The sequence below is a fragment of the Heptranchias perlo genome, chromosome 9, assembly GCF_035084215.1.
Source record: "Heptranchias perlo isolate sHepPer1 chromosome 9, sHepPer1.hap1, whole genome shotgun sequence".
NCBI lineage: Eukaryota > Metazoa > Chordata > Chondrichthyes > Hexanchiformes > Hexanchidae > Heptranchias > Heptranchias perlo.
Window position 1 is genome coordinate 11639465 of NC_090333.1, and position 144179 is coordinate 11783643.

Consider the following 144179-nt stretch of genomic DNA (forward strand, 5'->3'; position numbering starts at 1 on the left):
CTCTCAAACTCAATGTGAAATTTTATCATATTATGATCATTTTTCCCCAGAGGATCCTTCAATGTGAGATTGCTAATTAACCCTGTCTCATTACACAATACAAGATCTAAAATATCCTGTTCCCTGGTTGGTTCCATGACACGTATTGTTCGAGGAAACTGCCTCAAATACATTCCATGAACTCGTCCTCCAGACTGCCTTTGCCAATTTGGTTTGTCCATTCTATATGAAGATTAAAGTTCCTCATGATTATTGCATTACCTTTGTTGCAAGCTTCTATTATTTCTTGGTTAATACTCAGTCCAACGGTATTGCTACTATTAGGGGGCCTATAAACTACTCCCACCAATGTTTTCTGCCACTTTTTATTTCTTATTTGCACCCATACTGATTCTACTTCCTGATCCTCCGAGCCAAGATCCTTTCTCACCACTGTCCTTATGTCATCCTTTATTATCAGGGCTACTCCCCACCCCCCTCCTTTTCCACTCTGCCTGTCTTTTCGAAACATCAAGTACCCTGGAATATTTAGCTCCCAACCTTGGTCTCCTTGCAACCATGTCTCTGTAATAGCTATTAGATCAAACCCATTTATCTCTATTTGTACCACTAATTCGTCCATCTTGTTGCGAATGCTTCGCACTTTCAGATAAAGAGACTTTAATTTTAACTTTTTACCATTTTTCCCTGCTTTGACCTTATTCGCTGATGCACTATTACTGTTAAACTCTCTGACCCTTCCTGCCACAGTCTGCTTATCTTTACCCAAATCACTACACTACTCTGTTGCCTTGACTTTTCTCTTTTGGGCTTGATTTTTGGACATCCGAGCAGGTGCGTTCGTGGCAGGGGGGCTCCGAAAATTGGGGATTCCCGGGGCGGGTCCGGAGCCCGGCTCCAACCCGCCCACTTCCGGGTTCCCCAGTGACGCGCTTAGATGCGCGCGCAGCCCCCGCATGCGGGGCTCCCACAGGCAATTAAAGCCGGCGGGATCCCACTTAGGCAATTATTTTGATACTTCAGGTCGTTAGCAGGCCTGATTTGTAGGATATTTTAGGAGGGGTGGGATTTTCATCTAAACTGAGAGTGTTTCCCATACTGGGGGAAACACTCCCAGTTCAAATGGGCGTGTTGCAGCTACCAGCCTGTGGCAGCCGCAAAGGCCCATTTGACAGGTGTAGGGGGGAGACCCTCACTCATTTCAGGAGGCCACGCTGTCAATTTGGACAAAGTTTGGCCTCCACCACCCTCCTCCTAACACAAAAATTCACAAACTTGCAACTTCAACCCTAGTGTGCAGAGACATGTACCAACCTTGCGGACCCCCTCAGATGTACACCTTCCGGATGGGGGCCGCTGTAGCTGCAGTCATGACCTCCTCGGAGGACGAACAGCATCACCGTCCACGCCGTCCACCTCTGATACGTGGAGCTCCACAACAGAGCGCTGTGACACATCCACCTGCACAGCAGGAGGGAGGGCAACCGCAGAGAGAGATGCGTCGCAGAGGGCACTACCCTCGCCACAGGGTCCACAGACCGAGGCTCGGCTTCCTGGACCTCTCTGAGTAGCAGTGCACACGGAGGCTCAGAGTCACTTGACATGTAGTCGTGGACATCTGTAGCCTCCTTCATGCCGAGCTGCTCCCGGCTGGCCCGAGCACCATCTTCTTGCCTGTCGCTGTCAAAGTCACCTCAGCCCTCAACAACTTCTCCTTCGCATCCTTCCAGGGTGCCACCGGGGACATTGCCGGCGTCTCTCAGCCGTCTGCGCAAAAGAGCCCTGCAAATACACCTACACCCACTCTGCAGTGACACAATGGGTGGCATCAAGTGTGGGTCTTCATGGTGATCCTCAGGAAAGGGAATTATTGCACAAACCAGACAAGATTTTCAAAGACGTGGCAGTAGTGGTGATAACAATTTTTAATGAATTTTTGCAAAACAAACGAAAATAAATCAAAAACATGACGTTTTGTCTTACACCCTTGTGCATCCCCTTTGTGCTCACAAAACCTTCGCCTTACGTTTACGGGAACCCCTACGTGGGCTACCCCTGTGGCTTCAGCAGAGGTAGTGGCAGGTTGCTCTTGTCCATGCCCTGACCGATGAGATGCTTTGCGCGGACGCCCTCTGGGTTTCGGTGCTCATGAGGGCCCCTCCAAAGACTGCTCCACCTGCACCTGTGCAGGGGCAGACTCGGCCACCTGGAGAGGGGGCAACATTGCGGGTACTGGTTGAGAGGGAGGCAACGGGTGAGATGTGGGAGCACTTTGAGTGGCATCCCCACTTCCATGTCCCCTTTCACCATCATCCCTCTCCTGGCCAAGGCCCACATCACTCCTTCCAACCTGCTGGACGACAGTTTGGAGGACTTGTGTGAAGCCTTGGAAGGCCAGTTGTAATGTATCTGTCAGCCTGTTTAAGGCAGCAGAACGTTGCTCACCCTGAATCCGAACGGCCTTTGTCAGGGCCTAAATGGACTCATTGTTGAGCCGTGCTTGATGCTCGATGGAGGCTAGCCTTCCCTCCATCACAAACATTCCCGCACCTACCTGCGACACTATCTCAGCGATGCCTTAACGTCCCTGTGACAGTATTCCACTCGTGCAGGAGTTGGACTCCTCCATCCTCTGCGTGATTGTGGAGAGTGCGCGTGGCAACTGTTCCAGTACCTCGGCAATGTGCTGCTGCCCCTCAATGACTCTCCTTTTCACGCTGGCCCCCAGGGTTCAGCATCTGGGTCCAGCTGAGCAGAGCCTGGAGAAGAGTGCTCCCACCGATGCGGACTCTCCACGGCTGCCCCTGCCATCAGGGTCTGCTCGTGCTCACATGTGCGTGGTGACTCACCATGTGGAAGCCCAACTAAGTGAGGACGGGGACCCACAGAGGTGTGTGTATCTGCGCTGGTGGATGGCTGGCTCAGATGTGATGATGGACCCTCAGAGGCTGGCAGGTCCTCTAAGGAATCTCCCCATGCCATCACGGCGCTTGCAGATGGCCCCGCAAGAGAACAGAAGGCAATATTGAGCATGTGGACAGATGTTGAGGTGCTGCAGATGCCAAGAGATGTTAAGATCATTCACTATCATGCATGCTGAGTGTTAGATTTCTGTCACCAGCCGCTTGTGCAATCCCAGTCACGGCGTCCGCCACGGACAGGCACTCCAGCGTGCGGCTTATTTCCATTGCCTGCTGCTCCGCATCTGTTAAGGCCACCTGCTGTGGCGGGCCCCTCCGGTCCTTGCCCTCTCCCGGGCATTCTGGCATCTAGAGTCATAGAGAGTTATACAGCACGGATAGAGGCCCTTCGGCCCATCGTGTCCGCGCCGGCCATCAGCCCTGTCTACTCTAATCCCATATTCCAGCATTTGGTCCGTAGCCTTGTATGCTATGGCATTTCAAGTGCTCATCCAAATGCTTCTTGAATGTTGTGAGGGTTCCTGCCTCCACAACCCTTTCAGGCAGTGAGTTCCAGACTCCAACCACCCTCTGGGTGAAAAAGTTCTTTCTCAAATCCCCTCTAAACCTCCCGCCTTTTACCTTGAATCTATGTCCCCTTGTCATAGAACCCTCAACGAAGGGAAAAAGCTCCTTAGTATCCATCCTATCTGTGCCCCTCATAATTTTGTACACCTCAATCATGTCCCCCCTCAGCCTCCTCTGCTCCAAGGAAAACAAACCCAATCTTCCCAGTCTCTCTTCATAGCTGAAGCGCTCCAGCCCTGGTAACATCCTGGTGAATCTCCTCTGCACCCTCTCCAAAGCGATCACATCCTTCCTGTAGTGTGGCGACCAGAACTGCACACAGTACTCCAGCTGTGGCCTAACCAGTGTTTTATACAGCTCCATCATAACCTCCTTGCTCTTATATTCTATGCCTCGGCTAATAAAGGCAAGTATCCCATATGCCTTCTTTACCACCTTATCTACCTGTTCCGCCGCCTTCAGGGATCTGTGAACTTGCACACCAAGATCCCTCTGACCCTCTGTCTTGCCGAGGGTCCTCCCATTCATTGTGTATTCCCTTGCCTTGTTAGTCCCTCCAAAGTGCATCACCTCGCACTTTTCCGGGTTAAATTCCATTTGCCACTGTTCCGCCCATCTGACCAACCCATCTATATCGTCCTGCAGACTGAGGCTATCCTCCTCGCTATTTACCACCCTACCAATTTTTGTATCATCAGCGAACTTACTGATCATACCTTTTACATTCATATCCAAGTCATTAATGTAGACCACAAACAGCAAGGGACCCAGCACCGATCCCTGTGGTACCCCACTGGCCACAGGCTTCCAGTCACAAAAACAACCTTCGACCATCACCCTCTGCCTTCTGCCACTAAGCCAGTTTTGTATCCAAAGTGCCAAGGCACCCTGGATTCCATGGGCTCGTACCTTCTTGACCAGTCTCCTGTGGGGGACTTTATCGAAGGCCTTACTGAAATCCATGTATACCACATCCACTGCGTTACCCTCATCCACACGCCTAGTCACCCCCTCAAAAAATTCAATCAAATTAGTCAGACATGATCTTCCCTTGACAAAGCCATGTTGACTATCCCTGATTAATCCTTGCTTCTCCAAGTGGAGACTAATTTTGTCCTTCAGAATTTTTTCCAATAATTTTCCTACCACTGATGTTAGGCTCACTGGCCTGTAGTTCCCCGGTTTTTCCCTACTCCCCTTCTTGAATAATGGTATTACATTAGCGGTTCTCCAATCCTCTGGCACATCCCCTGTGGCCAGAGAGGTTCTGAATATATGTGTCAGAGCCCCCGCAATCTCCTCCTTTGCCTCACACAGTAGCCTGGGATACATTTCGTCCGGGCCTGGGGATTTATCCATTTTTAGGCCTGCCAAATCTGCCAATACCTCCTCCCGCTCGATGTTAGTATGTTCGAGTATATCACAGTCCCCCTGCCGTATTTCTATGTCTACATCGTCCTTCTCCATAGTGAAAACAGATGCAAAAAATTCATTTAGAACCCCTCCTACATCTGCCGGCTCCACACACAGATTGCCATTTTTGTCCCTAATGGGCCCTTTTTTTTTCCCTAGTCATCCTCTTACCCTTAATATACTTATAAAACATCTTAGGATTTTCCTTTATTTTGCTCGCCAGTGTTATTTCATGGCCCCTCCTTGATCTCCTAATTTCTTTTTTAAGTATCCCCCTGCACTTTTTGTACTCCTCTAGGGCTTCCTCCGTCTTTAGCCTTTTGTATCTGCCAAAAGCCCTCCTTTTTTTCCTAATCCATTCTCGTATATCCCCTGACATCCAAGGTTCCCTGGAGTTCTTGGAACCACCCTTGACCTTTACGGGAACATGTTGCCATTGTATGGTCTCAATCTCCCTTCTGAAAGACTCCCATTGCTCCGATGCGGATTTTCCTACAAGCAGCTGATCCCAGTCCATTTTGGCCAGATCCTGCCTTATCCTATTAAAATCGGCCTTCCCCCAATTTAGAACCTTTATTTCCGGCCCCTCCCTGTCCTTTTCCATGACCACCTTAAATCTCACCAAATTATGGTCACTGTCACCAAAGTGCTCACCTACTAGCACTTCTTCCACTTTGCCGGCCACATTCCCTAGAATTAGGTCCAGTACCGCCCCCTCTCTTGTAGGACTTTCTACATGCTGGCTCAAAAAGCTCTCCTGGATGCACACAGAGGTGTGATTGAGTGATGGTTGCATGGTGATCCACTGCATGCATTGGTGTAGGTGGGGGTGAGCATGAGGGAGGTGTATGGGAGGGTGCGTGTAAGACATAGCCATGATATTGTATGAGGATTGGGTTGCGTGGTAGTGTTCGAATGGGAACTGGGGCGGTGAGTAAGTGCAGACAAGGTGAGGATGGTGCTTGAGTGAATGTGAGGAGTGATGCGAGAGCGTTGTGGTGGCAATGTAGAAGGAGTTGTGTGGTGGTGGAGGTGACGTGGAAGACGGAGTGTGGGAGAATGCGTAAGTATACTCACTTTGGCTGACCTGGTTAGGTCATTAAATCGCTTCCTGCACTGGACCCAGGTTCTGGACACATTGCCGCTACTGGTGACCACCTCGGCCACCTCCAGCCAGGCCGCCTTCGTGGTGGAGGGAGGACACTTCCTCCCATCCGATGTGAAAAAAATTTCCCTCCTCCTCACCCCATCGAGCAGCACCTGGAGTGAGGAGTCAGAGAACCTTGGAGGAGCCTTGCCTCTGGCCTGCTCCATGCTCCTAAATTGATTCTTTACTGCAGGAGGAGCATTGGAGGACTGCCCCTTTAAATAGGGCTCCTCCTGCTGACAGCCTGTGACGCGGGTGCGTAATGCGCCCGCTGCGCAGGGCTAGAACGGGAAACCCGGAAGCCAAGGTAAGTGCCTTCAATTAGGCTGCGATCACGTGCGGAGCACCCCGAGCTGACTGGGCCCGTTACCCACGCGCCCAGTCGACCCCCCACTGCCAACCCGCCTCCCTCCTAATATCGAGCCCTTGATTTCTAAATTTCCCCTCACCTGACCCCCCCCCCCCACACCACCTTTTTAGTTTAAAGCCCTATCTTGGTCATCTATGATGGTTCCATCTAATTATAGATCCCTCAATGGTCCTTCCTTTTCTTTGTCACTCCTGACACTATTTACATCATCAGAAAAATCCTTTGGCTCCCTCTCACTGCCCTCAGCGATCTGCCCTCCTACTTTACCGAATATTTTCTTTAGCTTTCTTCAAAAGCCTCTTGTATAAATTCCAACCCTCCTTAGTCTTTGTTTCCTCATTTCTTTCTCCTTTAGTTTCCTTCTAGCCTCCTTGTCTTACCACGTTTCTAAATAGAATGTACTTCCTTTCCTTGACTCTTAAAATAACCTTGAGCCCATTCCATTTTTCATCTTGTTCTATTCTTATATATCGTTTCTCAGTTAATTTTCCCTGAGGCTTTTTGTATAGCTCCTAAATTTCCTCTCCTGCAGTCTTGCACTAATGTACTATTGTTCCAGGCCTTGGTTCTCACAACACGGTCATGTCTAACTGGACAGGGATGACTAAATTCTGATGCTCAGCAACTTTCTGCCCACTGATTAGTTTTGGTGGATTGCTAAATGCTAAATTTTAAACAAGTGGCCATTTTTCACCTCTTGTGTGAAGAAGAAATTCTTGATTGTCTCTACGAAACTATTAAAATGATTCCTCTTCCCCACCACTTCTCCCTGCTCTTATCACTCTGTTGATTCGGGGTAACACTGACTGCCTCCCCGATCATTTCTCCATTGGCCTATAGCAATTACTGATAACTATTTTGTTGTACTTATCCTCGCTCATTTCTATCCATTCCTTCCCAAACTTGCGACCTCCATCACATAGAAGGTCAAGGGCAGCAGGCGCATGGGAATGCCACCACCTCCAAGTTCCTCTCCAAGTCACTCACCATCTTGACTTGGACACATATCGCCGTTCCTTCATCGTCGCTGGGTCAAAATCCTGGAACTCCCTACCCTAACAGTACTGTGGGAGTAACTTCACCACATGGACTGCAACAGTTCAAGAAGGAGGCTCACCACCACCTTTTCGAGGGCAACTAGTAATGGGCCCATATCCCAAGAATGAATTATACAAATATATTGCTTCAACTGTCTTCCCTTCCTCTGCTTTATGCACTCTTTTAACAGCTGTTGTACACTCCCTTAGCAAGAATGTTGTCTCGCTTGATCACTCTAGCTTGGTAAAGCATCCCCCTTTCACCCAGCATCCGAATTTTTCTCCTTAATCAAAAAGGGGTGGGAAATCAAAAGAAATGCGTTCAGTCCAAATTTCCTGCAACCCTGCTCTCAATACATTGAATCAACGCCCCAAAAGGAACAGAATATCAAGGTTACAAACTCGAAGGCACAGCCAGAGACTGCGATGGAGACACCATAGGCTGCCATGGCAGCACGAGCTAGACGGGCCTCCCTCTCATCTTTGCGGCCTACGCGATAATGAGCTTAATTTGCAGTTTTCTACCTTTGCTTCAGTTTTATTGCTCATTCGTGACCAAGAAGCACTGAAATAAAGAAATGCAGGCCCCAGAAGATACAAGTGAAAATGCTCGTCAAGCTCCTGCTCTAGATTAGGCAGGTCGGAGGCTTAAAACATAAGTATTTCATAGTACAATGTTACTGTCATGTCCAAACCGCATCCAGGCTAGCCACTGTGTGCCAGAATCTGTAAATTATTACAATTAGGGTGTTACTTACCAAAACAATCGAAATCCCTCTGGTAAAATACTGATTACAAACAGCGGAGGAAGTGCAGTATGATTTGTGGCACGTTTTCTTATAATTTAATTTCAACGGAAGCTAAAAAATATCCCAGTTGCTTCTTTTGTTGTTGTGCAAAAAGAAATCAAACGAAACAAATTCAAAGATTTAATGAATGCACAATGTTGAGTTGAAGTGAGTAACAATAACTTTGTGGATGTATGTCTCTCACAATATAATAACGATACAACTCATTCATAAGTGTAATAGAACAGATCCACTGAGTGTGAATTGCGTCTAATTTTTTTAAAATTCATTCACCCGAAGCCGTATAATCTCCTGGGAGAAGCAAAAAAAAACTACCGATTTAAAAACCCAGGCCGGTTGAACAAACAAAATGCTGGAAAATTCCTCTCCGACCCCCCCCCCGCTTAGGCGATCGAAATGTAACCATTTACCAATTTAAAGAGGAACTTTTTAAAAGTCTTATGTTCGACACACAGGACAAGGGAAGGGAGGGACTACTCCAAACATTGTGCTGAGTACACTTATATTCTTCGGATTATTACTTCATCAAAACAGTGGGTTAAGGAAGGTCAGATGATCAAGAAGGGCCCAACTTTGCCTTGGGGCTTAACCCTAACCCTAACCCAGTGTAAAATGGCTAACGGAAGGAGATGAAAATTTTGGATGGGACCTAGAAAAGCCACCCGTTTGCCCAGAAGAGAAGTTTCACCCGCCCCACACAAAGCCCATGATGTCAGAAGGAGGCGGAGCCAGTGGCATGGCATGCCCCGCCTCCACGGATTTCCTGTGCCAAGCGATCTGGATGCTAGCAAGTTACCAGCATCCAGGTCCACGGATTGGGGGAAGTGAGGCTCATATCAAGGCCCTGGGCCTGAATCCTAGCCGGGATAGCCCAGAAGATTATTGCTTGGATCAGACATCAGACAAATCGTCTCTCTCCTGAAGGGAGTGCGTGGCCGTGACTTGGTCCCCTGTGCTCCTTCCCAGCAGCTCACCTTCCTCCCCCACCCTCTAGTTGGTGCTGAAGTTGCATCTGTACTAGAAGGGGCACCCACCATAAATACGTAAAATAGTTGATCCCGCTTATGACCCCGGATACTCCTCCAGAGTGGAGGGCAGCGGAAGAGCGGGTCAGTAGATATTTGACCACTTTCATTTTTAGCCTAATATTTGAATTGGATCCCGAGGAGCGGGTCCATATTTACAGCAGGGATCAGAGGAACTTAGGCACAGGAGTACACCGTTCATCCCCTCGAGCCTGTTGCGCCATTCAGTTAGATCATAGCTCAATTCCATTTACCCATCGTTGTTCCATATCCCTTGATACCCTTAATCTATCAATCTTAATCTTGAAAATTTCAATTGACTCAGCACCCCATAGCCTTTTTGGGGAGAGAGTTCCAGATTTCTTCCTGACATCACCCTTGACCTGCCTAGCTCTAATTTTAACATCATGCCCTCTTGTTCTGGACTCCCCACCAGTGGAAATAGTTTCTCTCTATCTACCCTATCGGATCCTTTTATCATTTTAGACACCTTGAGTAGATCACGTCCTCGACCTTTTAAACTCAAGGGAATACAAGCCAGGCTTGTGCAGACTGTCCTCATAGTTTTAACCCTTTAAGCCCTAGTATAATTCTGGTGAATCATAGAATCATAGAAAGTTGCAGCACAGAAGGAGGCCATTCGGCCCATCGTGTGCGTACCGGCCGAAAAAGAGTTATCCAGCTTAATCCCACTTTCCAGCACTTGGTCTGTAGCCCTGTAGATTACCACACTTCAAGTGCTCATCCAAGTACTTTTTAAATGAGTTGAGGGTTTCTGCCTCTACCACCCTTTCAGGCAGTGAGTTCCAGACCCCCACCACCCTCTGGGTGAAAAAAATTTTCCTCAGCTCCCCTCTAATCCTTCTACCAATTACTTTAAATCAATGCCCCCTGGTTATTGACCTCTCTACTCAGGGAAATAGGTCCTTCCTATCCACTCTATCTAGTCCCGTCATAATTTTATATACCTCAATTAAATCTCCCCTTAGCCTCCTTTGTTCCAAAGAAAGCAACCCCAGCCTATCCAATCTTTTCCCATAGCTAAAATTCTCCAACCCTGGCAACATCCTGGTAAATCTCCTCGGTACCTTCTCTGGTGCAATCACATCTTTCCTGTAATGTGGTGACCAGAACTGTACGCAGTACTCAAGCTGTGGCCTAACTGATGTTTTATACAGGAATCCGCCCATTCCAAGGTAAATATATCTTTCCTGAGGTTCGGTGCCCAAAACCCAACACAATTCTTCAGATGGGGTCTGATCAAGGCTCAGTACAATTGAAGCATCACTTCCTCACTTTTGTATTCCAACCCCTTTGAGATAAAGGCCAACATTCCATTAGCCTTTTTGATTACTTTTTGCACCTGTGTACTAGCTTTTAGTGATTTATGTACATGGACACCCAAATCCCTTTGCCCTTCCACAGCTCCTAGTCTCTCACCATTAGGAATATACTCCGATTTGTCTTTCTCAGATCTAAAGTGAATGACATTGAATTCCATCTGCCATAATTTTGCCGACTCACTTAGCCTGCCTCTGTCTCCTTGTAACATTCCTGCTCCCTGCTCCCAGCCTCCCAACAACAACAACAACAACAATTACTACTACTACTACTACTACTATCACTACCACTACTACTACTACTACTAGCATTTATATAACGTCTTTAACTTGGTAAAATGTCCTAAGGTGCTTCACTTGAGCATTATCAAACAAAATTTGACATCGAGCCACATAAAGAGATATTAGGACAGGTAAAGAGCTAGGCTTTAAGGAGTGTCTTATAGGAAGAGAGAGAGTAGAGAGGAAGAGAGATTATCACCAAGGGGCAGCATGTAGATGAGAAATCGGATGGGGCCAAGGATAGATCTTTGAGGGGCTCCAGAGGTAACGATGTGAGAGTGGGAAAGGAAGCCATTGCAGGAAATTCTCTGGCTACGACTGGTGAGAGAGCGGAATGGAACCAAGAGAGGGCAGTCCCACCCAGCCGGACAATGGAGGAGAGGCTTTGGAGGAAGGTGGCGTGGTCAACCGTGTCAAGGGCTGCAGACAGGTCGAGAAAGATGAGGAGGTTTACATGATCACAGTCACATAGGATGTAATTTGTGACTTTGATAAGGGCCGTTTCAATACTGTGGCAGGGGCAGAAATCTGATTGGAGGGGTTCAAGCATAGACTTGCGGGAAAGATGGGCAACAACACGTTAAAGGACTTTGCAGAGGAAGGGGAGGTTGAGGATGGAGTGGTTATTGTGATTGGCATAGATCATGACATTACAGGAAATTCTGGGCCAATTACAGGGAGTCCCCAGAATTGTGTCAATATTTACAGGGGGATCCCAGGAGTGTGTTAATATTTACAGGGTTCCCCAGGAATGTGTCAACATTTACAGGGGGAACCCAGGAGTGTGTTAATATTTACAGGGTTCCCCGGGAATGTGTCAATATTTACAGGGGGAACCCAGTAGTGTGTTAATATTTACAGGGGGTCCCCAGGAGTGAATCAATATTTACAGGAGGTCCCCGGGAGTGTATCAATATTTACAGCGGGTCCCCAGGAATGTGTCAATTTTTACAGGGGGTCCCCAAGAGTGTATCAATATTTACAGCGGGTCCCCAAGAATGTGTCAATTTTTACAGGGGGTCCCCGGGAGTGTATCAATATTTACAGCGGGTCCCCAAGAATGTGTCAATTTTTACAGGAGGTCCCCGGGAGTGTATCAATATTTACAGCGGGTCCCCAAGAATGTGTCAATTTTTACAGGGGGTCCCCAAGAATGTATCAGTATTTACAGTGGGTCCCCAGGAGCATATCAATGTTTACAAGGGGTCCCCAGACATGTGTTAATATTTACAGGGGGTCCCCAGTAGTGTATCAATATTTACAGCGGGTCCCTAGGAGTGTGTCAATATTTACAAGGGATCCCCAGATATGGGTTAATATTTACAGGGGGTCCCCAGACATGTGTCAATACCTACAGGGGATCCCCAGGAGTGTGTCAATATTTACAGTCAGTCCTTAGGAGTGTGTCAGTGCTTATAATAATCTTGCCTCAGGCATTTGACTGCTACAAACACAGACATCAATTTCTATCTGTTGTGATGTTTTGTCATCTATAATATGTTATCGACCTTATTGTTATTTAAATGTTATCTCTGTTTCTTTTCAGTACTGTTTGCTCATTTTATTTTCCCTCGCGTGTAGTAACTATTATTAAAAGCGTTTGCAAAAAAACAAAAAGGTCCCTTAATCCATTCTGGTCGTTGGGAACGGGGAACTCTGAGCAGGACGTGATGATCTCAGATCCTTAGGTCAGAGGCAGGAAAGAAGTTTGTCAGGAAATTCGCAGCCTCAGAGCTGGAGAACTGTGCCTCAACACCCCAACTCCGATCACCGGGCGGGTCGCAGACTAAAGGCTCCATGAAATTCATTTTACTGTGCGGTAAGTGCGCCAAGAGAAGATGCTTCTTTACGGAAAGGTTCCCGGCAGCAATCTTTAATGAGCAGCGTTGTTTTTAGGCGAGCGGATCGCGAGGAAAAGTAGATGCAAGAGGAGAGTTCGGCTCCTTTGTTTGGCTTAAAGTTAAAAGGATAGTTAAAGTTAAAAGTTACTGGCGTTTCTTAAAATTTTGTCACAGTTTTATTAAGTATTAAGTTACTGTCCTTACACTGCTACTAACTGTGGTGGAAAAAGTCTGTTAAACCAACTAAAGGACAATAATCTTTTTTAGTAAGGGGTTTTGTTCTGAATTTAATTCGCGCAGGTAATGGCACGCTGTTATTTCAAGCTGTTTTAACATTCTACTGATGTTTTAAACTAGAAAGACAACATGTGGAGGGGAGATTTCTCCTGATCACTACATGTTCGCGGAATTGTAAACAGTAGGTGGGTTTTCTACATTCACTGTTTTAAGTAGCTGGGATTGTTCTTCTTATAGCAAAGAAGGTTAAGGGGAGATTTAATAGAGGTGTTCAAAATCATTAAGAGTTTTGATAGAGAAACTGTTTCCACTGGCACGAGAATCGGTAATCAGAGGACACAAATTTAAAGTATTTGGCAAGAGAACCAGAGGGGAGATGAGGAGAATTCTTTTTTCACTTGTTCTGATCTGGAATGCACTGCCTGAAAGGATGGTGGAAGCAGATTCAATAATAGCTATCAAAAGGTAATCGAATATATGCATGAAAAGAAAACATTTGCAGGGCTATGGGGAGAGAGCAGGGGAGTGGGATTAATTGGATAGCTCTTTCAAGGAGCCAGCACAAGTCGTATGGCCTCCTTCTGTGCTGTATGATTCTATGATTCTAAGTGGGGACATGAAGAAATTCTGGAAGTATGGGTTTATAGTTTTGCTGGAAAACGGAATTGCAGGAAATCCTCCCGCCATGTTTACAATGTCATCAGCACATAGTGACTAAAGGAAACCTTCCCTCCCTGTTGACACTAACTTCCATGAGGCTAGCAATGAAGACTGCTAGATTTAAATATCAAATCATAAGGTAATGTAACTGTAGATTTATCATATCTACAGTTACATTACTTTGCCTAAGTATTTGCCATCAATACACTTCAAAAGCAATTCATTGTGTGAATCACTTTGAGCTTTTAGGGGTTGATAAAAGGCATTATGTAAATGCATGGATTGTTACTTTGTTTTCCACTTTTATCTGTTCAGTGCAGTACCGAGGGAATCCCTGGAATCATTCTATTAAATCTCTTCTGCACCCTCTCTAAGGCCCTCACGTCTTTCCTAAAGTGGGGTGCCCAGAACTGGACACAGTACTCCAGTTGTGGCCGAACTAATGTTTTATACAGGTTCATCATGACTTCCTTGCTTTTGTACTCTATGCCTCTATTTATAAAGCCGAGGATCCCCTATGCTTTTTTAACTGCTTTCTCAATCTGCCCTGCCACCTTCAACAATTTGTGTACATATACCCCAGGATTTCTCTGTTCCTATACCCCTTTTAGAATTGTGTTTTTTAGCTTATTTTGCCTCTCCTCATTCTTCCTACCGAAATGTATCACTTCGCATTTTTCTGCATTAAATTTCATCTGCCATGTGTCCGTCCATGCCATCAGCCTATCTATATCCTCTTGAAGTCTATCACGAACCTTCTCCCTGTTCGCTACACTTCCAAGTTTTGTGTCATCTGCAAATTTTGAAATTGTGCCCTGTGCACCCAAGTCCAAGTCATTAATATATATCAAGAAAAGCAGTGGTCCCAGCACCGACCCCGGGAGAACATCACTGTATACCTCCCTCCAATCAAAAAAACAACCGTTCACCACTACTCTCTGCTTCCTGTTACATAGCTAATTCTGTATCCACGCTGCTACTGCCCCTTTTATTCCATGGGCTTCAATCTTGATGACAAGCCTGTTATGCAGCACTTTATCAAACGCCTTTTGAAAGTCCATATACACTACATCAACTGCATTGCCCTCATCAAACCCTCTCTGTTACCTCATCAAAAAACTCAATCAAATTAGTGAAACACGATTTGCCTTTAACAAATCCATGCTGGCTTTCCCTAATCAATCCACACTTGTCCAAGTGACTGCTAATTCTGTCCTGGATTATCGTTTCTAAAAGTTTCCCCACCACCGAGGTTAAACTGACTGGCCTGTAGTTGCTGGGTTTATCCTTCCACCCTTTTTGAACAAGGGTGAACATTTACAATTCTCCAGTCCTCTGACACCACCCCTGTATCTAAGGATGTTTATAAGATTATGGCCAGTACCTCTGTAATTTCCACCCTTACTTCCCTCAGCAACCTAGGATGCATCCCATCCAGACCAGGTGACTTATCTACTTTAAGTACAGCTTGCCTTTCAAGTACCTCCTCTTTATCAATTTTTAGCCCATCCAGTATCTCAACTACATCTTCCTTTACTGAGAGTAATTGGCAGCATCTTCTTCCTTGGTAAAGACAGAAGCAAAGTACTCATTTAGTACCTCGGCCATGTCCTCTGCTTGCATGCGTAGGCCTCCTTTTTGGTCCCTAATTGCACCCCCCCCTCTTCTTACTACTCATTTACTGTTTATATGCCTACAGAAGACTTTTGGATTCCCTTTTATGTTAGCCATCAGTCTATTCTCATACTCTCTCTTTGCCCCTCTTATTTCCTTTTTCACTTCCCCTCTGAACTTTCCATATTCAGCCTTGTTCTCACTTGTGTTATCAACCTGACATCTGTCATACGCCCCTTTTTTCTGCTTCATCTTACTCTCTCTCTCTTTTGTCATCCAGGGAGCTCAGGTTTTAGTTGCCCTACATTTCCCCCTTGTGGGAATGTACCTAGACTGTACCTGAACCATCTCCTCCTTAAAGGCCGCCCATTGTTCAATTACAGTTTTCCCTGCCAATCTTTGATTCCAATTTACCCGGGCCAGATCTGTTCTCATCCCACTGAAATTGGCCCTCCTCCAACTGAGTATTTTTACTTTAGAGTGGTCTGTGTCCTTTTTCATAACTAATCTAAACCTTATGATACTATGATTGATGTTCCCTAAATGCTCCCCCACTGACACTTGCTCCACTTGACCCACCTCAATCCCCAGAACCAAACCAGCAATGCCTCCTTCCTTATTGAGCTGGAAACATACTGGTCAAGAAAGTTCTCCTGAACACACTTCAAAAATTCCTCTCCCTCTTTGCCCCTCATATTATTACTATCCTAGTCTAAATTGGGATAGTTCAAGTCCCCCGTTATCACTACTCTATAGCTTTTTCACCTCTCTGTAATTTCCCTGCAAATTTGTTCCTCTATATCCTTCCCACTAGTTGGTGGCCTATAGAATACACCCAGTAGTGTAATGGCACCTCTATTGTTTCTCAACTCTAACCAAATAGATTCTGTCCTTGATCCCTCCAGGATATCCTCTCTCTCCAGTACTGTGATATTCTCCTTAATCAATACTGCCACCCCTCCCCCCCCCACCCCTCCTTTCTTTCCTTTCCTATCTTTCCTGAACACCTTGTATCCAGGAATATTTAGTACCCAATCCTGCCCTTTTTTGAGCCAGGTCTCTGTTATCGCCACAACATCATATTCCCATGTGGCTATTTGCGCCTGTAGCTCACCAACCTTGTTTACTGCGCTTTGTGCGTTTACACACATGAACTGTAAACCAATCTTAGACTTTCTTGTACTCTCTCTTTGCCTGATCCCACCTAATACAGTACTATATCTTATTCTAGTGCTATCTTTCTCCCCCAGTCCTTTGTGCACCTTGTTTCTCCTTTCCAATGCTACATCTGGTGCCCATCCCCCTGCCAAATTTGTTTAACCCCCCCCCCCCCACCATAGCACTAGCGAACCTCCCTGCGAAGACATTAGTCCCAGCTCCATTGAGGTGCAACCCCTCCGGCCTATACACGTCCCACCTCCCCCAGAACTGGTCCCAATGCCCTAAGAATCAAAAGCCCTCCCTCCAGCACCATCTCTCCAGCCACGCATTCATCTGCTCTATCCTCCTATTTCCATAATCACTAGCTCGTAGCACCAGGCGTAATCTGGAGATTACTACCTTTGAGGTCCTCCTAACTGCTTAGAATCTGCCTGCAGGACCTCATCCCTCCAACTATCTATATCGTTGCCACTGATGTGGACCATGACCTCTGGCTGTTCACCTTCCCCCTCCAGAATGAGTTGTTACCTCATTGCTGTTTGTGGGATCTTGCTGTGCACAAATTGGCTGCCGTGTTTCCTACATTACAACAGTGACTACGCTTCAAAAGTACTTCATTGGCTGTAAAGCGCTTTGGGCAGTCCGAAGGTCATGAAAGACGCTACATAAATGCAAATTCTTCCTTTCTTACTTTTTTTACATACACATGGTAACAAGGGAGATTCTTTGGGGAATAAAGGAGACTTCAAGCCCATCTAATTGAAATTTTCAAACTTACGAAAGGAAATTCATGAATTTGATCCAGACAAATTGTTCGGTTGAACGAAGGGTTCAAATCCCAAGGGGAGCCGAGTTAAAAATGAGGAATCTAGGAATAAAAAGGGAAGACAGGCCGAAAATCTTCCCTGAAAGGCTAATAGAATTTTGGAATGAGTTAGCAGGGAAGGGCATTGAAGCAGACAGTATGAATAGGTTCAACAAACAATTGAAATTATTTCTGGAAAGAGAAGGGATTAAGGGATGTCACGACCAAAGTGGGGTTGATCTATGGAGAAGGGTTTGGCTGGTTTGTGCCTTCTTCCTGTTTTTATCAAAACCTTTCAGTACACTGGGTGCTCTTCATGATTTCAAAGTGCATCTGTCTTCCTCATTGCTGGACTTTAATTTCTCTGAGAGGTTTTAATCCACTCCCTTGAATCCTCATCACAACCTCTGGGCTTGGGAAGGGCTCCTGGATTCATTCCAATTCACAGCGAGTAATAGCTATCCGATTTTGAATGGAAATGTTTTTTTTTAAATGGAGGCAACAAGCTTGAACACTGAAGACAGGGATAGTTCTGAAATGGTTTCCATCCAGAAGGCTCAATTGGGGAAAGGGTGCGCAGCTCAGTAAAGTCCCGAGGCGGATTGTTCGATCTGTGCCGAGCGAGCGAATCTCTACTGGTGTGGTCATTGGGACACTACGACCGGCTTCCTAAGCTAGGAAGGAGAAAAATCAGAACCCTGATTGTTTCCCCTCCCCGCTCCCCATCCCGCAGGAATCTTTTAACCTAAAATAAAAACAGAAAGTGATGGAGAAGCTCAGCAAGTCAGGCGGCATCTGTGGAGAAAGAAACAGAGTTAACGTTTCAGCTCGAAGACCTGTCGTCAGACTCTTTTAACCTAACCCGTCCAGCGGGGAATTGACGGGTTCAGATCGGCAGTCTGATTTTACTTCCCATTGTCTTCATTGGGTTGTGTGTGTGGGTTCAGATATTGGATAAGTGCAAGATAGAGGATGACTTCCCCCAGTTTGAGTAATAAGAAAGCACTTACATCCAAGTAGCGCCTTATTGAAATGTCGGTATCTGCTTCACACGATTAATTACTTTCGGAGTGCAGTGACAGCTGTTATGTGGGCAAACATACTAATTCTGCGTCAGCAATGGCCTACAAACAACAATGAGGTTAATGATGACTCTGTAACAGGTTAACAGTTCGGGTTTGTAACCCTTCATATGAGCTCTTCTGGTGAAGGATTATGACAGCTCAAATGTTAATGATCAGTTAAATTGTTTTTTTTTCTGGTTAAGGGTAGAAAGTTGGTCACAACACCAGAGAACTCCCTGCTCTTCTTCAGCCGGTGGCCATGTGAACACTAACATCCACCAGACCGGGCTAACAACAGCTTGGTTTAACACCTCATCTAAAAGATGGCAGCTCGATGAGCGGAACACTCTCTCAGGATTGCACTGGAGTGTCAGCCTAGATTATTCGCTGCTGTCGAGCTTGAATTGCACAACCTTGTGACCCCCAGCAAGTTGTTGTGATCTGGAATGCACTGCCTGATAGAACATTCGAAATAGGAGCAGGAGTAGGCCATACGCCCCCTCGACCCTGCTCCGCCATTCAATCAGATCAAGGCTGATCTTCGACCTCAACTCCACTTTCCCGCCCGATCCCCAGGTGGTGGAAGCAGATTCAATAATATCGTTCAAAAGATGAATTGGATATATATTTGAAAAGGGAAAATGTGCAGGGGCTATGGGGAAAGAGTAGGGGAGTGAGTCTAATTGGATAGCTCTTTCAAAGAGGCACAATGGGCCGAATGGCCTCCTTCTGTGCTGTATGATTCTGACTAGTGAACAGAATTCCTGTGCAGCTTCAACTGAGAGTCAAGCTTAGAAAAGTTGCTTTTCATATGTGTTCTATGTTGATCTTGTCTCAAGAATCTATCGAGTGATTCTATCCCCAAACATTTAGAACCATATACTTGGACTCTTTGAAACTCTGTTTTGTGTCCTTCGTCTAATTTTTTTCGCCTTTCAATTCCAGTGTGGCTGTCCAGTTTGCTGGACCTATGCTCCCTGTCGCCTAGCTCCAGCGTGGACAATCACAAAAACTGCAAGGACAAAGAGTGCAACAGCAATGCCACCTGCACCGTTGTGCATGGGAAGGTCGGATGTTACTGCAACGCAGGCTTCACGGGCGACGGAGTGCGTCACTGCGTAGGTAGGGAAATACGTCCTAAGGAAATGCTTCTCTGCAATTATGCACAGACTTAACTGCACGTAAATAACTGAGCCGGCGAGATGGGCTGAGATGGAATTTTTCCCCAGTCCCGTGCATTCCAAGTGTCCTCGTAATGTGGAGAGTGCAGTTATACTTACACTCTAGCATCATTACTTCTCCTTCAGGGCAATGCAAATGTTGGCAGTTTAGGGGACATTTTATGAAATTGCGCTCCTGAATCGGACCCTCGCCCACAGAGAGAAATCTTGGCGGGGGTGGGGGGTGTACAGGGGGGCGGGGGGTGTACAGGGGGGCAAACGGGCACATGCCCGATATGGCTCGATATCCCTTCATGGCCTCGCCCCTCCATATCTCTGTAACATTTTCCGTCCCTACAACCCTCCAAGAGCTCTGCGTTCCTCCAATTCTGGCCTCTTGTGCTTCCCCCATTTCCTTCGCCCCACCATTGGCGGCCGTGCCTTCAGCTGCCAAGGCTCTAACCTCTGGAATTCCCTTCTTAAACCTCTCCACCTCTTTCTCCCTGTTTAAGATACTCCTTAAAACCTACCTCATTGACCAAGCTTTTGGTCACCTGTCTCCTTCTTTGGCTCGGAGTCAATTTTTTTGTCTGATTACGCTTCTGTGAAGCACCTTGGGACGTTTTACTTTGTTAAATTCACTATATTAATGGAAATTGTTCTTCTTGTTGAAGTGTGATGATGAGTGGAGGGGCAAAGGAAAGGGAGTTACAGAGAGAAATCTTACCGCAGCTAGTGGAATGTTCTCACGATGGTGATGGTACCAGACACCTGCCAAGATCCCTTTCTCCTCTTCCGTTTCCTGCACCTTCACCTCAGGAGTCCACCAAGGATCTATGCTTGGCCCTTTCCTTTTCCTCATCCATATGCTGCCCCTCGGTCACATCATCGACAGGCACAGGGTCAGCTTCCATCTGTACGCTGAAAATTACCAGCTCCACCTCTCCACCATTTCTCTAGACCCTACACCCGCCTCTGTGCTGTCAAAATGCCCGACATCAAGTCCCAGCTTCCTTCGGCTGAGCATCAAAAAGATCAAAGCCATCTTTCTCTGTTCCCACCACAAACACCGCTCTCTCGATATTGATTCCATCAACTTCCTTGGCTTCTCAAGCTGAACAAGACTGCAAGCAACCTTGGTGTCCTGTTCAACCCAGAGATTACCTTCAAACCCCACATCCTCTCCATCACCCAGATCTCTTATTTCCATCACCGTGGCAACACTCACCTCTGCCCCTACCTTAGCCCTTCTGCCACTGAAACCCTGATCTATGCTTTTATCACCTCCAGGCTCAAATAGTCCAATGATCTCCTTGCTGGGCTTCCTTTGATCCTCACTCCCTAAACTCCAAATTGCCCAAAATGCAGCTGCTCACATCCTGCCCCACACTAAGCCCCACTCATCTACCACTCCTGTCTTTGTGAGCTTATGCTAGCTCCCTCTCCTTCAACATTTTAAATTAAAATCCTCGTCATCATCTTCAATCCCCTCCATGCCTTCGCTCTACCCTACCTCTGCAACCACTTCCAGACTTATTCCCTCCCCCACCCTTCAGTCTTCTAACTCTGATCTCCTGTTGCTTCCTCTTTCCTTCAGCCTTACCTCGGGCCTGCTCACTTCTCCCTCCCTAAACCCCCTCGCCTCTCTACTTCTCTCTCCTCCTTCGAAATAATCGAAAACCATCCTTTCGCCAAGCCTCTCCCTAGCTCAGTGATCCGTTCCACTCTGGGAAGTTCCTTATACTTTTAGAGGCACAATGTAAATGCAAGTTGTTGTTATATAAATGCAAACATTCCTTTCTTTAACTTAGAAGCAAAGTTACTTTACATCAGGGTTAAACTCGCTCTGTGCGATATTAGTAAAGATTGTGTTTATATAAAATGCGCACAGGTCACAGGGACAAATACAAACGAGGGAGCTCATCTAACCCATCCTCCCATAGCAAACCTCGGGCCATCTCAGCATTCAGTGATTCCCAAGATTAGGCTTCCTGTAACCCACTGGAAGACCTAGAATTACATAGAATTAAATAGAATTTACAGCACAGAAACAGGCCATTCGGCCCAACTGGTCAATGCCGGTGTTTATGCTCCACACGAGCCTCCTCCCACCCTATTTACTTCATGTAACCCTATCAGCATATCCATCTATTCCTTTCTCCCTCATGTGTTTATCTAGCTTCCCCTTAAATGCATCTATACTATTCGCCTCAACTACTCCCATGTAGTAGCAAGTTCCACATTCTCACCACTAATTAATCATTCTGTGGCAAGAAGTGGTTCCTGACTTTCGGACCTGAACTTTCATCAGTTGTGCCTTAACTTGAAATAGTGATCCAGATAGATTAATTCTCTGTTAATTCCTCGGTCTGCTAATTCGACAGAGGCGTAAAGGGTCAAAGATTCCACTGAGAGAACATAGCAGGACGCAAATTCACAGGCTGGGAATGTGCAGTGTCCCTTTACACGCTCCTGGCATGTGCCAGAAACTGGTACATCAAAATCTTTACCCCTAAAACCCCTTAAAATAAAATAAAAGAAGGAATGCCAATGCGCACAGAGTGATTATCACAGCCACAGTACCGCGTGGTCTGATAGATGGGGCAACTCAACAGCAAGGCGTTTGGAGCATCACTTTTAAATTATGTGATAAAATTTGTTCCTCTGCAGTAAATCTCAACCGTTACAAAGCAAATGGTCAATTTATTTAAGGCTTCGGCCATTAAGCATGACGTGGGCCTAGAAAATCAATACTAAATGGGAGGTAAGCTACCATGGTTAGATTTGTGTCCTGCTCCAACTTATTATAGATTAGACACCAGAGAAATGTTTGGCCTGCTTGATGAATGCTTCTCTTTATCGACGGTAACTTCCACATTTTGCAAGACGTGATGTGATTACATACTCGATGATGTTCAGTAAACGTATTGGGCATAATCAAGCCATGATAGGACAGGCCACACTTCACCCATGAAAAGTTCTCAGGTCAGGGCTAAGTTCTAGATTAACATCAGATAGTTGATGTGTTCTATAGCGTGGTGTTTATGGTACTGGACTGGCAACCCAGAGGTCATGAATTCAAATACCACCGCAAGGAAAAATGCTGGATTGTTGTAGAAACCCAATTAGTTTACTAATGTCCTTCAGAGGAAAGAAGGCCCATCACCTTCTCAGTACAACTAGGGATGGGCAACAAATGTGGCCATACTGTTCACAGCCCAAGAACAAACTAAAGAAAAAGTAGGACTTTTATAAACATCAGGCCTGGATTGTTGGTGATTCTCCCTCATTTCCTTCTGGGATTGAGGAGTGTGAGCAGATCTTTCCCCTGTCTGTATGTTAAAGGGGTGTGTCTGGGAATTTCGCTAGTTACTCATCCTTACATGGCTTTATTTTTTAAAAATTTATTCATGGGATGTGGGCGTCGCTGGCAAGGCCGGCATTTATTGCCCATCCCTAGTTGCCCTTGAGAAGGTGGTGGTGAGCCACCTTCTGTTGTACAACTGAGTGGCTTACTAGGCCATTTCAGACGGTAGCTAAGTATCAACCACATTGCAGTGGGTTTGAAGTCACATATAGGCCAGGCCAAGTAAGGACAGCAGGTTTCCTTCCCTAAAAATCCCCTGAATCTAAATAAAGGAAATTACGAAAGTATGAGGTGTGAGTTGGCTATGATAGATTGGGGAACTTTACTAAAAGGGATGACGGTGGATAGGCAATGGCTAATATTTAAAGAACGTGTGCAGGAATTACAACAATTATTCATTCCTGTATGGCGCAAAAATAAAACAGGAAAGGTGGCTCAACCGTGGCTTATAAAAGAAATTAGGGATAGTATTAGATCCAAAGAGGAGACATATAAAATTGCCAGAAAAAGCGGCAAGCCTGAGGGTTGGGAGCAGTTTAGATTTCAGCAAAGGAGGACAAAGAGATTGGTTAAGAGGGGAAAAATAGAGTATGAGAGTAAACTAGCAGGGAACATAGAAACTGACTGTAAAAGCTTCTATAAATATGTCAAGAGAAAAAGATTAGTGAAGACAAATGTAGGTCCCTTACAGTCAGAAATGGGGGAAATTATAATGGGGAACAAAGAAATGGCAGAACAATTAAACACATACTTTGGTCCTGTCTTCACAAAGGAGGACACAAATAACCTCCCGGAAATGTTAGGGAACCAAGGGTCTGGTGATAGGGAGGAACTGAAGGAAACCAGTATTAGTAAAAAAAATAGTGCAAGGGAAATTAATGGGGCTAAAGGCTGACAAATCCCCAGGGCCTGATAATCTACATCCCAGAGAACTAAAGGAAGTGGCCCTGGAAATAGTGGATGCATTGGTGATCATCTTCCAAAATTCTATAGACTCTGGAACAGTTCCTACAGATTGGAGGGTGGCAAATGTAACCCCACTATTTAAAAAAGGAGGGAGAGAAAAAACAGGGAATTACAGACCAGTTAGCCTAACATCAGTAGTGGGGAAAATGCTAGAGTCTATTATAAAGGGTGTGATAACAGAACACTTGGAAGGCATTAATGGGATTGGACAAAGTCAGCTTGGTTTATGAAGGGGAAATCATGCTTAACAAATCTACTGGAGTTTTTTGAGGAGGTAACTAGTAGAATAGATAGGGGAGAACCAGTGGATGTGGTGTATTTGGATTTTCAGAAGGCTTTTGATAGGGTCCCACACAAGAGGTTAGTGTGCAAAATTAAAGCAAATGGGACTGGGGGGAATATACTGGCATGGATTGAGAATTGGTTGACAGACAAGAAACAGAGAGTAAGAATAAATGGGTCTTTTTCCGAATGGCAGGCAGTGACTAGTGGGGTACCGCAGGGATCAGTGCTTGGGCCCCAGCTATTCACAATATATATCAATGATTTGGATGAGGGGACGGAATGTAACGTTTCCAAGTTTGCAGATGACACAAAGCTGGGTTAGAATGTGAGCTGTGAGGAGGATGCAAAGAGGTTCCAATGTGATTTAGACAAGTTGGGTGAGTGGGCAAGAACATGGCAGATGCAGTATAACGCGGATTAATGTGAGGTTATCCACTCTGGTTGCAAAAACAGAAAGACAGATTATTATTTGAATGGTGATAGATTGGGAAAAGGGGAGGTGCCATGAGACCTGGGTGTCCTCGTACACCAGTCGCTGAAAGCGAGCATTCAGGTGCAGCAAGCAGTGAGGAAGACGAATGGTATGTTGGCGTTCATTGCAAGAGGATTTGAGTACAGGAACAGGGATATCTTACTGCAGTTGTACAGGGCCTTGGTGAGACCACATCTGGAGTATTGTGTGCAGTTTTGGTCTCCTTATCTGAGGAAGGATGTCCTTGCCATGGAGTGTGTGCAACAAAGGTTTACCAGACTGATTCCTGGAATGGCAGAACTGATGTATGAGGAGAGATTGGGTCGACTAGGCCTATATTAATTAGAGTTTAGAAGAATGAGAGGTGATCTTATCGAAACATATAAAATTCCATCAGGACTCGACAGACTAGATGCAGGGAGGATATTCCCGATGGCTGGGGAGTCCAGAATCAGGGGTCACAGTCTCAGGATACAGGGTATGCCATTTAGAACCGAGATGAGGAGAAATTTCTTCACTCTGAGGGTGGTGAACCTGTGGAATTCTCTACCACAGAAGGCAGTGGAGGCCAAGTCATTAGATGTATTCAAGAAGGAGATAGATATATTTCTTAATGCTAAAGGGATCAAAGGATATGGGGAAAAAGCGGAAACAGGATACTGAGTTAGACGATCAGCCATGATCATTTTGAATGGCGGAGCGGGCCCGAAGGGCCTACTCTTGCTCCTATTTTCTATGTTTCTAAAGGATAGTAGTGAACCAGATGGGTTTTTACAACAATCTGGTAGTTTCATGGTCACCATTACTGATACGAGCTTTTTATTCCAGATTTTTATTTAATTAACTGAATTTAAATTCCCCAGCTGCCGTGGCAAGATTTGAACTCATGTCTTCTGGATTATTAACCCAGGCCTGCTGGATTACTAGTCCAGTAACATAACCATTATGCAACCGTACCCATTAACACAACACTTGTCAACTGAGGGCAGGCATGAGTCCCCTTAAGGCCTTTCGACAGGCCCCAAATTGAACTCACATTAAGGTAATTGATCCCAGAGGTGATTGATAACCTTTAGACTGGCAGAAAGTGGGAAGTGTTTTCCCGTGGGAATCTGTACTGGGTCCACTGTTGTTCACCATATATAAAAATGATTTGGACTCAGAAATTGGAGTTATTGTGTTGAAATTTTCAGCTGATACCAAATTGGGGGATGGGAGGGGGTTTATAGCTAATAATGTGGAGGACTGCACCAAAATACAGGAAGTCATAAACAGGATTGCAGAGTGGGCAGATAAATGGAAAATAAAATTCAATACAGCGAAGTGTGAGGTGGTTCATTTTGGTGGGCGGAATAAGTAGGCCACTTGGAAGCTAAATGGGATGCAGGAGCAAAGATCTGGGAAAACAAGTTGATAAGGCCATAAAGATCCAGCAAAGCAAGTTGATAAGGCCATAAAGAATGCAAACAAATGGGGTTCCTTTCCAGAGGAATTGAATTAAAAAGCAGGGAGGCGATGTTAAATTTACACAGAACCTTGGTTAGACCACACCTTGGGGGTAGAAATCAGTCTCGGGCGGTAATGTAAAAACGGGAGGTACCGAACTGGCTGACCGTTATATCACCCCCGCCCCGATATTCAGTTTCATCGACTTCAATAGAATCGAATATCAAACGGGATGTATAACAGGTGTCCGATGCAATGCCTCCTGCTTTGCGTTGCTGCCCCAAGATGAATTTCTACCCCAGGGCCTACTGTGCGCAGTTCTGGTCTGAAATAAAGGGATATTGAAGCACTGGAGAAAGTGCAGAAAGCATTAGATTGATTTTTGGGATGAGAGGGTTGCCCGATGAAGAGAGATTGAGCAGAATGGGCCTATACTCTCTGGAGTTTAGAAGAATGAGAGGTGATCTCATTGAAAGGTATAAGATTCTGAGAGGGTTTGACAGGGTAGATGCAGAGAGGCTGTTTCCCCTGGCTGGAGAACTTAGAACTAGGGAGCATAGTCTCAGGAGAAGGGGTCGGCTATTTAGGACTGAGATGAGGAGAAATTTCTTCATTCAGAGGGTTGTGAATCTTTGGAATTCTCTACCCCAGAGGGCTGTGGATGCTCAGTTTTTGAGTATATTCAAGGCTGAGATCGATAGAGTTTTGGATACTAAAGGAATCAAGGGATATGGGGATCAGGCAGGAAAGTGGAGTTGAGGTCAAAGATCAGCCACGATCTTATTGAATGACGGAGCAGACTCGAGGGGTCGTATGCCCTCCTCCTGCTCCTATTTCTTATGTTCTTATGTTCTTACAAGGGATGTTACCAGAATTGAGAGGATGCAACTATCAGGAAAGACTGAGAAGGTTATGGGCCTGACGCCAGAGGAAGTCTGCCACTTTCACGTTAATACACGCTGGAAATGTACTTCACGTTGATGCCAAATTGGCAGCGTTTGTGGTGGTTGCTTGATCCCAGCGGGGAGCCGTGCACGGTCACAGAGATCATGACAACATCGTAGCCCCGTCTCGAAGCCGCGCTCGAGGCCTGTGTGCTGCGTCCCCCACTGGAAAGCGCCAGATCCCGCAATCTCTGCCTTATCTCCGCACCCTAATCTGAGAGGATCTCAGGCCGAGCCTGCTGTGTTTGTAACTTGTCGACCATCGGGTGTTTTCTTCCTCTTCAATGCACTTCCCTTCAGGATTGTGCTTCAGGCGGAGTTTGTACTTGATGAGGTTAATTACATTGCTGCATGTTCGGAGACCTTGTGTCTCTCTGGCCTTGAACCCCTCCCCCACCCCCACCCCCCCCACCCTCCCCGCAGCTAATCAAACCCACAATCGGTCGGAGGAAGGAAGCTGTCATTTTGCTTTGGAACATGGAATCTGAATAATCTCTTTGTATTGTCTACCGAGTACAGCTTTGTGTAACTTCGATGGGCTTGGCACTCCTGTTTACAAAGTAGTCGTGAAACAGTTGTGAAAACAAGAGTGGGCATCTGTTGGACTGATACGATTGTCTCGGGGCTTGTTCGGTACTTGGTGAGCCGAGACTGCAGTCGGAGCAAACAACTCACTGGCAGCGGTCTGTACTCATTTACAGTGAAAACAGTTCCCCTACAACCTGTCCAGCTTTTTTTCTAATCTGCTGTTTGTAGCTTTTGAGCTGTTTGTTGCTATTTATAAATGTAAGAGTATCTTTGTTGTCTCTTAAGAGGTCACTCATTTGGTCAGCACTTCGAGTACTTTGCTTTCATGCATGTATCCACTTTTGTTTTTAACACAGCGGGACATTGTGTGGAGAGTTGGCAGGATCCCAGGGCAAACAATGGGATTTCCACTTGCCAAGATCTTGCAAGGCCCACGTTTCAGTCAATGGCCATTTCACATTAGCCAGTTTTATGTTACGAACGTATGGAAAGGAAGGAGAGCTAACGAAAGAAAAGAAAGAAAGACTTGCATTTATACAGCCCCTTTTGGGATGTCCCAAAGCTCTTCTCAGCCAATGAGGTACTTTTGAAGTGTAGTCACTGTTGTAATCACTGCAGCCAATTTACGCACTGCAAGGTTCAGCAAACAGTAATGTGATAATGACCAGATAATCTGTATTAGTGAAGTTGATTGAGGGATAAATATTGTCCAGGACACCAGAGAGAACTCTCCCGCTCATCTTCAAAATAGTGCCATGGGATCTTTCATGTCTACCTGAGAGAGCAGAAGAGGCCTCGGTTTGACCTCTCATCCAAAAGATGGCACCACTGACAGTGCAGTACTCCTGCAGTACTGCACTGGAGTGTCAGCCTAGAATTTGTGCTCACGTCTCTTCAATCTCTGTCACTTCCACTGTCCCCCCTGGGTAGGTATTCCAGATAATCAGTGCCCTTTACTTATCTAAGCTTGAATAGGAATAGGAATAGGCCATTCAGCCCCTAAAGCCTGTTCCGCAATTCAATTAGATCATTACTGATCTAGACCTTAACTCCATTTACCCACCTTGGTTCCATAACCCTCAATACCATTCCATAACAAAAATCTATCAATCTCAATTTTGAAATTTTCAATTGACCCCCAGCCTCAACAGCTTTTTGGGGGAGAGAGTTCCAGATTTCCACTCCCCTTTGTATGAAGAAGTGATTCCTGACATCACCCCTGATCGGCCTAGCTCCAATTTTAAGATTATGCCCCCCTTGTCTGGATTCCCCCACCAGAGGAAATGGTTTCTCTTTATCTACCCTATCAAATCCTTCAATCACCTTAAACATCTCAATTAAATCACCCCTTAATCTTCTATTCTTGAGCAATCCATGTCCCCATGTCTTGTGTTAATACTGAACATCTCCCTAGGATCCAGTTTATCTATTCTTTTTAGGATCTTAAATATGTCCATAAGATCAGCTCTGTCACCTTTCCTCCAATGTGAACATTGCCTGTATCCTCCCAGCACAAGTACTCAATCCCATTCATCAACCTTGATATTCCCGCCATGACATGGTGACCAGAATTGTACACAATCACTCAAGGTGGGGCAGAGCAGTGTTTTGTGTAAAATAATGATCATTAAGTTGCCTTTCTTTCATAGAATCATAGAATTTTGAAGAGTTTTGACAGACTAAATAAGGAGAAACTGTTTCCACTGGCAAGAGGGCCGGTAGCCAGAGGACACAGATTTAAGGCAATTGGCAAAAGAACCAGAGGGGAGATGAGGAGAATTTTTTTTACGGCAGCGAGTTGTTATGATCTGGAATGCACTGCCTGAAAGGGTGGTGAAAGCAGATTCAATAGTAACTTTCAAAAGGGAATTGGATAAATACTTGAAAAGGAAAAATTTGCAGGGTTCAATCACATGTCAGCTAGCTGTTCTCAGACTGTTGCATAAACTTGGTCTCTGATTTTGGCACCGGGAGAAGGGAGCTGGATTTAGGAATGTAAATGCTGGAGTTGGCTCATGGATGCCAGTCTCCTGGAATCCAAATGAATAGAATAAAAGAAAAGAAAGAACTTCCATTTATATTTCACCTTTCACAGGCTCAGGACATCTCAAAGCACTTTACAGACAATGAAGTATTTTTTGAAGTGTAGTCACTGTTGTAATGTAGGAAACGTTTTTTTTTTATTCGTTCATAGGATGTGGGCGTCGCTGGCGAGGCCGGCATTTATTGCCCATCCCACGTGACAGCCAATTTTCCGCACAGCAAGGTCCCACAAACAGCAACGTGATAATGACCAGATAATCTGTTTTAGTGACATCGGTTGAGGGATAAATATTGGCCAGGAAACTGGGGAGAACTCCCCTGCTCTTTTTTGAAAGAGTGCCATGGATCTTTTACATCCACCTGAAAAGGCAGACAGGGCCTTGGTTTAACATCTCATCCAAAAGACAACACCTCAGTACTGCACTGGAGTGTTAGCCTAGATTTTGTGCACAGGCTTGATGGGCCAAATGGCCTCCTTCTGTGCTGTAACCATTACTATGATTCTATGAGGTGGAGCCTTGAACCCACAACCTCCATGATTCAGTGGCAAGAGTACTATCCACTGAGCCACAGGAGACACCTATAATAATATAGCAATAGTGTGCTTGCCTGATGATACTGCTTGGTTCAGGCAGTGAGTAAGCTTTCGTCATAAAGGCCAGGATGCATCAGATTCACTCTCCGGTCCATGCTCAGTTGGCTGATCTCAACTCAGGCAGGACTGACGTATGAGGAGAGATTGGGTCGACTAGGCCTATATTCACTAGAGTTTAGAAGAATGAGAGGTGATCTCATCAAAACATATAAAATTCTAACAGGACGAGACAGACTAGATGCAGGGAGGATGTTCCCGATGTCTGGGGAGTCCAGAACCAGGGGTCACAGTCTCAGGATACGGGGTATGCCATTTAAAACCGAGATGAGGAGAAACTTCTTCACTCAGAGGGTGGTGAACCTGTGGAATTCTCTACCACAGAAGGCAGTGGAGGCCAAGTCATTAGATGTATTCAAGAAGGAGATAGATATATTTCTTAATGCTAAAGGGATCAAGGGATATGGGGGAAAAAGCGGGAACAGGGTACCGAGTTAGACGATCAGCCATGATCATTTTTAATGGTTGAGCAGACCCGAGGGGCTGAATGGCCTTCTCTTGCTCCTATTTTCTATGTTTCTATGTGACACTTGAGGTGCTACAATTGGCCTCAGTGCACCTGGTTAGAGAAGGGAAGAATTGGGCAAGGTTCCCACTCCTGATTGCTGTCAAGGAAGCTCGACCTCACTCCATTTCCACAGGTGCACGCTGGAAGAATACATCTGTGGATGTCGAGCGAGGACAAGATCTGGCTGGGCTACGATGCTTTCCTTGGCCAAACAACCTGCGTATGTCAGCCGAGGACAAGATTCGGCTCAGCTGCGATGCTCCCACTTGTCAAGCAGCCTGCTGACACCGACTATCGAGGCTCACAGAGGAAGAACGACCTCTTTGGGCCAGGTATCCACTGGTGCCCATAGCACCACAGTCCAGCAAAGATTAAAGACATTCAGGAGAGAAGTGGGGAGGAGGGAAAAAATTGGCAGGGAAAGAAAAGGAAATTCATAATTTTCTATCATTCCCCATCAGTTTTCTTTGAAAGATTAGTAAGGAACGTGAAAAGTAAGTAAAAATAATTTGTTTACTTATGTGCCAAATGTTTATGAATGAAATAGAACAGACGACAGGTTATCTTCAGCCAGGTGCAGCGTAGTTTTCATTGTGAAGCATCAAATGCAAGTTGGTGTTGTTTCTGCGACCTGTATTTGAGCCTAATCCTTATCAGCTACAACCCATTGTGGCCCACAAGATCCCAGGGACGAGACTAACTTTGGGGAGATTGGCAAGTACGGAGATTGGCAAGTACACGGCCTAGTGTGGAACCAGACCACATTGATCAGTAAGATCTCATGATTGATCCCCATTCAGCCAACTGGTCTCCGCTGGGGTGGCAGGATCTGATAATGAATGCAAACCTTCTGGAGGAAGCAAACTGGAACAGTGAAGACAGAACCAGTCTTGAATTTGCAGCTCTCCCTACGGTCCTTATGGTGAAAGCAGCCACACAGTCTGGAAGTTCTCAAGTTTGAACCCTGGTGTCTGCTGATTTAGCAGATTCCACCTAAAGTTTATTTTAAATTCATTCTCGGGATCTGGCCGTTGTTGGCAAGGCCGGCATTTATTGCCCATCCCTAATTGCCCTTGAGAAGGTGGTGGTGAGCCGCCTTCTTGAACCACTGCACACCGTGTGGTGAAGGTTCTCCCACAGTGCTGTTAGGTAGGGAGTTCCAGGATTTTGACCCAGCGACGATGAAGGAACAGCGATCAATCCCCAAGTCGGGTGACTTGGGGGGAACTTGGAGGTGGTGTTGTTCCCATGTGCCTGCTGCCCTTGTCCTTCTAGGTAGTGGAGGTTGCAAGTTTGGATGGTGCTGTCGAAGAAGCCTTGGCAAGTTGCTGCAGTGCATCCTGTCGATAGTACACACTGCGGCCAGTGGTGGAGGGAGTGGATGTTTAAGGTGGTGGATGGGGTGCCGATCTAGCGGACTGCTTTGTCCTGGATGGTGTCGAGCTTCTTGAGTATTGTTGCAGCTGCTCCCATCCAGGCAAGTGGAGGGTATTCCATCACACTCCTGACTTGTGCCTTGTAGGTGGTGGAAAGGCTTTGGGGAGTCAGGAGGTGAGCCTCGTGCTGCAGAATACCCAGCCAAATACCGAACACCAATGTGGCAGTAGGGGAGCTACAACTACTGTCAACACCCTGGGTTAGGGAGAGGAAGAATCAACCAGGGGCATGGGATGAGGGCTGGAATAGACTTCGCTGTGATGCCTCCCAAGTTGAATAGTCTGCCAACTCTCTGGGCTAACACACGAAGAACGCATAACTGGCCATGATATTGGAATGCTGCCGTCAACCGCTTCCAAGAGAAGAGGAAATGGGTGAAAAAGCGGCAGTGAGAACCGAGCTTCATTCTTTATCATTTCGGGGTGGAAGTGACTCGCGGGGATATTAAAACACTCTTAAAGCACTTAATCTGCCCCATTATTTTAAAAGCAAGCGTTAGCCCAAACCGACTGAGGCCTCCTTTGTTAACTGAACAGAGAGAGGAACTCGATCGAAGAGCAGAAAACCCCCTCCGAGAACATCGCTGAGGGCAGTTTCTATCCCCTCCATTTTTTTTTTATTTGAGATTTCTGAGACTTTATTTTTAAAAAGTCCTTTTCAATAGTTTATGGGAGATGATTGCAGCGCTTCTGCCACATAATATATGGAAAGTCTCCCTGTCACCCAAAGAAATCACTTTATCAATAGCAATAACATGCAATATAAATTATGGATGAGCTTGGTAAATATTCTATATCCTGCAGTTTAAAGTGAATGGAAGAAAATATTCCTTGGGAATTAATTGGATCAATTTAGAATAAACTCTAAAGAATCTAATTATGCTGTGATGCTGGCGATATGTATACAAAAGGTGAAGTTGATGCCGTTATCTAGTCAAGCCTAGATAATACGACACACAAATAATATATGAAAATGTCTTGTTAAACTAATTTAAATTTTCATCTTTCTCCGGTTTCATTTATCACACGAGATGAAACACTAAGAAAAATTCTTTGGAAATGGTAATCAGCAGATTTTTTTAATGAAATATTTCCCCATAGCACCTGTGTTTGTTTTTGAAGGGCCAGTACTGAAATCCATGCAGCTATTTCCTGCCTCAAACAAAACTGGACGGGGAGCAACACCACTTACTGTAATCAAAGTGATTAGAGGAACAAAAACCACAGCAGTCGGCTTTAAACCGTTATCTCTGTTTACACAGCAGGGCCTGTGAATGTGGGCGGTTCAGGATGCCCACTGTGAAGTAGGTGTGGATCACGAGGTAGCATGGCCAGGGTATATTCTAGAGGAAAGTGCTCGGGTGTGTGGGTAAGGCGGGATGAACGCAGATGCAGTCACAATGCAAATGTTTCGGGTGCCCGAGTCTGACATGGAATGGCTTTGAGCTAATGGAATCTCTGGTGTTTGCACAGCTTTATAGTCAGAATGCAGCAGGAACATGGGAACAGGAGTAGGCCATTCAGCCCCTCGAGCCTGTTCTAACATTCAATTAGAACACGGCTGATCTGTATCTTAACTCCATTTACCCGCCTTGGTTCCGTAACCCTCAATACCCTTGCCTAACAAAAATCTATCAATCTCAGTTTTGAAGTTTTAATTTGGCCTAGCCTCAATAGCTTTTTGTGGGTTAGGATTTGGTGCAAGTCCAAACTGGCAACGTCAGTAAATAGCCCATTTTTTCAATGGGTGTGGCGGAAGATACACTGTGGGGATCAGGGATGTCAGGAGTGGCTTATTTTTCCGAAGTTCATCAGTCCAAACTTGTGTACCGCTCAGTCCCGATGAACACGTAACTGCTGGATTAGTCGAGGGATGTTATACTTGGATCAAAGCTTTAAAGGTTGTTTATAAGATTGTTAGCAAGTCATAATACTTGTACCCAAGAACGTTTTGTTTCTTGTGCTTTGAATAAGGAAACAAAAATCCGTAGGAAGCCTCCAACTCCAAACAGAGGCCATTCTGCTGCCAAACAAAAGAAAGAACTTTACATTTATTTAGTGCCTTTCACAACCTCAGGACATCCCAAAGTGTTTTACAGCCCTCAGGACATCCCAAAGCACTTTACAGCCAATTATGTACTTTTTGAAGTGTAGTCACTGTTGTAATGTAGGAAACATGGTAGCCAATTTGAGCATAACAAGGTCCCACAAACAGCGATGAGATAAATGGCCAGATAATCTGTTTTGTTTAGTGATATATATTAGTCAGGACACCCCAGCTTTTCTTCAAATAGTACTGTCGAATCTTCTATGTTCATCTGGTTTAATGTCTCATCCGAAAGACAACACCTCCTACAGCACAGCACTCCCTCAGTACTGCACGGAAGTATCAGCCTAGATTTTGTGCTCAAGTTTCGAGAGGGGGATTTGAACCCACAACCTTCTGACTCAGAGATAAAAAGTGTGAGCCACGGCTGACACCCTAACAAATGCTGGATTGCCATAAGATTTAAATCAAGGATATCTGCTTCTTGGCCTTTTTAAAATGGTGACACATGGGCTATCTTTCTTTACCACCCAATTGTGAGATTGAGATTTAGGGCTATCACTGGGATGAAAGTGGAAAGAAAAGCAGAGTTCAGAGGAATGGCTGCAGTGCAGGTTTACTAGGATGATACCTGGGCTGAATGGACATAGCTGTGACAAGAGAAAAACTAGGGTTGTGATCACTGAAGCTCATTAGATTAAGGGGTGATCTCATAGAAAGGATTTGAGAGAGAAAATAGTGATCGGTTATTTTCATCGTTGAATTACTAACAAGAGGGCACACATTTAGGATTACTACTAGAAGAATAAAGGGAAAATTAGAGGAAGTTTAAAATGCAATTACATAAACAGTTGAAGAGAAAAATAATACTAAACGATAGGAAGAAAGAACAGGAAAATGAAATTAAAGTAGGCAGCTGAAAATGCAGTGATTCAGTCTCTCTAATTTATTGGGTTTGTTAAAACCAGGAGCAACTACTGCATAGGAACATAGATACCCCATATAGGAGCACACACACCCCATATAGGAGCACACACACCCCATATAGGAGCACACACACCCCATATAGGAGCACACACACCCCATATAGGAACATAGATACCCCATATAGGAGCACACACACCCCATATAGGAGCACACACACCCCATATAGGAGCACACACACCCCATATAGGAGCACACACACCCCATATAGGAGCACACACACCCCATATAGGAGCACACACACCCCATATAGGAGCACACACACCCCATATAGGAGCATACACACCCCATATAGGAGCATACACACCCCATATAGGAGCACACACACCCCATATAGGAGCACACACACCCCATATAGGAGCATACACACCCCATATAGGAGCATACACACCCCATATAGGAGCACACACACCCCATATAGGAGCACACACACCCCATATAGGAGCACACACACCCCATATAGGAGCATACACACCCCATATAGGAGCATAGATACCCCATATAGGAACATAGATACCCCATATAGGAACATAGATACCCCATATAGGAGCATACACACCCCCATATAGGAGCACACACACCCCATATAGGAGCATACACACCCCATATAGGAGCATAGATACCCCATATAGGAACATAGATACCCCATATAGGAACATAGATACCCCATATAGGAGCATACACACCCCATATAGGAGCACACACACCCCATATAGGAGCATACACACCCCATATAGGAACATAGATACCCCATATAGGAACATAGATACCCCATATAGGAACATAGATACCCCATATAGGAGCATACACACCCCATATAGGAACATAGATACCCCATATAGGAGCATACACAGCCCAGGTAGGAGCATACACACCCCATATAGGAACATAGATACCCCATATAGGAGCATACACAGCCCAGGTAGGAGCATACACACCCCATATAGGAGCATAGATACCCCATATAGGAGCACACACACCCCATATAGGAGCACACACACCCCATATAGGAGCACACACACCCCATATAGGAGCACACACACCCCATATAGGAGCATAGATACCCCATATAGGAGCATACACACCCCATATAGGAGCATACACACCCCATATAGGAGCATACACACCCCATATAGGAGCATACACACCCCATATAGGAGCATACACACCCCATATAGGAGCACACACACCCCATATAGGAGCATACACACCCCATATAGGAGCATACACACCCCATATAGGAACATAGATACCCCATATAGGAGCATACACACCCCATATAGGAGCATACACACCCCATATAGGAGCATACACACCCCATATAGGAGCACACACACCCCATATAGGAGCATACACACCCCATATAGGAGCATACACACCCCATATAGGAGCATACACAGCCCATGTAGGAGCATACACAGCCCACGTAGGAGCATACATGCCCCACATAAGAGAAATAACCAACATTTCCTCCACTGGCTGTACTGTTGCACAAGATCAGAGGAAGAATTGTTCCAGTTGTTATGTATAGTAACAATGTAAATTTGTCCAAAAAGAATGATATCACCAAACACAGCAACCACAGCCCCACCCTGCATTATTTGCTGCATTTTTTTCATGTGAATCTTCCTGGAATATCGCGAATGAACTCCATGCCAGTGCAAAATGTAACTTCAGGCTCAACATTTGTGCACGTGGAAGTTTTCTGCAGTTTTAAAGTTGTTCGCCCTCTTCCCCCTAGCCCCCCACCCCCCTCCCTTTTTACCAGCACTATCACTGAGACTCAGGGAAGTAAAAGTATTTAGTTTAACATGGAGTGATCAGCTGGAGCACTGATCTGGAATGCACTACCTGAGGGGGTGGTGGAGAAAGATTCAGTCATGGCTTTCAAAAGGGAATTAGATAAGTACTTGAAGGGAAAAAATTTGCAGGGCTATGGGGATAGGACGGGGGGGGGGAGGGTGTGACTAGCTGCATTGCTCTTGCAGAGAGCTGGCACGGACTCGACGGGCTGAATGGCCTCCTTCCATGTTGTAATCATTCCATGATTCTATGACCCGTGTCATTAAGGGGTGATTAGATTCTGAGGGGGCTTGAAAGGTTAGATGCTGAGAGGCTGTTCCCCTGGCTGGGGAGTCTAGAACTAGGGGCACAGTCTCAGGATAAGGGGTCGGACATTTAAGACTGAGATGAGGAGGAATTTCTTCACTCAAAGGGTTGTGAATCTTTGGAATTCTCTACCCCAGAGAGCTATTGATGCTGAGTCGTTGAGTATATTCAAGGCTGAGATTGGTAGATTTTTGGAATCTAAGGGAATCAAGGGGCTCAAGTGGAAAAGTAGGGTTGAGGTTGAAGATCAGCCATGATCTTATTGAATGGCGGAGCAGGCTCAGGGGGCCATGTGGCCTACTCCTACTCCTATTTCTTATGTTCTTATCTTATGTAAAGTCAGTGGAATACACCCAGCTGTAGGCTGGCAGTATCTGCCTCTGCTACACTGGAGTTTACACCCTTGCAAAGGATAAAGCAAATGGATCTCATTTGCAATCATAGTTATCAGTACTAGCAGCGTTCATTTTTTTTTCAAGAGTGCCTTTCACATCTGACATGGTTGCAGTCCTGCTCTTAGCTGTCTGAATTCCAGCTGTAAAACCCGAGGACAGCTAACAAGTTTCTTTTTGCAAAATTTAAACTTGGTCCCCACTGTGCAGAGTTCCCATCCTCTTTATTCCATCTGCAGCAGCCAACGTCAATGTCTGTTACATAGGGTTACATAGAATTTACTGCACAGAAACAGGCTATTCGGCCCAATATGCCAGTGATGCTCCTTGCGCGCCTCCTCCCACTTTACTTCATCACACCCTGTTAAGAGATCCTTCCATTCCTTTCTCCCCCATGTACTCACCTAGCAAGTTCCACATTCTAACCACTATCTGGGTAAAGAAGCTTTCGGTGCGAACGTTTGGCGGTGAGCTGCCAGTATAAGAGTGTTCAGAAACCAGGTGGATACCTGGTCTGACAGCCCCACCCTGACAACACGGACAGCTGGTCCTTCATGTTTACGCTGCTTTGCGCTTTCCACTTGGATTCAGCTAAGCTGCCACTGCAAGTCCTAAATATATTTTAAAGGAATTGAAGATTGCCTTTATTTCTTTTTGAACAAACGCCTGAAGCAAACAGCACCGGCTAAAAGGCTGCTCTTCAATGCACAACAGACTCTTTGAAGCTGGATGAACAGCACTTAGGCACAGTAAAGTGCTGAAAGATAACTTCAGACTGCGGTTTTTGACAGGGAAGCAGAACAGAGCCTTGAAGACGCGGGAGATGTTCCCTTAGGCTCAAATCCTGCTCTGATCGTGACCATTAGGCATTAGGAAGAAGGCTCACTGCCACCTTCTCAAAGGCAACTCGGGATGGGCAATAAATGCCAGCCTAGCTAGCGAAGCCCATATCCCGAGAATGAATACAAAAAAAATAATAGGATTAATGGGCAGTGCTGTGAATACCAAGGAAACCAGGGGCACCAGTCCATGCTGTTTGTAAAGATAAGAATAATACTATAGAGTAGTCAGGCTGTGCACTATTATGAATGTAATGTCAGCATGATACACTATCATGACCATCCTATCTAGTCATAAGTTCTCCTTTGGTCTTGGATTTTTCTCCTAGAGGAAGAACTTGATTTACCCTCCTCTCCCAGTTTATTCCCATTATCATCTTCTTTCTCAGTTGAGGAGCAGGCCAGTTTCCTGGGATTGTACCTTCGTCCTCTTGCCAGTCAGCTAAGTAGGTTCATTGTTATGTTCTCCCCTAATATCCTTGGTGAGAGAACATTGTAGTCATGATGTGCCTCTATTCGTTAACGGATACACACGAAGAAGATGATTAACTTTGCTTCTCGTATCTCAGTGAATCCAGTGAGTAGCGAAGTTGTGCAGACTAGGAATCATAAAAACATAGAAAATAGGAGCAGGAGTAGACCATTCGGCCCGTTGAGCCTGCTCCGCCATTCAATATGATCATGGCTGATCCTCTATCTCAATACCATATTCCCGCTCTCTCCCCATACCCCTTGATGCCTTTTGTGTCTAGAAATCTATCCAGCTCCTTCTTAGATATATTCAGTGACTTGGCCTCCACAGCCTTCTGTGGTAGAGAATTCCACAGGTTCACCACCCTCTGAGTGAAAAAATTTCTCCTCATCTCAGTCCTAAATGTCCTACCCCGTATCCTGAGACTGTGACCCCTCGTTCTGGACCCCCCCAGCCAGGGGAAACATCCTCCATGCATCCAGTCTGTCTAGCCCTGTCAGAATTTTATACCTTTCAATGAGATCCTCTCTCATTCTTCTAAACTCGAGTGAATACAGGCCGAGTCGACCCAATCTCTCCTCATACAACAGTCCTGCCATCCCGGGAATCAGTCTGGTGAACCTTTGCTGCACTCCCTCTATGGCAAGTATATCCTTTCTTAGGTAAGGAGACCAAAACTGCACACAATACTCCAGCTGTGGTCTCACCAGGGCCCTGTATAACTGCAGTAAGCCATCCTTGCTCCTGTACTCTTGCAATGAAGGCCAACATACCAATTGCCTTCCTAACTGCTTGCTGCACCTGCATGTTTGCTTTCAGTGACTGGTGTACAAGGACACCCAGGTCCCTTTGTACATCAACATTGCCCAATCTATCACCATTTAAATAATACTCTACCTTTCTGTTTTTCCTTCCAAAGTGGATAACTTCATATTTATCCACATCATCCTGGGTTCAATCCCTGGTCTGTGCTGAGTTACCTCATCTCAGGCAGAGTAGTGGTCAGGGCACCATAATTATACCAAGCATCTCAGGCCTGGTTTTGGAGAGGAAAACTGTGTTAAGTTCTCAGTTCTTATTGTTAGCCAAGAAGCCCTAAATGTAGAAGTGTTGATTGTTGAGTAAGGAAAGGACCAGGTTTGACTCTAAAGTCCCATGATTGAATAGTCTGCTCATGCTCCCTGACAAGGCTTACACTTGAATAATAGCCTCCTCTGTAAGGTACCAGAGGGTAACCAATGCCAATGGAGCTATACCCCAGCATCAGTCTACAGCTGCAGAGAAAACTGGCAGAGGAAAACAATTTGCTTCTTGCAGGGCATGTCCATGTTTACTTGTTAGGCTTCTCCTGATGTCTGATATATTCTGATTGCATTTGTTTGATGTGTACTTTGGTGTTGGCTGATTGTTGATTGTCCCGCTGCTTTGAATAGACTTCCATGTGTTGAATGTGGCTAATTGTATTGGACAAAGTATGTATTTTATTTACACAGAATTACATAAGTCTACAGCACAGAAACAGGCTATTCAACCCACCTGGTGTATGCCTCCTCCCACTCCTCTTCGTCTAACCCTATCTAAATGATTAATTTGTGTGGATATACACAGCAGATTGTTACGCATGGCGTATATAGAGTCATAGAGTCATAGAGTTATACAGCACGGATAGAGGCCCTTCGGCCCATCGTGTCCGCGCCGGCCATCAGCCCTGTCTACTCTAATCCCATATTCCAGCATTTGGTCCGTAGCCTTGTATGCTATGGCATTTCAAGTGCTCATCCAAATGCTTCTTGAATGTTGTGAGGGTTCCTGCCTCTACAACCCTTTCAGGCAGTGAGTTCCAGACTCCAACCACCCTCTGGGTGAAAAAGTTCTTTCTCAAATCCCCTCTAAACCTCCCGCCTTTTACCTTGAATCTATGTCCCCTTGTTATAGAACCCTCAACGAAGGGAAAAAGCTCCTTAGTATCCATCCTATCTGTGCCCCTCATAATTTTGTACACCTCAATCATGTCCCCCCTCAGCCTCCTCTGCTCCAAGGAAAACAAACCCAATCTTCCCAGTCTCTCTTCATAGCTGAAGCGCTCCAGCCCTGGTAACATCCTGGTGAATCTCCTCTGCACCCTCTCCAAAGCGATCACATCCTTCCTGTAGTGTGGCGACCAGAACTGCACACAGTACTCCAGCTGTGGCCTAACCAGTGTTTTATACAGCTCCATCATAACCTCCTTGCTCTTATATTCTATGCCTCGGCTAATAAAGGCAAGTATCCCATATGCCTTCTTTACCACCTTATCTACCTGTTCCGCCGCCTTCAGGGATCTGTGAACTTGCACACCAAGATCCCTCTGACCCTCTGTCTTGCCTAGGGTCCTCCCATTCATTGTGTATTCCCTTGCCTTGTTAGTCCCTCCAAAGTGCATCACCTCGCACTTTTCCGGGTTAAATTCCATTTGCCACTGTTCCGCCCATCTGACCAACCCATCTATATCGTCCTGCAGACTGAGGCTATCCTCCTCGCTATTTACCACCCTACCAATTTTTGTATCATCAGCGAACTTACTGATCATACCTTTTACATTCATATCCAAGTCATTAATGTAGACCACAAACAGCAAGGGACCCAGCACCGATCCCTGTGGTACCCCACTGGCCACAGGCTTCCAGTCACAAAAACAACCTTCGACCATCACCCTCTGCCTTCTGCCACTAAGCCAGTTTTGTATCCAAAGTGCCAAGGCACCCTGGATTCCATGGGCTCGTACCTTCTTGACCAGTCTCCTGTGCGGGACTTTATCGAAGGCCTTACTGAAATCCATGTATACCACATCCACTGCGTTACCCTCATCCACACGCCTAGTCACCCCCTCAAAAAATTCAATCAAATTAGTCAGATTTGATTGAACTATTATTTTACCGACAATTGCAAACACTCCAATTAAAATATGGGTAATGTGTTCGATGACCGAACACCTCCTTGTTTGCTGCCCTTTGACATTTCCTGCGTCCCCGCATGGCACTGTGTCAGGGAAATGAAGGTGGTGCAGAAGCAATGGGGCCGCACTGGTAGGAAGTGGGGAGCTGGTTCACTCCCACTGTCCTTCAGAACCTTTGACCTGGCAGCAAGCCTTTCATTGTCATCTCCTGGATGTTATTGACAAAGTACCCGACAACCAACCTGAGCTCCTCTTTTGACCCCTGGGTGGAGTCTTCACTTTGAGACGATCGTCTTCCAACTCCTCTTCCTCGCTGTTTGGAGGGTGTATTTGTGATGGTTCCAGCAAGTTGACCTGCGCTGTGTGAACTTTCATCTTTTAGTAGATTAGCCTCTTGCTCCCTGTATCTAGCATTGTGTTGTCTGCCAGGGTTCTGCTCCGTTTCCTCTTTGCTTTGTTGCGCACTTTGCTCTGATGATGATTCGGATGAGTGCATCTAACATTAACATGACAAAGCAACCTTATTGGTGCAGCAGCACTGTAAGGGGTAACCTTTCAAATGCGAGCTGCCAGCATGCAACCTCGCCCACTGGAGATTGCGAAAGCATGAGTCCATATCCATAATTCTCTGCCCACATGGGCATGCGTTAAAGACGTATGATACTTTCTGCTTGATTTTCCTGTAAGTCTTCCACTGAGGCGGTTATTTCATGCTGAAGGGCGAAAGAGTCCCACTCCAGGGATTTGAGCATATAATCTAGACTGATACTCCAGTGCAGTACTGGGGGTGTGCTACGCTGTCAGAGGTGCCGACTTTTGGATGTGACATTAAACCGAGGCCCCGTCTGCCCTCTCAGGTGGACGTAAGTGATCCCATGGCACTTTTTTGAAGAAGAGCTGGGGAGTTCTCCCTAGTGTCCCTGCCAATATTTATCCCTCAACCAACACATTTCCTTGTCATTACCATATTGCTGTTGTGGGACTTACTGCAACGTTTTCTATGTTACAACAATGACTGCACTTTACAAAAGTACTTCATTGGCTGTAAAGCGCTTTGGGGCATCCTGAGGTCTTGAAAAGTGTTTTATAAATGCAAGTCTTTCTTTCTTTCTCACTTGTCCAGTCGGGGAGTCTGTGCATCTAAAAGTTTTAAGGCAAGTATGTCACACTTCATGTGTCTCAAGGGCAATTAGGGATGGGCAATAAATGCCGGCCTCGCCAGCGACGCCCACATCCCATGAACGAATAAAAAAAACAATGTCACACATGCAAATTTCTGCATCTCACGTTTAAAAAAAAGAGTATTAACAAAAGTGATGGAAAGTCAATCATTTCACACTGGTGTCTTTTGACCTCTAACCGGCCCCAGGACCTGCCTGAGAACAACAGGCCTCAGGAAGACAAAGCAATCCGACTTCCACCGAGAATTCCCTTGCAGCTCCTCCTGCTCCACTGCCGCAACTTGGGTGGAAGTTTTGGCAGAAACCCCATTTGACACGCATAAACAGGGTTTCCACCACACTTCTGGCAGCGGAAGGGAAGCAGCTCCAAGGAAATTCCTAGCCGTAAACTGCTCCGGCACAGAAGCAGGCCTTTCGGCCCATCAAATCTCTGCTGGTGCTTTTCTCCACGTGAGCTACCTAGTCTAATCCTACTCTCCTGCTTCCTCTCCATAATTCCTCTTTTTCAAGCGACCATTTCATTTCCATTTAAGAGAGTTCACGGATTCTGCTTGGGCAATGGTTTGTGGCAGAGAGTTCCACCTTCTATCCCCCTCCGTGTAGAGAATTGTTTTCCAACCTCCCATCTTTTGCCTCTAAGGGTTGTGTATCTGGGACTGCAACTCCCAGGAAGGATCTCTTCAGTTGCCATTTCTATATTTTTGAAAAAAGAATTCAGATTCCAAAACTCTGAACAACAGAGGGGTAGATTTCGTCTCAGGTCGCTACTTGTTAGTAGCACCTTAAACAATACAGGAACATCTCCTTTGTGTGCTATTTCTAGCCAAAGTCATAAAGGCATGCTAAAAGAATCTGAATAGATATTCATTGGCTTGTTTGTCCCTAGTAATAACTGCTGCTGTCCCAGAGAAGGACATTTGGTATGTCCTTTTTGGAAAGATACACATCCCTGGTAACATTTTAGAAAATCTCCTCTGCACCCTCTCCAAGGACTTGACATCCATTTTGTGTGTTCCTTTTAGGAGAGCAATACATCAGTGCAAAGTCAACATTCCCTAGTGGCTCAGTAAGGTTATCTAATGAGTACTGAGCCTTACAGAGTAGGAGGGCCCCCAGGTTCCATCTACGGTCTATGTTAAATTGGCTGAGCTCAGCCAGGTCGGCAGCAAGAGATCTACAAGGCGTCAGCCTTGGGTAGCACTCTCACCTCTGAGTCAGAAGGTCATGGGTACAAGCCCTACTCCAAAGACTTGAGCACTTAATCCGGGCTCACGCTTCAGTGCAGTACTGAGGGAGAGATGTTAAACCGAACCCCTGCCTGCCCTTTCAGGTGGACATAAAAGATCCCATGGCACTATTTCAAAGAAGAGCAGAGGAGTTCTCCCACGTGTCCTGGCCAATATTTATCCCTCAACCAACACCTTTAAAAAAAAACAGAATATCCGGTCATTATCAGATTCCTGTTTGTGGGACCTTGTTGTGTGCAAATTGGCTGCCGCGTTTCCCTACATTACAACAGTGACTACACTTCAAAAGTACTTCATTGGCTGTAAAATGCTTTTGGACGTCCTGAGGTTGTGAAAGGTGTCATATAAATGCAAGTCTTACTTTCTTTTTTCGTTCTTTTCAATTACCTCCAGTGTCTTTGGGTTAGGGAGGTGATAAATAGACCATGGTTCCCACTTTTGATTGCTATCCAGCTGGCCTCGCCAGCGAGGCCCACATCCCATGAACGAATAAAAAAAAAACTGCACATGCGGAGGATAGGATTGGGCTCAAGTGTGATGGCCCCAAAGATCAAATAACCTGCCAACACTCACTAGTGAGGTTCATATGTGAATTGTCACTTTGGTCCCAGCGTCCATGGAACCGTTCCCCAGTAAGGACTCAATTGCTTTCAAGACACGATGAGGGGAGGGGAGAAAGCCAGCAAAGAAAAAAGAATGAACACCAAGTAAAGCTTGACACATAATCAACCACAATCTCGAAAGATTTTCTGTTGACAATCTCAGGTATCTCAAGTACCTCCAACAACAACAACTTGCATTTATATAGCGCATTTAACATAGTAAAACATCCCAAGGCTCTTCACAGGAGCAATTATCAGACTTAATTTGATACCGAGCCACATAGAAGATGTTAGGATAGGTAACCAAAAGCTTGTTCAAAGAGGTAGGTTTTAAGGAGCATCCGAAAGAAGGGGAGAGAGAGATGGAGAGGCGGAGAGATTTAGAGAGGGAATTATAGAGCTTAGGACTTAGACAGCTGAAGGCACAGCCACTAATGGTGGAGCAATGAAAATCGGGGATGCGCACGGTGCTAGAATTGAAGGAACACAGAGATCTCGGAGGGTTGTAGGGCTGGAGGAGGTTACTGAGATAGGGAGCAGCGAGGCCATGGAAGGATTTGAACACAAGGATGAACATTTTAAATTCGAGCCGATGCTGGACCAGAAGCCAATGTAGGTTAATGAGGACAGGGGTGAGAACAATGTTGGTCATTGGTAAGAGGGCAGCTGCCAGAAGATCAGCCTTACAGCTGAGGAACTGTGGTAGCCTGTAGTATGACTTGTTCGAGAAAGATTCCCTTAATATTATGTTTTACTAGTGTTATCACTAAATATAATAACTACATTTACAGTACTTCAGAAATATTATTCTCTGAAACTTTTCACTTAAAATAAATTCTCTGTAAAATTGCAGCCGCGATACAATCTGCTTTGAAGTTATTTAATTTTATTCCTGAGGATTAACATTGGGGAAAATTGAACCAACAGTAAGATATTTTGGATTAACCCAGTAAGTATTCTATATGCTGGAAAAGAAAAAAGTTGCATGGCTATGGGGAAAGAGCAGGGAGTGGGACTAATTAGATCGCTCTTTCAAAGATCCGGCCCAGGCAAGATGGGCCGAATGGCCTCCTTCTGTGCTGTATCATTCTATGATTCTATGATAGTGCAGTTTTTCTGAAGTGAAAGGACGGATAAGGAATCGAACAGACTCCCCCGCCGTTCAGCTGGTAAGATCAGCAAGCAACTGAGCCGTACAGACAAGGAGGTCCCAGGTTTTATTTCGAGTTAAGTAATAATCTGGGCTTGCCCACCTATCTCGACCATCTAATATTGAATGTACCTCAATGAAGTTACTTCAGATTCCTGAAGAATCCCGCACCATTTCAGGGGAACCTGTCCACCCTGCTCATGATGGACTCGAGCAAAGTGCTCACAAAGGTACGGGTGATAGCAATTCGACTTAAGGATACATTGGCCTTGGAGGGGGTGCAGCGCAGATGCACCAGATTGATACCGGGGCTAAAAGGGTTAAATTATGAGGACAGGTTGCATAGACTAGGATTGTATTCTAGGAGTAGAGGGCACAGTCTAAAAATTAGAGCCACACCTTTCAGGAGCGAGATTAGAAAACATTTCTACACACAAAGGGTGGTAGAAGTTTGGAACTCTCTTCCGCAAACGGCAATTGATATTAGCTCAATTGCTAAATTTAAATCTGAGATAGATAGCTTTTTGGCAACCAAAGGTATTAAGTGATATGGGCCAAAGGCAGGCATATGGAGTTAGATCACAGATCAGCCATGATCTTATCAAATGGCGGATCAGGCACGAGGGGCTGAATGGCCTACTCCTGTTCCTATGTTCCTATGTTCCCTCAAGTATAGAAGATTAAAGGGTGATCTAATTGAGGTGTTTAAGATGATTAAAGGAGTTGATAGGGTGGATAGAGAGAAACTATTTCCTCTGTTAGGGGAGTCCAGAACAAGGGGGCATAACCTTAAAATTAGAGCTAGGCCATTCAGGGGTGATGTCAGGAAACACTTCTTCACACAAAGGGGAGTGGAAATCTGGAACTCTCTCCTCCAAAATGCTGTTGAGACTGGGCTGTCAATTGAAAAATTCAAAACTGAGATTGATAGATTTTTGTTAGGCAAAGGGTATTAAGGGATATGGTACCAAGGCGGGTAACTGGAGTTAAGGTACAGATCAGCCATGATTTAATTGAATGGCAGTACAGGCTCGAGGGGCTGAATGGCCTACTCCTGTTCCTATGTCTTCGATGCAATAGAATACTGTGCGGAGTGTAAAACGGACGGCCTGTTTTGCGCTACCATCAAAGGCCAATTTCACCTCCATGATGTTTCTGTTCTTCACATCACTATCGCCTTTCAGAGGAACTCGGTCACTTTGGTGGTGGATTTTATACTCTGCTCTCATGTGCACTGAGGAACAATATATGGCTGCCAGAAATCATTTCAGTTCAGATTTTCTAAAGTCTTAAGAGAGATTTATCCACAATTCTCGGACAGGCCTGAAACCCAGTTCTCCGGGGAGAAAGGACAGTCCTTCAGAAATGGGGTTTTAACTCACTTGGCCACCCATTTCCTTAGCACCTGAGTATTTGAAATTGAATTTGAAGTTCACCTATTTTTGGCTTGTACATATAAAGGATTTTATTTGATGTCTCCATTGCTCTTTGGTTGTCATGTTACGATGTTAAGTCTGAGGAAGTTGACATCGGTACCATCTCACCGAGTTATCATCTTTCTTTCTTCTTAATAACCTGTCCTTCGCACGGCTAAAATGACAAAGGATGGATTGGGTGAGGGGAGGGAGGGGGAGGAGCTGGATTTTCATTGTCGGGTAAGTTAACTTCTGCGTCCCAGCAGGGGAAATTGAGGATATCCCATTGAATGCTGTTCAATTTGTGCATTGTCACACAAGGGAGGAAGTCAGAAAAATGAAACCAATTGTTTTTTTTTATTATTTGTTCGCGGAATGCTGGCAAGGCCGCATTTACTGCCCATCCCCTATCGTCTAGCAATGCAAAGAAATTGCCTCACTTAAACACTATTATATCTTGAGGATGATGTTATCGGTGGTGTTTAGACCTTTCTGCACTGGTACCTCAGTGAAAACTGATGCACTGCTACACCCCCCTGCATATAGAACTGCAATCACAAGGATCCCCTGCTAATATTGGCGGACTCCCAGGCCCCCCCGGTCATATTGAGACAATCCCAGAATTCCCATACCAATATCAACACTCTCCTGGGTGTTGATAATAACACTCATTATTATCTGCTAATAATGGGACACACCCAGGGACCCCCTGCTGATAATAACACATTCCCAGGGACCCCTGACTAATATCGAGATACTCCCAGAGAACCCTGACTAATATCGACACATTCCCAGCATACCCTGACTAATATCAACACATTCCCAGGATACCCTGACTAATATCAACACATTCCCAGGATACCCTGACTAATATCGACACATTCCCAGGATACCCTGACTAATATCGACACATTCCCAGGATACCCTGACTAATATCGACACATTCCCAGGATACCCTGACTAATATCGACACATTCCCAGGATACCCTGACTAATATCGACACATTCCCAGGATACCCTGACTAATATCGACACATTCCCAGGATACCCTGACTAATATCCACACATTCCCAGGATACCCTGACTAATATCGACACATTCCCAGGATACCCTGACTAATACTGAGACATTCCCAGAGAACCCTGACTAATACTGACACATTCCCAGAGAACCCTGACTTGTATTGACACATTCCCAGGATACCCTGACTAATAGCAACACATTCCCAGGATACCCTGACTAATATCAACACATTCCCAGGATACCCTGACTAATATCGACACATTCCCAGGATACCCTGACTAATATCGACACATTCCCAGGATACCCTGACTTATATCGACACATTCCCAGGATACCCTGACTAATATCGACACATTCCCAGGATACCCTGACTAATATCGACACATTCCCAGGATACCCTGACTAATATCGACACATTCCCAGGATACCCTGACTTATATCGACACATTCCCAGGATACCCTGACTAATATCGACACATTCCCAGGATACCCTGACTAATACTGACACATTCCCAGGATACCCTGACTAATATCAACACATTCCCAGAGAACCCTGACTAATATCAACACATTCCCAGAGAACCCTGACTAATAGCAACACATTCCCAGGATACCCTGACTAATATCGACACATTCCCAGGATACCCTGACTAATATCGACACATTCCCAGGATACCCTGACTAATATCGACACATTCCCAGGATACCCTGACTAATATCGACATACTGGCAGATCTTCCAATCCCAATTTCCAAAAGACAGGGTCAGCCACCCAAAGGATAATAGACTATCATTTTAGATAACAATTTTATTAGTCTTCAGCAACATAAATAATATGTCAACAAATACAAAAAAAATATTGAATTTATAGTTCTCGTGGCACTGTTCTCGCAGCTTGTAATATGTTCGGCCTCAAACAGCCAGAAACCTGCTGACCACCTGGAGTCCCCATGTCGATCCCCTAGATTCAAAGGAACCTAGTTTGTAAGACTATAAAGAAGAAAGAACTTGCTTTTATGTAGCACCTTTCATGACCTCAGGACATCCCAAAGTGCTCTAAAGCCAATTAAGTACTTTTGAAGCACTGTTGTAAATCTAGGGGGAAACAGCAACCAATTTGTGCACAGCAAGTTCCCACAAACAGCAATGAGGTAAATGATCAGATAATCTGTTTTAGTGATGTTGGTTGAGGGATAAATATTGACCAGGGCATCGGGAGAGCTCCCCTGCTCTTCTTCAAAATAGAACCATGGGATCTTTTACGTCCACCTCAGAGGGCAGATGGGGCCTCGGTTTAACGTCTCATCCGAAAGTGAGCCTGATAATATAGTCCCAGCACAACGAGCCTGGTAGTACATTAAGCGCCTTGGGATGTTTTACTACATTAAAGCTGCTCTATAAATGCAAGGTGTTGTTGTTATACAGTCCCAGAGTTGTGGGCCTTATAATACAGTCCCAGTTATTAGGTTGTCAGCTGTGGCTCAGTGGGTAGCACTATTGTCATCTGAGTCAGAAGGTTGTGTGTTCAGGTCCCACTCCATGAGACTTAATCACAAAAGTCAAGAGTGTCACTCTAGTACAGTACTGCAGAAGTACTACACATTCGGAGGTGCTGTCTTTTGGATGAGATGTTAAACTAAGGCCCCTGTCTGCCCTCTCAGTTGGATGTAAAAGATCCCGTGGCACTATTTTGAAGAAGAATGGAAGAGTTCTTCCTGGTATCCTGGTCAATATTTATCTGTCAACCAACATCACTAAAATCAGATTATCTGCTCATTGCTGTTTGTGGGAGCTTTCTGTGTGTAAATTAGCTCCCGTGTTTCCTACATCACAACAGTGACTACACTTCAAAAGTACTTCATTGGCTGTAAAGCGCTTTGGGATGTCCTGAGGTTGTGCAAGGTGCTATAGAAATGCAACTCTTCCTTTCTTCTTCTTGATGACTTTAATGACAGATAACTTTTCTATTGCAGATGATGATGAGTGCCAAAATGCAACATTAACGTGTGGACAGAATGCAACCTGCACCAACACCCACGGGAGTTACTACTGCACGTGCGTCAAAGGTTACCAGTCGTCAGAACAAAAGAAGGAATTTACCCCAAATGATGGCACCACCTGCCAAGGTATGAACAACCACATGCTCGAACGCATAGATCGCGGCTGAATTCAAAAGTACTGACTTTTTTTTAAATTGTCAATTTTGGAAATTTGAAATGAAGATCAGAAACGCTGGCAGCTCACAGCGGATCTGTAAGAGGCATTTTATATCGAGCTACATAGTATTTATAGCACTCAAACAGGCCATTCGGCCCAACTGGTCTATGCCGGTGTTTATGCTGCATATGAGCCTCCTCCCACCCCTACTTCATCTCACCCTACCAGCATATCCTTCTATTCCTTTCTCCCTCATGCACTTGTCTAGCTTCCCCTTAAATGCATCTATGCTAGTCGCCTCAACCACTCCATGTGGTAGCGAGTTCCACATTCTCACCACTCTCTGGGTAAAGAGGCTTCTCCTGAATTCCCTATTGGATTTATTCGTGACTATCTTACATTTACGACCCCTAGTTTTGGGTGCCCCCACAAGTGGAAACATTTTCTCCACACCTATCGAACCCCTTCATAATTTTAACGACCTCTATCAGGTCACCTCTCAGTCTTCTCTTTTCTAGAGAAAAGAACCCCAATGTGTTCAATCTTTGGGTGTGGATTCTTCACCAGTATTAGAATAGCAGAGAGGAGAGGCCCTCCGTAGGATTAATGAAAACAAAGATTAAAGGGTGGAGAGCAACAGGTGAATTTTGAGAGTGTAAACGTTCTGACTACACTTATAAAAAGGCAGCTAATGGGTTTAATCACAGTCCGGTCAAAGGTTGTCAAAACCCATTGGCTGCCATTTTGTAATCATAGTTAGCATATCTGTACACTTGACTTTCCCTCTTTGTTTCAGTCACTCCCGTGAAGGGGCTCAGCCCTCCCCCTGATACCAGTACTGGCGAGACGCTAGCACCTTCACCATACACTGCAACAGTTCAAGAAGGCGGCTCACCGCCACCTTCTCAAGGGCAACTAGAGATGGGCAATAAATGCCGGCCTTGCCAGCGACGCCCATATCCCGAGAATTAATTTTTTAAAAATCTCTCAGCTGTGGCCGAGAAGGTTTCAAGTTCAAACCCATGGGGAAACTGTTTCCATTGGAAGAAGGGTCGGTAACCAGAGGATACAGATTTAAGGTAATTGACAAAAGAGCCAGGGGGGAGAGAAGGAGACATTTTATTGCACAGCGAGTTGTTATGATCTGGAATGCACTGCCGGAAAGGGTGGTGGAAGTAGATTCAATAGTAACTTACAAAAAGGAATAAGATAAATACTTGCAAAGGAAAAATTTGCAGGACTATGGGGAAAGTGCAAGGGGTGTGGGGCTAATTGGATAGCTCTTTCAAGGAGCCGGCACAAGCACAATGGGCCGAATGTCCTTCTGCGCTGTAGAATTCTGTGATTCTATCTGGTTTGAGCTCACAGTCTAGATTTGACAGTCTAGTGTTAGGAGCGTCACACTGATAGAGGTGAAGTTCTGTTAAACTGAGGCCCTGTGTACCTGGTGGTTTTAGGTGGACATTAAAGATTCCCCGAGCACTATTCAAAGTATAGTACGGAGTTTCTCCTGGTGACCTGGGCAACATTGTTCCCCGACCAACACCACCAAAGGGGAGGTTGAGTGGTCATTTATGGCCGTTTGTGTGGTGAGGGTGGACAGCTGTGGGCAGCCTACATAACAGCAGTCGCCAGTGTCCGGCATAACCCAACCTCACAGCCCAAGAAAGATTAGTTTACGTGAATTATTTCGAAGGTTGTAGAAATCTGGATTTCTCTTTCCCAAAAGACTGCGGATGCTGGGACATTTGGAGCTTTCAAGACCAAGCTTGATAGATTTTTGTTAGGTAAGGGTATCAAGGGAGCTAAGGCGGGTAAATGGAGATACAGATCAGCCATGATCTAATTGAATGACGGAGCAGGCCCAAGGGGCTGAATGGCCGACTCCTGTTCCTAATGTTACTATGTTACTAATCCTGAAGAATCTCACATCATTTCAGGGGAGCCATTCTACCCTACTCACGTCGGACTGGAGGAATAAAGTCCTCACAAATGCTGTGCATACACAAGGGATGAATTGAGCCTTCGGCGATAGCGCAAGACGGGCAATAGTGAATCGACTTCAATGTATGATAAAACGAGCGGGGTGTAAAACGGGCTATCGATTCGCTATTGCCCGTTGAATGGCGGAGCAGGCTCGAGGGGCTGAATGGCCTACTTTTGTCCCTATGTTGTACTTGTCCTTGTTCTCACGCCCAGTGTTATGCTTTCCAATAAATGTAAGATCAAAACTTGGAGACTCTCAGTTATCTGCCAGCTTCCGTTATCCATCGGGGAGGGAAAGGGAAGGGAGGGGGTCCCCCTCCCATACCCTGGATGATGAAGGTTCCACTGCACTGAATGCTGAAGTAACAATTATCCTAATGAACTCTGACATTTCCAGTCTTTGAAATGATGTAGAAACCTGCGAAACTCCATTTTGGAAATGTGAAGGGAATAATTGATTTTCGCTGTTTGGGAGGTGGTAGAAAGTAAGTTGGATATGATGAAACCTTAGCCATGCTTTAAAAAAAAATTAATGTTGTTTGCTGTATACTGTATGAATTTTATAGACATTGATGAATGTAGTGGAGATTCTGCTGGGGGCTGTGGTGCCCATGCTCACTGCCAGAACACAATTGGAGGATTTTATTGCTCCAGTATTAGTGGATTTCAAATATCTTCAGGGATTTCAACTTTCAAACTGGAGCCCAATTCCACCCACATCATCTGTGATGGTCTGTTATTACAGTTGATAAAAAAAAATAATCTTTAGACTAAAAAAAATTAATCTAGAATCTGTGTGAACTTGTTATCAAACTTTTCAGAGCTAATTCGGCACTCTTGTCTTGGAGTCGGAGGAGGGAGAGGAGGGGATGGGGGGGAGCCCCAATCCAAGGACCTGAGCACAGGATCGAAGCTGGTTCTCCAGTGCCTTACGGAGGGGCGGAGTGCTGCAATGTCAGAGGCCCCGTCCTCGCTAAGGTTATTAAACGGAGGCTCTGTTCAGGTGGATTTTAAAGATCCCGTGGCATTATTGGAAGAGTGGGGAGATCCCCCAGCGTCCTGGGACAACATTTCTCCCTCAGCCAGTACTAGCAGACGACTAGATTTAACTGGTCATCCCTCACCTTCTCGCTGTTTGTCGGGATCTCGCTGCGAGTGCAGAATGCCGGTCGCTGCACCTCAAAGTAATCGCTGTGTGTGGAGCTGAATAGAATCATTGAGCTGAAAATTACTTTCGGCCCGTTTTCAGGCCTGAAATGGCCGCCGTGCCTGAAAACGCGCCACGACCTGGAGGCCCGAGGCCAGCCCAAAACTGGTGCTTGGGTCCTTCATTAATATTATTCGGGCGAGCTGCCGGGCACCTGTCACGCCTCCAAAGGCCATTTTAAGAAGATGACAGTCGAAGCTGCTGGGCCACGCCGTCAGCATCCCACAGGTAAGTCTTGGGGTGGGGGATGCGTGAGTGCCAACAAAAGGGGAGGCCGATCGGGTCGGGGAAGCACGCCCGCACCTCCTGGCTCTGTGGGAACAAATTTTGAAATGTTTTTGAAAAGAAAATCTCACCTTTTGTCGGCTGCTGCTGCTGCTAAGGCCACAGCAATCGCTGAAGAACCCCGAGGAGAGCAGGCCCAGCACCTGCTCTGTTCATCTGTATCCACGTTCACAAAGGAGGCCTAAAACAGGCGCTCGGCTCCTCATTTACATACACCTGTTGTAGGTGGCTGCCACGGACGCCTGAAAAATAGCCCGACCCAATATCAGGTTGGATATCTTTCAGGCCTATATTGAGCACCGGATCTTGGTCCCCAAAATGGGCCCCCTTTGCGCCTGTTTTATGCCTATAAATCAGACACAATGAGGTCTAATTTTTACCCTTTAGAACTTTACAGGACAGAAGGAGATCACTTGGCCCATCATGCTTGTGCCAGCTCTCAAGGAGCTATCCACTTAATCCCATTTTCCTACCCTTTCCCCAAAACCCTTTTAAATTTTTTCTTTCCCAAGTATTTATTCACTTCTCTTTTAAAAGCTATCGTGGATTCTGCTGCCACTGCTGTTTCTGGTAGGGCATTCCATGTCCTAACAACCCTTTACATAAAAAGAAAATAACTCTCTTAACCTCTCCCTTCATTCTTCTGGTAATGAACCTAAATTTATGCCCTCTGTTTTCGACAAATACAAGCAGTGCCAACACCCAGCTTTGCCAATGGCATTGGTCAATCGAGAAGCTCCGTATCTCCTTCCCAGTGCCAGGGGGACCTCATGAACTCTTCTGAGCAGTGGCACTGATAACACCGCCAGCCTCCCCATCACCAGTATCTGTTAGCACGTTTGCTGCACCTTGTACTTCAAGGCCTTCCTTCGGCTGGGACGTTGTGAGTGCTGGGATTCACCGCTTTTCAACGAGGGAAAGAAAGGGGCTGCCATTTGAAGTGAGAATTAAAAGGGCCTCTTTCAAAAGGTGTCAACCGAGGATCAGTGGGTAGCACCCTTGCCTCTGAGTCATGAAGGTTATAGGTTCAAAGTCCCACACCAGGGAGTCGAGCACAAAATCTAGGCTGGTAGTACTGGGGGTAGTGCTGCACTGTCTAATAGGTGCTGTCTTTCAGTTGAGGTATTAAACAAAGGCTCTGTGTGCCCTCTCAGGTGGATACAGACTATCCCTCTTTCTGTGTCAGGTCTCCACTGAGCAACTGAACAGGGTGGTACATTTGGAATTGAGATGTCAATGTAGCGAATGCTGTAGCTGCAGTGCTGTATGTTGAACCTAGACCACAAGCAAAACATTGGCTGAAAGTGTACCCCTGGACAAAAAGTGAATGAGTAATGGTGCAATCGCAGTGTTGTGGAGAGCAGTTTTGCTTTCCCATTGATACTACAGTCGTGATAATGACCAGATAATCTGTTTTAATGATTTTGGTTGAGGGATAAATATTAGCCAGGACACAGGGGACAACTCCCCTGCTCTTCTTCAAAATAGCACCATGGGATCTTTTACTTCCACCTGAGAGGACAGGTAAGGCCTTGGTTTAACGTCACATCCGAAAGACAGCACCATCCGATAGTGCAGCACTCCCTCGGTACTGCACTGGGGAGTGTCAGCCAAGATTTTGTGTTCAAGTCTCTGGAGGAGAGACTCAAACCCACAACCTGCTGACTCAGAGGTGAGAGTGCTACCCATTGAACCACAGCTGACACCCACAAATGCACTGGAATACTGCTTCCCCACTTCTGAGGTGAAATCTTCTGAGGATTTCTATGTTGTCAATCCAATGACGGGGTTTCCCTGTAAATGGTTGTATTTCTAGGGGCTGACCACTGGGCCGGATTGCCACAGAGTTGCATTGCTCTAATAGATTAATCAAATACAAAATTCACATTGTAAGAGTTCCGAATGAGTAATCAAACAGTTTTCAAGGACATTATATGACAGGTGATTTATTCGGGGGGGTTATAGTTATATGATAATTATTTGTCAAGTAATCGGCATTAGGCAAACTGAATGACAATGACATTGATGGGAACAGTTGAGTCGATAATACAATCTGACTATGTGTTGGACATCCAGTGTTTGAAGTTAATGATTTTTTTTTTGCTCTGCTCTTTCAGAGATTTCAGAGACGCCCTGCCATTTAAATAACGAATGTCTATCTGGAAGGATTAATGATACACTGCATCAGGTAATGCCACATCTCAAATAAGATAAGAAACCAATGCAAAAAAATAAGGTCTTTCGTGCTTTGTAATAAGCATGTGCGTCAAGCGACCTGAAGTGCGAACCACTGTCATTTTGCAACAAACTCATATTTTAGTAATAAACTGAGACTGAGACAGCCGTACACATCAACTTTGATACAGCATTTTCAGGGGATTTGCCGATGGCTCAGTTGTTTAAAGGCAGGTTTCACTGAGGCATGTTTTTAAAAAATTCATTCTTGGGATGTGGGCGTCGCTGGCGAGGCCGGCATTTAATGCCCGTCCCTCGTTGCCCGTGAGAAGGTGATGGTGAGCTGCCTTCTTGAACCGCTGCAGTCCGTGTGGTGAAGGTTCTCCCACAGTGCTGCTAGGTGGGGAGATGCAGGATTTTGACCCAGCGACGATGAAGGAACGGCGATATATTTCCAAGTCGGGATGGTGTGTGACTTGGAGGGGGAAGTTGGAGGTTGTGGTGCTCCCATTGACTTTGACCTTCTCGGTGATGGAGGTCGTAGGTTTAGGAGGATGCGGAACAGGAAGCTGCCCTGGTTCGATTCCTGATATGCGCTGGGTTAGCTGATCTCAGTCAGTGGGGTGAGGCAGAGTAGGGGTACTTTAGTCTTCCAGGGACAAGCGGCGGTAAAATCGACCTTGACTCCCACTCCTGCCTGACCATTATCCAGCAACCCCCTGCTGGAAAGGGCAGATGTTGGGTGTCTGGCTCGGCTGCGATGCTTTCTGCAGTCGAATAGCCTGTCCGAAATCACTGTCTAGGCTCACATGTAGAATATCCATTAGGCAAGGACCAACCTGACGCTCATGGAGCCAACAGCACCTCCAGGAGAGGGGGGGGGGTGAAAAACAGAGGAAGGAAGAGGAGTTTCAGTTGCACTGAATGAAATAACCTGTGGAGAAGTGATGGATTCCTGGGGTTTGCAGCTTTGATTGGAATAACAACTGATTTATGAATAAGACGTGCTGGTGGAGTTTCTTTCTCTCTCACAGGGTTTGAAAGCACTGTATATTTTGTTCACGGAGATGCTGTTCAAAAGTGATTACAGTGGTTGAGACATTTGACGTATGTTGTGTATATTGCACTCATTCCAAAGAGGAGCAGCAAGCATAATCACCTGGGTTTTGGTATTTGTTGACAGCTTAGTAACATAAAAGAACCGCGGGTGGTCCTGGAGCAGATAGCCAGAAACACCACAGGAGCCCTGTCAGCCACTGACGTGCTTTTATATGTCGAAGTCCTCTCACGGTCAATCCCATCACTAAGTACAATCAACGAGAGCATACCCGATAGAGGAGCAATTACCAACGTCACTATCAATGTAGGTCATTCGAAACGGACAATTTTTTTTTATTGTACGATGAAGTTTGAAGTCTTTATGTCCTGTGTTGGAAATCCAACTGATTGTTTTTTTTTATATATATACACATTTACACACACGCATTCTCTAGGCACTGGTTAAAACAGTGAACAATCTTTTAAAACCACACGAAATGGCTGCGTGGTACGAAATCGCAGAAGATGAAAGGAGAAAGAGTGCCACGAAGCTACTGCACACCATGGAGGAATCAGCTTTCGGCATCTCACAGCACCTAACAAGGACGACAGAGTTAGTGTTTAAGGAGAGTGACATTGGTGAGTTGAAAGCAAAGCAGTGCGGGAGTACAGCCCTTGAGTCTGTGCATCCAACGACTCCCCATGGGGTCGTCAAGACTTTAGGTAAATTCTTGCTGCTCACTTTGAAATGTTTATTCCTCGTGTTATCTTCAAAGAATGCTTCAAGTCTGCTGCTATTTACTTTTGGAGGAAAATATTTTTCGTAACGTCAGTCCCAGCATCTCCTTCAAATTCCGGCATGCTTTGATCTATCGCAGTGTCCTTTTGTGGAAAGGAAGGAAGAACTTGCATTTATATAGTGCCTTTCACGACCTCAAGATGTCCCAAAGTGCTTTACAGCCAATTAATTACTTTGTGAAGTGTAATGTAGGGAAAGATGGCAGCTAATTTAAGCACAGCAAGGTCCCACCAACACCAGATAATCTGTTTTAGTGATGTTGGTTGAGATATCCTCCGCTCTTCTTCAAAATAGTGCCGTGGGATTTTTTTTACATCCACCTGAAAGGGCAGACAGGGCCTCGGTTTAACATCTCATCCAAAAGACAGCGTCTCCAACACTGCTGTTCTCCATTAACCTGGATTCTATAGTCAAGTCTCTGAAATGGGACTTGAACCCATAACCTTCTAACTGATAGGTAAGCATGCTACTAACTGAGCCACAAGCAATCATGCTAAAGCTGTGTAGTCAGTATGCACTTTTTAATACTGTTTTCACTGCACCAAAGCATATGGGAATTATTTACACAGTACAGAGAACAGCAATGAGGCGAATGTGAGATAGATAAGTTGTGATGAAAGGTTGGATAATCTAGAGACTTTATAGAGGTATAAATGACTAAATGGAATAGAAAAGGTTAATCATGAGCACTATTTCAAGCTTAGACTACAACTGCAGGATAAGGAGAGACAGGGGCAAACTGGTAAAAGGCAACTTCGGGACTGATGTCAGGAGCCATTTCTTCATACAAAGAGAGTAATTAAGTACCTGGGGTGGGCTCTGGGTGAGGGTAGTGGGGCCAGCAAGAGGAGCCATCCAAGAGGTAGTTAGAAGCTGAGATGGTGGGATTTCTGAGGAAGGGTGGAAAGTGTCTCGAATGGCCTCTCTCATCCACACTTAACCTTTGTGGCCTACATGACATATTTTTGGACCATCCCAATCTATCCCCAGAGAGGCCCCGGGATGAGTGGCTGGGAAATGAAGAAAAAAAATGATACGCTGAGGTTGGGCTGAGCCACGTTTTTGGGGGGGTGGAGTTTAAACAGGTTAAAATAACAACACGCAGGAAACTAATAGAAATTACATCGACCACTGCAGCAAAAATAGCACACTGGGAAATTTTAACCCAACTCCCACCCTCCACCCCCACCTCGTGCACCCCCCGCCCCCGCCCCCGGAGAGCTTGGGCCAGATTTTGAAAGTGATTGCAATAAAAACCTTATTGTACCCAACATATCCAATCAGTCGCAGGATTCGTTGATTGGAAAAACAGTTATGTTGTAATGTAGGTTAAATGAGAGTTCTTGCAAGTGAGATTACTAATGCATAATTGAGGCTTACCTAGAGACAAAGGCTATTCTGTCGATAGAAGCTTACCTGCAATGAAAAGGCAAATTTTATGCTAATAGTTTGAATCAATTATAAAGAAAAATGGTTCAAGTCATTTCCATGCAATACGAGCTGCCAGTAAACAAACTGGATAGGAGGCTAGTTAAAAAAAGAACTACAGTTACTGGGAATCTGAAACAAAAACACAAAGTGCAGGAAACGCCCAGCAGGTCAGTCAGCATCTGCGGAGAGAACGGACAAGTTTAACGCGCACGCCGTTACTAGTGTGTAAAAAAAACCCCAGCAGTTTGTGGCATGGAAGAGATGCCACATGGGTTGCACATCACCACAAGTTGCTGGACGATTTGCCCCGCTCCGCCGTCAACCTCGCGAAAATGGCAGCTCGCCCTCAACCTCCCCGTGAGCTTCAAGAAATTGCTGCAGTTGCGCTAGAAGTAAAGGGAATTAGGGGTTACGGGGAGCGGGCAGGAAATTGGACATGAATTTAGATTTGAGGTTAGGATCAGATCAGCCATGATCTTATTAAATGGCGGAGCAGGCTCGAGGGGCCGATTGGCCTACTCCTGCTCCTATTTCTTATGTTCTTATTAAAACGAATTAAACTCGCCGCAGAAAATTGGGACTGCTACTTAACGATGTATTTAATGACGAGATTTATGTTCCTGCGATGCCACTCAAACTTCCGGCCCAGAATGGGAACAATTGAAACTGTAGAGTCTCATTCCTGTAGGTGATACATTGTTCCTAGAGGATTTTAAAATTTAAAATTTTACATTTAACATTGTTTTTCTTACTTTTCCTTTCAGTCTCTTTTTTCTCTCTCTGAATCCAATCTTTCCCACTCTTTATTTCTCTTTCTGTATCTAATTTGACTCACATTCACCCTATTTCCTTCTGTTTCTTTCTCAATCCCTAAATCTCATTTGTTAAGGAGATAGACTGTTGGTCCCATCGTTCACCGAGATCCCAGATGTCCCGTTGTCCCCGTTACCAGCTCGCACCTCCAGCAATCCGTGACGCAAAAAAATTTCAAGCTGGAGGGTGAGGGATAAACCTAACAAACGGGGCACACTGCGAGATGTCCCACTCCAGCAAATGTTGAACCGTGGCTTTGGGCACGGACCTGAAAAATAAGAGGCGGACAGGCACCTTTCTACACTCAGAAAAAGGGGAGCGGGGATAATAGATACACAAAAACGCAGGCAAACAGAGAGGAATCATGTAAGAGAGACAGCAGGGTTGTGGAAGAGTTGCAGCGTGGAGTTGGGAGCGGAGAGCATTGGAGAAGGATGGACTGGAGATGACAAGTTACTGATGTGGGTTCCAACAGTGAGAGGGAGTGGATGAGGCAGGGCTAGAAGTGGGCGATGTTATTATTTCGGCATCAGAGTGTTAGGAAGCGAGCCAAGCTGACAGTTATGCTGTTAGGAAATGCGAAACTCGCATAAATTTCAATAGCTTCAGCAGTAGCATGCTAAAAATATTTTTGTTTAAATTCAGCAATGTTTTCTTCATGCAATCTGTAAATTATTTACTAGTTCTGTTATATTTTACTGACAGGTGTACAGTCTGTGTTTATATTTAGAAGTGTCTGAAAAGACAGGGCTGTCAATTCGTATTCTTATGACTTATTAATAATATATATTTTTATGCTTTCACAGCCCTTAAACTATATACTTTTGATTTAAGCCATGATAAGCAACCCCATCCTCATGCAAACTTGGAAGGGAATTACATAAGCATTTCTCAACGGAAGACCGAAAGGGGCAGCTGTAATGGTAGGTAACCACCGACTCTGGAGGATCAATTAAAAGTGCAATTTCCTTGTCCTACTTGTCAGTCATATTTATCGCAAAAATGTTTTGTGTATCATCAGGGACTGTCACAATCATTTTCCTTCAGTACGATAGCATTGGCTCCCTGCTCAAACCATCCAATAGCTCTCGGGAGAGGGAAATCAATGGGACGGCACCACGAGAGAGCTATGCCGTGAACTCACCCATCATCGCAGCAGCTATCAAAGCCAACCCTCCAACCCTTTACCTTATGGACCATGTAACGTTCACACTTAAGCATTTAGAGGTTAGTGCCTGTACATGCAATACAGATAAAGTGCGTCACTGTGTGCAGTAAGGTCTGCCTAAATGGGAAGCTAGAGGGGGTGCTATGCAAATAGGAAACTAAGAGGAGTACTGTTTGTTCAAAATACCGATGGGGTGTGTTACATGTGTATCCCAGACTGATAGCGCACAAGGAGATCTGAATTGAGGGTCTTCATGTGTATTGAGTGTCCTCATGTACCAGGAGATCTGAATGGAGAGTCTCCATGTTACACTGAGTTACATTGAGTCCACAGCACAGAAACAGGCCATTCGGCCCAACTGGCCTATGCCCTGACCTTAGTCATGAATGCACAATGTGGTGCCTTATCGAAGGCCTTTTGAAAATCCAAATATATTACACCTACTATATTACCCTTGTCTACTTTTTCTGATACTTCTTCAAAGAATTCAATAACATTGGTCAAGCATGGGTTTCCCTTCTGAAATCCATGCTGATTATTCTTTATTATTTTTTCGTTTTCTAGATGTTTTTCTATTACATCTTTGAGTAAAGATTCTATTATCTTTCCTACCACTGACGTTAAGCTAATTGGTCTATAGTTCCCTGGACTTGTTCTATCTCCCTTTTTAAATATAGGAATTACATTAGCTGTCCGCCAGTCCTCTGGCACTATTCCCTTTTCTAATGAATTTTTATATATATGTCATAGTGCCTCTGCTATCTCTTCCCTAACTTCTTTTAATATGTGCGGATGCAATTCATCCGAACCAGAGGTTTTATCCTTTAGGTTTGATTAGTTTATCAATTATCTCCCCCCTTTCTATCTTAACTGTCTTTTACCTTTTTTTGATCTCCTCTTCTAATGTCATGCCCACCTTGTTAATCTCCCTGGTAAATACTGAGGCAAAGTAACTGTTCAATATTTCTGCCATTTCGCTGTCATTACCTGTGAGTTTATCGTGTGTATCCCTTAGTATCCCTATCCTTATTTTTCTTTTGTTATTTATGTGTTGGTAAAATACTTTGCTATTTCTTTTTATTTTCCTTGATAATTTAATTTTGTAGTTTCTCTTTGCCTTCTTAATTATTTTTTCCTACCTTCCTAACCTATTCGTATTCCCTTTTGTCGTCCTCTCTTTTATTGTCTATGTACTTAGTATATGCTTTTTTATTTCAATTCTACCCTTATCTCTTTATTCATCCATGGTGTTTCATTATTGGCTAGTTTGATCTTGCTTTATGGAGGACTATATTTCTCCTGAACACTCTAGATCATCATTTTAAACGTTTCCCACTGCTGTTCTATCTCTTTGTCTGTCAAAATCTTTTGACAGTTTATCTTCCCTGGTTCTACTCTCATCCCCTCAAAATTAGCTTTTTTCCAATCTATTACTTTGGTCTTTGTCTTACTCTTGTCTTTCTCAATCATTATTTTAATCCTTATTATGTTATGGTCGCTATTGCCTAGATGTTCTCCTACGCTTACTTCTCTTATCTGTGATGTGGAGATGCCGGTGATGGACTGGGGTTGACAAATGTAAGGAATCTTACAACACCAGGTTATAGTCCAACTGTTTTATTTGAAAATCACAAGCTTTCGGAGACTTTCTCCTTCGTCAGGTGAGCAAGTGTGGGATTCTATGGAAGGTTACCGCATTTATAGTCAGAGAACAATACCTGGTGATTACAGATAATCTTTCCAACTGCCCGTTGTCAAGGCAATCAAAGTGTTCAGACAGAGTGATGTTACCTACAGGACCACCGAATACACAAACGGCCAGAACAAAAAAGACAGACAGAGAGAGAGAGAGAGAGAAACATCCGAAAGGAAGAGAAAGACAGAGAATGACCCGTTATGTTAAAAACAGATAACTTTTTTTTTGTTGGTGGGGTTACGTGTAGCGTGACATGAACCCAAGATCCCGGTTGAGGCCGTCCTCATGAGTGCGGAACTTGGCTATCAATTTCTGTTCGACGATTTTGCGTTGTTGTGTGTCTCGAAGGCCGCCTTGGAGAACGCTTACCCAAAGATCGGTGGCTGAATGTCCTTGACTGCTGAAGTGTTCCCCGACTGGGAGGGAACCCTCCTGTCTGACGATTGTTGCGTGGTGTCCGTTCATCCGTTGTCGCAGCGTCTGCATGGTCTCGCCAATGTACCATGCTCCGGGACATCGTTTCCTGCAACGTATGAGGTAGACAACGTTGGCCAAGTCACAGGAGTAAGAACCATGTACCTGGTGGATGGTGTCCTCTCGTGTGATGGTGGTGTCTGTGTCGATGATCTGGCATGTCTTGCAGAGGTTGCCGTGGCAGGGTTGTGTGGTGTCGTGGACGCTGTTCTCCTGAAAGCTGGGTAATTTGCTGCGAATGATGGTCTGTTTGAGGTTGGGTGGCTGTTTGAAGGCGAGTAGTGGAGGTGTGGGGATGGCCTTAGCGAGGTGTTCATCGTCATTGATGACATGTTGAAGGCTGCGGAGAACATGGCGTAGTTTCTCCCCTCCGGGGAAGTACTGGACGACGAAGGGTACTCTGTTGGTTGCGTCCTGTGTTAGTCTTCTGAGGAGGTCTATGCGATTTTTCGCTGTGGCCCGCCGGAACTGTCGATCGATGAGTCGAGCATCATATCCCGTTCTTACGAGGGCGTCTTTCAGCGTCTGTAGGTGTCCATCGCGTTCCTCCTCGTCTGAGCAGATCCTGTGTATTCGCAGGGCCTGTCCATAGGGGATGGCCTCTTTGACGTACCCTAACCCAGTCGGGGAACACTTCAGCCGTCAAGGACATTCAGCCACCGATCTTCGGGTAAGCGTTCTCCAAGGCGGCCTTCGAGACACATGACAACGCAAAATCGTCGAACAGAAATTGATAGCCAAGTTCCGCACCCATGAGGACGGCCTCAACCGGGATCTTGGGTTCATGTCACGCTACACGTAACCCCACCAGCGAAAAAAGGTTATCTATTTTTAACACAACGGGTCATTCTCTGTCTTTCTCTTCCTTTTGGATGTTTCTCTCTCTCTCTCTGTCTGTCTTTTTTGTTCTGGCCGTTTGTATATTTGGTGGTCCTGTAGGTAACATCACTCTGTCTGAACACTTTGATTGCCTTGACAACGGGCAGTTGGAAAGATTATCTGTAATCACCAGGTATTGTTCTCTGACTATAAATGCGGTAACCTTCCATGGAATCCCACACTCGCTCACCTGATGAAGGAGAAAGCCTCCGAAAGCTTGTGATTTTCAAATAAAACAGTTGGACTATAACCTGGTGTTGTAAGATTCCTTACATTTCTCTTATCTGCTCCAGTTCATTTCCGATTATTAGATCCATCCAGTGATTCCTCTCTTGTTGGGCTTCTCACATACTGGGTAAGAAAGGAGTCATAGAATCATAGAATCAAAGAAAATTTACGGCACAAAAGGAAGCCATTCAGCCCATCGTGTCCGCGCCGGCCCAAATTGAGCCAATCAGCCTAATCCCACTTGCTAGCATTTGGTCGGTAGCCTTGTAGGTTATGGCACTTCAAGTGCATATCCAAGTACTTTTTAAATGTGATGAGGGTTTCTGCCTCTACCACCCTCTCAGGCAGTGAGTTCCAGACCCCCACCACCCTCTGGGTGAAAAATCTTTTCCTCAGCTCCCCTCTAATCCTTCTACCAATCACTTTAAATCTGTGCCCCCTGGTTATTGACCTTTCTGGTAAGGGAAATAGGTCCTTCCTATCCACTCTATCTAGTCCCCTCATAATTTTATACACCTCAATTAAATCTCCCTTCATCCTCCTTTGTTCCAAAGAAAACAACCCCAGCCTATCCAATCTTTCCTCATAGTTAAAATTCTCCAGTCCTGGCAACATCCTCGTAAATCTCCTCTGTACCCTCTCTAGTGCAATTACATCCTTCGTGTAATGTGGTGACCAGAACTGTGCGCAGTACTCAAGCTGTGGCCTTACTAGTGTTTTATACAGTTCTAGCATAACCTCCCTGCTCTTATATTCTATGCCTCGGCTAAGAAAGGAAAGTATCCCGTATGCCTTCTTAACCACCTTATCTAACTATCCTGATACCTTCAGGGATCTATGGACATGCACTCCAAGGTCCCTCACTTCCTCTACACCTCTCAGTATCCTCCCATTTATTGTGTACTCCCTTGCCTTGTTTGCCCTCCACAAATGCATTACCTCACATTTCTCTGGATTGAATTCCATTTGCGACTTTTCCGCCCACCTGACCAGTCCATTGATATCTTCCTGGAGTCTACAGCTTTCCTCCTCATTACCAATCACACGACCAATTTTTGTATCATCTGCAAACGTCTTAATCATGCCCCCTACATTTAAGTTCAAATCATTAATATATATCACAAAAAGCAAGCGACCTAGTACTGAGCCCTGCGGAACCCCACTGGAAACAGCCTTCCAGTCATGTACACCCTGTAAAACTTCATTCCCTTTTCCCTTTTCCTTACCTCTTCTTGCCAGTTTATTTGGGGTTAGTTGAAACCTCCCATGATTATTATTCAATTTTTTTTATTCATTTCATAGACTTGCTTACATATTTCTTCCTCCACTTCCCTTCCACTATTAGGTGGTCTATAGAATATACCCGTTAATGTGATCGATCCTATCTTATCCTTTGTGTCAATTCATATGGATTCTGTTTCTATCTTAATATTATCCATGTCCCTTTTTTCTATTGACATTTTGTCATCTTGAATTAATACCCCACACCTCCCTTCTTCCTTCCCTATCCTTTCTAAATACATTACATCCTGCAATATTTAACTGCCAGTCCTGTTCCTTATGTAGCCATGTTTCAGTTATCCCTACATCTGGCTTCTTGCTACAAATTATTACCTCCAGTTCCCCCGTTTTGTTTCGGATGCTGTGCACATTGCTGTACAGGCAATTTAATTTGTTTTTAATAATTGTTCCCCTCACTTTATTTTTAACAGTCACTTTGTTCTCATGTTCTACAACTGTATTTGTTCCCTGACTGTTTATGTCACCCTTATTCCTTACCTTGGTCTATCCTTTACTCTCATCTCCTATTTCTTTTATCTTCAAACTTATGTTTTTTTCACCAGAACCCTCCCTCCTGTCTTACTGCGGTGTCCTCATGCACTGGGGGATCTGAATGAAGGGTAACCGTACAGCTAAGAATAGTATTTTGAAAATAAAATCGAAGATAGTGTTCATATTTTTCTTTATCCAGAGGTACCCATGAGCTCCCCTAGTGGGGGTGTAGTGAATAACGGGACTGCTTGGTGAAATCACCTCCACATCGGCAAGGAGATCTTGGATTTGGATCCTGCTCTGTGCTCAGTTAGCTGATCTCACCCAGGGTGGCAAGGAAAATTCAGTACCTCTAAGCTTTGCAGAGGGAAAAATCAGCCAGCGATCACTGAACAAAACGCATTCCCCCTAGATTTACTAACCCCTTTAATCTTTACATTCTGTTATGCAACTTCGAGTAGCTAAAATTTGGCAGAATATCAAATAAATACAAGGTGAATAAATAATTTAACCAATAAATATTTAATACTTGAAACAAGAAAAGTTGCTTGATAAATTTTGTAGTCAAGTATGTTTTAATGGGGAATTTCTAATTACTGGAAGTAATTTATTTGTTAAATGACCTTCTGGTAATGATGCTTTTAAACAGATCATAATTTTTATATCAATGATTAACAGCTTTGGCCTTTATATATTTTATCCTCTTTTTGCTTGGCGGAGATATTGTTCGCAGGAGTGCGGTATTTATTGATACAGCATCCATCGAACTGAACAACATACTGTCCCTTCTTTTTTCCCTAATTTTGTTGTAGCCTCTGGATAAAGAGAAAGCTGTCGCCATGCTCTGTGTGTTTTGGAATTACTCCACTCTCAGCATGGAGGGTGAGTGGGCCACTGAAGGGTGTGAGACCCTCCACTTCAACACCTCCCACACCACGTGCAGATGTAATCACCTGACCAATTTTGCGGTCCTGATGTCGTCCACCCCGATCAATGTAAGTACCAGGATTATATGGAGGGGAGTCAGCAGGATTGAGCTCGGTGAATTGTTCGCAGTGCTGATGGTTCAAATAGCAGTAGCCCAAGTTAAAATGTGCACTATAGCGACAAGAAAGGAAGAAAGACTTGCATTTATATAGCACCTTTCATGACCTCAGGATATCCCAAAGCACTTTACAGCCAATGAAGTACTTTTGAAGTGGAGTCACTGTTGTAATGTAGGGAAACTCAGCAGCCAATTTGCTCACAGCAAGGTCCCACAAACAGCAGTGTGATAATGACCAGATCATCTGTTTTAGTGATGTTGGTTGAGAGATGAATATTGACAGGACAACGGGGAGAACTCCTCTGCTGTTCTTCGAAATATTGCCTTGGGATCCTTAACGTACGGGGCAGACGAGGCCTCGGTTTAACAACTCATCCGAAAAATGGCACCTCCAACAGTGCAGCACACCCTCAGCATTGCGCTGGAGTGTCAGCCTAATTTCTTAAGCCTCCAGGTGTGTTTAAGTTTCTGGGATGAGTCTTAAACCCATAACCTTCTAACTCAGAGGCAAGAATCTACCAACTGAACCATAGCCGAGAAGGGAAGTCTGGTGGAACCTTTTGACCCGGAGGGTAATGGAGTTCTGGAATAATTAACCATGAAGGAGAGTGAGCCGGACGGTATAAACAGGTTCATCGGACAATTGAATACATTTATGGAGAGAGAAAGGATGGAGGGAGATGATGAGAAGGTGGGTAGGTGGAGTGATGGTTTGTTCTTGGTTTGAAGAATCATAAATGACAGCACAGAAGGAGGCCATTTGGCCCACCATGCCTGCACTGGTACTAGTTCTTCAACTGGAGCTGTTTACTCTAATCACATTTCCCTGCCCTTTCCCCATATTCTTCCTTTTCAAATACACGTCCAATTCCCTTTTAAATGATGTTGAATCTACCTAAGTAGCCACTTGTGGCAAAGCATTCTGTATTTTAACAACCTTCCGTGTGAAAACATTCCTTCTAACTTATCTCTTTGATTATCTAATGATGACCCTGAGTCTATGCCCCCTTGTTACCAATTCACCAACCACAGAAAACAATCTTTCACTATTTTTTCTCAAATGTTCTTTCTAATTTAGTAAACCTCTACTAGTTCTTCACTTAACCTTCTTTGTTTCAGTGAGAAAAGCTCCAATTTTTCAAGACTTTCTTCATAACTATACCCCCTCATTTATGGTATAATTCTGGTGAATCTTCACTGTACCTTTTCCATAATATCCTTCCTATACTGGGGTACCCAGAACTGCACCTAATACTCCAAATATTGCCTAACCATCTCTTGTCCTAATTAAACCTCACTTTCTTGTTTTGTTTATTTAGTGCTCCTATATATAGAACCCAGAATCCCATTTGCCATTTTATGACCTGTTCCATATATATTTCCACTTTTAAAGATGCAACCTGAGATCTCTCATTTCCTCCATTCTGGTAAAGATCTTGCAATTTAAAGTAAAATTCCTTTCACAATTTTTTTTGTCTCTCTAACTCCATCCTGTAGTACGGACTCTAGAAATTTAATTGGCCGATTATTTCCTGTTTTATCCTTTCCCTCTTTCTTGATCAGAGTGTAATATTTCCCACCCTCCAGTTCCCATTCCCAAAATTCCCATTTCCAAAATATTGGAAAATGAAATGGCAAGTTCAAGTGCGAACTGACCAGATATCTATCTGGCAGAGAAAGGGACTGAGGAATATATAGGATTTCTTGAATTTAGGACTGGTGAGATGGTGCACGTCAGTCTTTTCAGATTCTCTCCGTTCCTGTGTAGGGCTTATTATTGTGTTTTCCTGTTGCTAAAAATTTTCCCGTTCTTATGTGTCAGGAGCTTCAACAAGCCAGAGAAGATATTTAGCTTTGTTATGCACTTGAAAAGCTGAAGCACAAAGTAGAAGAAATGATTTCATGTACATACATGGACAGCAACTTTAACTTATTGTAGCATAAGCTGTGGTTCAGTAGTAGCACTCTTGCTTCTGAGTCATGAAAGTTGTGGGTTCAAGTCCTGCTCCAGGAACTTTGAGCATAAAATCTAGGCTGACACTCCATTGTAGTGCTGAGGGAGTGCTGCACTGTCAGACAGATGGGAGGTTAAATCATGGACCTCTCAGGTGGACATAAAAGATCCTGTGGCACTATTTTGAAGAAGAGCAGGGAAGTTCTCCACAGTGTCCTGGCCAATATTTATCCCTCAACCAACACCTAAAAACAAATCATCTGGTCATCATCACATTGCTGTTCATGGGACCTTGGCTGCCGTGTTGCCCTCATTACAACAGTGACTACACTTTAAAAGTACTTCATTGGCTGTAAAGCTCTTTAGGCGTCCTGAGGTTGTGAAAGGCGCTATATAAATACAAGTCTGTCTTTCTGCTTTTAGTCTGCTGAGCTGGAAAGGGGAGAAGTGGAATATTTTCTATTCCTCATTTGTTTTTCTAGTGTACATTATATACGAAGAAAATAAATCTGTTAAAGTGTTAAAGCTATTGCCTCTGAAACCCTTGCAGGATGTGCTTCATAATAATATCCTGAAACGGATCACCCAACTGGGGATTATCGTGTCCTTGATCTGCCTGTCAATGTGCATCTTTACCTTCTGCTTCTTCAGTGAGATCCAAAGTACAAGGACTACCATTCACAAGAACCTCTGCTTCAGCCTGTTTATCGCAGAACTGCTGTTTCTTACTGGGATTAACATGAACAGCAATAAGGTAAGGAAGGAAAATTTATTCTCCCAAGCAGTGATTCAAATCATTCCATTCAGGGCCTCCAACTCCCCATCCATGTCTACCATCAAATGGTTTTCCTTTCTTCTCCCGGTGGACGCTGACTCATAGAGGCAGATGTCGGACTGGGCGGAGTGCAGAGAGGGAATTGTTACAGGTGTGTGTTCCCCCACTGACCCCCCACCTTCCAATTTTCCTCTCTGTTCCTCACCCAGCCAGTACGGATCGAAATCCACCCCGCACTGGGGTGCAACGCCATGGGTACGAGAAACCATCTGGTGCCTTGTCCATGTGGAAGCCCAAGCAGTGAGAGTTGGCTCTTCTACCACGAGGGTCTCCACAACCGAGGCCATTCCTTACGTCCACCTGTATGCACTTTTTTGTGGGGAAGTCACTGATCACCAACCAGGAGCATGAACATTGGCTGATTTGCCCCTTCCCTAGCCCAGGTGAAGTTAAGCCATGCCCTGCGACCAGGAATGAAACCCGGGACTCGCTGCTTCATTCAGTTGCATACATCATCCCCAGACCACTGGGGGAACTAATGAGCAGCTTTGTTAACTCATGCTGAGCTTAAATTTCTTTTTATTTTGTCCTCGGGATCTGGGCAAATCAGGCAAGGCTGCATTTATTGCCCATCCCTAATTGCCCTGAGAAGGTGGTGGTGAGCCTGCTCCTTAAACCGCTGGAATCTTTGCGGAGATGGTGATCCTACTGTGGTGCTAGATAGGGAATTCCGGGATATTGAGCCAGCAATGATGAAGAAAAAATGATAAACGTCCAGGTCGGGATGGTGTGTGACTTGGAGGGGAACTTGGGAGGTGATGGTGTTTTTTCCTATTCATTCATGGAATGTGGGCGTCGCTGGCGAGGCCAGCATTTATTGCCCATCCCTAATTTCCCTTGAGAAGGTGGTGGTGAGCCGCTTTCTTGAACCGCTTCAGTTCGTGTGGTGAAGGTTCTCCCACAGCGCTGTTAGGTAGGGAGTTCCAGGCTTTTGACCAGACGTTTTGACCCAGGCATCCCATGACATTGCTGCCTTTGTCCTTCTCGGTGATAGAGGTCGCAGGGGAGGGAGGTGCGGTTGAATAAACCTTGGTGAGTTGATGCAGTTCATCCTGTAGACGGTACATACCGCAGCCACATTGCTCCGGTGGTCGAGTGGGTGAATATTGAGTGTTACGTGGAATGCTTTTGACGATCACAACATTACGGCATTAGCTGCTTGTGCATCGAGTTTAGTGCCAGGGCAGTATCACCGGCTCCCGGTGTATGGGTCTCTTTGCAGCCGATGGCAACACCAAAGTCAACTTGCCTGATTAGCTAAAGCCAACAGTCGGGAACACATGTTCTTGTACTGGGTCTTCCCAGCCGCCAGCCTTTAGTGAATCTGGCAAGTTTATTCTGGTGCTGCCTTCGGAAGCTGGAGACACAAGCACGGCACCAAGCACAATACTGAAGTAGCAATTTAGCCTCATTGCCTTCCATGGTACCGGAGTAGAGCTGGTGTCAGGCCTGTGGAGAAGTTTACTCCTCTGTTGTCCTAGCTGGTGGATGTGAAGGATGAATACAGGAGCAGAGGGGTATGGGAAATCTGAGGCATCTGTCCTCTGGAAAAGGGAATAAGGGAGACAAAAGAACATAGGAGTGGGCCATTCAGCCCCTCGAGCCTGTTCCACCATCCAATTAGATCGTGGCTGATCTGTGTCTTAACTCCGTCTATCCGCCTTGGTTCCATATCCCTTAATACCCTTACCTAACAAAAAATCGATCAGTCTCAGTTTTGAAATTTTCAATTGATCTATCCCCAACAAAGCCAAACTAAGCAAACTCTACCTATGATTAAGCTCCTTCGTAAAAAGAGGTTGACAGATCAGTGCTGCTACTGATTTAGGCGGTGGGTAGCTCAGCCATTTTATTCAAATACATTTTTTTAAATGATTTGGTATTGGAGGATTGGGTGATAAACAGTGCTGCAAAACCAACCCAGACAGGTGAAATTTGTATTCATTCATTCTTGGGACGTGGGCATTGCTGGCAAGGCCGGCATTTATTGCCCATCCCTAGTTGCCCTTGAGAAGGTGGTGGTGGGCCTTCTTCTTGAAGGCAAATCAAATTTAACTAACTTGATTGAGCTTTTTGATGAAGTAACAGAAAGGGTTGATGAGGACAATGCGGTTGATGTGGTGTATATGGACTTCCAAAAGGCGTTTGATAAAGTGCCATATAATGGGCTTGACATCAAAGCTGAAGCACATTGAATAAAAGGGGCAGTGGCAGCATGGATATGTAATTATAAGTGACAGGAAACAGAGAGTAGTGGTGAATGGTTGTTTTTCAGACTGGAGGGAGGTGTATAGTGGTGTTCCCCAGGGGTCAATACTAGGACCACTGCTTTTCTTGATATATATTAATGACTTGGACTTGGGTGTATTCAAAGGATGAGGGGAAAGGGCAGGAAAGTGGAGTTGAGGTAAAAATCAGATCAGCCATGTTCTCATTAAATGGTGGAGCAGGCTTGAGGGGCCGAATGGCCTACTCCTGCTCCTATTTCTTATGGTCTTATGGTGCACAGGACACAATTTCAAAATTTGCAGGTGACACAAAACCTGGAAGTGTAGTAAACAGGGAGGAGAATAGTAATAGACTTCAAGAGGACATAGACAGGCTGGTGGAATGGGCGGACACATGGCAGATGTAATTTAATGCAGAGAAATGCAAAGTGATACATTTTGGTAGGAAGAATGAGGAGAGGCAACATAAACTAAAAGGTACAATTCTAAAAGGGTGCAGGAACAGAGAAATCTGGGGGTATATGTGCACAAATCATTGAAGGTGGCAGGGCAGGTTGAGAAAATGATTAAAAAAGCATGCAGGATCCTGGGCTTTATAAATAGAGGCATAGAGTATAAAAGTAAGGAAGTTACGATGAACCTTTAGAAAACACTGGTTCGGCCACATCTGGAGTATTGTGTTCAATTCTGTGCACTGCACTTTAGGAAAGATGTGAAGGCCTTAGAGAGGGTGCAGAAGAGATTTACTAGAATGGTTCCAGGGATGAAAGACTTCAGTTACGTGGATAGACTGGAGAAGCTGGAGTTGTTCTCCCTAGAGCAGAGAAGGTTGAGAGGAGATTTGATAGAGGTGTTCAAAATCATGAAGATTCTGGACAGAGTAGATAGAGAGAAACTGTTCCCATTGGTGGAAGGGTCAAGAACCAGGGCACATAGATTTAAGATGATTGGCAAAAGGCGACATGAGGAAAAACTTTTTTACACAGCAAATAGTTATGATCCGGAATGCACTGGCTGAGTGGGTGGTGGAGGCAGATTCAATTGTGGCTTTCAAAGGGGAACGGGATAAGTACTTGAAGGGAAAAATATGCAGGTCTATGGGGAAAGGGCGGGGGAATGGGACTAGCTGGATTGCTCTTGCAGAGAGCCGGCATGGAATCAATGGGCCTCCTTCCGTGCCATAACCATTCTATGGTAACCGCTGCAGTCCATGTGGTGAAGGGGCTCCCACAATGCCATTAGGTAGGGAGTACCAGGATTTTGACCTAGCGACGATAAAGGAACGGTGATTTATGTCCAAGTCAGACAGGTGTGTGACTTGGAGGGGATCTTGGAGGTGATGTGGGGGGTGTTCCCATGTGTCTGCTGCCCTTGTCCTTCTAGGTGGTGGAGGTCGTGGGTTTGGGAGATGCTGTCGAAGAAACGAAAACCCCTTCCGTCTACTGGCTGTAAGGATCCTACGTGAAATGAGATTGGGCTAATCCAGGCTGATTCAACCCTATTCCCAGTGGATGTAGATGAAAACTGTGCTTAGATTGGTACTAAAACCCCAGGCTTCAGGCCTGTGATTTCTCAACCTGCGAAAGCCACTCCGTGTTGGGGAGCGATGGATCATGAAAGTACCCCGCAAATTGGCCAACTTCACTCAGGGAGGCCCCAGGAAGCCCGGTGTGAGAAGTGAAAAACTGTCACACTCGCGGTTGGGGCTGGGGCACTCTCGTGGGTGTCAGGGTGAAGGGAGCATCACTGTTCATCTAACAGTGCTGTACTTGATCTGAGATTGCTTGAGGTTGACAGTGGGGAATACGAAATGGAAAAAAATAGTCTGTTCCCCGGCATTGACATCCCTCAGTTTGATAAGCGCAATATATTAAAAATAAAGTTTTTTAAAAAAAAGAAGAGAGTTTAAAACTGATTGAAGTAAAGTCAGATTTGCATTGCACTTGCATAATTCATCATGAGAGTGCCATTCAGTATCCCTGCGGGAGTTTGACTTTGCTTTTTTGCACCACGCGAATAAGTCATGAGAATATTCTTCTCAAAGGTGTTGACCAAACGGTGCAACTTCATGACGCATATCAGAAAGCAACATTGACGTCTTATTTCAAGTGCTTTGTGTCTTTTTTTCTTTCCACCCCCGCAGCTCGTCTGCTCCATTGTAGCCGGACTGCTTCACTACTTTTTCTTGGCTGCTTTTGCTTGGATGTGCATCGAGGGCATCCACCTTTACCTGATAGTCGTCGGAGTGATCTACAACAAAGGGTTTCTGCACAGGAACTTTTACATCTTCGGCTATGGCAGCCCGTCCGTTGTCGTGGGGATCTCGGCAATTCTTGGCTACAAGTATTACGGCACCGATAAAATGTAAGTACTTAGTAGGAGTTGAGTCAACAACACCAACAACAACTTGTATTTGCCTTTAGCGTAGTGTAAAAACTTCCCAAGGCACTTCACAGGGGCTTTATCAGACTTAAATTTGAAACCGAGCCACATAAGGAGATATTAGGACAGGTGACTAAAAGCTTGGTCAAAGAGATAGGTTTTAAGGAGCACCTTAAAGGAGGGGAGCCAGAGAGGTTTAGGGAGGGAATTTCAGAGCTGAGGGTCGAGGCAGATGAAGGCACGACCGCCAATGGTGGAGCGATGAAAATCGGGGATGGGCAAGAGGCCAGAATTGGTGGAGCGCAGAAATCTCGAAGGGTTGTAGGGCTGGAGGAGGTTACAGATATAGGGAGGGGCGAGGCCATGGAGGGATTTGAAAACAAGGATGAGAATTTTAAAATCGAGGCATTCCAGGACCCGGAGCCAATGTAGGTCCCTTGAGAATCACGACAGCTAGTCACTACTCTGCACTCCCCCCCCATCCCCCACACACCTCCCGTGGCACAGTTGGATATGGAGGCAATCGCGAGATGACCTTATAGAGGTATACGTAAAATAGTGAGGGTGAAATTCATCTCGGGCAAAACAGGCCATAGCGAATCAGCTTTTGACTTTGACGGGAAAGAAAATCGGGTGGGGTGTAAGAAGGGGCTGCCGATTCGCTATGGCCCATTTTGCACTACCCCTCCCCAGGATGAATATCACCCTCAGCAAGCAGTATAGACAAGGTAGATCTGGAACACTAAGACAGACTGTAGGATGAGGCAGGGGTGCAGCTTCAAACTGATGAACTTCTAATTTCTAACCGAGGACAGGTTGAGAAAGCGGTTAAAAAAGCATACGGGATTCTGGGCGTTATAAATGGAGGCATAGAGTACAAAAGCAAGGAAGTTATGTTGGACCTTTCTAAAACACTGGTTCGGCCACAACTGGAGTATTGTGTCCAGTTCTGGGCACCGCACTTTAGGAAGGATGTGAAGGTCTTAGAGAGGGTGCAGAAAACATTTCTCTGGAATGGTTCCAGGGATGAGGGACTTCAGTTACGTGGATAGACTGGAGAAGCTGGGGTTGTTCTCCTTAGAGCAGAGAAGGTTAAGAGGAGATTGGATAGAGGTGTTCAAAATCATGAAAAATTTAGATAAAATAAATAAAGAGAAACTATTCCCATTGGCAAAAGGGCCGAGAACTTGAGAACACAGATTTAAGTTGATTGGCAAAAAAACCAAAGGCGACATGAGGAAAAACTTTTTTGCGCAGCGATTAGTTATGATCTGGAATGCGCTGCCTGAAAGGGTGGTGGAAGAAAATTCAATGGTGGCTTTCAAAAAGGAATTGGATAAATAATTGAAGGTAAAAAATTTGCAGGGCCACAGGGGAATGGGACTAACTGGATTGCTCTTACAAAGAGCCGGCACAGGCTCAATGGGCCCAATGGCCTCCTTCTGCGCTGTAACCGTTCTATGATAGTCTGATTCTATGTCAAGAAGCTCTACTTCACAGAAAGAATAATAAATACGTAGGAGGGACTTAAAGGTACAATAGGTGAGGCAAAACCCCATGGAATCATTTAGCAAAAAATTGGATGGTCTGTTTACAAGGGCTGTAAGTCTTTCTATGTGACTAAGCTAAGATGGGCCAAATAGCCTTCGTTGTCCCCATCGGGCTTGTGATCTCATGATATGACAGTGAATACCTGAGCGTACAAACTAAGAAGGTCCAACATTTGATTCCTGGCCTGTACTGAGTTAGATAGTTTCAATTAGCAATTAGCCTCATTGCCTCTGGGCACGGAAGAGGCAAGCCAGCCAGGGTTCCTACTCTTGATTGCTATCCCGTGCTAGCAAGTGCATGCGTGCGTGTGCGTGTGTGTGTATGTTGAGGAACGACAGGATCGGACTTGGCTGTGATGCCCACTGTGGTCGCATAGCCTGCCAACACTCGCCGTCTAAACTCGCGCGTGTGGAATGGCGGCTCGTGCAGGACACAGAGGACTGCTCACGCCTTCATCATCATGGATGGAAAATGGTGGGCGGTGCGCGGCTGAATTTCCAATGTGCGCGGAGCTTAGCTCTTCACTGGACGTGCGGACTGGCAAAATTATCCCCAATGTCATCAAGAGAGGAGAGGAGAAAATTGGCGGGCTATGTGGAGAAAGAAATAGTCGTGGTTATTTTCTTACTAATCATCTTTTCTCATTCTTTTCCCACAGCTGCTGGCTCAGCACCGAAAACAACTTTATATGGAGTTTTTTTGGGCCGGCGTGTTTAATCATTTTAGTAAGTTTGAACTTTTCAAACCAAATCCTGAAATTGTACAGAGTTTCTTAACTGATGCCCCTCCTACTTTCACTGTAACGCCATCACTTGCCTGCGATGAAGGGATTAGGGTTTTCCAATTCCATCAACCAAAAAAGAAAGCCTTGGTTATATCTCGCTCATGCTGAGATCAAAACCCAAACCAAAGTTATGAAGTCGACCTTTTGTAAATGGAATCACCAAAATGTGTCACACTGTGACATCCTACTCTCTGTTGTTTTTGCGCTTATATATGTAGAAGAACTGATTGCTGACGAATATCAGGAGATTTGATAAGGAACGGTGTGAATGCTGGAAATCTGAAAACAAAATAGCTGGAAGTACAATAGTAAAGAGTCTCTCACAACTAGGCTTTGTCTGTCCAATGCTGTCAGAGCTACTGGATACAAGCTACGCTATATAGGAGGGAAATCAGCAAGCACTTTTTCCACACAAAGTATAGTGGAGATCTGGAATTCTCTCCCCCAAAAGGCTGTAGATGCTGGGACAATTGGAGCTTTCAAGACTGATAACAATAGATTTTTGTTAGGTGACTCAGAGGGTTGTAAATCTTTGGAATTCTCTACCCCAGAGGGTTGTGGGTGTTAAGTATATTCAAGGCTGAGATAGATAGATTTTTGGACTCAAGGGGAATCAAGGGATATGGGGATCGGGCGGGAAAGTGGAGTTGAGGTTGAAGATCAGCCATGATCTTGTTGAATGGTGGAGCAGGCTCGAGGGGTCGTATGGCCTACTTCTGCTCCTGTTTCTTATGTTCTTATATTCTTAAGGGATATGGAGCAAAGGTGAGAAAATAAGCTGAGGCACAGATCTAATTGAATGGCAAAGCAGGACAAGGGGCTGAATGGCCTACTCCTTTTCCTATATTCCTCTGTATGTCTAATATGTTCGGATTCTTGTTTCACGCACCAACAGTGAAGCCAGCTTAAAGGAGTGATATGTCCAACAGATGTTGACCTCACATTAATAGAAGTAGAGATCAGGTTGATAACCCAAATTGTCTTAGTTTCACTTGGAGCCCTAGCGAGCAGCCCTGAAACAAAGACCATTGCGCCTCCATGTGTTGTTCTCCGTATAGCTTCCTTCCTTCCATTGCTCCAAATTAAGGCCCATTGAGGTCATGAATTCACTGCGGTTAGGAACCTGAGTCCACGTGTTTAAACTTGGAGACTTGATGCCAATGCACTAGCCCCAGAAAAATGCAGGTCTCAGATGCCATTGAGTCTCTGAAGTTCACCTGTCCTGTACTGCAGTTAGCCTGGCTCAATTGGTAACACTCTCATCTCTGAGTCAGAAGATCGTGAGTCCACAAGTCTCACTCCATGAGCACTTGGGCACATAATCTGGGCTGACTCTCCAGTGCAGTACTGAGGGAGTGCTGCACTATCAGAAGTGCCATCCTTCAGATGAGATATTAAACCAAGGTCCCATCTGATGGGTCAGCTAGATATTAAGGATCACAAGGCACCATTTGAAGAAGAGCAGGGAGTTCTCCTGAAGGTCTGACCAGCATTCCTCCAAAACCACCAGAAAACACTTAACTGGTAACTCATCCAATTGCTGTTTGTGGGATCTCACTGGGTGCAAATTGACTGCAGTGTTTGCCTAATTAGCTACACTCTATAAAAAATTGTTCTTGGATCATGGGCAACATTGGCCAGGCAGTATTTATTGCTCATCCCTAGTTTCCCTCAAGGCATTAAGAGTCAACTACAAGGTATAGTACAGCAGCAACAACTTGCATTTATGTAGCGCCTTTAACATAGTAAAATGTCCCAAGTGCTTAGTACTCGAGTCACACGTAGGGCAGACTGGGTAAAGGTAGCAGGTTATCTTTCCTGAAGAAGGTTAGTGGTTATTTTTTCTGGTATGACCCCACAAATGACTAGATTATCGAATTCAATTTCACATTTTGCAGAATGGGATTGTGAACTCACAATCACACTGGGTCACTAGTTCAGTAATTAAACCACTCCACCACCTCATCCCTTCAAATAATTTATTGTATGTGAAGCACTTTGGGGAATTTCTGAGAGATGTGAGAAGGTGCTATATAAATACAAATTCTTTCTTTCAATGTGCTCAGGACAGGGAGGAGAATCTACAATACTGTAAATGGTGCTCAATCTGTTTTAATCTGCCTTTAATGCAATTGTTTTTACATTGATTTTAAAAAGAAAGACTTGCATTTATACAGCGTCTTTCACGACCTCTGGAAGTCCCAAAATGCTTTACAGCTAATAAAGTACTTTCTTGAAGTGTAGTCACTGTTGTAATGCAGGAAATGCGGCAGCCAATTTGTGCACAGCAAGGTCCCACAAACAGTAATGTGATAATGACCAGATAAGTTGTTTTAGTGATAAACATTGGCCAGCACACCTAGGAGAGCTCCCTGCTCTTCTTTGAAAAAATGCCATAGGATCTTTTATATCATCCCATCTGAAAGGGCAGACTGGGCTGCAGTTTAAGGTTTCATCCAACAGAAGACAACACCTCCAATAGTGCAGTACTCTCTCAGTACTGCATTGTCAGCCTGCATTGTATGCTCAAGCCTCTGGTACACAGGCTTGAACCCACAACCAACATGCCTCAGAGGTGAGAGTGCTACCCACTGAGCCACAGTTGACAGCTACCAAAACTGGGCAAAATTCCTAAGGCCTTGACTGGAGTCCGCAGCGCGCCGGTTTTGCGCAGATGAGGACTCGAGGCCCGATTTTGACCTCCTTTTGGGAACCTCCTTCACATCGCACCGCTCTGTTCATGCCGGAAGCCGGCGTGAGTTGAATTTCCCCCCTCCCCGCTCCCCTTCAGAGTTTTACCCTTTATCCGTCTTCATCTTTTTACCTTACCTTAAGAAAAGAAAACTTCAGCTGATTAAAACTTTGCAAGCTTCAGTTTCGTAGTACCTGCTCTTGTTTACTGAAAATTTACGAAACATCTAATCCCCTGAGCGAAACTATAATTAAATCATATCTGTACAGGATGAGACATCATTCTGGGCAAAACATCTGCTATTGAACGATCATCTCAATGCCAGCCTAGATAATATGTGAAACACTAAGAAATAATTGGTGCAGAATGAGTTTATGTCAGGCGATAGAGCAGTATATTGCATTCTACCAAGAATATTACAGGCCCATCATTGATATTAAAATTATTATTTTTTTAAATTAGCTTCCCTTATAAGTTAATGGCTTTCTTTTCAATTTAAAGAGGTAATACTTGGGACAAGTCAGAACCTTCTCTGATTTTAGTGAAGTATTCGTGGAGATTTTAAAAGAATCAAGGCTTCGTTCACCTTTTAGTTGCCATAATAAGAATAAGATCATACTTGCAATTATACAAAAACAATAATTTGCATTTATAAAGCGCCTTTAACATCCTAAGGCAATTCACAGGAGCGTTATCAAACAGAATTTAACACCAAGCCACATAAGGAGATATTAGGACAGGTGACCAAAAGCTTGGTCAAAGAGGTAGGTTTTAAGGAGCGCCTTTAAGGAGGAGAGAGAGGTGGAGAGGCGGAGAGGTTTAGGGAGGGAATTCCAGAGCTTAGGGCCTAGGCAGCTGAAGGTACGGCCGCCAATTGTGGAGCGATGAAAATCGAGGATGCGCAAGAGGCCAGAATTGGAGGAGCACAGAGACGTCGGAGGACTGTAGGGCTAGAGGAGGTTACCGAGATAGGGAGGGGCGAGGCCATGGAGGGATTGTACACTTCCCCCATCTCAAAAAAAAAGCTTCACGCATTGAATGAGGACTGTAGACGGGTCAAACTGAATGACTTAAATGGGGATAATTGAGGTTTCACCAGGACAAAACAGATGACGAACCTTCGGTTTAATTCTATTGTATGAACTGCAAGAAATTAGGAGAGGGGGAAACGTTTCTACGGTTTGATATTGCCGCTTTAACCATGCTAAAAAAACTGTGGAGTATTTTTAGCATAATCTCGCTGTGATAATTAGCTCTCTTTGACAAAGATAAGTGACATCTTCCCATGGTACACCCAGCAAAAAACCTCGGCACTTTCGGCACTGTCACAAGGAGCCACAATTAGTGCGAGCTCTTGACATGTTTCAGCTGTAGCCATCCATATTAATGCAGAAGAACGTATGCCTCTCGCTTTTCTCGTTTGATGTTGCAGACAGCGCTGCTTTTCCATCTCATAAATATTATACCCGCAGCTAAATTAATCCCCCAGCAGATGGAAAGCTACGTTGAAGGAGAGCGTTTTCAAAGCTTGTTCGTTCGCATTTTAGAAGAGCAAACAGATCGGCGTTTAGTATGCTATTCACAAAAGGATGTGCAAAAGGCTTTGAGAGCAGCACAAAGGTGCTCTGTATTACCTTGTGATTATGTCCGGACATCAAAAATATATTCACTCTAACGCAATAATCTAAATCAAACAGAAAGGGCTCCAAATGAACCTTCGATTTACGTCTGGACGGTGATCTAGTGGCTTGGTCGCAGACACCGGTCTAAGAGCCGTATCTGTAATGTGGGACGTAAAGCCAGCAGACCTGAGTTATACGTCTGTCGGCCACATCTATATCCTCTCCATCACCAAGACCGCCTACTTCCACCTCCGTAACATTGCCCGTCTCTGCCCCTGCCTCAGCCCATCTGCTGCTAAAACCCTCATCCATGCTTTTGTTACTTGCAGACTCGACTATTCCAATGATCTCCTGGCCGGCCTCCCATCTTCCACCCTCCGTAAACTTGAGCTCGTCCAAAATTCTGCTGCCCGTGTGGTTACTCACACCAAGTCCCGTTCATCCCTCACCCCGTGCTCACTGACCTACATTGGTTCCCGGTCCGGCAATGCCTCGAATTTAAAATTCTCATCCTTTTGTTCAACTCCCTCCATGGCCTCGCCCCTCCCTATCTCAGTAACCTCCTCCAGCCCTACAACCCTCCGAGATCTCTGCGTTCCTCCAATTCTGGCCTCTTGCGCATCCCCGATTTCCTTCACCCCACCATTGGCAGCCGTGCCTTCAGTCATCTAAGCTCCAAGCTCTGGAATTCCTTCCCTAAACCTCTCTACCTCTCTTTCCTCTTTTAAGACGCTCCTTAAAACCTTTCTCTTTGACCAAGTTTTTGGCCATCTGTCCTAATATCTCCTTATGTGGCTCGGTGTCACATTTTCTCTGATAACGCTCCTGTGAAGTGCCTTGAGAAGTTTCACTACGTTAAAGGCGCTATATAAATGCAAGTTATTGTTGTTGCTGTCTGTGCCTTGCAGTGAGCTCAATTGACAACTCCCCTAGCCCATTAGTTTTTTAAGAATAGGAAAGTGCGGCCAAGACCTTTTTTTGAATAGGGCGTTGGGGAGAGTTATAGAACAAAGAGATCTAGGAGTACAGGTTCATAGCTCCTTGAAAGTGGAGTCACAGGTGGATAGGGTGGTGAAGAAGGCATTCGGCATGCTTGGTTTCATTGGTCAGAACATTGAATACAGGAGTTGGGATGTCTTGTTGAAGTTGTACAAGACATTAGTAAGGCTACACTTGGAATACTGTGTACAGTTCTGGTCACCCTATTATAGAAAGGATATTATTAAACTAGAAAGAGTGCAGAAAAGATTTACTAGGATGCTACCGGGGATATAATGAGGGGACATAGATTTAAGGTGAGAGGGGAGAGATACAAAAGGGTCCAGAGGGGCAATTTTTTCACTCAAAGGGTGGTGAGTGTCTGGAACGAGCTGCCAGATGCAGTAGTAGAGGCGGGTACAATTTTGTCTTTTAAAAAGCATTTGGACAGTTACATGGGTAAGATGGGTATAGAGGGATATGGGCCAAGTGCAGGCAATTGGGACTAGCTTAGTGGTATAAACTGGGCGACATGGACATGTTGGGCCGAAGGGCCTGTTTCCATGTTGTAACTTCTATGATTCTATGATTCTATGAAACGTAACGTTGCACTGGGCTGGAGTTATACTGAGCCTGTTGTGAGGCCCAAGTGATGTGGGACCAGTTCTTGGAGGGTTGGGATGAGCTCACCCCTCTTGGCTTTAAGCACATCGACGTATCAGCTCAGCAACCCACTGCTAGCACTGCACACCCACACACAACAGCAGTGATTATGTTAGTGGCCTAGTAATCCAGAAACCTTGAATTCAAATCCCACCGCAGCAGTTTGAGAAGTTGACTTTGGTTTGAAAAAGAAATCTTGAAAATAAAAAGCTAGTATCAGTAAAAGTGACCATGAAGCTGTCAGATTGTTGTAAAAAGCACAAACTGGTTCACTAAAGTCTTTTAGGGAAGGAAACCTTCCTTTCCCAGTCTGACCTGTAGGTGACTCCAGTCCCACGCCAATGTGGTTGACTCTTAAGTGCCCTAGCAAGCCACTCAGTTGTATGAAACAGAAGACGGCTCACCACCGTGTTCACAGGGCCACTCGGAATGGGCGATAGATGGCGGCCTTCCCACATCCTGAGAATTTTTTTTTTTTTAAACGATGACACAGCGTGAGATGCAACTTAACATCATGAGCAGAGGCAAGACCAAAAATATTCTGTGATGTGTTGGGAAGCAGTTTTATAGATCACATGGGGGGTGTAGAACAAATCGGCACTAATGAAAAGAGAGTAAGGAGACAGAAAATAATGGGGGAAGGATAAATCAATCAAGGAAAATCAAAGAAGCTTTGGGCTTGCTGTGTAATAGGTCAGAAATATTAATTTTGCTTTGGCCCAGTTCAAAGCCAAGTTTATAAAGTGCATAGGGATCCAGGACCACCTGAGTGATTTATGTATTGTACTTGCAGATTGTAATTGAGCACTAGAGTGCCCCCTGATGGGAGCAACTGTACTGCAGCAATTACACTCCAAGGTCTCTTATACTGAATGTTATATCTGGAGGGAATGTTCCTGAGAGTCTGAAGTAAAAGCAGTCATGATATTAACGTACCAACTTTATCGGACATAACACTGAGCACTTTCTAAACTTTTGTTTGAACCATTTAGTATTAGAAGACAGTAACCAGCCAAAGAGTAGGAATGTAAAGATCCTCTGTCGTTGGGCTCAATGCGAGGCACAGCTGGCAGTATGACTTGAGTCTGCTGACTGTGCATCACACTCCACAGAGACCAGTCTCTAATGTATCAGTACCAAATAATCCACTAAATAAGACAAAAAGGGAGTGTTTGGGTGAAACGTAAAAGCGTCTCACCTCTGTTCAGTTCTGTCATTTTGTTTCTAAGTTTGTTGGGGCTATTTGGAAGACTGAACAGGCTGGGGCTTTTTTTCTCTAGAAAAGGGAAGGCTGAGGGGTGACCTGATAGAGTTCTTTAAAATTATGAAAGGGTTCGATAGAGAAGATGTGTCCTCTTGTGAGAGTCACTAATAAATCCAATAAGAAATTCAGGAGAAACTTCTTTACCCAGAGAGTGGTTGGGATGTGTAACTTGCTACCACATGGAGTAGTTGAGGCGAATAGCATAGATGTATTTAAGGGGAAGCTATAAAAGTGCATGAGGAAGAGAGGAATAGAAGGGTCTGCTGATAGGGTTAGATGAAGTAATCATAGAATCTTACAGCACAGACGGAGGTCATTCGACCCATCGTGCCAGTGCCGACTCTGTGAAAGAGCTATCCAATTAGTTCCACTCTCTTGTCTTCACCCATAGCCCTGCACATTTCCCCTTTTCAAGTATTTATCCAATTCCCTTTTGAAAGTTACTATTGAATCTGCTTCCACCGGCCTTTCGGGTTACAACTCGCTGCGTAAAAAAAATTCTCCTCATCCCCCCTCTGGTTCTTTTGTCAATTATCTTAAATCTGTGTCCTTTGGTTACCAACCCTCCTGCCAGTGGAAACAGTTTCTCCCTATCTACTCTATCAAAACCCCTCATGATTTTGAACAACTCTATTAAATCTCCCCTTAACCTTCTCTGCTATAAGGAGAACAATCCCAGCTTCTCCAGCCTCTCCATGTAACTGAAGTCCCTCATCAATAATATGTCTTGATACAGAAAGTAGTAGAAGCATGGAATGCTCTACCAGAGGGGGTAGATAAGGCTGGCTTTATCCGTATCTTGAGGACAAGTTTTAAAAAAATACTTGAGGTAATCTGGAATCTGAATTTGTAATTAGGGTTAATAGGAATTAAGAATGAATCGGTTTCATGGAGCATCTGTGATGGTTCCTCTGTCACACCTTTTGCACTGTTTCAAGGCACTACATTATTGCTTTAAAGATCTTGCATGATTACAAGCAGGGAATGGCTACTGTTCATTTGGGGCCACTATTCATTTGTAAAAAAAGTAGTTTGCATTCTGTCAAGTGTTATTATCACTCTTAATCTTGGGTTTTTGAAATTAAGCAAAGCAAACTAAATGCTTAACATCTCTGTTAAAATAGTGGACAAAAGAATTGCACGTGAATGTGTTAAACATTCGTACAGTGTAATTTTATGGCCCAGATGATTTCAAACCTTTCTGTGTTTTTGCATCATTAATTGTTCAAGAATTCCCCCATCCCATTTTCCTTAATCTAAAATGCAAACAGTCATCCATCATTGCACTCTGTTGTAATTTGTTCAGATAACTAATGAACTCCTCATATTGTAAATGTTCCCTGTATCATTAGAATAGATTCTGAATTCAAGGTGGACGTCAGCATGTTTTGAGAAGAATTATTCGAAACAATAGTTTTATTAAGTTGATTCTGGAACTTTTCATTTGACTAGAATCTCAGACACTACAGCACAGGAGACCGATTGGCCCATCGGACCTGTGCTAGCTCAACTGGAGTTTTCCCTGCCCTTTCCCATCCCCTTTTATGTTCTTCCCTTTCAAATACATATCCAATTCCCCTTTAAATTGTATACAATTTTGGGCTTCACACTTTAGGAAGGATGTCAAAGCCTTGGAGAGGGTATGGAGGAGGTTCTCCAGGATGACACCAGGGATGAGGGACTTATGTGGCGAGATTAAAGAAGCTGTGGATGTTCTCATTAGAGCAGAGAAGATTAAAGGGGGTCCTAATATGAGGGGTTTTGATAGATTAGATTAGTTTCCTCTGGCAAGTGGGTCGGTAAACAGAGGTCATAGATTTAAAATAATCGGCAAAAGAACTAGAGGGAAAATGAGGAGACATTATTTCACACCGAGGGTTTTTATAACCTGGAATACACTACCTGAAAGGGTGGTGGAAGCAGATTCCACAGGAACTTTCAGAAAGCAATTGGTCATGTGCTTGAAGAGGACTCATTTTCAGGGTTAGGGGTAAAAAGCTGGGATGTGGGACCAAAATGGACAGCTCTTTCCAAGAGCCGGCACAGGCACGACGGGCCAAATGGCCTCCTTCTGTGCTGTCAGATTCTACGATTCTATGAAATGATGTTATCGTGTCTGTCTCACCAGTCACCTGTTCTAATGACTCCCTCTGTGTGAAAACATTTCTTCTCACTTCCCCCTTCATTCTTCTCGTGACAATTCCGAGCCTGTGGGGTAAATTTCTCCCACTCCGCGGTCAAAAGAGAGAGACGACCCATGGAAATGCCTGCCGTGTGCCTCCTGGTTACGGATTTACCAATCGGTGCAAACTATCTTCCGCTTTTTGCCCTCTCAAAATATATCATAATTTTGAAGATCTCTATTAAATCCCTTTTTCGCCTTTTCTGTTCCAGCGAAAAAGACCTTCACTTTTGTAAACATTTTCTCATAACTATACCCCCTCATTCCTGGTATCATTCTAATGGCGCTCCACTGTCACTTTTCCATGGCTCTAATATCCTCCCTATAATGAGGGGCCTGAAACGGCACACAATATCTCAACTGGGGCCTAACCAATGCCTTGTACAAATCTCGCACCACTTCCTTGCCTTCATATCTGTCTTTCAGATGAGACGTTAAACCGAGGCCCCGTCTGCCCTCTCAGGTGGACGTGAAAGATCCCATGGCACTATTCGAAGAAGAGCAGGAGAGTTCTCCTTGGTGTCCTGGACAATATTTATCCCTCAACCAACATCACCAAAAATAGATTATCTGGTCATTATCACATTGCTGTTTGTGGGACCTTGCTGTGCACAAATTGGCAGCTGCGTTTCCTACATTACAACAGTGACTACACTTCAAAAAGTATTTAATTGGTTGTAAAGCGCTTTGGGAAGTCTTGAAGTCATGAAAGGTGCTATATAAATGCTAGTTCTTTCTTTATTTCTTTTACTCAATGCTACTCTGCCTAAAACAAATTTCAGGTCTGCCTTAGCTATTCTCTCAGGTTCAGCGGCACTGGTCATTCCCATAAGCGGTCCGAGCATCTTACGTTCAGGAGTGTGCCCCTAGGATGAAGCGGACTGAAACACTTTCGTGAGACAAGGCCAGATCCAAATCGTTAAGCTGCTTTATGTTACAAATAGCCTGTGAACATACAGAGTAAAAGATGTCGTGCTTAGAAATTGGACCCCATCCCAGTAAGGGGCGCAATCCGCTGTGCAGCACACGCCTAACAAGGCCGGCAGCGGGACCACGACAAATTGACCACAAGGCCTCACTGGTATAGTACTGGTGATCTGCGGATGAGAGATCCGGGCCCAGAGGAAGCTCTCCCGTCGCGGGGGTTGGGGGATAACAGGATCAGTCAGCTGGGACGCCAGCCGAGGGTCCTAAGATGAGTCTGGAGGGTGGGGGGGGGGGGGAGGATATCGGGAGAGGGGGCAAACTGTGACCGGCAGCAACTGGCAGTTCTAATTTGGAGCCAGGAGGAGCATTTCTGCTTCTGCTATCTCGACATTAAGGTAAGCATTTTTTTTTAAAAAACCTACCTTTTTAGTGGCGGCCTCCACGGGCCTCTTTAAGAACCATTGGTTAGGCTGCGTGTACACCAGGTAATCTTGCTGCTTGCAAACCAATTTCTGGTTTGGGGCCTAAAACAGGTGAAAGGCCTTTTATTTGCATATTCAAGGGGCCTAACACCTATTTTAGGTGGCAACCAGGGACCCCTGTACAACGCCCAAACCAATATGGTGTCAGACGTCTTTCCGACACTTTTCGGGCGCGGGTGATTGGCTCCTAAATTGGACCTCCTTGCACCTGTTTTCCGCCCTGAAAACGTGCGGAAAGAGGTCTGATGTCACCCCCGTAATCAAATCTCACCTTAATCCAACTAATTTCAGATCCCTCCACAACAAGAGAAATAATATATATGCACCACAAATGTCCCAATTTCCGAGCCCACTTAAATTTTCCTGGTTAGCCTTTTGCTTCTGCCCCGGCTCTGGGCTTGTGTGATCTTGCTGTCCCCAAAATGGCTTCCACAATAGCCTACATGAGAGCGCCTTGCAAAGTAGTTCACCGTGCTTTTGAGAAGTGTTTTTTTGAGAGAGGGGATAAGGTGCTGTGTAGACTTAAGTCTGTCTTTAGTACACCTGTGCGTTGTCTAGAGTTCTGGCCCATTAAACACTCCATGTGTTTTGGATGGTGTTTGTTAATTTGAACACACCTGGCGGCGTCTTTACTGTCTCACCCAAGTTATAACTGGCACCATTTATTTTAATCAGTATCCCTGGCAAACAATTACAGAGCTTAATTATTTCAGTATTAACCTAATATTTCATGCAATGTACCAGAATTGTTGCACAACACCCGCTTAGCTTTTAATTGAGTCCACCTGGCACCTAAGAAATGTTTACTTGAAAGTAGTGTTGTGGAACTCTTGGTGACAGCCCACCTTGTGACTTTCCGTATATGGATATAATAATTGTCCTATGCCGCACACACACACTGAGGGCGAGCTGGGTGTTATTCCAGTTTCAATATTTACATCCATTGACAAGCCTGTTAATTCACCCAGGCAGGCTCCTTTGTGGGCATGTGATTCCTCCTCGCCCAGTTTTCATCTCTGCCCCGTGCAACATCCAAATGCAGGACATGAAAATGTTCCCTATCGAGTTAGCGAAATATCAGATATTGTGGCGCGGTGGGGGGGCGAGGAGGAAATGCCCTGGCTGCTCTGTATAACTGTATCATAAATGTGTTCGGAGAGACCCTGTTGAGGATGCCATTATACACTGGATTAGCACTCGTGGCCCAGAGATTTACATGCTGGGAGGACAAATCGGGAAAGTCATGTGGGAAACGCTAACTGCAGCCAAAACCTCGGTATGCGCTCCCATCGCAGGAAGCTCTGCACCAGGACAGCTAGTCCAGGACGGTGACCAAAGCAATGGATATATCGGAGAATGATTACAACATGGAAGGAGGCCATTCAGCCCCTCGAGTCCGTGCCAGCTCTCTGCAAGAGCAATGCAGCTAGTCACACTCCCCCGTCCAATCCCCGTAACCCTGCAAATGTTTTCCCTTCAAGTACTTATCAAAATCCCTTTTGAAAGCCACGATTGAATCTGCCTCCACCACCCCCTCTGTCCCTTTCTCTCCCTTTGTATTTCACTCCTTCCTCTCACTCTCTCTCCCCCATCTATCTCTGTCTCTTTCTCCCTGTCTCTGCCTCTTTCTGTTGCTCTATTTTGCTCCCTGTCTCTCACCGTATCTGTGTCTTTCTCATCCTATTTTGCTCTGTCTCTCTCCCTCTAGCTATCTTTGTCCCTGTTTGGATCCCCTAGTCTCTCTCGCCATATCTCTCTCTCTCTGCCTTGTTGTCTATCTTGCTCCGTCTCTCTCAATCACTCTGTGCGTTTCTCCCTCCTGCTGTCTGTCTCTCTCTCCCTCTGTCAATCTCACTCCCTGTCTATCTCTCTCTCCCCTAGTCTCTCCCTAGTTCTCTCTGTCTCTCTCCATGTCTATCTCGCTCCCTGTCTATCTCTCTCTCTCCCCTAGTCTCTCTCTATTTCTCTCTGTCTCTCTCCATGTCTATCTCGCTCCCTGTCTATCTCTCTCTCTCTCCTTGTCTCTCTCTATTTCTCTCTGTCTCTCTCCATGTCTATCTCGCTCCCTGTCTCTCACATTCTGTCTCTTAGCGTCTCTCTGTCTGTCTCGCACTCTCTAGTTTGTCTTACCAAGTCCATTCTTATTTTACAGGTTAATCTACTGGCATTTGGAGTCATTATTTACAAAGTATTCCGGCACACTTCCATGTTGAAACCAGAAGTGAGCTGCTATGAAAATATTAGGTAAGTTTGAAACCAGCAATCATTCAATTGAAGCTCAGTTATAAATTTTATTATGAAACTTTGTTCATTAATCCAGTTTTAGGGGTTATCTTATTGTTAGGAAACTTCTTCTCTGCCACGCCCCCAACATTTCTGTTATGAAATATTGAATCTTCGTAAGTGATCTGAATATACTCATGTAATCAGTATAGGCAGTGTATTATTACAGTTTACATTTGAGCTGGCCCTATAGCACAACAGATAGGGTGGCCCCATATTGCAATGGATAGGGTAGTCCCATGGTACAATCGATAGGGTAATCCCTTACTGAAAAAGATAGGGTAGTCCCATGGTACAATCGATAGGGTGATCCCATACTGAAAAAGATAGGGTAGTCCCATGGTACAATAGATAGGGTAGCCCCTTGGTGTGACAGATAAGATAATCCCATACTGCAATAGATAGGGTAGTCCATGGTACAATCGATAGGATAATCCCATATTAAAATGGATAGGGTAGTCCCATGGTATAATGGATAGGGTAATCCCATGGTACAATAAATAGGGTTATCCCATACTGCAATGGATAGGGTAATCTCATGGTACAATGGATAGGGTAGTCCCATGATACAATGAATAGTGTTGTCCCATGATACAATGAATAGGGTAATCCCACAGTACAATGAATAGGGTAATCCCACAGTACAATGAATAGGGTAATCCCATGGTACAATGGATAGGGTAATCCCATGATACAATGGATAGGGTAATCCCACAGTACAATGGATAGGGTAATCCCATGATACAATGAACAGGGTAATCACATGATACAATGAATAGGGTAATCACATGGTACAATAAATAGGGTAATCACATGGTACAATAAATAGGGTAATCTCATGGTACAATGAATAGAGTAATCACATGGTACAATCGATAGGGTAGTCACATGGTACAATGAATCGGGTAATCACATGGTACAATCGATAGGATAGCCCCATGTTGTAATGGATAAGGTAGTCCCAAGGTGCAGTGGATAGGTTGGTTCTCTAGCACACTGGATAGAGTTACTCCAAGGCTCAATGGATAGGGTGATTCCAGGATCTAATGGACAGGATTGCTCTATAGCACAATGGACAGAGCAGCCCCAGTGTCCAATAGATATGGTAGTTCATGATTTAACGGATAGGGTGACTCAGTAGCACACTGGACAGGGTGGCTCCATAGTGCAATGAACAGGATGGCTCCACAGCACAATGGACAAGGTAGTTCAAGGTGTAATGAACAAAGCCATAGTGCAATGGGTGGCTTTGCAATACAATGGACAGGGAAGCTGTGTGATTTAAGGGATAGACTGACTTGATAGCATCATGGATAGGGGAGCTGTGAGGTACGAGAGATAGAGTGACTGGATAGCACAATGGACAGGGGAGCTGTGAGGTGCAAAAGATAGAGTAACTTGATACCACAGTGGACAAGACAGCTGTTTGGTTTAAGATATAGTATCTCAATAGCACAATGGACAGTGTGGCTGTGTGATTCAAGAGGTAGAGTGACTCAATAGCACATTGGACAGGGTGGCTGTGTGATTCAAGAGATAGAGTGATTCAATAGCACAATGGACAGGGTGGCTGTGTGATTCAAGAGATAGAGTGACTCGTTAGCACAATGGACAGGGTGGCTATGTGATTCAAGAGATAGAGTGACTCAATAGCACATTGGACAGGGTGGCTGTGTGATTCAAGAGATAGAGTGACTCAATAGCACAATGGACAGGGTGGCTGTGTGATTCAAGAGATAGAGTGACTCAATAGCACAATGGACAGGGTGGCTGTGTGATTCAAGAGATAGAGTGACTCGTTAGCACAATGGACAGGGTGGCTATGTGATTCAAGAGATAGAGTGACTCAATAGCACATTGGACAGGGTGGCTGTGTGATTCAAGAGATAGAGTGACTCAATAGCACAATGGACAGGGTGGCTGTGTGATTCAAGAGATAGAGTGACTCAATAGCACAATGGACAGGGTGGCTGTGTGATTCAAGAGATAGAGTGACTCAATAGCACAATGGACAGGGTGGCTGTGTGATTCAAGAGATAGAGTGACTCAATAGCACAATGGACAGGGTGGCTGTGTGATTCAAGAGATAGAGTGACTCAATAGCACATTGGACAGGGTGGCTGTGTGATTCAAGAGATAGAGTGACTCAATAGCACAATGGACAGGGTGGCTGTGTGATTCAAGAGATAGAGTGACTCGATAGCACAATGGACAGGGCACTGGGCTCCTGGCAGCTTGCGCTATTCAAAGGTTTTAGGTCTGTGTCCTGGTCAAGTTGGTTGGGACCAGGCCACAGACCTCCTTGAAGAAACAGGTAGCTGCTGTAATGGGAAGAGTGTCGGGTTTGGTATTCTGGGAGGACGGGATCAAACAGGCGGAAGGACCATCTTCATCCAAGGCTGACTTGTATGAATCGTACTTTCAGGTTAGCTTGGCGTATAACTCAGGCTTACGACCACTTTCTAAATTTCGCTGAAAAATAATGACAGTTCCTTAGATGTCCAGGAGTAGAAAGAGGTTATGTCTGAAAATACAATACAACCATCAACTGCAAGAAAAGCCTCTGCTCCCAATTACTCCTTCACGCTAAATAAGATACACCCAGTGATCAGCTGGCCATCGAAACTAACAAGTGAGGACATAGCTCCGCACACCTGTGAACAGTGCAAGCTTATTAATCCCCTGTGATGAATAGCCCCTGTTCTAAAACTGACAACGATATAATTCAGCTAAAAACATCTCCTCTGCATGCAGACTCCTGGAGAAGGGAATTAATTCAGGTCCCATTACTTCTGTTTATCGGTCTTTCCTTGCTTTTGTTTGAAGCTACATGTTGTGAACCAGTTATTTTCTTCCTCCATTTTTCTCCTCTCCTTTCCTGAAGGAGCACCAACGCTCGCTGAGGTTTAATTTCACAGGTACTGATGCACCTCTGATACTTTGTACAAGTATCACTACAAGATTTACTAGAAAGATTCCAGGAATGAGAGACTTTAGTTACGTGGATAGACTGGAGAAGTTGGGGTTGTTTTCATAAAGGACCAGAGACGGTTGGGAGGAGATTTGATAGAGGTATTCAAAATCATGAAGGGTCTAGACAGAGTAGATAGAGAGAAACTGTTCCCTTTGGCGGCAGGGTCAAGAACCAGAGGACATAGACTTAAGGTGATTGGCAAAAGAACCTAAGGTGATATGAGGAAAAGCTTTTTTACACAACGAGTGGTTAGGATCTGGAATGCCCTGCCTGAGGGGGTGGTGGAGGCAGATTCAATCATGGCCTTCAACTCGATAGGTACTTGAATGGAAAAAATTTGCATGGCAACAGGGAAAGGGCAGGGGAGTGGGACTAGCTGGATTGCTCTTGCATAGAACCGGTACGGACTCGATGGGTCAAATGGCCTCCCTCCATGCTGTAACCTTTCTATGATTCTAGCCATTCTTCAGGCATGAGCCCAGATTGTTAAGGGCAGGGTGGTTCCAAGTTGTAATGGGCAGGGTGGTTCTATGATGTAATGGGCAGGGTGGCTCCATGTTGTAATGGGCAGGGTGGCTCCCTGTTGTAATGGGCAAAGTGGTTCCATGTTGTAATGGGCAAAGTGGTTCCATGTTGTAATGGGTAAGGTGGTTCCATGTTGTAATGGGCAGGGTGACTCCATGTTGTAATGGGCAGGTTGGCTCCATGTTGTAATGGGCAAGGTGGTTCCATGTGGTAATGGACAGGGTGGCTCCATCTTGTAATGGGCAGGATGGTTCCATGTTGTAATGGGCAAGGTGGTTCCATGTTGTAATGGGCAAGGTGGTTCCATGTGGTAATGGACAGGGTGGCTCCATCTTGTAATGGGCAGGATGGTTCCATGTTGTAATGGGCAAGGTGGCTCCATGTTGTAATGGACAGGGTGGCTCAGAAGCGCAGTAGATAGCCTGACCCAAGGTGTAATGAATAGGGTGTTTCAGTAGCACAGTGGATAAGGTGGTCCAAGGTGATCAGTTCCTTTAATGTGGAGTCGGAGGAGCACTCCTGCTCCTCCCAGCTCTACATTCAGCTAAGTTGCTTACCATCTTGGTTGGGCCTAGCAGGCCATCCCTAAGCTTGGTTTACCTGAGTGCAGCCAGCTTGGAGAGTGGGGGCTGGAAGCAGGTTCAGTAGTAACTTTCAAAAGAGAATTGGATAAATACTTGAAAAGGATAAATTTGTAGGACTAAGGGGGAAAGAGCAGGGGGAGTGGGACTAATTGGACAGCTCTTTCAAAGAGCCTGCACAGGTACAATGGGGTGAATGGCCTCCTTCTGTGCTGTAAGCTGAAGTAGTCCAGTAGCAATGTGGAGCGGTGGCCAAGTGGTAAGGCTTTGATCTCCTAAACTAATAATCTTTAGCCTAATGCAAACCTTAATTGTCCAGGTCTGTGCTGATGACGGATGGGTTCTCGTTAATTAGCTCTCATTGTGTTTACTAGGTCTTGTGCTCGCGGTGCCCTGGCATTACTGTTCCTCCTCGGAGCTACCTGGACATTAGGTGTTTTGCACATCATCAATGGATCCATGGTGACGGCGTATCTTTTCGCCATCTCTAACGCGTTCCAAGGGATGTTCATCTTTATATTTCTCTGCGTTTTGTCAAAGAAAGTAAGTGTTATCTTGCAACGAGGTGGTAAATGCTGGAAGTCCTTCTAGAAAGGTGGAAGGGGTGAATCTCTTCTGTGGGGGTGCGGGGGCAGGGGGGATTGGTTAATACTATTTTAACACAATTGTTAACTCAAGCCAAAAAATAAATAAAAGGAAGAAAGAACTTGCATTTATAAAGCACCTGTCACGATTTCAGGATGTCCCAAAGTGCTTTACAGCCAATGAAGTACATTTTGAAGTGTAGTCACAGTTGCAATGTAAGAAACGCGGCAGAAAATTTGCGCACAGCAAGCTCCCACAAACAGCGATGACATAAATGGCCAGATAATTTGTTTTCAGTGTTGGTTAAGGAATAAATATTGGCCAGGACACCAAAAGAACTATCATGTTCTTCTTCGAAAGAGTGCCATGGGATATTTTATGTCCACATGAAAGGGCATACGAGGTCTCGGTTTAACGCCTCATCTGAAAGACAGCAACTCTGACAATGCAGCACTCCCTCAGTACTACACAGAAATGCCAGCCTAGATTATGTGCTCAAGAATCTGAAGTGGGGCTTGAGGCGAGTCAAACTAAACCAGTTAATGATGGCCTTATTAGAAGGCACAAAGGAATTATATGTAAGTGCATTAACCAGTGCGCTACCAGAGGAAGTTAAGGGGTAAATTTTTATCAGTTACTGCACCCAGCCCAGAACTTTGCACAATGGGAGAACAAAATGGGAATTAGGGAATAGAGTTTAATTTGCCCAGTTCACAACCTGCACGATTTAATTTTAATAAGTTACACACAACCTTGTGACTCTTTGCAACAAGTTTTTTATGTAGAAGCTAAAATTAATATTTATTTTTCACTTTGTTACAATTAAAAAAAATATCATGGTTATTAACCATGACTTAATAATCAATATGGGTAATTTTGAGGTCTCCTGCCCAGCGTTAATGGAGTGGTGGTGCCCCCAGAATGGTGGGGTATAACTCACTGCCCTGTTCCTGCCGTTGCTGTGCACCCCACAGGGTTAACGCTGGGCGGCCAGAAAGCCCCCCCCCCACCGAGTCAGGCGCTAGGCCCCATTAATATGAAATACGGGGTCCTATGCAATCATATCCAATTTGGTCCTATCCACTTTGGTAGGAAGACTAGAAAAGCAGAATATTTTTTATAAGGTGAGAGATTAAGAAATGTTGGTAGTCAGGGGGATTTGAATGTCCATGTACATGAATCACAGAAAATTAACACGCAAGTACAGCAAGCAATTAGGAAGGCAAATGATATGTTAGCCTTTATTGCAAGGGGGTTGGAGTATAAGAGTAAGGAGGTCTTGCTGCAATTATATAGGGCTCTGGTAAGACCACACCTGGAGTACTATGTACAGTTTTGGTCTCCTTACCTAAGGAAGGATATACTTACCTTAGAGGGGGTGCAACAAAGGTTCACTAGATTGATTCCTGGGATGAGAGGGTTATCCTCTGAGGAGAGATTGAGTAGAATGGGTTTATAGTCTCTGGAGTTTAGAAGAATGAGAGGTGATCTCATTGAAACGTATAAAATTCTTAGGGAGCTTGACAGGGTAAAAGCTGAGAGGCTGTTTCCCCTGGCTGGAGAGTCTAGAACTAGCGGTCATTATCTCAAGATAAGGGGTCAACCATTTAGGACTGAGATGAGGAAAAATTTCTTCACTCAGAGGGTTGTGAATTTTTGGAATTCTCTAGCCCAAATGGCTGAGGATGCTCAGTCGTTAAATATATTCAAGATTGAGATCGTTAGATTTTTGGACAAGAAGGGAATCAAATGATATGGGGATTGGGTGGGAAAGCAGAGTTGAGGTAGAAGATCAGCCATGATCTTATTGAGCGGTGGAGCAGGCTCGAGGGGCCGTATGGCCTACTCTTGCTCCTATTTCTTATGTTCTTATGAGCACAGCGCGCAGTCCATCCAGTATCAGCTGGCAGTCCAGCCGAAGTGGAACCCAAAGGGAAGTATTACCGAATTTTGGGGGTGCCGGGAGGAACACAGGAACAGGAGTGGGCCATTCAGTCCCTTAAACCTGTTCCACCGTTCAATTAAATAATGGCTGATCCGCCTTTGCTCCATATCCCTTGATACCATTACTTAACAAAAATCTATCGATCTCAGTCCTGTGAGCTGCAATTGTCCCCAGCATCCACAGCCTGTTAGGGGATAGAATTCCAGATTTCTACTGCCTGTTGTGTGAAAAAGTGCTTCCTGATTTCCCTCCTAAATGGCTTAGCTCTAATTATAAGATTATGCCCCCATGTTCTGGATTCCCCCATCAGGGGAAATAGGTTCTCTACATCTACCCTATCAAATCCTTTAATCATCTTAACCACTTCAATTAGATCATTCCTCAATCTTCTAAACTCAAGGGAATACCAACCAAGTTTATGCAATCTGTCCTCCTAATTTAAAACCCTCTAAACCCTGGCTCCACAGAACCAGCCTGGGCCGCTGATCCTCTGGGTGTTCCCTCCCAACCCCACCCCCTCACGAAACTGGACCCCTCTCCCCACGGACATACCAGCTGCCCGCTATGGAGGTTGTTCGGTGCTGGCAGGGTGTCCCGGGGCATTGGTTTACCACCTGCAGCTCACCGGCCGAATGCTAATGAGGTCCAGCCTTGAAAATGGAACCAGGTCTCTGGCTGGGGCGATCGGCCAATGGATGGGCTCCGTCTGAAGTCTACAGCGGGGGAAGTTCTACCCTATTATCTCTAACCTCCCGAGATTTTGCAATGTAAACTGAGTCAGAAGGTCATGAGTTCAAGTCCCACTCCTGAGACTTGCATGTATAATCTAGGCTGACGCGCCAGTGCAGTATTAAGGGAGTGCTGCACTGTCGGAGGTGCTGCCTTTCAGATGAGACGTTAAACCGAGGCCCTGTCTGCCCTCTCAGGTAGATGCAAAAGATCCTGTGGCACTATTTCAAAGAAGAACAGGGGAGTTCTCCCTGTTGTCCTGGCCAATATTTATCCGTCCACCAACATCATTAAAATAGTTAACTGGTCATTATCACATTGCTGTTTGTGGGACCTTGCTGTGCGCAAATTGGCTGCTGCGTTTCCTACATTACAACAGTGACTACACTTCAAAAGTGCATTGTCTGTAAATGCTTTGGGACATCCTGAGGGCAAAAAAAGGTGCGATATAGATGCACGTTCTTTCTATTTTATTCCAGTAAAGTCATTGGGGGTGATTTTGACTTTGTGTGGTAGTATAAAACGGGTGCCTTCAGCTGCCTAGGCTCCAAGCTCTAGAATTCCCCCCCAAACCTCTCCGCCTCTCTACCTCTCTCTCCTCCTTTAAGACACTCCTTAAAACCTACCTCTTTGACCAAGCTTTTGGTCGCCTGTCCTAATATCTCCTTGTGTCTTGTTGTCAAATTTTGTTTGAAAATCGCTCCTGTGAAGCGCCTTGGGGCGTTTTACTTAAAGTCACTATATAAATGCAAGTTGTTGTTGTTGTGATATCAGATCTGCCACACATTATACATCTTGCCCATCAGGAGAGTATTACACTATCGCCCAAAGTCAAAATTACCCCCATTGTTTTTAAAGCTCTGTAGTACAGATCCTGCCTCAAACTTAATTAGCTCTAATATTGTTAATGAACTACATAAGTAACAATGTGAACAGCACCATAGCAACACCTTAATTATATGCTGCCAGTTTACTTTATATTCCAATGGCCAGCAAGATAGTAGCACATAAATAGCTTTATAATGACGTTGTTATTCATAGAATATAAATGCATTCGCATTATTGCCTTAAGAGTTATGAGAGTGAGAGATCAGAAGTATTAACAAGTGAAGTTCTGCTGCTTATCTGCCTGTGAAGTTTATTGCTGGACTATTCCGCTCCCAAACGAGGAAAAAGTAAGCTTTGTTCTAGCCCTTGGCCTTGAAATGGCAATGTGCACCATCGACACCAAGCTTGGCTTTGTTAAATAGCTGCAAAGGAAAAATGTGTGCAAAAGCGGCCTTGCTAAAATAGCAGACAGAGACATTTCAGAATGAATACATGCAGGACTAACACGATTGCAAGGCGCTTGCCTTCGAGTAACATCAGTCTAGTTATCCCCTTCATCTCCGATCCTGACTGTGGTTTCTCTCTTGGGTTTCTGTATTCAATCTTTTCATGGCTTACCTCAGCACATCCTTACCCCATCGACAGGGTTAAATGTGTGTTTCTTTTCTCCGATAGGTTAATTGCTGAAGGTTAACCTTGAGGTAATAATTTGCGGCAAGATAATTCAGGCAGTAAAGGTCATAATCTAACTAAATAATAAATAGATCTTAAATCACCTTTCTAGTATCACTTTAGTCCTCATTACGGCTCTTATTTAGCAAGGATTTCCTGATGGATTTTGGCACAAAGTATATATTCTGCTGTTGTTTAATGTTTATTGATTTGGAAAGATATGTGTCAACATTAGATGAGCTTGTCAACGTTTCTTTTAATGCTGCAATGTGGAGATATCTAATTATAGTGAGCGAAAGGTTTCATCGCCCGTAGTAGGGCAAGGTCAAACAGCATGAGCACAAGACACACTAACCCTGTAATCAATATTTTGACACGTTAACCCTTTAATCAATCCTATCAATTTTTTTTCAGTTTTGTGGCTCATTTTCCTCATAGAATCATAGAATGGTTACAGCACAGAAGGAGGCCATTCGGCCCATCGAGCCTGTGCTGGCTTTGTGAGAGCAATCCAGTTAGTCCCATTCCCCTGCCCTTTCCCTGTAGAACTGCAAATTTTTTCCCTTCAAGTATTTATCCAATTCCTTTTTGAAAGCCATGATTGAATCTGTTTCCACCACCCACTCAGGCAGCGCATTCCAGATCATAACTACTCGCTGCGTAAAAAAGATTTTCCTCATGTCGCCTTTGGTTCTTTTGCCAATCACTTTAAATCCGTGTCCCCTGGTTCTCTTCCACCAATGGGAACAGTTTCTCTTTATTTACTTTATCTAAACCCTTCATGATTTTGAACACTTCTTTCAAATCTCCTCTCAACCTTCTCTGCTCTAAGGCGAACAACCCCAGCTTCTGCAGATGTAGCTGAAGTCCCTGATCCCTGAAACCATTCTAGTAAATCTTTTCTGCAGCTTCTCTAAGGCCTTCACATCCTTCCTAAAATGTGGTGCCCAGAATTAGACACAATACTCCAGTTGTTGCCAAACCAGTGCTTTATAAAGGTTCAATATAACTTCCTTTTGTACTCTATGCCTCTATTTATAAGCTTAGGATCTATATGCTTTTTTGACCGCTTTCTGAACCTGTCCTGCCACGGTCAATGATTTGTGCACATATACCCCCAGGTCTCTCTGTTCCTGCATCCCCTTTAGAATTGTACCCTTTAGTTTATACTGCCTCTCCTTGTTCCTCCTGCCAAAATGTATCACTTCGCACATCTCTGCTTAAATTTCATCTGCCATGTGTCCGCCCATTCCACCAGCCTTTTGAAGTCTATCACTATCCTCCTCACTGTTTCCTACACTTCCAAGTTTTGTGTCACCTGCAAATTTTGAAATTGTGCCCTGTACACCCAAGTCCAAATCATTAATATATATCAAAAAAAGCAGCGGTCCTAGTCCCGACCCATGGGGAACACCACTGTATACCTTCCGCCAGTCTGAAAAACAACACAATCATGTCAACACAATCACCTCACAATTCACTTAGAAATTCAATCATTAAATTTTAAACATTGAGGACACTTCACAAACCCATCTATAAATGTAAACTATAGGATCATAGAAATTACAGCACAGAAAGAGCCCATTCCGGCTACTGCACCTTTGCCTGAGCTAGCTGTTCAATCTATATAGAATTACATAGCATTTATAGCACAGAAACAGGCCATTCGGCTCAACTGGTCCATGCCGGTGTTTATACTCCACACGAGCCTCCTCCCACCTGATTTCATCTAACTCTATCAGCATATCCTTTTATTCCTTTCTCCTTTGTGCTCTTATCTAGCCTCCACTTAAATGCATCGATACCATTCGCCTCAACTACTCCAAGTGGTAGCGAGTTCCACGTTCTATCCACTCTGGGTAAAAAGGTTTCTCCTGAATTCCTTATTGGATTTATTAGTGATCTTATATTGCTGACCTTTAGTTTTGGACTGCCCCACAAGTGGAAACATCTTCTCTACATCTATCCTATCAAAGCCCTTCATAGTTTTAAAGACCTCTGTTAGGTCACCCCTCAGCCTTCTCTTTTCTAGAGAAAAGAGCCCCAGGCTGTTCAGTCTTTCCTGATAGTTATAACCTCTCAGGTTTAGTATCATCCTTGTAAATGTTTTTTGCACCTTATCCAGTACCTCTATGTCTTTTTTGTAATGTGGAGACCAGGATTGTGACAATACTCCAAGTGTGGTCTAACCAAGGTTCTATACAAGTTTAACATTACTTCTCTGCATTTCAACTCTATTTGTCTAGAAAGGAACCCCAGTGCTTTGTTTGCATTTTTATAGCCTTGTTAACCTGCATCGCTACTTTTAGTGATTTGTGTATCTGTACCCCCAGATCTCTTTGATCCTTTACCCCTTTTAGACTCTTATTTTCCAAGGAGTATGTGGCCTCCTTGTTCCTCCAACCAAAATGTACCACCTCACACTTTTCTATATTGAAATTAATCTGCCATTTTACACGCCCATTCTGCAAGTTTATTAACATCTTCTTGTATTTTGTCGAAGTCTTCCACCGTATTAACTCTACCCCCCAATTCGGTTCTACTTATCCAATCCCGTTTTAAATTATATAAGAGTAAATTCCATCGTGCTCTCAAAGGAAGGGACTCCTGGGGAGTGTGGGTTGGAGGTAGGGCTACAACACTATAGTGACGATTCTCATTCTCTGACCTCCCTTCGAGAGGTGTGAGATTGATGAATTTACCCTATTGTCTCTGCCACAATAGCCATTTGTGGTAAAGCAGTCCATATATGACAAAAGAGCCGGGGGGGGGGGAGATGAGGAGAATTTTTTTTTACGCAGTGAATTGTTATGATCTGGAATGCACTGCCTGTAAGCCTGGTGGAAGCAGATTCAATGGTAACTGTCAAAAAGGGAATTGGATTATATACTTGAAAAGGAAAACAATTGGAAGGCTATGGGGAAAGAGTAGTGGGGTGGGACTAATTGGATAGCTCTTTCAAAGAGCTGGCACAGGTATGATGGGCTGAATGGCCTCCCTCTGTGCGGTCAGATTCTATGATTCTATTTCTGTCCTGTTTTATATCTTGAAAACGCATATTAAATAGTGAGATTAATTTACTTTTATGAATTTATCTGACAGATCCAGAAAGAGTACTACAGGTTATTTAAAAACGTGCCCTGTTGCTTTGGGTGCCTGAGATGAAATGGATTGAGGATGGGAGACGAAGAAGAAACGGAAGAAGACAAAGAGAAGAAAGAACGCATTTCAGAAGAGCCACGAGCAATGTTGATGTGTTATGATTATAATTTATTTAAAGCTTTACACTGTGGGGTGTGGTGCGGGGGGGTGGGTGGTGTTTCAGGAATTCCTTACAACCCTTACAAATCAAACAGATCTCTAATTCCACCCATTTCCTCCTCTAGCTTCTAAATTTGTTTATGCAGCTTAGATTGTTTGTGGTAATAGCAGACAAAACCTGAGCCTGTTCCTGCGATGTTCCTCTGTCCACTTTCTTAATGGAGGTGTTAAAACAATTTCACCAGCAAAATAACCCCTCAGTAAGATCGAGGAATGTCCTCTTAAATGCATGAAACATTCGTCCGCCAGTACGGTCATTAGTAACTTCTAGGTTTGTGTTTTAATATCTTCGGGATTGAAATTCCCCTTTTAATGGAAAAGGGGAGGCCTGTTTTTCTCCTTAGTCACTAAGAAATATGTAGTTCTGAAACATGCAGTTTCTGAGAATGTGGCCTATTAGTTAAGGAGCAAAAGCAGGCCGTCTCCCGCTTTTCATTAAACAAGGATTTTCACGCCCCTCTCCCCGCACCGTGGCTGTGTGCATGTCTAAAGTAAGGAGAGGAAATTAATTGGATCTTGTTCAAAAGCTGGAGCTAACGCAAAGATCGAATGCACGTGGGGGCGGAGATGCATAGAAACTTGCTTCATCACAAAGACAGCACAGGAGGAGGCCATTCAGCCCATCACGCCCTGTGTCGGCTCTTTTACACAAGAGTAATAAGATACAAGATAGCAAGTTCTTTGTTCCGTGAAGCACTTTGGCGTCCTGGGACATCCTGCCACTTGACCCCGGTGCACCAGCAAACCTTTACGATGCGTTTTGCCAGTATATTCCCCAAGTTGCTAGATTAACCTTATCTGCTGGATTAGTCCCACCAGCACTGTGGGAGCACCTTCACCACATGGACTGCAGCGGTTCAAAAAGAAGGCTCGCCACCACCTTCTCAAGGGCAACTAGGGATGGGCAATAAATTCCGGCCTTGCCAGCGACGCCCATATCCCAAGAAAGAATATTTTTAAAAATCTGCCGATAAAGCAATCTACTGATATTACTCTGCATGGCATGCTACCAGCTTATCTCCCCTTACCTAGTCATGGACCACCACTGGCAGTCATGGAGAAGCCCACCATTAGGCCCCTATCCTGCCCCTCTAAATATGTAGAGGTCTTGAGGAAGAAAACAAGAAAGACAGCGCAGAACAAAAGGAATGGATTAATTTTTAGATTAGGTTGTGGCTTCGGGTCTTCCAATGAGCCGCAAGGATGGACAAGGGCTAAAATACAGGAGAAAGGTAAGGCACTTTGCCAAGTGTTGGCTATGATGGATTATATAATTCCACAGCTATCATTATGTTGGGAAACATCATGGCCATTCTGCACCAGTAACCTGCCACCAACGGCTATGAGCTGGTAATCATAGAAGCATAGAAATTAATGGCACAGAAGGAGGCCATTCGGCCCATCATGTCTGTGCCGGCCCAAAAAAAGAGCCTAATCCCATATCCCAGCTCTTGGTCCGTAGCCTTGTAGGTTGCAGCATTTCAAGTGCATAACCAAGAACTTTTCAAATGTGATGAGGGTTTCTGCCTCTTGAATGATAGAATAATAGAATGGTTGCAGCACGGAAGGAGGCCATTCGGCCCATCGAGTCTGTGCCGGCCCAAAAAAAGAGCCTAATCCCATATCCCAGCTCTTGGTCCGTAGCCTTGTAGGTTGCAGCATTTCAAGTGCATAACCAAGAACTTTTCAAATGTGATGAGGGTTTCTGCCTCTTGAATGATAGAATAATAGAATGGTTGCAGCACGGAAGGAGGCCATTCGGCCCATCGAGTCTGTGCCGGCTCTCTGCAAGAGCAATCCCGCTAGTCCCACTCCCACTCCCCCATCCTATCCCCGTAGTCCTGCAAATGTTTTCCCTTCAAGTACTTATCCAGTTCCCTTTTGAAAGCCACGATTGAATCTGCCTCCACCACCCCCTCAGGCAGTGCATTCCAGGTCATAACCACTTGTGGTGTAAAAAAGTTTATCCTCATGTCGCCTTTGGTTCTTTTGCCAATCACCCTAAATTTATGTCCTCTGGTTCTTGACCCTTCCACCAATGGGAACAGTTTCTCTCTATCTACTCTGTCTAGACCCTTCATGATTTTGAATACCTCTATCAAATCTCCTCTCAACCTTCTCTGTTCCAAGGAGAACAACCCCAGCTTCTCCAGTCTATCTGCGTAACTGAAATCCCTCATCACTGGAATCATTCTAGTAAATCTCGTCTGCAACCTCTCTAAGGCCTTCACATCCTGCCTAAATTGCGGTGTCCAGAAGTGGACACAATACTCCAGTTGTGGCCGAACCACTGTTTTATAAAGGTTCATCATAACGTCCTTGCTTTTGTACTCTATGCCTCTATTTATAAAGCCCAGGAACCCGTATGCTTTTTTAACCACTTTCTCAACCTGCCCTGCTTCCATCAACGATTTGTGCACATATACCCCAGATCTCTCTGTTCCTGCATCCCTTTTAGAATTGTACCCTTTAGTTTATACTGCCTCTCCTCATTCTTCCTACCAAAATGTAGCAATTCACACTTTTCTGTGCTAAATTTCATCTGCCATGTGTCCGCCCATTCCACCAGTCCTCTTGAAGTCTATCACTATCCTTCTCACTGTTCACTACCCTTCCAAGTTTTGTATCATCTGCAAATTTTGAAAATGTGCCCTGTACACCCAAGTCCAAGTCATTAATATATATCAAGAAAAGCAGTGGTCCTAGTACCGACCCCTGGGGAACAGCATTGTATACCTCCCTCCAGTCCAAAAAACAACCGTTCACTACTATTCTCTGTTTCCTGTCACTTATCCAATTTCGTATCCATGCTGCCACTGCCCCATTTATTCCATGGGCTTCTACTTTGATGACAAGCCTATCATACGGCACTTTATCAAACACCTTTTGGAAGTCCATATACACCACATCAACCGCATTGCCCACATCGACCCTCTCTGTTGCTTCATCAAAAAACCCTTTCAGGCAGTGAGTTCCAGACCCCCACCAACCTCTGGGTGAAATAATTTCTCCTCATCTCCCCTCTAATCCTTCTACCAATTACTTTAAATCTATGCCCCCTGGTTTTTGACCTCTCTGCTAAGGGAAATAGGTCCTTCCTATCCACTCTATCTAGACCCCTCATAATTTTATGCACCTCAATTAAATCTCCCCTCAGCCTCCTCTGTTCCAAAGACAAAGTAATCTGTTTTATTGTTTGGTAAGTACTGGTTGAGGGATAAAGGTTGGCCAGGTCGCCAGGAGAACTCCTTTCCCTTAGGGCTTTTCTGCCTGAATAGACAAGTGAGACCTCAGTCTTCTCCAAAGGATGGCAACTACAACAATGCAGCACTAATGTGTCAGGCCAGATTATGAGCTCAACTTTGAACCTATTGTTCCAAAGGCAAGAGTCGTGCCAACTGAGCCAAGGTTGGATGCACTAGTGAGTCAGATACCTTGGGGGTGATTTTAAACCCCAAGAACGGGTAGGTTGGGGGCGGGTGGGATTTGAAAATAGTTGTTTTTTTGGGTTGCAACTGCAAAATTTTTGGACTTGGCATTCCCAGTGGGAAGCCTGTACTTTTACACACCGATGTTAAACCCGGAAATAAAGCCGGTTTGCGGTCGCGACCCAAAAAACAACTATTTTCAACTCCCACCCGCCCCCAACCCACCCGTTCTTGGGGTTTAAAATCATTCCCCCTTTGTTACAATACGGGCTCGTTTGTGTTATACATCCTAGAGATGGTTAGCTTGTACACCAGGTCCCATGGCACTCCATTGAGTGTGACAATCGGAGTACAGTAGATATATGGTTCAATTAGTTACTTTAGTGCAATTTCCCATGGATTTCAATTAAAGATGTGATCCATTTCAAGACATGTTTTTATATTCATAATCAAATAAAAATGCTATAACTCGGTGACAAAAACACTTATTTTAGTGAATGTAACACTGGTCTGTATAAGTTAAACGTCAAACTATTTTATTCCACTGATATATAACTTGATGACACAGAATCTTGGGGATCAGCAAAGTAGTTCCTTTTATCTGGGGCTCGATTCGTCAAAGCTTTGAGCACCCGAGCTCACTGCAACAGAGTTTCAACCAGCGCGAGGGAAAAGGCCATGAGAGACTTGGAATGTCAGGTTTTGTTATAAAGAGGATCAACTGATTACTATTTTGGTAAAGAGTTTTATAATGTAAATATCTTCCTGTGGAAACAACGGGATCTGCTGCAACAACAAAAAAATCAGGCTCGTTTCCATTTACGCTTTTTAATTAAAGATATGAAATTGGTTTCATGTGTGACCCGTGTAATTATACAATAGCAATAAAACTGTTTTGCATAATTTATTCCTTTCACTACTATTGCTGAATTGCAGAGTTGAAGGCAAATCTGAATCGATGGTAACTGCTTTACAGAACAGCCTTGTTTGGCAAGGATTGACACTGGAAAAAAAAATCTCTTTGCGACTGTACTGCAGCACACGGGTTTACGTTCCTTCATCGCCGCTGGGTCAAAATCCTGGAACTCCTTACCTAACAGCACTGTGGGAGAACCTTCACCAGATGGACTGCAGTGGTTCAAGAAGGCGGCTCACCACCACCTTCTCAAGGGCAATTAGGAATGGGCAATAAATGCCGGCCTTGCCAGCGACGCCCACATCCCGAGAATGAATTTTTTAAAAAGAGGGTTTCCCCTTCTTTTTGCATCAGCCAAAGTTCCCTTTTCTGATGACAATCCAGTGATCCCTGCTGGAAAGAGTGCAGACATCCCGGTGATCGGGATCAGGATTGGGGCTTGGCAGTGATGCCGCTGTCCAGCACTAGGTGTCAGAGCTCACACGCCCGGGGAATGGCCATTCAGGCGAGGTATCCCTGGACCAGCAAGAGCCACTCGGGTCAATTTTTCCGAGTTCGTGCTGCTGGTGGGAAGTGTTGCCAGTTCAGGAAATGCCGGGGCTGCCGCCTGTGATTTCCTTGCCTGTGTCCGGGTCAAGGGAGAGGGGAGAGGCGAGACTTCTCACTGGTCATACAAACTCTGAAAATGGGTCGGAATGACCTTGTGAATGCAGGAGGGCAATTTGGCGTCATAAACCGGTGCCCTTGATAAGCGTGACATGCAGCAGGTGTCAGCCATGGCTCAGTGGGTAGCATTCTTGCCTCTAAGTCAAGAAGGTCGTGGATTCAAGTCACTACTCCAAAGTTACTACTTGAGCATATAATCTAGGCTGACAATCTCAGTGCAGTACTGAAGAAGTGCTGCACTGTTGAAGGTGCCGTCTTTTGGATGAGACGTTAAACCGAAGCCCCATCTGTCCTCTCAGGTGCACATAAAAGATCCCATGGTACTATTTCGAAGAAGAGCAGGGGAATTCTCCCCGGTGTCCTGGCTAATATTTATCCCTCAACGAACATCAGTAAAACAGACTATCTGGCCATTATTACATTGCTATTTGTGAGAACTTTGCTGTGTGCAAATTGGCTGCTGCGTTTCCCTACATTACAACAGTGACAACACTTCAAAAGTACTTCATTGGCTGCAAAGTGCTTTGGGACATCCTGAGGTCTATATCAATGCGAGTTCTTTTTTTCAATAGCGATTCCAGGCAGCAGCGATTCGAGTTAGTTACTGCAGTACAGATTTAGACGACAAGCATATTTTCTTCAGTACCCTGGATGTTAGGAGGTGAGCGTCTGGTGCTGTGTGAATTTACCTTTCAAAACTGAGGCTGTCAAATCAGGGACAAATTATTCTGAACTAATTTTCATTAAAAGGCTTAAATCAGAATAAGGCTGCAAAAAATGTATTTTCACTCATGGGCCACCAGGAGTGAGTGTTCAGGGACATCTCTCGTTATCCGTGTGTATAAAATAGATGAAGATGAATTTTGAAAAAGACTTTCCTGGTGCGTTGAAAATTATGAATGATAAATTTCATTATAAAATTAATGCTGCACTTATAAAACCTAAGTAGTCAAGAAGATTAATAACTGCTATCAACAATAATTCGTGTACACACACTAATTAATAATGAGAATGATTGAGAAAAATAAACGTTTGCATTCATATGGTGCTTTATTATGTCATCAAAATGTCATAAAGCACCTCACACAGGGAGTTCTCTTTGGAGTGACTATTGTCGGCAAGTACAGCAGCCAATTTGTGCACAGCAAGATCCCACAAGCAGCAAATGACCGGTTCATCTGTTTTTGGTTAGTTGAGGAAGGTCTGTCGGCCAGGACATTGGGAGAACTCCCTGCTCTTCCTCCACTAATGCCGTGGGATCTTCAAGGTTTGCCTGACCTTGGTTTAATGTCTCACCTGAAGGATAGCACTTGCAGTGACGTGGCACTCTCTCAGTATTGCGCTGGATTGTCAACCTGAAAGATGTGCTCAGGTCTTGGTACTGGGATCAAAACCAAAGTGCTGCGATGAAGCAACAAGAGTCTTACCGATTGAGCCGAGCTGATACAGAAGTACACAAGGCAAGATCTTCCATTGCCTTCAACAGGACAAGAAATTACAACTAGAACTTGCATTTATACAGTGCCTTTAACGTAGTAAGACGTCCCAAGACCCTTCACAGGAGCATAATCAGATCAAATGTGACACCGAGCTACATAAGGAGATATTAGAACAGGTGACTAAAAGCTGGTGACAGAGGTAGGTTTTAAGGAGTGTCTTAAAGAGCGGTAGAGAGGCAGAAAGGTTTAGGGAGGGAATTCCTGAGCTCAGGGCCTAGACAGCTGAAGGCATGGCCGCCAATGGTGGAGCAAAGGAAATTGGGGATGCACAAGAGGCCAGAATTGGAGGAGCGCAGAGATCTCAGAGGGCTGTAGGGCTGGAGGAGGTTACAGAGATAGGGAGGGGCGAAGCCATGGAGGGATTTGAAAGCAAGGAGGAAAATTTTTAATTTGAGGCATTGCTGGATTAGGAACTAGGGGTGATGGGTGAGTTAGGATATGAGCAGCAGAGCTTTGTGTGAGCTCTGGTGTACGGAAGGTGGAAGATGGGAGGCCGGCCAGGAGAGCATTGGAATAGTCGAGTCTGGAGGTAACAAAGGCATGGATGAGGGTATCAGCAGGTGATCGGCTGAGACAGTGGCGAAGATAGGTGATGTTACAGAGGACCATTTAGTTTGCCTTCTACCATCCTGGTAGTCGCATGATACAACAATAATGAAGTTGTTGACTAATCACAGCAATCAATCTCTATCAATTAGTCTACAACAGACCTAGACATGAGGTGAAGAAAACCCCAGTGGTGGAGAGCTTTGGGAATCATACGTCCAAAGTCACCTTTTCCTCCCAGGAATGCTACACTTACCACATGTCATGTCTCAAATTACTCATGTACTGTTTCCCAAAATGTCAGTATGTAACTGAGTCAAACAGAGTGGAATTATTCAAGGTTTGATCCTTATTCTTTGCTGAGTCAGCTGACCTCTGCCAAAGTGCAGCGGAGGAGCTATAATTGGCCTCAGTGACACTGGACTAAGGAGTCAAACTTAGCTCAGGTACTTGCTCCTGTTCAATAACCAGTGGCCTCGGCTGGAAAGTGTGCCTGTGTCGGATGTTGGGTGAGGAAGAGTTGGGCTGGGTTGTGATGCCTCCAATGTCAAATAGCTTGCCGACATTCATCGGAGGTTAAATACCACTACAGCGGAGGCACGTAGTGGGCAGTGGCCAATATAGGGGGAAAATTGGGGCAGGGGGCATGAGAGGCGGCAGACCCACTACCGCTCATCTTACATCCCTGCTGAAGTTGAATTTTACACCCCATTGCCAAGGCTCATATATGAAGAATGGTAGCACGCTCGCCTCTGAGTCAGAGGTTTGTGGGTTCAAATCCAGAGACCTGAGCACAAAATCTAGGCTGACGCTCCAGTGCAATACTGAGTGAGTGCTGCATTGTCAGAGGTGTCGTTTCTCGGATGAGACTATAAACCGAGGCCCCATCTGCCCTCTCAAGAGGACATAAAAGATCCCATGGCACTATTGCGAAGAAGAGCAGGAGAGTTCACCCTGGTGTCCTGGCCAATATTTATCCCTCAATCAACATCACTAACACAGATGATCTGGTCATTTATTTTATTGCTGTTTGTGGGACCATGCTGTGCACAAATTGGCTGCCATGTTTCCTACATTACAACAGTGACTGCACTTCAAAAGAATTTCATTGGCTATAAAACGCTTTGGGATACCCTGAGCTAATGAAAGGCACTGTATAAACACAAGTCTTTCTTTTATGTGAACGTGTTAGAACAGTGGGACGTGAGTGGAAATTAAACTGCCCACCGCCCCTCCCTCTCCTTGGGTATCAATGGGTAGATGCCATGAAAGCTTTTATGTCCGCCTGAGAGGGCAGACTCAGCTTTAACGTCTCATCCGAAAGATGGAACCTCCAACAGTGCAGCACTCCCTCAGTACTGCCTAGATTATTATTGATGTGGAGATGCCGGTGACGGACTGGGGTGGACAAATGTACGGAGTCGTACAACACCAGGTTATAGTCCAACAGCTTTATTTGAAATCACAAGCTTTCGGAGCTTTGCTCCTTCGTCAGGTCACCTGATGAAGGAGCAAAGCTCCGAAAGCTTGTGATTTCAAATAAAGCTGTTGGACTATAACCTGGTGTTGTACGACTCTGTACATAGATTATTATTAGCATATTATTATGTGCTCAAGTCTCCAGAGTGCCACCAACTGAGCCAAGGCTGACACTTTAAGATGTAAGTCTGTACTTCCAGCAGTGAAGCCAAGCTCAACAGGAGGAGGGCTCAAAGTTAGGCCACAATCTCCACCGGGAATTATCCTTGAAACTTACTCTGTGCTTTGTTTTCTGGCAGTTGCTAATCGGTTCATTTTAAATCATAGAATCATAGAAGTTTACAACATGGAAACAGGCCCTTCGGCCCAACATGTCCATGTCGCCCAGTTTATACCACTAAGCTAGTCCCAATTGCCTGCACTTGGCCCATATCCCTCTATACCCATCTTACCCATGTAACTGTCCAAATGCTTTTTAAAAGACAAAATTGTACCCGCAGTGATAAGCAGTGTACTACAAGAAGAAGTTAAGGGTAGAAGTGTCTGTACGAGCAAAGTTAGATCCACTTTTTGTTAAGCAACATGTGTTGGATTGGGAAAAAAATGCTCCCTCAGTTCATCACTTGTGTGTTTCCCACATCACTCTCTGTAGCTGTCAAGCTGAAAATCCCATTAGCAGAACCGAAGAAAGAGATTCAGCAAAGTGTCTCAACCCAGAAGACTTTGCATTCTACCGCTTAGTTACAGAACCCCTTAGTTGCAAGGGTGCAACTCTGTGATATATAAAAAAAAGCCGAAAATGCTGTTGAGAATTGGAGTATGCCTACCGTACAGAATTCCAAGCAGCTCTTGTGTGTTTTAACTTCGTAAAACAGCAGTGTTGAGCAGCCTTTCAAATTGTTTTGTCTTTAGATTGAATCAAGAACATTAAAATCTCATCCCACGACTGTCTGTCTGCCCTACATAGGAAAACAGGAGTAGGCCATTCATCCCCTCAAGCCCGTTTCGCCCGCCATTCAATTATATCTTGGCTGATCTGTACCTCAACTCCATTTACCCATCTTTGCTCCATATCCCTTGATACCCTTACCTAATAAAAATCTATCGATCTTAAGCCTTGAAAATTTCAATTGACCCCCAGCACCCACAGCTTTTTGGGAGAGAGAGTGTTCAAGATTTCCACTACTCACTTTGTGTGAAAAAGTGCTTCCTGATTTCACTCCTGAATGGCCAAGCTCCAATTATAAGATTGTACCCCCCTGTGCTGTCCTCGAGCTTTGGGCTCAGATAGTCCTGGAAGTTTAAATTCTTCGACACTGCTAGAGGGCTTCTTGAGCTGTCAAAAACTCAATTCTTGAGATGTCTAAACGTTCCCCATGATGCTCATCATACTTGTCCTCAACACATTTTTAAAGGGTTATAATTGAAATTAATTAATTAATTTCTAAATCTGTTTTTGTGTTCTAAAAAAATTCCTCGGTAGAGAACTATAAACCATGGATTTTCAAACAGGGGTCCGTAAAAAGAAAGAACTTGCATTTATATAGCGCCTTTCACAACCTCAGGATGTACCAAAGCGCTTCACACTCAATGAAGTACTTTTGAAGCGTAGTCACTGTTGTAAAGTGGAAAACAAAGCAGCCAATATGCACACAGTAAGCTCCCACAAACAGCAATGAGATAAATAACCAAATAACCTGTTTTAGTGATGTTGGTTGAGGGATAAATATTGGTCAGGACACCAGGGAGAACTACTCTGCTCTTCTTCAAAATAGTACCATTGGACCTTTAAATCCACCTGAGAGGGCAGACCAGGCCTCAGTTTAACATCTCGTCTGAAAGGCAGCACCTCCAACAGTGTAGCACTCCCTCAGTACTGCACTGGAGCGTTGGCTTAGATTATGTGCTCAAGTATCTGGAGCAGGACTTGAACCAACAACCTTCTGACTCAGAGATACGAGTGCTGCTGAAAAGCACAAAGGATCCAGAAGGCCAGGCGAACGGGCCTGCAAGGTTATCAGATTTCTGTCCATCTGGTGCTCAGCATGCTGAGTGCCTTGCAGACAGTTCTTGAGAATTTTGTATTCTATTTTGGCTGACTTCCTGGTGCATTATTTCTGTTGTTGTGCACTTATAAAAAGAACACTTTCCTTTGGGTAGCTAACCCTGGATATGGGTTTCACTGAGTGTGTGTTAATATTCGTGGAGGGCCTGGAAAGTTTGGAAAGTGTTACTGTGCAATATGCTTCACAAATTAAATAAATACTGCATTTCACAAGTGCCTATTAAGTATTCTCTTCTTACTGCTGGAAAGATAGCTGATCCAAATCAGACCCAATTCTAGTCTCTTTTACGCAATCCCTCTCATCAGATTCACACGCTGCTGCTTCCCTCCCCCAAAACCCTCTGCAAAGACTCCACCAGCTCAACATCTCAAAAATCATCAGGAACTTCTCTAGATTAACTGGTGATTTCAGCTGTCCTGTGTCATAATATCACAAGAGAGGTTCAGATGAAGACGTCCCTTCAGCTCATTTGATTCCTATGCTCACACATTCCTATGTTCCCATTTGATTTCTACCCTTCCAGAATGCCAACCTTGCCATCTCCCCATTACAGCATTGTCTTGATGTCCTGGCCTGAGCCACTCTTCCTGGTGACCCGTCTCAACCGGCGATGGCCTGCTATGTAAAGAAAGACTTTCCAATGGCTGTCCTGAATTTGCTCGCCACAATCCCGACCCTTTTGTCCCGCTGAAAATGAGAAGCCATTCCACCGACCCAGCTGGGAGTGGTGCGCACAGTTAGTCCATCTTGGAAAACCTTGGATATGCAGCCCCCAACTTCCCGAGATTCCCTCCCTGCAACCAATGGTCCCTGCCAGATTGCAGAATTAGTCCTGCTATTCCAGCTCTATCCTTTGCATCCCACTTAAAGAACTAACTTGCATTTATGTAGCACCTTTCATGACCTCAGGACGTACCAACGCGCTTTACAACCAACCTTTGAAGTGTAGTCACCGTTGCAATGGTGTAAACATAGCAGCCAATTTGCGCACAGCAAGCTTCCACAAACAGCAACGTGATAATGACCAGGTCATCTGATTTTTAGTGAAGTTGGTTGAAGGATAAATATTGGCCAGGAAACCAGGGAGAACTCCCCTGCTCTTCTTTGAAATATTGCCATTGGATCTTTTATGTTCTCCTGAGAGGGCAGACGGGGTCTCGGTCCAACATCTCATCTGAAAGACGGCACCTCCGACAGTGCAGCACTCCCTCAGTACTGCACTGAGGTGTCAGCCTAGATTTTGTGCTCAAGTCTCTGGAGTTGGACTTAAAACCACGACCTTCCGACTCTGAGGTGAAAGTGCTACCCTCTGCCAAAATAACAACAGTGACTGCACTTCAAAAAGGAATTTATTGGCTCTGAAGCACTTTGGGATGCCCTAAGGTCATGAAAGGGGCTATATAAATAAACGTTCTCCGTGATGTATCGGTGGATCATGCATCAGCATGAATCATACCTTCAGGAGAGGAGGGCGAGCAAAAAGGGAGAAAATTGGGCAAAAAATTGAGACATTACTAGAATCAAACCAAATATCTGACAACATAAGAACTGTTAGGGATGAGAAATCTCATCTCTACAGTACATTAACTCTCCTATCATGCCATCTCATTGTATTTTAAATAACCCCAAGTGTTTTTGCCTCTATTACATACTATGTCATTACATTTCTCAGTCTTTGAGTAAATTAATTTGCCCTGATTTCCTATCTAAATTTATTCATTTCTATCGATGGTGCTACTTTTTTTATTTGTTTTATTGGAATTTGGATGCTATTGGCAAGGCTGCATTTATTGCCTATCCCTAGTTACCCTGCAAAGGTGGTGGGCCTTCCACTTGAACCTTGCTTTTGTAACTGAGTGATTTGCTAGGCCACATAGAGGTCACTAAGCATTAACCACTTAGGATATGATAGTCTAGTGATTATGGTACTGGTCTAGCTACCCAGAGATTGCTAGCTCACAATCCTATTGTGGCAAGTAGTGCAATTGAATTCAACAATCTTGGTAATTTGTGGGCTGGCACCAGGAAAACGACCATGAAAGATTTCGGTTTGTATTTATATAGCGACTTTCACGACCTCAGGACGTCCCAGAGCGTTCACAGTCAATGAAGTACTTTTGAAGTGTAGTCACTGTTGTAATGTAGGAAATGCAAGCTCCCACAAACAGCAATGAAATATATAACCAGATGATATGCCTTAGGTGCTGGTTGAGGGATAAATATTGGCCAGGATACCAGGGAGAACTCCCCTCCTCTTACTTAGAGTAGTGCCTTGGGATCCTTTGCACTTGTCTGAAGGTTTAACGTTTCATCCGAAATACAGCCCCTCCGACAGTACAGCACTCCCTCAGTCCTGCACTGAAGTGTCAGCCTAGCTTTTTGTTCTCAAGTCTCGTGGAATGGGACTTGAACCCACAACGTTTATACAAAGAGACAGGAGCACTACCACTGAGCCACAGCAGGTACTAGCTTACAATCCCACCATGGAAAGTTGTGAAATTGAATTCAATAAACTTTTTAATTTGTGGACTGGCAGCAGGAAAATGACCATGAAAGATGGTGGATTGTCGTAAAAAGCTGTCTGGGTTTCTAATGTCCTTCAGAGGCGGACTTACCACCTCTACCTGGTCTGTCCTACATGTGACTATTAATGGCTCTTAATGCCCTCAGGACAAGTAGGGATGGGCAATAAATATTACTTTATCAGTGTTGCCCACATCCCAAGTGCAAATAAAAAAAAACAATTTCCATGGGTGTTCTCCCACTCGATTACCATAAACCCCAGATTTTACGCCATTTTTCTGGAGTTTCTGCAGTTCTGATGAAACGTTGGCTCTGTTTCTCTCTCCACAGATGCTGCCTGACCTTCTGAGTATTTCCAGCACTGTCTGTTTTTATTATAGAAATGCTAAAATTGGCCTCAGTTGCTCCCGGATTTGGGAGGAGGAAATTAGCCCAGGTCCCCATTCCTGATTGCTATCCAACGACCCCTACTGAAGTGCACATTGGGTGAATATGAGACTAGGCATAGCTGCAAGGTCCCTTGTGTTTCAGATAGCCCACTGACGCACATGGTATAGGCCCACATGTGTAGGGCTGAAGCAATGGCAGGTTTCTGCACCTGAATCCAACCAAGGAAGCAATAGAGGAGGGCAAAAACTTGTTGGAAAGAGAAAGATGACAAATGACAATGGGGGTTAGGGAATGTCATAAACTGCGGCTCTCTGCATTTATTGTATTGAAGAGTTCTCCCCTGCCAAATACTCAAGCTTGCTCTGTGAGGCATGCCTTCACCAAACATTGTTTATTCCTCCCATTGGACTAGTCCAGGAAACCAGAGTATGTCCCAGAGACCCGAGCAGATAATCCAGGCCGACAGTTCAGTGCAGTACTGAGGGAGTGCTGCACTGTCGGAGATGCCATCTTTCAGATGAGACGTTAAACCGGTTCACTTGGTTAATCCCGGGGATGAGGGGGTGGACATATGAGGAGAGGTTGAGTAGATTGGGACTCTACTCATTGGAGTTCAGAAGAATGAGAGGCGATCTTATTGAAACATATAAGATTGTGAAGGGGCTTGATCGGGTGGATGCGGTAAGGATGTTCCCAAAGATGGGTGAAACTAGAACGAGGGGGCATAATCTTAGAATAAGGGGCTGCTCTTTCAAAACTGAGATGAGGAGAAACTTCTTCACTCAGAGGGTAGTAGGTCTGTGGAATTTGCTGCCCCAGGAAGCTGTGGAAGCTACATCATTAAAGAAATTTAAAACAGAAATAGACAGTTTCCCAGAAGTAAAGGGAATTAGGGGTTACGGGGAGCGGGCAGGAAATTGGACATGAATTTAGATTTGAGGTTAGGATCAGATCAGCCATGATCTTATTGAATGGCGGAGCTGGCTCGAGGGGCCGATTGGCCTACTCCTGCTCCTATTTCTTATGTTTCTTATGTTTCTAAACCGAGGCCCTGTCTGCCCTCTCAGGTGGACGTAAAAGATCCCATGACACTATTCAAAGAAGAGCAGGGGAGCTCTCCCCGGTGTCCTGGACAATATTTATCCCTCAACCAACATCACTAAAACCAATGATCTGGTCATTATCACATTGCTGTTTGTGGGAGCTTGCTGTGCACAAATTAGCTGCTGCGATTCCTACATCATAACAGTGACTATCTTCAAAGAGTGCTTCATTGGCTGTAAAGCGCTTTGGGACGTCCAGAAGTTGTGAAAGGCACTGTTTAAATGCAAGTCTTTTTTTTCTTTCATGAAGATAAAGCATCTGTTGGGCAACACACTGGTTTGCAATGCACTATCCGTTTGGCTCCTGAACCCAGGGTCAAATGTGTCCCAGAGTGACAGGATAAACATTCTGTCAGCTTTATCCTCAATTAAACATGTTGGAGCTGCCTCATCCAGTTCTCAGCGGATACCGAGACCCTATGGCAGAACAGCCCTTAAAATGTTGGCACTAATTGGACAAGTCTTGTTCAGGGAAGTCAATTGTACGGCAAATGGAAATGTCTGATTTGTCCCCAAAAAAATAAAAGCATTCTTTTGAGGTTGCGGCTGAGGCAAATTGTCTGACAGATCAGCAAACAACATGGGAGAACTCAATACTGTCACTGACGGAAGATAGCAAGAAATGCTTAATTCCCTGACACTGTCACTGGTCCCCCACCCCCGCACCCACCCACCCCCCTCCAACCCCACCCGAGTTAGCTGACGTCAGTCGGGAGGAAATGAAAGATAGGAAATAAATCTTCACAAGACTCAAGGCAAAGAAAGAAAAAAAACAAATCGAGGTTTACCAACAAACTAAAGGTTTATAGTGCTGTTGGGTTAGTTTCTCATTTGAAAAATTACCTGACCAATTTATGCAGTGATATCATTTTTGCACACAGCTGCCTTCAGTTGTTTCGCTGATGGCTGCAATTCTGAATATTTGTGTAAGTCGTATATGTGTTCTTGGCAATAAGCAGGCGTTTATGTGATTTTTAAAAAATGTTGGTGACACTAACAGTGCAATTAATTGCCATTTCCGCGTCAATGCAAAATTATTTCGCATGTGCAAAAAAAGCACAGCAATTTAACTCAGGAGACTATTGGGTGCACTAAAGGGCAGATTTCACAAATTAGTGCTCTCGGCACGGAGCCTCATATGATGGGAGCACATATTTCATTACTACAGTGACTACACTTCAAAAGTATTTAATTAGTTGTAAAGCACTTTGGGATGTCCTGAGGTTGTGAAAGGCGCTATATAAATACAAGTTCTTTCTTTTTTTTTCTTCTATCCTCTAATTTCTTTACCCAGAGGATGGTTAGAATGTGGAACTCACCACCACAAGGAGTAGTTGAGTTGACTAGCATAGATGCATTTAAGGAGAAGCTGGATAAACACATGAGGGAGAAGGGAATAGAAGAGTTAAGGTTAGATGAAGTAGGGAGGGAGGAGGCTCATGTAGAGCATAAACACCAGCATGGACCTGTTGGGCTGAATGTCCAGTTTCTGTGGTGTACATTCTATGTAATTCTATGTAATTCCAATATGAACTCCCATTACGCAAAGCTCTACGCTGGGGGTGCTAATTTGTAAGATCCATCTCTAAAGCTCCAGGAGGATGTATTTGTGTTCACACTGAGTAATAAAAATCCAGCCTTAATTCTTTTAAGACAGCCTTTTTAGTTCACTTCAATGCGGAGATTACTTGAAACACTGGGTACTTAGAAACCAACCTTGTGCCTTTTTTTTGCCTTCTCATCCAATTTTTTTTTCCATTCCCAAAGCCATTGTCTCCAAGTTGGAATATGGTTCCATGTAAGCAGGTTACTCTCTTGGCCAAGTACCCATAAGTGAGCTTGGACAATGAGTGTTGGCAGAGCATTAGCCTACAGAGGGCAATATAGCCAGGTAGGATCTGGTCCTTACCCACATGTGCACTTCCAGAAGGTCCCATTAGACAATAACCAGGGGCAGTAACCCTAGTCAATTGTCCTCACCCCTACCCCCAGGGCATTGTGGTCTATTAAAATGCTCTGACAAGGGTTCCGGACAAGATCAGCTCATTCAGCACAGGACAGGAATCGATCATGGGATCCTCCTTGTCTATATCGCTTAGCTACACACTATCCTAATCAGCTAAGGCAACAATGGCACCATCGATCCAGTAGATAGAAAAGTCCTACTATATGGAAAAGGAAAGCCCTTTTATAATGGAGTTTTAGTGTTGTTAAAAGATTGAACAAAATAATATCTCTTAAGCATGCAATTTTTTTCCTATATATAAATGGGATATGTCGTTTGCTTATTAATTATTGCAGCAAGAGACTTGCATTTGTATAATACTTAATCACATGTCCCAGAGCTATTTCAACACACCTCATTCAATGAATTTCTTTGAAATGCAGCCACTGTTGTGAAGTAGGCAAATGTGGCAGCCATTCTATGCACAGCAAGGTCCCACAAACAGCAACGGGAGATTGATTAGCTAATCTCTTTCTGGTGGTGTTGGTTGAGGGAGGAATGTTGGCCAGGACACCAAGAGATCTCTCAATTCTCCTTCAAATAGTGCCACGGGATTTTTTAACGTTCACCTGACCCACCACAATAGGCCGACAGGGCCTCAATTTAACGTCTTGTCTGACCTGCAGCACTTCCAACCAAACAACGCCTCCCCCCAGGACTGCACTGGAATGTCAGCTTGAATTATGCACTCAAATCCTGGAATTGGGCTTGAAACCACAACCTTCTGGCTCAGAAGTACTGAGCCTTTAATAGCATAAGAATACAAATTTTGTCACGGAAGTTTTACTGCAAAAACGATGCACTTGAGACGGTGCAATGGTTTACTCACCTCCCCTTCACCTCTGGGATGTGGATTCAAAAAACTGATGGGATAAAATCTTCCTCTAACTGCTGGCTGCAAAGGTCAAGCATAAGACGAGCCTGGGTAGTTTTCTAGTGACCATGGACCCACAGCACCAATTGATACCAATTTGGTAATCTTACTCAAAGAAGCCAGGCTGGTGCGCAAAGGTATCACCCTGCAGCAGTGCAATGTGGTCTTCTGAGCAAAGAGAGCTTTACCTTGGTCTGCTGCACCTGACCTGGGAGAGTTTGATACTGACAGGAACATAGGAATTACTGGACTGAAAAGAGACCAAGGTCCATCTAATTCGCCTCCTAACTATCCTGGTAGTTGCATGCTACAATAATGGAGTTGTTGACTAACCATGGCAATAAATCTCTATCAATTAGTCTACCACAGACTCAACCATAGAGTGAGGAAAATCGACCAGTGGTGAAAAGCTTTGGAAACCATGGCCTAAGAATTCAATGGCACCATGTCTGTTTTTCAATATCGAGTGTGCCTTGGGCCCTATCCATTCCGGCACAGAGATCAGCGCGAACCAATTTCCAGACCAAAGAGTTCCTGCTTATACACCCTGTCTAAATTCAGAGTTTGTTATTTAGAACTCCCCTCATTAGTTAAATAATGGTTCAGTCCTTCCAAGATTCCCTCCCACCCCCCCGCCCTTTTACATTGACACATTTTCCGCTGCTCTTGTTCTCGGCTGGGAATTTCCTTGTGGTTGCTCCCAGTCCGCCAGCGTAACTTTGCCCGTAAACGAGATTTCCACTGCACTTCCAGCGGAGATGCGGCGACGGTGCCGGAATAGGTCCAAGTAAAATTCCTGGTCTTTGCATTCTCCCTCTCAGAAACACATGAATAGAAGCGAAGCAAACACCTCCGAGCACTCAGAATGTGTTACAAAATGACAAGCTCTGGAAAATTTCAAGTGCAATATTTCATCTTGTCACCTGGCACCGGGTCCCGTAAATGGAAAGTGCTCCACTCCTCAGTGTTGATACTCCTCAATATAACGAGCACTCCTCGATAAAACTCACACAACAAAAGTTTTTAAAAGGCGATACAACTTGCAAACAAAGCAACACTGGGGATGACTGCAGTGGAGGATATGAGATTGCTGACAGCAAAAGAAAAAAGAAACACTTCCATTTATATAGCACCTTACATGACCTCAGGACATCCCGAAGCACTTTACAGCCAATGAAGTATTTTGAAGTGTTGTAACGTAGGAAATGGGGCAGCCAATTTGCACACAGCAAACTTCCACAAACTGCAATGTGATAATGTCCAGATAATCTGTTTTGTTGTGATGTTGGTTGAGGGATAAATATTGGCCAGGGCACTGGGGAGAACTCCTCCGCTCTCCTTTGAAATAGTGCTATGGGATCTTTCACGTCCTCCTGAGAGGGCTAATGTTTAACCTCTCATCCCAAAGACGGCACCTCTGACAGTGCAGCACTCCCTCAGTCCTGCACTGGAGTGTTAGCCTACATTCTGGAGTGGGACTTGAACCCACAGCCTTCTGACTAAGTGGCAAAAGTGCGACCCACTGAGCCATGGCTGACGCCCGTGTAATAGGAGAATTGAACGCCAGTAGAAACCATTCTGAGGCTCTGCATCTCTGCAGTCTGTAAATCGCTAACAATCGTTCCAGGTTTGATTGTGGAGTTCTGCCACAATGAGTGTCATGTTGGGTTAATTTTCAAGAAGTGAAGGCATTACAGCCTATGCCTCGGCCTTTCCAGACTAAACGCAACACTTCCCAAGAAGGTAGGAATTATTTCCAACTTTTTCCACTCTGCTTCTGAAAGTACTGCCTCCAGGCTGGGATGCTGTTCCACAAGAACTGGGCACCAACCAGTGCCTCTGCAAAATTCTTGTCTTTTTTTTTATTCATTCTTGTGATGTGGGCGTCGCTGGCAAGGCCAGCCTTTATTGCCCATCCCTAGTTGCCCTTGAGAAGGTGGTGGTGAGCCTCCTTCTTGAACTGCTGCAGTCCATGTGGTGAAGGTTCTCCCACAGTGCTGTTAGATAGGGAGCTCCAGGATTTTGACCCAGCGACGATGAAGGAACGGTGATATATTTCTAAGTCGGGATTGTGCGTGACTCGGGGGGGATCGTGGAGGTGACGGGTTTGGGAGGTGCTGTCGAAGAAGCTTTGACGAGTTGCTGCAGTGTATCCTGTGGATGGTACACACTGCAGCCACGGTGCGCCGGTGGTGAAGGGAGTGAATGTTTAGGGTGGTGGATGGGGTGCCGATCAAGCGGGCTGCTTTGTCCTGGATGGTGCCAAACTTCTTGACGGTGGCTGAAGCTGCACCCATCCAGGCAAGTGGAGAATATTCTACTAGAGTCTGAACCTAGAGGGCCAGCGTCGGCCGCTACTCGACTTTGAGCGGCATCACCGTCCAGGCCCCAGCCCCGCCCTCGCTTGAAATCCGCAACCCGAGCGTTTCCCAGTAGAGACAATCACCTCATCAATTTTCCACACCCTAGCCCGGGTTTACTCAGGCCAACGTTAGCAACCCTACCATTAAACTTGTCTTGGAACAGCTAACTCAACATAGATTGCGGATCAGATCTGGGACCTGACTAGGTCACTCACTGATCAAAGTTCATCCATCTGAAATGTTAACTCTGTTTCTCTCTCCACAGATGCAGCCTGACCTGCTGAGTGTTTCCAGCATTTTCTGCTTTTATTTCAGGTCACCCATTCACTGCAGAAACTTTCAGAGCCGTCTAGGGAGCCCGACAAAATAGCATTTTATTATAACAATCAGTTAATGTGCCAAAAATTGTAAAATCTTTAATAAAACCTGAGATTATTAAAATGGGACACCTTTTACTGCACCAGGCACATCATTTTCTGCCTAAAAGTGTTTGAATAGGCATTTTTAACAGTCACTTGAGATTAGATAGTTATTAGTTCCAACAATAATGATTCATTTATCTGATCTCCACTTCTAACAGATTCAGATAATTACGCGTAAAGTTCTCATCCATCATTACCACAGGAGAGAGTGCATGGAGTCTAATATTTTATATTGTAAATAGTTCTAAAAGCTTTTTAATGGATCACTTGGCAAGTTTATATTTTTTTCACAACTCATTTCTTCACATGAAAATTAATGTCAGTGCAATTATACAGAGACCAAAGAGATACTGAAAAAAAACAAATATATATATGCAAAACACCTAAAACAGAAGATCTGGTGATTTACTGCCTTGATGTTTGTGGGAGCTTGCTGTGCGCATATTGGCTGCCGCATTTCCTACATTACAACAGTGACTACATAACAACAACTTGCATTTATATAGCGTCTTTAACATAGTAAAATTTCCCAAGGTGTTTCACAGGAGTGTTATTAAACAAAATTTGACACTGATTAGGACAGGTGACTAAAAGCTTAGACAAAGAGGTAGGTTTTAAGGAGCATCTTAAGGAAGGAAAGAGAGGTAGAGAGGCGGAGAAGTGACTCTGGATTCAGGCTGTATTTCCAGTGACTCTGGATTCAGGCTGTATTTCCAGTGACTCTGGATTAAGGCTGTATTTCCAGTGACTCTGGATTAAGGCTGTATTTCCACTGACTCTGGATTCAGGCTGTATTTCCAGTGACTCTGGATTAAGGCTGTATTTCCAGTGACTCTGGATTCAGGCTGTATTTCCAGTGACTCTGGATTCAGGCTGTATTTCCAGTGACTCTGGATTAAGGCTGTATTTCCACTGACTCTGGATTCAGGCTGTATTTCCACTGACTCTGGATTCAGGCTGTATTTCCAGTGACTCTGGATTAAGGCTGTATTTCCATTGACTCTGGATTCAGGCTGTATTTCCAGTGACTCTGGATTAAGGCTGTATTTCCAGTGACTCTGGGTTCAGGCTGTATTTCCAGTGACTCTGAATTCAAGCTGTATTTCCAGTGACTCTGGATTAAGGCTGTATTTCCACTGACTCTGGATTCAGGCTGTATTTCCAGTGACTCTGGATAAAGGCTGTATTTCCAGTGACTCTGGATTAAGGCTGTATTTCCAGTGACTCTGAATTCAAGCTGTATTTCCAGTGACTCTGGATTAAGGCTGTATTTCCACTGACTCTGAATTCAGGCTGTATTTCCAGTGACACTGGATTAAGGCTGTATTTCCAGTGACTCTGGATTCAGGCTGTATTTCCAGTGACTCTGGGTTCAGCCTGTATTTCCAGTGACTCTGGATTCAGGCTGTATTTCCAGTGACTCTGCATTCAGGCTGTATTTCCAGTGACTCTGGATTCAGCCTGTATTTCCAGTGACTCTGGGTTCAGCCTGTGTTTCCAGTGACTCTGGATTCAGCCTGTATTTCCAGTGACTCTGGATTCAGGCTGTATTTCCAGTGACTCTGGATTCAGGCTGTATTTCCAGTGACTCTGGATTCAGGCTGTATTTCCAGTGACTCTGGATTCAGGCTGTATTTCCAGTGACTCTGGATTCAGGCTGTATTTCCAGTGACTCTGGATTAAGGCTGTATTTCCAGTGACTCTGGATTCAGGCTGTATTTCCAGTGACTCTGGATTCAGGCTGTATTTCCAGTGAATCTGGGTTCAGGTTGTATTTCCAGTCACTCTGGATTAAGGCTGTATTTCCAGTGACACTGGATTAAGGCTGTATTTCCATTGACTCTAGATTCAGGCTGTATTTCCAGTGACTCTGGATTAAGGCTGTATTTCCACTGACTCTGAATTCAGGCTGTATTTCCAGTGACACTGGATTAAGGCTGTATTTCCAGTGACTCTGGATTCAGGCTGTATTTCCAGTGACTCTGGGTTCAGCCTGTATTTCCAGTGACTCTGGATTCAGGCTGTATTTCCAGTGACTCTGCATTCAGGCTGTATTTCCAGTGACTCTGGATTCAGCCTGTATTTCCAGTGACTCTGGGTTCAGCCTGTATTTCCAGTGACTCTGGATTCAGCCTGTATTTCCAGTGACTCTGGATTCAGGCTGTATTTCCAGTGACTCTGGATTCAGGCTGTATTTCCAGTGACTCTGGATTCAGGCTGTATTTCCAGTGACTCTGGATTCAGGCTGTATTTCCAGTGACTCTGGATTCAGGCTGTATTTCCAGTGACTCTGGATTAAGGCTGTATTTCCAGTGACTCTGGATTCAGGCTGTATTTCCAGTGACTCTGGATTCAGGCTGTATTTCCAGTGACTCTGGGTTCAGGTTGTATTTCCAGTCACTCTGGATTAAGGCTGTATTTCCAGTGACACTGGATTAAGGCTGTATTTCCACTGACTCTAGATTCAGGCTGTTTTTCCAGTGACTCTGGATTCAGGCTGTATTTCCACTGACTCTGGATTCAGGCTGTATTTCCAGTGACTCTGAATTCAGGCTGTATTTCCACTGACTCTGGATTCAGGCTGTATTTCCAGTGACTCTGAATTCAGGCTGTATTTCCAGTGACACTGGATTCAGGCTGTATTTCCCGTGACTCTGGGTTCAGCCTGTATTTCCAGTGACTCTGGATTCAGGCTGTATTTCCAGTGACTCTGCATTCAGGCTGTATTTCCAGTGACTCTGCATTCAGGCTGTATTTCCAGTGACTCTGGATTCAGCCTGTATTTCCAGTGACTCTGGGTTCAGCCTGTATTTCCAGTGACTCTGGATTCAGCCTGTATTTCCAGTGACTCTGGATTCAGGCTGTATTTCCAGTGACTCTGGATTCAGGCTGTATTTCCAGTGACTCTGGATTCAGGCTGTATTTCCAGTGACTCTGGATTCAGGCTGTATTTCCAGTGACTCTGGATTCAGGCTGTATTTCCAGTGACTCTGGATTAAGGCTGTATTTCCAGTGACTCTGGATTCAGGCTGTATTTCCAGTGACTCTGGGTTCAGGTTGTATTTCCAGTCACTCTGGATTAAGGCTGTATTTCCAGTGACACTGGATTAAGGCTGTATTTCCACTGACTCTAGATTCAGGCTGTATTTCCAGTGACTCTGGATTCAGGCTGTATTTCCACTGACTCTGGATTCAGGCTGTATTTCCAGTGACTCTGAATTCAGGCTGTATTTCCACTGACTCTGGATTCAGGCTGTATTTCCAGTGACTCTGAATTCAGGCTGTATTTCCAGTGACACTGGATTCAGGCTGTATTTCCAGTGACTCTGGGTTCAGCCTGTATTTCCAGTGACTCTGGATTCAGGCTGTATTTCCAGTGACTCTGCATTCAGGCTGTATTTCCAGTGACTCTGGATTCAGCCTGTATTTCCAGTGACTCTGGGTTCAGCCTGTATTTCCAGTGACTCTGGATTCAGCCTGTATTTCCAGTGACTCTGGATTCAGGCTGTATTTCCAGTGACTCTGGATTCAGGCTGTATTTCCAGTGACTCTGGATTCAGGCTGTATTTCCAGTGACTCTGGATTCAGGCTGTATTTCCAGTGACTCTGGATTCAGGCTGTATTTCCAGTGACTCTGGATTAAGGCTGTATTTCCAGTGACTCTGGATTCAGGCTGTATTTCCAGTGACTCTGGATTCAGGCTGTATTTCCAGTGACTCTGGGTTCAGGTTGTATTTCCAGTCACTCTGGATTAAGGCTGTATTTCCAGTGACACTGGATTAAGGCTGTATTTCCACTGACTCTAGATTCAGGCTGTATTTCCAGTGACTCTGGATTCAGGCTGTATTTCCACTGACTCTGGATTCAGGCTGTATTTCCAGTGACTCTGAATTCAGGCTGTATTTCCACTGACTCTGGATTCAGGCTGTATTTCCAGTGACTCTGAATTCAGGCTGTATTTCCAGTGACACTGGATTCAGGCTGTATTTCCAGTGACTCTGGGTTCAGCCTGTATTTCCAGTGACTCTGGGTTCAGCCTGCATTTCCAGTGACTCTGGATTCAGGCTGTATTTCCAGTGCTCCTTCCCCCTCCCCATCATAACAACCACACTGTTGCTCAAATGGCTCCAGAGTTTTTATCACGACACTGCCCATTCTACATGTTGATCAAAGTATGTGTGAAAAACTTCACGCAGTCACCATCAGAACAATGTGACAACAATTAACAGACACTGTGGATATGATCTTTCTCTTGTACTTGACTCCACTATCGTACCTGGTAGATTATTCTGAAAGGTTACTACCCTTTAAGCAGAGAAAGTTGTACTGAGATCCATTTTGAATTTACTTTTCATCATTTTAAATTTACGGCCTGAGGTAACATTCTGGCTTCACTTTATCTGTACCATTTAATACTTTTTATGCCTTCCTTAACCTTGCTTTATTCACAGTAGGAATATTGTATTCATGTCTAACCTAACAGTTATCTATTAAAACTTAAACTGACATGTTTACAGAACACAATTTTGCAGTGTGGTACAGACTCATGGACTGGGCTAACACTCAGAATTCTTTGAGCTGTACTGTAGATCTTATTGATGTGCCTTTCATAGATTTTCTATCATTGAATAAATGATGAATTCACCAATCCTGCATTCCTAACAGCTTGAAGGGAGTGCGGGTCTGAGATGGAACTGCAACTCTGTAGCACTGATGGTCCAATCCATGCTCCCTTCAAGTGTAGCTCCGGACTGGGAGTGGATGATGGGTGAATTTACCCTTACAAATCGTACAGAGATCGTTTACATCGTACAGAACCATCTAACGATGGTTATCACCTTGCTCGTAGAGGAGGGACATACCTTTTAATCTATACCCTACTGATGTATAAGGTGGATGTATCAGAAGGAAAGACTGACTTGCATTTATATAGCACCTTTCACGATGTCTCAGGGTGTCCCAAAGCGCTTTACAGCCAATTAAGTAATTTTCGAAGTGCTGTCACTGTTGTAATGTAGGAAACGCAGCAGCCATTTCCGCACAGCGAGATCCCACAAACAGCAATGTGACAATGACCAGATAACCTGTTCCAGTGATGTTGGTTGAGAGATAAATATCGTCCGGGACAGCGAGGAGAACTCCACTGCTCCGTGCCGTGGGATCTTTTACGTCCACTTGAGAGGGCAGACAGGGCCTCAGTTTAACGTCTCATCCAAAATACGGCACCTCCAACAGCACAGCACTGGAGTATCAACTTAGCTTTTGTGCTACAAATCTCTAGGGTGGGACTTAAGCCCACAACCTTCTAACTCAGAGATGAGAGTGCTACCCACTGAGCCACGGCGGACACCGGTCAGCACAACACCGTTTACACAGCAGCCTATCACAGCAAATGTCCCGCTGAATAACGTATGACCCTCCAGAGTGTGCACAGCTCTAGGCTAATCTCTGAAGAGCCTGGTTCAATCAACATATTCAGTCGCACAACAAAAGTTTTATTATAAATTCCATCCAATTCATAAACGATGAGAATAATTTCATGTACCACTTTATTTCAATCGTGCGTGGCACTTGATATATCTAACTGTCACAAGGCTAATAAAGTTGCTGTATCTTTTCTTAAAATTGCTGTATAGAATATCTGGATTCACACAACAACAACAACAACGACGACGACGACAATAACAACAACAACGTGCATTTATATGGCGCCTTTAACGTAGTTAAAAAGTCCCAAGACGCTTCACAGGAGTGTTATCAAACTAAATTTAACATTGAGCAACGTAAGGAGACATTAGGACAAGTCAATGAGGTAGGTTTTAACAAGCATCTTAAAGAAGGAGAAAGAGGTAGAGAGACGGAGAGGTTTAGGGAGGGAATTCCAGAGGTTAGGACCGAGGCTGCTGTAGGTACGGTCACCAATGGTGGAACGAAGAAAATCGGAGATGCGTAGGAGGCAGGAATTGGAGGAGCGCAGAGTTCTTGGAGGGTTGCAGGGGCTGGAGGAGGTTACAAAGGTGAGGAGGTTACAGAGGTAAGGAGGGGCGAGGTGATGGAGGGATTTGAACATAAGGATGAGAATTTTAAATTCGAGGTGTTGCTGGACCGGGAGCCAATGTAGGTCAGCGAGCACAGGGGTGTTGGGTGAACAGGACTTGGTGCGAGTCAGGATACGGATAAGGAAAGAACTTGCACCTTATCACATCCACTGTGAGTCTCCAAGTACTTCACAACAAATGGATTATTTTTTGAAGGGCAGTCACTGTTGTTATGTAGGCAATTTGTGCACAACAAGATCCCACAAACAGCAAATGAATAAATGGCCAGATAACCCTTTTCATTATAACGTTGGTTGAGAGAGGAATGTTAGCCAGGACACTGGGAGAACACCCTGCTCTTGTTCAAAGATTGCCCTAGGGTCTTTTAGGCTGAACAGGCAAATGGGGCCTTGGTTTAGCACCTCATCTGAAAGCCTGCACGTCTGACAATGCAGCATTCCCTCAGTACTGCACCCAAGGGTCAGCCTAGATTAGGTGCTCAAGTGCCACTGCCTCTTTGAGTAAGAGCGCTACCAGTTGAGCTGATTAAGGGCAAAATCACTGTTCAAAGGAGGCATGACTCCCATTCACCTCCTCCCGTCTCGCAGGACTTACCCGCGAGTGGCTTGTGGCTCGAGCCAACGATTCAGAAGACTTCGACCAGCGGGCTGCATCGGGACACCCGATTGGCGTATGTAGATGTTATGTAGATGAGGACCGAGGCCTAATTTCCAGCGAGCCTCAGGCCTTCCTCTCCGGACGTGGGTTGCACGCCCGCCACCCACTTTGTGCAAGTTTCCGGCGCCAAGACAAATTTCCCGGCCACCGTTCGAACAACCAATTCAACCTGCACACTTGTGCTGCTGCTGTGCCTGATGCCCTGTCATTGCAACAGATGGAAGGCGATCAAATGTCATCAATAGCTAAAGTCGAAGAGGTGAGACTCTTTTCTGATGTCAAGAGCTACCTAAGAACCTACCTACATCTTCAACTGTGTCTTTGGCCTCCCCCTTTAAATTCCTTTAATTTTTACTTTGCTGTCTGCCTCTTCACTTGCACTTTAGGTCATTCTCTTAAATGAGCAGAGTTGCATAGGAATCACATCAGAATCTGATGTTCCTCGCTAGTAAAAGAAAGAAAGACTTGCATTTATATTGTGCCCTTCACAAACTCAGGGCATCCAAAACGCTTTACAGCCAATGAAGTATTTTGGAAGTTTAGTCACTGTTTTAATATAGGCAACGCCGCAACCAATCAGCACATGGCAAGGTCCCTCAGACAGCAATAATAACCAGATAATCTGTTTTTAGTGATGTCGGTTGAGGGATAAATATTGGCCGGGACATTGGGGAGAACTCCCCTGCTCTTCTTCGAATAGTGCCTTGGAACAGAGTTGCATAGGAATGATACCAGAATCAGAAACTCCTCACAAGGACTGGCACTCGCAAGGAGCAGATCTCGGGAAATTGCACGAACGTAGTCCATGCTTTTTGCATACCTGTGATCACCAGTTATCAATGCAAGTTGTGGTAGGTTTGTCTTTTTCTCGAGGCTAATATTTGTTTTAAATTCATTTTGTGCTAATCCTTGGTGAAGGATATCAGCACTCGGAGATGGAACAATTTCATATTTCAGACACCCCAAGCCTGGTAGTGTTGTGATGTGAATTGGCGCCCATTGGGAACTGGATTAAAATTGGCCAAGTCCATTTCACATCGGACCTTATCAGCCAACAAATAGATGGAGGCCAATCAGTCCAGGCAGAGTTTAAAAGGCTAGTGTCTAAAGGCCACCGTGTTACCCTTTAATCTTTTGCAAGCATTTGGTAATGGATGGTTGAGGGGCAGGGGGCATTTTCAGAAATCCACTGAGTAACATCCAAATCTGATGGCTTGGTGCTATATATGTGTTTGTTTTCTGTGGCAGTCTAGTGGACCAATTGTGTTGTGTACGCAACGATATTCTCCGGCAATGTTGCAAGACTGATCAGTTAGAGGGTTGCAGAGGGATCTTCACCAGTTCCCTGTTGATATTGAGGTGAGTAGAACCTGTTTTCAGTTCTGCAAAGGAAGGGCCCGCATTCCTTGGTACTTTAGAACAACTTTCCTGCTACACATTCTTCCTTCTCCCCGCATCTTTGCCATGTTGAAATCAAGACATATCGCACCATCACATCTGGAATACTGTTTTGGTCTCCTTACTTAAGGAAGGATATACTTGCCTTAGAGGGGGTGCAATGAAGGTTCACTAGATTGATTCCTGGGATGAGAGGGTTGTCCTATGAAGAGAGATTGAGTAGAATGGGCCTATACTCTCTGGAGTTTAGAAGAATGAGAGGTGATCTCATTGAAACATATAAGATTCTTAGAGGGCTTGACAGAGTAGGTGCTAAGAGGCTGTTTCCCCTGGCTGGAGAGTCTAGAACTAGGGGTCATAGTCTCAGGATAAGGGGTCTGCCACTTAGGTCCAAGATGAGGAAAATTGTGAATCTTTGGAATTCTCTACCCTAGGGGGCTGTGGATGCTCAGTCATTGAGTATATTCACCACGGAGATTGTGGTAAGGGATTCAAGGGATATGGGGATAAGGCAAGGAAGTGGAGTTGAGGTAGAAGATCAGCCATGATCTTATTGAATGGCAGAACAGGCTCGAGGGGCCGTATGGCCTACTCCTGCTCCTATTTCTTATGTTCTTATGTTCTTGTCTCCCACTCTAATTCATTCTTTCCAGGCACCTCAAAACTGGGAACTCCTCACCTCGCTGACTTCCCAAACTCCTACAATCTTTAGGCTTTGAAAACCAATGCGTGGCATCAATTGATTGCTACCCTCCGATACATCTTTTCTTCTCTTTTCTTACAAGGTAGCCATTGGCTCTTTGCATTGGTTCCTCAATTAAAAAAAAGTAACACTGGGTTATGGGATGAGATCTTCAGCCTCAGTTTCTCAAATAACTGAAATTCAGAATATCGAAGTGCGAAATGTTTCAAAATATTCTCATTCCAATCACCAAGCCATATTAATCACACTTTATTGCAGAATGTGCACATTTACATGGCATGAGATACAAAAAGATCCCACGGCTCAAGTTGAAGAAGAGTGGGGAGCTCCCCTGACATACTGGCCAACATTCCTCCCTCAACCAACACTAACAATAACACAAATAAACTGATCATTTACCTCATTTGCTATTTGTGGCATTATGCACTACTCAAATTGGTTGTAACATTTGCCTTCAAAAGTAATTAATTGCATTAGAGTTAGGGTTAGGGTTATCAAAGCACTTTTGGACACCCTGAGGACATGATAAGAAGCTATGTAAATGTAATTTCTTTATTTCTATTGAAATTGCAAGGCATCAAATTCTGAAATATATCAGATTAACATTGTCACGTCTCTTATGCAAGCCAGATCATAATTTCTAAAGGGGTGGATTAGTGTTTTGTCTTCACTGGTTCCACTCTGGACTATCATAAGAACATCAGGGCAATTAATTACTTTTGAAGCATATTGTTGTTATGTAGGCAAATGTTGCAACCAATGTGAGCAGTGCATAATGCCACAAATAGCAAATGAGGTAAATGATCAGTTCAGGGGCCGATAAAGGCCATACAATTTATTGAGGGCTCCCCCTGTAGGTGTCGGCCATGGCTCAGTGGTAGCAAAGTTGCCCTGCATCAGAAGTTTGTGGGTTTAAGTCCCACTCTGGAGACTTAAGTAAAATAAATCTAGGCTGGTACTCCAGTGCAGCACCGAGGAAGTGCTGCACTATCAGAGATGCTGCCTTTTGGTTGAGATGTTAAATCGAGGCCTTATTTGCCCTCTTACGTGGACATAAAAGATCCAATGGCACTCTTTTGAAGAAGAGCTTGGGAGCGCTCCCCAGTGTCCTGGCCAACATTTATCCTTCAACCAACATCACTGAAAACAGATTATCTGCCCATTACCATGTTGCTGTTTGTGGGACCTTGCTGTGTGCAAATTTGCTGCCGTGTTTCCTACAGTGACTACACTTCAAAAGTACTTTGTTGGCTGTAAAGTGCTTTGGGACGTCCTGAGTTTGTGAAAGGTGCTATATAAATGCAAGTTCTTTCTTTCCTATGACAGGTGACTGCTCTAAATTTCACAAGCACAAACATCACAGCTCAACCACCTGACAAGATAGTCGCCCAGGTCCAACTACAGCCAACACCCTGTCAAGTTAGACGCTAGTTCGCCAGCAGCTTCCCCTTTGCTGCATATCTCAGTCGCCCAACCCCCAGCAGCGTCAGAACACGATACAGACTAATAATGTGGAATGGGCCACTAAAACAATCAAAAGGCAGTTACAGACACTCAGACGGAGCACCTTCCTTCACAGAAAACGCTGCAAGTCTCCTGAGCCCTCAAGGTAATCGAGTCAAGTCATTTCCAAATCGAGTTAGCGGCTGCTTCTGTGGCAAGGGGGAAAACAATAACTCTGACTGGCGCGTGGGTCGGCAGCAGGGAGAGGAGAGTTGTTTTAGTCAACTGGTCGCAGAAGAAGAAAGAAAGTGGGAAAAAAACAAACACAAAATACCGCCGATGCTGGAAATCTGAGAGACAATCAGAAAATGCTGGAAACGCTCGGCAGGTCAGGCAGCATCCATGGAGAGAGAACCTTTTTCTTTATTTCAAATTATACTTTATTTCATAAAATTTAAAGATACACACAGTTCAATGTAAAAAAACACAATTCCAAGCAATGCAGGTCAAAACGTGGAGAGAGAAACAGTTAAAGTTTTTAGGTCGATGACCTTTCATCAGAACTGGAAGATGTTAGAGATGAACAACTTTAAAGCAAATACAGAGTCAGGGAAAAGGAGGGGGGTGCGGAAAAGGAACAAAAGGGGAAGGTTCTGTGATAGGGTGGGGGGCAGGCGTGATTAAATGGCAAAGGGGATGATGGTGCAAGGCAAAAAGAGGTGATAATCAGACAAAAGATGGGTCCAGACGAGGTGTAAGTGGTTAAAGCAGAACAGCAGAGAGAGAGAGAGAGAAGCTTGGAAAATCTGGCAAAGAGGAGGAGGTTCCCGTGGCCCAGGAATGTGGCGGAGGATGCGGACCATCCCGCTGGCTGTGTACCGATAGGGGATCCCCATCCCACGCACCAGCCCACACCTCCTCCACTCCCAGTGGCTCTGGTGCAGCCATCCTCCATTACCAGCACCTGCTGTCCGAGAGAAAATGTGCTTAAGATCTAAACTAAAAGATCCATGTATTATTCTTTCAAATGCTTGCTCTTAAAACTGATTTTAGCAGTCTGTTTCATCTTGCGTTACTGGTTGTCCAGCTGAGCCATAAAATTGGCTTTTCAACCGTACACATCTTCAAACATTTTTTGAGGAGGTAGCAAGGAGGGTCGATGAGGGTAACGCATTTGATAGTCTACATGGATTTCAGCAAGGCTTTTGACAAGGTCCCACATGGCAGACTGGTCAAAAAAGTAAAAGCCCATGGGATTCAAGGGAAAGTGGCAAGTTGGATCCAAAATTGGCTCAGTGGCAGGAAGCAAAGTGTAATGGTTGACGGGTGTTTTTGCAAATGGAAGGCTGTTTCCAGTGGGATCCTGCAAGGCTCAGTACTGGGTCCCTTGCTTTTTGTGGTATATGTTAATGATTTGAACCTGAATGTGGGGGACTTGATCAAGAAGTTTGCAGATGATACAAAAATTGGCCGTGTGGTTGATAGTGAGGAGGAAAGCTGTAGACTGCAGGAAGATATCAATGGACTGGTCGGGTGGGCAGAAAAGTGACAAATGGAATTCAATCCAGAGAAGTGTGAGGTAATGCATTTGGGGAGGGAAAACAAGGCAAGGGAGTACACAATAAATGGGAAGATACTGGGAGGTGTAGACGACCTTGGAGTGCATGTCCACAGATCCCTGAAGGTAGCAGGACAGATAGATAAAGTGGTTACAAAGGCATACGGGATACTTTCCATTATTAACCGAGGCCTTGAATATTAGAGCAGGGAGGTTATGCTAGAACTGTATAAAACATTGGTTAGGCCACAGCTTGAGTACTGCATACAGATCTGGTCACCACATTACAGGAAAGGTGTGATTGCACTAGAGAGGGTATAAAGGAGATTTACGAGGATGTTGCCAGGGCTGGAGAATTTTAGCTATGAGAAAAGATTGGATAGGCCGGGGTTGTTTTCTTTGGAACAAAGGAGGCTGAGGGGAGATTTAATTGAGGTATATAAAATTATGACAGGAATAGATAGAGTCGATAGGGATCATTTATTTCCCTTAGCAGAGGGGTCAGTGACCAGGAGGCATAACTTTAAAGTAATTGGTAGAAGGATTGAGGGGAGCTGAGCAGAAATTTTTTCACCCAGAGGGTGGTGGGGGTCTGGATCTCACTGCCTGAAAGGGTGGTAGAGGCAGAAACCCTCAACTCATTTAAAAAGTACATTGGATGTGCACTTGAAGTGCCGTAACCTACAGGGCTACGGACCAAGTGCTGGAAAGTGGGATTAAGCTGGATAGCTCTTTTTCGTCCGGCACGGACACAATGGGCCGAATGGCCCCCTTCTGTGCCGTAACTTTCTATGATTCTATGATTCTATGACACATCATCGCTTTTATAAATTAACCATAAGTACTGAAATTTTTAGTGTACGTTGCTCAACATGGGAGTTTTACCTGCGGGCGTGCTATTCCGTTAAATCACATCACACAGCGTTCTTTGAAACCCAACCAACAAATTCAAATCAGTTCTTGACATGGTGCCTGGTTACGAACAACAGCTTTCAAATGGGAACTCAATTCATCACAAGGGAATCAAAAGAGCTGTGTTTAAAATGAATATAATGAATATAATTCTCGGGATGTGGGCGTCGCTAGCAAGGCCAGTATTTAATGCCCATCCCTAATTGCCCTTGAGAAGGTGGAAGTGGTGAGCCTTCTTCGTGAACCACTTCACTATAGTGAAGATGCTCCCACAGTGCTGTTATGTAGGGAATTCCAGGATTTTGACCCAGCGACAATGAAGGAACTCTTTATCCGTTTCAGTAAATAGAGACTTACGTGGAGAGATACCAACTCTTCTCAAGGAAAAAACTCTCCACCAGCTCCTTTTCTAATTCACTCTCGGACTACCAGCTCCCTCTCCTCCGCCTACAATGCCCTTCTTTCCATCAAGTCACGCACCATCTCTCACCCCTGCCATTCCCCCTAGTACAGTCGCCAGCTTCATGCCCTCAGGCCCAAGAAACACAAGCTTAAGAACACTTGGCCTAGTCTAGCCATTCATTGCCAGATCTGTTCTAGTCATTCATCGATTATGTTAAGCATTACCAGGCCTCAATCTCCACAGCCTAAACCTTACCTTACTCCAGAAATATCCTGGGAGATAGGACACCCAAGACTCCTCTTCATCACGAATAACCACATCCTCAAATCCCTTTCACCTGTCCCCTCTCCCCTCACTTCCAAGTGTAAAGACCCCATTTAGTTCTATGTCTCTAAGGTCAAGACCATTCATGCAGCAGCCTCAGCTATTACCTCCCCTTCCACTCCTCCTCTGCTCCCAACCTCCATTCAGCCAGCTACTCTTGGCCCCCATGCTATCACCCCATTCAAAACCAAAAGTTATTGATGAAACTGTGCCATTTCCACCAGGAAGACCACTGACAAGATCTAAACTGCCCTTGTATTTTTATGCATCTGGCTCCATGCAGGCTGGCAATGGGAGATATTGGTCAGGTTGCATGAAGGAGGTACCAAACGCATTACTCAGCAGGTCCAACGCCATTTTCACATTCGCCACTGGCCAGCACAAGAGGCTTGCATGAGTCTTCCTTGAACGGAGGCCCAGCCAGTCCCCATCCACCACCACCTCCTCTGCCTGGCTGAACTTGTTCTTACATTGAACAATTTCTCCTTTGACTCCACTCACTTCCTCCAAATAAAAGGTGTCGCTATGGGAACCCATATGGGTTCCAACTATGCCTGCCTTTTTGTGGGATACGTGGAACATTCTTTGTCCCAGTCCGACTCAGGTCTGCTCCCTTCCCTCTTTTTCCGGTACATTGATGACTGTATTGGTGCTGCTTCCTGCTCTCGCCCCAAACTCGAAAATTTCATCAACTTTGCTTCCAATTTCCACCCTTCCCTCGCAGTCACACGGTCCATCTCCGACTCTTCCCTTCTCTTCCTCAACTTCTCTATCTCCATTTCTGGGGATAGGCTGTCAACCAATATCTATTATAAGCCCACCGACTCCCACAGCTACCTTGATTACATTTGCTCTCACCTCGCTTCCTGTAAGGACTATATTCCCTTCTCCCAGTTTTTCTGTCTCTGTTGCATCTGTTCTGACGATACCACCTTTCACACCAGTGCTTCCGATATGTCTTCATTTCTCCTCATCCAGGGATTCTCCTCCACTATAGTTCACAGGGCCCTCGACTGTCTCCGTCCCATTTCCTGCGCTTCTGCCCCAACCCATTCCCCTCCCTCCCAGAACCACGATAAGGGTCCCCCTTGTCTTCACCTTCCACCCCACCAGCCTCCACATTCAACACATCATCCTCCGCCATTTCCGCCACCTCCAGCACGACCCCAACACCAAACGCATCTTCCCCTCCCCTCCCCTTTCGGCATTCCGAAGGGACCGCTCCCTCTGTGACACCCTGGTCCACTCTTCCATCAACCCCAACACCCGCTCTCCTCCCCACGGCACCTTCCCGTGTGAGCGCAGGAGATGCAACACCTGCCCCTTCACCTCTTCCCTTCCCACTGTCCAGGGCCCCAAACATTCTGAACAGATGATTCAGCGATTTATCTGTACTTCTTTCAATTTAGTATGCTAAATTCACTGCTCACGATGCGGTCTCCTCTACATTGGGGAGACCAAACGCCAGATTGGGCGATCGCTTTGCTGAACACCTCCGCTCAGTCCGCAAGCGTGACCCTGACCGTCTGGTCGCTTGCCATTTTAATTCCCCGTCCCATTCCCACTCTGACCTCTCTGTCCTCGGCCTCCTACACTGTTCCAATGAAGCTGAACGGAAACTCGAGGAACAGTAACTCATCTTTCGATTAGGCACTTTACAACCTTCTGGACTCAACATTGATTTCAATAACTTCAGATCATAACCACTGCTCCCATTTTCTCAATCAGCAGGTTCTGCTAATGGTTCTGCTGTTGCCAGTTACAGCTCCTCTAGACCCATCTTTTGTTCCTTTACTTGTCCCGTTACCACCCTCCTTGCCTTGCACCATCATCTCTTTTGTCATTTAATCACTCCCGCCCTCCACCCTATCAGAGGCCTTCCCTTTTGCTCTTTCCTCCCCTCCCCTTCCTCCCCTCCCGCCCCCTTTCCCTGGCTCTGTACTTGCTTAAAATCTGTTAAATCTTCAACTTCTTCCAGTTTTGACAAAAGGTCTTCGACCTGAAACGTTAACTCTGTTTCTTTCACTACAGATGCTGCCTGACTTGCTGAGTATTTCCAGCATTTTCTGTTTTTATTTCAGATTTCCAGCATCTGCAGTATTTTTTTTATTCGTTCATGGGATGTGGGCGTCGCTGGCGAGTCCAGCATTTATTGCCCATCCTTAATTGCCTTTGAGAAGGTGGTGGTGAGCCGCCTTCTTGAACCGCTGCAGTCCGTGTGGTGAAGGTTCTCCCACAGTGCTGTTAGGAAGGGAGTTCCAGGATTTTCACCCAGTGACAATGAAGGAACGGCGATATATTTCCATGTCGGGATGGTGTGTGACTTGGAGGGGAACGTGCAGGTGGTGTTGTTCCCATGTACCTGCTGCTCTTGTCCTTCTAGGTGGTAGAGGTCACGGGTTTGGGAGGTGCTGTCGAAGAAGCCTTGGCGAGTTGCTGCAGTGCATCCTGTGGATGGTACACACTGCAGCCACGGTGCACCGGTGGTGAAGGGAGTGAATGTTTAGGGTGGTGGATGGGGTGCCAATCAATTTTACTTTTGCCTGCATGAGTCTGTCAGTCTGTTGGTTCTCTAGAGTCCATCAGATGATCGTTTGTGCCACTTGGGCCCAATGCATAATGCCCTGACCAACGTGAACCAAAAAGGCTTTTACACTATTGTGTGGTTCAAAATCCCTTTAACAAAAGACATTTGAAGGAAAGGGTTAACTGTGTCCCTTTTAAACAAAGACATTTGAAAACCAGCAAACACAGTAATGTAGTAAACTGTGTTCTCACAAATCCTGTTTTTCCCTCAATGACACTGATGGCATTGGAGAAGTCTGAGTTTCGGGATCGAAGACATTGTACTGCGGGTAGATATCTAAATTATTAAATAAATAAGCTAGATGGATAATATTGAGCTTAAAGCGTTGTCAGGCTTTCAAAACACATCGGCTTTAAGAAACACAAGCTTTTCAACACAGCAGGGGATAATGTAAGAAAAGGCAACAAGGGCATACATCAAAGGCTTTGGAACGGGAAAGCAATGATAGGTGTGAAAAAAGCATGGGCCTCTCATTCCTATATGGTAATCTGTTCAAAGAACTGGCATTTGTAAAACATCAAATAGTATTGTATCCAACATATGGTCAAGTGGTATAAGGAATAGATTTGAAGCCATTGAAACAATCAAAATTGGAAACATCAGGACCATTAAGAATGTCTTGGCGGAGAAATGTAAGGGGCTATCTCTACATGAAAGGTCATAAACAGAGACAATAAAGAGGCCTTTTACATTCCATGGTTCGAGCACATGATCTTTTCTACATCAAAGGGCTTCCAGTCACATGATCAAAGCCTAAACTGTCAATCATTGAGGTATGTTAATGATTGAGGCATAGCAACAGGGAGCGATTGGACAAAGAGAATGACCCTCCCCAATCCTATGTCCTAATGGTAAAAACAATATAAAAGAAGACTTTGAGAGAAGAACAGCCTCGTCACCACCCGGCAGTCACAAGGAACGCACACTGCAGTCGAACATCACACAAGAAGAAGAGGACCTCGAGACACAAGAAGCTGATCACTTCTGAGCTGCCTTGATGATAAAATTCTTGGTTTAAAGGTTGTAAACATTACATGATTTGCCTGATGTGTGTATGAATTGTTAAATCATTACATAATAACATTGTGAACTGTTAAGTGTATAATGGGTTTTTATAGGGGAAAGTCATACCTATGGTTTGATTTTGCTTCATGAATGCATGTATGAATTAAAACATCATTAATAATTACTTTTGATTAACCAAACAACCGTGAGTGAGGGTGACTTTCCTTACTTGACTATTCATCCAATTCCAAGAATCACGGGAAATAAGGCATACCCCACACTATCAATGAGCAGCTAGCCTGTGCCCACTGAGTTACGCAGGTCATTACCAGCTTCCCTGGCAGCTCCCATGATATTTTTATTTTCTGCCAATCACCTGTGCAGCCATAGTTGAAGGGCGAGGAAGAGTGGTGGAAAAGACCAAGCCTATCCCCTTCACCCTAGCTAATGATAGAGTAAAATCATAGAATCCATTTGGAGGCCATTCAGTCCTTCCTGCCTTTGCTGCCTCTTTGAAAGAGCTACCCAATTAGCCCCATACCCTCTGCTCTATCCCCATAGTCCTGCAAGTGTTTCCTTTTCAAGTATTTATCCTATTCCCGTTTAAAAGTTACTGTTGAATCTGTTTCCTCCACCCTTTCAGGCAGTGCATTCCAGATCAGAACAACTCGCTGAGTAAAAAAAATTCTCCTCATCTCCCCTCTGGTTCTTTTGCAATTATCTTAAATTTGTGTCCTCTAGTTACCGACCCTTCTGCCAGTGGAAACAGTTTCTCCTTATTTACTCTGTCAAAACCCTTCATAATTCTCAACACCTCTATTAAATCCCCCCTTAACCTTCTCTGCTCGAAGGAGAACAATCCCAACTTCTCCAGTCTCTCCACATAACTGAATTCCCTCATCCCTGGTATCAGTCTAAAATTTGTAAAGGAAAATACTATGAACAAAGCTGAGCACAGATATCAAGCTCAGGCTGACCAGCTTGATGTTAGAGCATGTCAGTGAGATCTTGAAGCAGTGCTTCAGATGTGTCGATAGATTGGTGACGGGTTGGGGGGGCTAATCGCAATACAGATACTATCTGATGTCGCTCTACACGGAGGCCACATTGCGGAGCGAGGAGAGCAGAGTCCTAACGCCATGCCAGAGTGAAAGGGCAAAAGTAAAAGATAGGTGCTGAAACACCAGTGCAGCCTGGAGGGCTGATGTGACAGGCATGAATAGGCTTGTATTCCCTCGAGTATAGAAGATTAAGGGATGATCTAATTGAGGTGTTTAAGATGATTAAAGGATTTGATAGGGTGGATAGAAAGAAACTATTTCCTCTGCTGGGGTGAGTCCAGAACAAGGGGCATAATCTTAAAATTAGAGCTAGGCCGATCAGGGGTGATGTCAGGAAGCACTTCTTCACACAAAGGGTGGTGGAAATCTGGAACTCTCTCCCTCAAAAAGCTGTTGAGGCTGGGGGTCAGTTGAAAATTTCAAAACTGGGATTGATAGATTTTTGTTCGTCAAGGGTATTAAGGGATATGGAACTCCCAAGGTTGGTGGATGGAGTTCAGTACAGATCAACCATGATCTAATTGAATGGCGGAACAGGCTCATGTAGCTAAATGGCCTACTCTTGTTCCTATGTTCCTAATACCAGGTAGATTCCCATTTCTGAAACCTCTTGTGCCCCAAAACACCTTCTGATGCAGTTTCCAGCCCACTGGGTTCATGACTTATTCTAGACAATTATGCACAGTGTTCAAATCAAGCACAGTGCCATTATTTCACCCATAATGTGGTGTGTGAATGTTGTGATTTGTCACAGTGCTTATGGTTTGCTTTCAACATGCAGGCACCTAGCCTACTAATCTTTATAAGCGATTCTCTTGTGCAACACACTGGCTGGCTGGTTGCATGGATTCACTGACAGGCTGCTGAGGTTCTTGTGGGCCTCTATCTCCTTGTAATGTGCATTAGGATGGTCCTGCCACATCCAGCCACATCTGTGTCTAGCTAGTCCTGCTTTCTAATATATCCACTGCCACTTGAGCAGGGATGCTCGAGGGGCCAGATGTGGCTTTGCCCTGGGGAGACAGCTGCCATTCAATTAGATCATGGCTGATCTGTACCACAACTCCATTTACCCGCCTTTGCTCCATATCCATTGATACCCTTACCCAACAAAAATCTATCGATCTCAGTCTTGAAAGTTTCAACTGACCCCCAGCATCCACAACCTTTCGGGGGAGAGAGTTCCAGATTTCCACTACCCTTTGTGTGAAGAAATGTTTCCTGATTTCATTCCTGAATGGCCAAATATTAATTGTATAGATACATATAAGCTCCAGGTGAGAACCAATGCTGAATATTTCTAACTGCAAAGGGTGCATTAGACTTGCACTTCTACAGGGGATAGAGTAATACACACCTGTCAGTGGTGGTGGGGAATAATTACACGTTTTGATATTCCATCAATTTATGAAATATTTCTAATTGTCGCTTGCATTGTTAATATCCTATTAGCCTGTTCTCAAACAGAGCTAGGATTATGAAACGTGTCATTACTGTTCTTAGGAACGTCTGCTTATTCGTCGGGTCAGATTCCCCCTCCATTAGTAATTGCATTGTCACCATCTAGTGGGCAAACAGATGTTTAACAGTTTAAGCTGAGGCTCCAAAGCAGCAGCCGGAATGTATATTATTTTGCAAATTCGGTTCTGAAATGCGTTTCGGTGAAGATTTTCAACTGTGGATTATAGCGTGGGCTATCGGCGAGCAAATTGCTGGACATCAACATCTGAAATGCCTGCCTTTGGTGGCCCTATTGCTAGAACGTGGCAGCTGAAACCTGTTTATCCTTGTTTGCAGATTGAAATTTCCGGCCTTCTGAGGAGTTGCACCCCTGTCCTCCTGAAGTCACTTACAGTCCTCTTCATAGCTCGCCTCATAACCATGCTCTCTATTTTCATGTTATCTGCAAATATTGATATTGTGCCCTTTTATTTTGTTTTTAAAAAAGCTGGTATCAGTAAAAGTGACCATGAAGCTACCAGATTGTCGTAAAATTCCAACTGGTTCACTAATGTCCTTTAGGGAAGGAAACCAGCCGTCCTTACCCGGTCTGGTCTATATGCGACTCCAGTCCCACACCAACATGGTGACTCTTAACTGTCCTCTGAAGTGGCCTAGCAGGTTACTCAGTTGTATCAAACCATTACAAAGAATCTGCAGCGGTTCAAGAAGAAGGCCCACCATCACTTTCTCAGGGATGGGCACCTAATGCCGGCCTTGCCCACATCCTGAGAATGAATATTAAAAAATACCTAAGTTCAGATCATTTATATATACTGAGAAGGTGCCAACACTGACCCTGGAAGACATCGGTATTTACATCCTTGAGTACTGAACATTGAGTGAGTGTTGGGCACAAACTGGCTGTTGTGTTTGCCTACATAGCAACAGTGGCCACACTTGAAAAAGTAATTTATTGATTGTGAAGCGTTTTGAGACCTGAGGACCTGTTAAGCTGGTACATGAATGCAAGTGCATTCTTTCCTTTCTTACTCTCAACCAGTTCCAGCGACCTGAAGCTGGGTGGCCTAGTGGATTAATACATTGTCCTTTCATTTCATACGTCTGGTTTCAATCCAGCTCAATCCAGATGAAAATCTCTAGTAGCTGCCAGCTATAAGGTTCCTACATGAAATAAATGTGCTCAGCCTCATCCCAATCCTTAGCAGGTACAACACTGGCTTCAAATCGGCATTATATTAGTCATTATATTGACAGGCCGAAAGGCTGGATGGTGCAGGGAATGATAAATTGAAGTTTGAAGCTGTCTCCTGTTTGTCAATCTTATGAATTTTCTGACGTCAATGGCTGTTAAGGAACTTTTTGTTGTCTTCATCAAAGAGTCAGCAGAATATAAATCCACCTCTCAGACGTAAACCAAGGCCCCCTCTGCCTACTCAGGTGGACGTAAGAGACACCATGGCACCATTTGCCATTTATTACCTCTGGTTCCACTTTCTGTCAGACTTGTTTTAGTGAGTAACACTCTCGCCTTTGAATCAGAAGGTCATGGAGTCAAGTCCCACTCCAGAGAGTTGAGCATATAATCCAGCCTGACACTTCAATGCAGTACTGATGGAGTGCTACATTGTCAAAGGTGCTGTCTTTCGGATGAGGCATTAAACTAAGGTCCCATCCATCCTCTCAGCTGG

General features: G+C 44.7%; 1 protein-coding gene across 1 annotated transcript; it reads left to right on the top strand.

Annotated features, from left to right (window-relative positions):
• The first annotated feature begins 12647 nt into the window (after positions 1 to 12647).
• On the top strand, positions 12648 to 106972 carry adgrl4 (adhesion G protein-coupled receptor L4). The gene is made up of 15 exons (XM_067989844.1): positions 12648 to 12730; positions 19239 to 19415; positions 50470 to 50622; positions 56249 to 56319; positions 57490 to 57669; positions 57800 to 57983; positions 61194 to 61310; positions 61409 to 61614; positions 67418 to 67600; positions 70155 to 70358; positions 74811 to 75031; positions 77259 to 77325; positions 90347 to 90438; positions 94932 to 95100; positions 102419 to 106972. The coding sequence occupies exons 1-15, from the start codon at positions 12709 to 12711 to the stop codon at positions 102479 to 102481; spliced, it is 2109 nt and encodes a 702-aa protein (XP_067845945.1). The 5' UTR covers positions 12648 to 12708; the 3' UTR covers positions 102482 to 106972.
• The last annotated feature ends 37207 nt before the right edge of the window (positions 106973 to 144179 follow it).

What these genes read in the sequence shown, in the direction of transcription:
- adgrl4 (XM_067989844.1), top strand. Translation starts at nt 12,709, where the DNA reads ATGAAATTCATTTTACTGTGCG. An exon ending in GAAATTCATTTTACTGTGCG is followed by an intron (nt 12,731 to 19,238) that starts GTAAGTGCGCCA and finishes TTTCAATTCCAG; the next exon opens with TGTGGCTGTCCAGTTTGCTG. An exon ending in TCACACTTAAGCATTTAGAG is followed by an intron (nt 61,615 to 67,417) that starts GTTAGTGCCTGT and finishes ATTTTGTTGTAG; the next exon opens with CCTCTGGATAAAGAGAAAGC.